The 109,410-nt window shown below is 36.2% G+C and overlaps 6 protein-coding genes across 8 annotated transcripts; 3 read left to right on the forward strand and 3 right to left on the reverse strand.

Moving 5' to 3' along the window:
• Positions 1-971: 971 nt before the first annotated feature.
• Positions 972-2,833, reverse strand: LOC128860668 (tigger transposable element-derived protein 6-like). Its single transcript, XM_054098324.1, has 2 exons — positions 1,345-2,833; positions 972-1,287 (listed from the first exon to the last, which is right to left on the reverse strand). Exons 1-2 carry the CDS (start codon positions 1,784-1,786, stop codon positions 1,061-1,063), a joined length of 669 nt encoding a protein of 222 aa, XP_053954299.1. The 5' UTR covers positions 1,787-2,833; the 3' UTR covers positions 972-1,060.
• A 2,345-nt stretch (positions 2,834-5,178) lies between these two features.
• LOC128861704 (GTPase-activating protein) lies at positions 5,179-71,646 on the forward strand. The gene is made up of 6 exons (XM_054100042.1): positions 5,179-5,335; positions 7,404-7,749; positions 54,953-56,748; positions 56,817-57,094; positions 58,854-59,052; positions 68,003-71,646. The coding sequence occupies exons 2-6, from the start codon at positions 7,620-7,622 to the stop codon at positions 68,711-68,713; spliced, it is 3,114 nt and encodes a 1,037-aa protein (XP_053956017.1). The 5' UTR covers positions 5,179-5,335; positions 7,404-7,619; the 3' UTR covers positions 68,714-71,646.
• A 7,975-nt stretch (positions 71,647-79,621) lies between these two features.
• LOC128861709 (myotubularin-related protein 9) lies at positions 79,622-85,818 on the forward strand. 2 transcript variants are annotated; one of them, XM_054100047.1, is made up of 9 exons: positions 79,622-79,823; positions 80,063-80,303; positions 80,608-80,858; positions 80,945-81,215; positions 82,988-83,234; positions 83,292-83,520; positions 83,585-83,997; positions 84,052-84,149; positions 84,206-85,818. In XM_054100047.1, the coding sequence occupies exons 2-9, from the start codon at positions 80,157-80,159 to the stop codon at positions 84,272-84,274; spliced, it is 1,725 nt and encodes a 574-aa protein (XP_053956022.1). In that variant the 5' UTR covers positions 79,622-79,823; positions 80,063-80,156; the 3' UTR covers positions 84,275-85,818. The 2 variants fall into 2 exon arrangements, with proteins under 2 accessions (XP_053956022.1, XP_053956021.1); XM_054100046.1 differs by having other exon boundaries at positions 79,622-80,303.
• Positions 85,421-88,353, reverse strand: LOC128861706 (protein Pixie). Its single transcript, XM_054100044.1, has 7 exons — positions 88,268-88,353; positions 87,727-87,940; positions 87,054-87,664; positions 86,802-86,997; positions 86,208-86,728; positions 85,889-86,123; positions 85,421-85,819 (listed from the first exon to the last, which is right to left on the reverse strand). Exons 2-7 carry the CDS (start codon positions 87,937-87,939, stop codon positions 85,760-85,762), a joined length of 1,836 nt encoding a protein of 611 aa, XP_053956019.1. The 5' UTR covers position 87,940; positions 88,268-88,353; the 3' UTR covers positions 85,421-85,759.
• A 258-nt stretch (positions 88,354-88,611) lies between these two features.
• LOC128861708 (signal recognition particle subunit SRP68) lies at positions 88,612-91,026 on the forward strand. Its single transcript, XM_054100045.1, has 4 exons — positions 88,612-88,814; positions 88,926-89,275; positions 89,330-89,992; positions 90,107-91,026. The coding sequence occupies exons 1-4, from the start codon at positions 88,718-88,720 to the stop codon at positions 90,803-90,805; spliced, it is 1,809 nt and encodes a 602-aa protein (XP_053956020.1). The 5' UTR covers positions 88,612-88,717; the 3' UTR covers positions 90,806-91,026.
• A 133-nt stretch (positions 91,027-91,159) lies between these two features.
• On the reverse strand, positions 91,160-95,456 carry LOC128861710 (uncharacterized). Of its 2 annotated transcripts, XM_054100050.1 has the most exons (5): positions 94,951-95,456; positions 94,644-94,880; positions 92,195-92,484; positions 91,745-92,134; positions 91,160-91,646 (listed from the first exon to the last, which is right to left on the reverse strand). In XM_054100050.1, exons 2-5 carry the CDS (start codon positions 94,846-94,848, stop codon positions 91,215-91,217), a joined length of 1,317 nt encoding a protein of 438 aa, XP_053956025.1. In that variant the 5' UTR covers positions 94,849-94,880; positions 94,951-95,456; the 3' UTR covers positions 91,160-91,214. The 2 variants fall into 2 exon arrangements, with proteins under 2 accessions (XP_053956025.1, XP_053956024.1); XM_054100049.1 differs by having other exon boundaries at positions 94,644-95,456.
• Between the last annotated feature and the right edge of the window lie 13,954 nt (positions 95,457-109,410).

Raw genomic sequence — 109,410 nt, forward strand, 5'->3', positions numbered from 1 at the left:
AACTTGATCTGCTGTGTAACCTCGCGTTTCTATACTATTTTTAATTTTTTCTGGATACATCCTAGCGGCTTCGTGATCAGCCGACGCAGATTCTTATGCTATCAATTGCAAAACGGTTTTTGAATTTTTCGAACCAACCTTTGCTTGCCACAAAATCTGAGTTGACAGAAAATCCTCTTTTCCTCTCTTGTTCGTTAAAATATTTGTAAATTTTTAATTCTTTTTGTTTTTGCCATCTAATGGAACTTTTTTTTTTGACAGCAATCGTCACTCCAAATGCTAAGTGCCTTTTCCATTTCCTCAGTTATTGACGCTCGGGGGCGAGCTGCACGATTTGTGGATGTCAATGATCCTGCAGCAACTCTACTTTTTATTTCTTTTTCATTTTTATTGATAGTCTGGACTCTTGCTTTATTCAAATTAAGGCTTTTTCCAATGCGAGATCCCAGATTTGTATATTTACTTCTAAACAAATAAATTTCCTCTTGAACGTTGTTTTTCTAATTTTCTCGGACATGGCTTGGTACTGAAACTTAATGTTAAGAAGTTTTTCTTAAACACACCGGGGATCGACGCAGACTGTCGACCAACAGCGAGAGACACTTTTGTTTTCAGGCGACTGAGATGAAAAGAAATCATTTCCTCAACACTCACTGAGATAGAAATGTATACATCTCAGGGGCCTCGTCGCTGCTGTAGAAGTAGAGTACTTCACAAAGGTTTTTGCAATTTTCTTATCGTGCTAGAGCGAAACCGTGTTGAAGGCAATGGCTTTGACAATGGCTTTTTCCGCTAATGTGTTGCGCTATTGTGCAATTTGTGCGATTATTTTCGGGGCTTTTCATTGACCAATACCATTTTTACTACTTTTAAAGCTTAGAAAACGATTTTTTGACTTCTTTTCAATATAAAAATTGTGATGAATGATATTACAAAGATTTTTCATTTTTTTGCTGGCAAATACAGTCGAACTTCCATATAGTGAACTCGCACGGGACCTGAAAATCACTTCACTATATAGAAACTTCATTATAAAGAAACATTGATTTTTTATGTAATTTTATTTAAAATAATCAGTGAGTTTGGTTTGAATTACAGTCTTCCATTTTTCATTTTCAATAAAAGCTTCCAAATCATGTAGAGAGTTGAAAACATTAATCGGCACGTCACTCCTGATTTCCACAAAGGTTCTAATTACGCTAATGGATGAAGCAGCTTGTATCAACGTAGGTAATGCCTCCTCAGTTTCTGCCAATTCTTCAACGGTCAAATCGTGTTCATCGTTATCTGAAATAATATTTACATATTAAATTTTTGTTTGACTATAAAAAGATAAATGCTTACCAGGTTCAGCTGGAACTCCGCGACTTTCAAAAATGCTGTTGAGAATATCTTCTTCGGATGGGTTGTCCCAAGTCTGCACACCATTATCAACATTTACGTAGTCATCAAACGATGCTTCGATATTTGCTACTTTTTTAAATGAAGACTGTAAAGCAGCCAAATCCGATTTTGAAAGAAGGTCCTCTTCATCCCAATGCTCAAATGGAATCTGAATAGCATCTTTTGAAAATCCAGCCTTTTTAAAACAGTTGGCAATTGTTTCTGGTTTAACACAGACATTCCATATATTGCTAAGATTTCGAACTGCTTGCAGCAAGTCTATGGCCACAACAGAATTTCCCTCATCCACTTGAGTCAATATATTCGTTAAAATTCGTTTTCTGTAATGTTGTTTCATGTTGTAGATAATGCCTTGGTCCATTGGTTGCAGTAACGAAGTCATGTTGGGAGGAAAATAAGCGAGATGAATGTTTCTCAACTTGTCTCTTACATCTTTAGGGTGGGCAGTGCAGGGTACTTTTTCCCGCGGGGCCGGAGTTCTCAGAGGGGCCCGGACTCGAGATTATACGTATTTATAAGAATTAGACATTATTGGAAAGGGCCCGCACTTGCAATTTTCCCCCGGGGCCCGGAATTTTCCCCCGGGGCCCGGATATGCTCTCTACGGCTCTGCTCGTCGGCATTAAAAATGTCGTTAATGTTGTAATTTTCAATTAATTTCGGTAAGACGTTCGTTACCCATTCATCACGGTTTTCTATGTTGGCGTCAGCACTTCCCCCACACAATGTCTTTTGAATAACGCCATGCCGACTTTTGAACTTGTCTAACCAATCTGTACTTGCCTCAAATTCGTGGGGTCCTAGTGCTTCCGCAAAATCTGTGGCCTTTTGCTTCAATAATGGTCCAGATAAAGGGAGATTCTTACCACGTGCAACGAGTAACCATTTCAGCATTGCTTCGTCAATATCCTCAAAATTACAAGGTCGAAGTCTTTTGCGTTTGATATTTACTGCCAAATCCTCCGCATTTTTTAAAATCACTTCCTTATTTTTTAAAATATTTGATAAAGTGCTGGGAAGAACTCCGAATTCTTTTTTTTTTTCTTTTCTTCATTAACTTTGTTAATCATTAATAACTTTTTTTCAAGCGAAATGCAGCTTCGATGCGTCATTTTAACTTCAATCACTGAATAAAACTGTAATAGCTCAGCTCTTTCTGTTTTAATTTTGGGATTCCCCTCATTACAGTTTGTCCACATCTAACTGTAATTTTTTGCAACAGAAAACTTTTGAAAAAATTCACTATATGGAGACAAAAACTTAGGACGCTTGAATTTCCAGCTGTAAAATTTGTTCATTATATAGAAAACTTCACTATATAGAAATTCATTATAAGGAGACAAAAATACACCGAAAGTAGAACGAAAAAGCAGTGTCTTCGAAACCAGTTCATTATAAGGAGAGCTTCATTATATGGAAGTTCATTGTAGAGAAGTTCGACTGTAATAGCATTATCATAAGACTCCTTACGTGAAATCTATTATTTTTTTTTACCTTTGTACCTAGTTTTCACTGACCTGTCAGCATGCGAAATGAACCTAAGTCCGTGGCGTCTTCCCAGCATTCCTCGCTGCGCTGCATGTGAAAAATTTGCCAAAGTTTGAGTAGTAAGTATATTTCGAAAACTTTTTGCCATCTGTAAAATAACAAATTTGTATACAACTACGCAATGCGCATTGGCTAAAATTTAGTATAATGTATATCGCTTTGGAAAAAATGGTAAAAAGGGGGCGATAGAGGGGTGTATCCCCATCTTAAAACTGAAAACAGAACCTGCCGGAGGCTTATAGTTTTTAAGTAATATAATGTTAAAGTTCTCTAATTTAGCGAAAAGTTGGTGTTGCCATACACCTGAAATGAAAACGAAGTTCGCACGCAGGGATGTTCAGTGGAAGGTTCATTGTAAAACTGCAGTATTTTTTGCTGTAATTTAAAGTTGAGAAATAATTTTGAAAATAAAAACATACAACTCATTTAAACTTAAAAACAATGATATTAAGCGTATGACAAAAAATAATAAAGTAATTAAAATTAAATTAAATTAATTAACACAGTATTTTTGCGTAGAACTCCTTATCGCGTGGGCGGCCTTCGGCCGCGCTTCAAAAAAAATAACCCTCATCAGTCCAACTCCGGCTACGCAATCCACAGTATTTTTGCATAGAACTTCTTTTCGCGTGGGCGGCCTTCGGCCGCGCTTCAAAAAAATAACCCTCATCAGTCCAACTCCGGCTACGCAATCCACAGTATTTTTGCATAGAACTTCTTTTCGCGTGGGCGGCCTTCGGCCGCGCTTCAAAAAAATAACCCTCATCAGTCCAACTCCGGCTACGCAATCCACAGTATTTTTGCGTAGAACTCCTTTTCGCGTGGACGGCCTTCGGCCGCGCTTCAAAAAAATAACCCTCATCAGTCCAACTCCGGCTACGCAATCCACAGTATTTTTGCGTAGAACTCCTTTTCGCGTGAGCGGCCTTCGGCCGCGCTTCAAAAAAATAACCCTCATCAGTCCAACTCCGGCTACGCAATCCACAGTATTTTTGCGTAGAACTCCTTTTCGCGTGGGCGGCCTTCGGCCGCGCTTCAAAAAAATAACCCTCATCAGTCCAACTCCGGCTACGCAATGCACAGTATTTTTGCGTAAAACTCCTTTCCGTGTTAAAACCATTGAACCCAAAATTAAAACGTCATATGCGGGTATGTAGTAAGGAGGCACAATAACACCCACCCCCATGATTAACACTAAACTCAAGAACTTATTTTTTGTTTTCATTTGCAGGCATCCGCCAACACCATACTGTTGGCATTCCAATCTTCTTCTTATTCGCGCTTAAAATTGGAATGTGATTGCATAGGCAAATGAATTTGCATTTAATTTTAATAGATATAATTAGAATATTAGCATAAAAATCGGTAAAAACACGCGTGTGAGTGTATATTTGGTGAATTTTAGTGAAATGTTAAAAAATATAGAGTGTAATGTGGCAAATTATAGTGAAGTTCCCGAGGGCATTTTGAATGTAAATAATTAAAAAATTATTATTTCCCGAATAATTTAAAGTTATAAAGAGTGTTCCTTAACACCTCACTAACATCTCCACCAAGTTTCATTAAAAAAAACATTATAGTTTGCCAGAAATTCCAAAATATACATTGTTCTAAATTCCAGCCTACGCATTCATTAACGGTGGTGGCACTAGACCAACAACAATTTTTTGTACGTTTGATTGTCAATTAAAGTATTGGCATAATAGAAAACAAAGAACGGATTCACCTTGTTCCATTCTGGGCTGACAGCCAAATGAACACGGCGAAAGAAAAAAACAAATCAGGGGATTTAGCGACACCACCTTGAATAGATTTGCCTTGCGACTACGTATTTTATTCCATTCTTGCATAGGAAAAGTTGTCAGTGTACACCAAATATTATTAGACAACAGGGTTGCAGCAGGGGTTTAGTGTAAGTAAAAATTATACTTACTTGGGTGGAAATTTAAGTCTAACGTCAGAAACGGTGCATACGTACTATAATGAAAACACGGTCTTGAAATATTAACGATGCCCAAGTACGTGGATTACTTCAATGACTTAAATATGTAGATTTACACATCTATAGAATTACTCTACAAAGTTAGGCATACTAATCTTCACTTGAGCATACAACCCTGCGTGATAGGGAATAACAACAATAACAACAAGCGGCAGGTTTCGTAGTCGGTAAGCAGCTCCAACTTGTTTAACGATGGTCGCACACAAAAAGTAGTAGTAAAGAAATCGTCTGTGTTAATGGTTGTTCGTTTGTGATGTCACGGTTGAAATAATTTCGTGTTTTAAGTAATTTTTTCAACGGGCATTCGCTCTGCGGTTAAATGAAACTTGTGCACCAGCAACGTCCTCTGACGTCTCCGATTCCGTCGGTTTGCTTGTAAGAGTATGTATTTTCTGGTTCTATGTGAAAAGTAGATCGCATTGCAGACACCGGAAGTGAATATTTTAAAATTGACAAATATGCGTCCAATATAAAGGAAGTGTGTAGTTGTGGATTTTTTTTTGGAGAAAAAGCATATGAAACGAAGTAATATTTAATAAAAAGTGACAAAATATGTAAACTATTTATTTTTTGAATACATTTGGATTCAATTCTTAAATACATTTGGATTTATGCAATGAAAAAGTGGTTGGTGCTAAATACTTATACCATGGAAAGATTTGTGGTGATACACTTAAATAAAATCGTGTTTTGCAAGAAAAGTCTTAATACAAAAAAGTCAAGCGTGAACAGTGGATTTATTTTCATACATACATACGCATATATGCGAACTTGTAGTTCAGATACATATTGAAAATACAGATGCTCTTCGATATGCTTACAACTAATTGAGCCATTGGCGATAGTGGTCTGTGACCTACTCCTTTTACCGCAAACTTAGGTCAACAGTTTTCGATCAGCCAATTTGTGATAGTTATGCAACTCCGTAAACAAGCTTCTGGCAAACAGCCTAAAACGCCAGCCTGTGTCATCGAAACAACACTCGCCTTTTTTTTTGTCTTTTTTTCCTGTTACCATTCATTCATGGTTTCACTTCATGAAGAAGGTCTGAGACATGTACCAAAAAAAAAATTAAATTACAAGCATTAATGTGTGTATTCATAAGGTGACGGGACAGTGTATATATGTATGCACGCATAACAACACCAGAGATTTCAGTAGCAAAGGCAACGACTACGCACAATTGTGCCGAAAAGCCGAAAATACAGGCAACGAATTTATTCATTCATACATACACATTCGCTTGTGCAAACAACCACATATTTGGGTATCTACACGTACTTGCGCACGCAATGTGAATACAAGTATACACTTAATATTACCAAAAACAAATAGCAGGAAAGCCGATTTTATGAATGAACACGAATTTCCCCATTTCCTCTGTGACGTGCCCCGATTGAGCTATCTATGCAAACAAGCAAGACGAACTCGTTTATGTCCCATCTCACTCTTACTATAGTGTGGGCAAAGCATTGGACAACAAAAAACTTATGGTTAGGTTTAAGAAAGCGTTCATACAGATTTAACATAAATTCAAAAGGCAAAATGTTATTTTACAGCAGCGCTGGTGCATTATAGTTGTGTTTGTAAATAATGCAAAAGGATTTCCTCTTCGATTCCTTTACGTTGCCACAAACTGTTTCATTTTCAATGCGTTTTATGGCTTATTGGCTGTTGCATTTTATGGACGGTGGGCATGGAGTCCGTATTAATTGCAATTCAGAAAATTTCCCAGCCTATAAAACTGGTTTCCAAAACAAATTGTATTATATTTTTTAATATTAAAGAAATGTGATTTATATGCCAAATTCCAGACATTGAAATATTTCATTCTTTTTTCAAATTTAATACACTGCTTTTAATATATAGTATGTTAGTTAATTTGTGGGCAAAATAATGTACTACAACTCTTACTCATGCCGATTGAATGAAATTTCCATTCAGTTTTTTTGGTTTCTAAAAATCTTTTCAAAACTGTTTTGTTTTATGGATTTGGGAAAATTGTGAGTTTAATATTAGACAAAATAATACTTCGGGAATTAAATATACTTTTAAACAGATAATAAGAAATAAAAAAGATAATCATTATTAATGAGAAAGCAGTAAATATAACGACTTTATTACTATTAATTTATCGAAACATTTACATTTTAACAAAAACATTCTCATGTACAAATTATCACTTGTGAATGATTTATATTTTTAACTGACAGAGATTGCCATGGTTATTCAAAAAAATTTAAATATGTATCTCTTAAAATTGTTTAGAATAGTACTAAATGAATTCGAGTTATTACGAAACATTTTTCGCCCAAAGGTCTGCTAAAAGCAACATTAGTATAATTTTTTCCGTTGTAGCTGTCTAATATTTATTACTCTCTCAAAAATATTATAACCAATAAAAGCTACATCAATTTAATGTGGGAACTGCTGATGAATAAAATTTCAGATTAACCAGAAATGTGGATCAACGAAACTGTGAACTATTTTTGTAATACCAATAATTTAAAAAATAGAGTGTGTTTGGTACTACGCACAACTCGATTTCTCCTTTCGGCGTAAAATAAACAAAAGACGGTAACTCTGAAGTGCTAAAGTGTGCTCAAATTTCCCTCGATTAACGAATAACGAACACGGAATTGTCCGGAACTGGAGAATAAACGAAATGCACCTGAAAAAGAAATACGAGGAAAGAGACGACCACAGTGTGGAGCATGCAAGCATTAGTTATGGATCCAACATGGCCGATAATACACGCGAAGTACGAATTGAAGAGCAATTAAAAGTAAAAATTGGTATGTAAATTTTGTGCAAATTGTTATAAAATTATAAGTAAAAGTGCAATACCGGCTCAGGTGTTCTAAGGCAAATTGAATTTGTATATATGCCTTCGTTTTTATGCTGGAAATTCGTGTGTGCATTGGAATGTTGTTGGTGGTCGCGGCCGATGCGCGATGTATGTACGTGTGTGTTTGTTGGTAATCTTAGTTTTGCTCGTTCGTTTTCTAGATTAAACATTTTGCGTTCTGCAGATTTCCATTTGGGATGATAAAACGTACCTATTTTGTGTTAAAATGTGTGCATATAAAGAATTTGGCGGTGAATTTTGTGTGTGAAATTGTGCCAAAATGCTACCGAATGTGAATGATAGCGAACTAGAAGAATAAGAAACATTCAGTGACGGTCGCGCAAGCATCTAGTTGTTTCTTTCCCACTTGCAATATGCTGGCATGTGCTCTCTTCCATTGTTTTTGTTGTCTTTAGTGGTGGTGATAATGGAACGGCAATGAATTCCTATACAAATGCAGCTGCTTTTAACCAACTGTCGACAGTGGAATGATGTTTCTGCTTGGTTGTTTAGTTGTTTCGTTGCTATTTCCCTCCGTCCCTTTATGAATGAATTTTCCGTGCATGCGCTGGAGTTGCTGGTATTGCTCTACTCTTGATGTTTAAATGTGTGTTAGTGAATCGGTGTTGTTATTGTTTTATGAGTGGGTTTCATGAATGGACGGAATATTATGGTAAAGCGAACACAGTGCTTTGCAAACAAGTAAGTTCAGCGCGTTTGCAAATAGGCCTGTTCAGCATGTTTTTGGGCTGTTCGGGTGTTTATATGACATTGTTGGTTTTGTGTTTTCAGTTGTTAGTTGGTTGATGACTCCTGGGATATTTGACTATACATACTTGATCCTGATAAAACTGGAATGAATTAAAACAGTAAAAAACAAAACGCCGAAATCAAATGAATGAATGATGTTTTTCTGTGTATGAATGTTGAGATTTCTTACAGTGTCTGCTTTGACTGAATTTGAATATGTGAATACAATAGCATCTCTGTAACCTTAGAATAGCTCGTTCCTTGGTTGTTCGTGCGGTTAAACGTTTTCAGAAGCTGTGGCATAAATACAAAAGGAGATGCACCAAACATTAACATCAAAAACAAAAGAAAACTTTTCAAAATTTCAGCTTAAATCGAGTATAAGGTTTTCCAATAACAGGTGTTATGGGTGAATAGATTGCGCTATAGAGAAATTATTATTATTTTATGGCCGGAATTGGATTGTATTGATCTGGACAACGTTTAATTTCAACAAGACGGCGCTACATGCCATGAAACCATTGTTCTTTTACGGGAAAAGTTTCCGGACCGTGTTATCTTTCGAAGAGGTGATCTCAATTGGCCACCGAGATCTTGTGACTTCTTTTATTTGGGTCCACGTGTAAGAGAAGGTCTACGCCAACAGCCTAGGGCCAATTCAAGTCCTCAAAGATGGAATTCGTGAGGCTATCGAGGACATAGGGTAGCCACTTTGCAATTCGGCTATAGAAAATTTCATGAAAAGGATATTGCCCTGTAAGCGTGGTTTTGGTGGTCATTTGCCTGATGTTATTTTCCACTATTAACGGCATACCTTCCTCTTTATAATAAAATAAACATCCGATCATTTATATTAAAAAATAGCTTTTTCTTTGAATATCAAAATAAGACCTCTTATTAAAAACCCCTTTATATCCATGAGAAAAGAGGCGGCCTAATCAGAGCGACTTATAGTAATTCCCGACACTAGCGGTGATGATGTGAAACTACAGCCAGTTCCCAAGGATTGGCGCCAAGCTCATTTTCATTGGTCGATTTTAGAGCTGATTAGCTCAAAGCAGCAACAAAATCCACTACACAACAGTTCAAAACTACCAGCTGTTCCGCCCTCTAAAAAAATTGGTAAATTTCAGTAGTAAGAACGCCATAGTTACAATACCACCCTTTTTTTTTTTTTTTTTTGTTTTTGCTTTCACATCATTAAACTAAATTTTTTTATTTTTTTATTTTTGATTTCATAAATTTAAAACCTATATAATTCCAACATATCTTCATGCTTTCATGCGGCAAAATTTATCAGTGAAAATACTGCTAAAACTTGTCTGATTTCTTAGCGCTTACTACTAACTTACGCGGGTAGCTCTGCTAGAATTTTGACTAAAAATAGGTTTCTTGAATAATTATTAGATTACGATACGTGAAGGCTTTTTCGGTTAGCCTTTTTTTTGTGCGGATCTTTTAGGGAGTAGTTTGATTTTTGTTGTCTCGCTGTGTAGTGTCAGTATTTTTATTTTCTGAAGTGTGCTAGTACTTGTTAGATTTAGAAACCATGGCGACTCGAAATTCATACGGATACTTAAGAATATGTTAATTTGGCATGAAATACTTGTTGTCCCGTTTTTAAACGTAAGCCATAAGGTGAATGTTTTCTTGAAAATTGTCTGCCAAATGAGCAGTTAGAAATGTTCTGGCATAATGCTCACATACGTCATAGGTCGACATGCTCAAAGATTGAAGGTATCTCATTTTAACCCTCCGATGTTCATATGGGTCTGGCCAGACCCATTCGATCTTTAAATGTATGTAAATCTTTTATTTTTAATATCTGAGGCTTCTTAGTCCATGACTTCCTAAAATGTAGTGTGCTAAACTCAATGAAGTAGCAAAATTAATTTCGTTAATTAAGCTCACATGGGTCTGTGCAGACCCATATAAGCTTCTCATGTAAATTGGCTAACCGTTAGGTGTAAACAACTAAACTGTTAGCGGAGGCAGCGGCAGAGATCATTTTTTAGTTGACATTTGAAAATTAAAGTGAACACGTGTTTTTTAATTAGTGGGAAGTGTTTTTTTAAATAAAATGGAACAAGTAAATATGGATGAAGTTGATGTGATGACGCGTTTGCTTCGTAAGCTAAGTGCAGCAAATGTGAGTCCGGAAGAACGTCAGCGACTTCAGGCACAAATTGAAGAAATTATGGGACAGGAGTCCGATCCATTTGAAACAAGTGGCGACGTAGAAGATGATGAATATTTTCCAGATGAAGATGACTTCGGTGAAGCATCAGATATAGAACAGGAAATCGAGTTAGAGGCTGTTCTGGATGAAAACCATGATGATATTGAGGATTTGTACAGAGAAGCTATCGCCCTTCAGGCTTCAACCACAATGGAATCATGCAGCACATCTATTACCCAGGGCCTTATATACAGGTCGAAAGATGGTAAGATGTGGCATTCAAATCCTCCACCACCTGGAAGGCCTCATTGTCACAATGTTACAACTTTTACACGTAAAGGGCCACTACGAGGAGCGTCACCGAGTCATAAAGCTCTTTTCAAGCTATTGCTGTCTCCTGAAATCGTAAGTATCATTGTGCGGGAAACCAACAGAAAAGCCGTTGAAGCGTTTCGTCTATGGAATGAAAAGCATCCCAGTAATAAACAGCGTTCTTGGGTAATGACTAACGAAGACGAAATGTATGCTTTTTTTGGGATGCTACTTATTGATGGTGTATTCCACTCGAATTCTCAGCCAGCGAAAGAATTGTGGGCCAGTTACAATATGCCAATTTATAAGGCCACTATGTCATTGAATCGGTTCAAGAGCTTAACTACTTTCATCCGTTTCGATAACAGTGGTACTCGTGCTGAGAGGTTGAAGCAAAGCAAATCTGCTGCCCTGGACGATGTATGGCTCATGCTGATGGCCAATTTAGAGAAAGCATACACTCCGGATTGTCATGTAACCGTCGATGAACAGTTATTTCCATATCGTGGAGGCACTCGATTCACCCAATATATTCCGAGTAAGCCGGCAAAATATGGCATGAAAGTGGGGTGGATTAGTGACTCTGTTTCAAACTACCCTTTGAAAGGTATAATTTATACCGGAAAACCACCAGGTGGCCAGCGAGAAACGAATCAAGGTGAACGGGTCGTCATGAAATTGATGGAAAATTATATGGACAGCGGTAGGACTGTTTATGCTGACAATTTTTTTTTCAACATACAACTTGGCAGAAATGTTGATGGATCGTAGAGTGGCTTTCGTCGGTACCGTAAGAAAAAATAAGACCTTCATTCCGCATGAATTGCTTAACCCGAAGCGTTATGTTAAAAGCACTTTATTTTGTTATCACAATAATAATATCGCTCTGTGCTCGTATAAGGCAAAGCCGAAAAAGCCAGTAATTATGTTATCCACTGCCCATTACCGTCAAAGCACCGATCCATTGAAAGGATTCAAGCCAGATCAAATTTTGGACTACAATAAATTTAAAGCGGGGGTAGATACAATGGATCAAATGTTGACTGGCTATTCGTGCAAACGCTCGACAAACCGTTGGCCACTGACAATGTTTTATAATATGCTTGGTATTGCCGGTTAGGCCTCATTCATCATCTATGACGAGCTGAATCCGGCAAAGCAGAGTGATAAGAGGCGCTCATTTATCATTGAATTGGCACGGCAGCTAGTTATCCCACTTATGGCGAAACGGGCGACTAACCCATTGGTATGGAGGTTTGCTCATATAAGACAAGCAATGAATCTTTTCAATATCAAGGTGAATATGAATTATATACACACCTACATATATCTCCGCGTATAAAGATATGTGTATGCATGTATTCATATTTATTAATTTAAAATAAATTATTTCGCTTCTTTTAGGTACCGGAATCTTGTCCATCGACATCAGATGCAGCTCAGCAACAATCATATGTTCAAGTTGCTTCAACACGGTCATCGTGCTACCATTGTGCTGCTTCTTCTTCGAAAAAGCGACGTAAAACTCGTTATGCAGCACGAACTGCAGCAAATGTAATCGTCCCATATGTCTTAATGAACATTCCATGCAACTATATAGTTGTAAACCCAATAGCTCTTCGTAATTAATACTAATCCGTTCAAATAAATAAAATTATTTTTAAAACCGTATTTCTTACATTATTTGTAAGGGTCTGGGCAGACCCTTATGATGCACTTACCGCATCATAAGGCACCGAACATCGGAGGGTTAACTATTGCAGAACGTCCGTTAGCCACCTTCTCTGTTGCTGTTCTGCGTGGCATGCCACTAGGTTTAGACTCTTTGGCTCATCAGTTCTAAATTACAGTGAAATTCCCCATTACGGACAGTCCTTATAACCGGACAGCTCCAATAACCGGACAAATTTTGGGCACACAGGTTTTTCATTCATTTTTTCATACAAATATCATCCTAATAAACGGACGCTCTAATAACCGGACGCGGACAAGGTATTTCAAACCATTTTCATAAAAAAATTTCTCATAAACGGACAAAATTCAAAAATATCACAAGCAAGCTTTGTTGTTCATTATAAAAATGAAACAGGTGATTCCCCTTTTAACATGTATACACTCATTCAAGTCCTGTGTTTTAAATTAAGAGTAGTTTTCCATTCAGTTTGTTAAGTCAGTTGCATGCGAATGGTTGCGTTCAAAGGTTTTCTCCAAATGGATCAAAATGTTTTCACTGAGGACAACAATATAGAAGTTCAATTTGACCAACAAGATGATACTATGGACATACTAAGTGATTCAGAAGATGAATTTTCAGAAGAAATAAGTGAGCCTATAACATCATAGGATGAGGCTTTAAAACTTGTTGCGGGCTTGAAACATTATGCAAAAAATGACTATGTAGCTTTTCAGCACATTAAAAATATCGAGAGTCACTTTGAAAATGAACATGTTAAATTAAAGCAATCAAGCATTACCTAATTTTTTCAATCAAACTAGTATTGAAATGTAAAGACTTGTACAATGTACTTAATCGCTATATGTACATATATGTATTTATATGTAATACTAAAGTATGCAAATATTCTTTACTTCCAAAAATTTCTTAAATAAACTATGTACAATACAATTCATATGTGTGGTATATAAATATTTTGTGACTTCATCCCTTATAAGCGGACATCTCCCATAGCCGGACAAAAACACTGCGACGGTGAGTGTCCGGTTATAAGGAATTTCACTGTATACTGATGACCTTAGGGATATACATAAGTGTCAGCCATATCAATGGGTTTGCACTTACAACAAAATGGTTTAGCGGGGAGTAGCAGGCAAAACTGCTACTGTGGTATCAATGTATCGGCAACAGATTAAGTGAGTTGGTCTAGAGACTGATTGCCACTTCTACCTGTCTACCGACCTACTTATCATGCTCACTTACTTGTGTATCATATCGAAAGGAGTTCACGCCAATTTTGTTCATCAAATCATTTTCAATTTTTTTTTTATCTAATATAAAATCAATCTGGCGCCTAATCGGCTCATTGCTATCTGCCCCAACATTTTTATACTACATAATATCGACAAATAATCCATCAAAAGTCTTTGGGTCGCTGCAAATCGAATTTAGATAACTAAAAAGCTGACAAAATAGTTTAGGTATCATTACTAATTAAACATCGCCAACGTTTTCACATACCCCTTTTGATTTAAATAAGAATGCCATGCATTTACTGTTTGCTCCACATTTGACACTCAAAGGCACAGTGAAATGATTGTATTCAATAATAAATAAAAACGTGTTTGTATAGTGAAGTATTAAGGGGTTATACGCAGTTATGAAGCAAATAAAAGACGGGTTGTCAAGGATTTAACCTGAAGAAACTACAGAATATTTTAATTTGAAAATTTTTGGCGGTTATAAAAGCATCCTTCAAGAACGTAACAAAATTTTTTATTTATGAAAATGTTGATTATAGAGCGCGCTGCAGGCGATTTCTGGAACCTCCTTTAAAAAAAGAAGATTTACGGTGTACATCGTAACTCAGGATTGGATTATCTGAAATCAAAAAACCAAACAAATTTTGTTAATATATTAGATTATCTAGTAATTAATCGTTCGGCTAATCAAAATAGTGAATTTTCACAAAATGGCAGCTTTTAAAAGAAATGACTTCGATTTTTACGTTAAAATTTGGCCGTAAATTGATTATAAAATGGAAAATAAGTATCAGATTTACAAAAGGAACGATTAATTACTAGAAAATGTATCTTTAAAGATTGAGTTAAAACGGTTGACCGATCAGACAAGCCGTTTTCGAGATATCGTGTACACCGACTTGAAAAATGCCGTTTTGAAAAAAACACGTTTAAAGTTTCAATACCTACCTTAAAACGTGCCGAGGCATCTCTACATATTTAGGTATAACTCCGAAAGTATTGCTTAGATCTACTTCAAATTTCGTGCGTATACTTTTGAATATATGTACATTACAAAAATGCAATAAAAAAAATCGATTTTTTTGAAAGTCATAACTGCGTATAACCCCTTAATGAGATGAAACATTTATTTAACTATCACCAAGGCATACCTATGAAAGTATAAGTGCATATGTAGCGAATACAATAATTTATACGAAGCGATTAAGCACAAAGTAAAAGCAAATGAAAAATGCATAAATAAAAGAACAGCACAAACACGCACACATGCACGTATAAAGGCGACAACTACACGGCAAGCTCCATTCGAAACTGCATTCATTAATGGCTTATTGTAACTCTAACTTACTATTAGCATACATATGTATGTATTGTATATACTTTGAACATTTTATAATGAGCAAAAATATTGCCCTCGTAATAAAACCTTTGTTGAAATACAAATCGAGAAATTGTCTCTGCTCTAACACTCGCATTGTGCGAAAGCCTGTCGATTCCCCCCTTCTTTTTATTGCATACGAGTATGCTTAACAGTCACTAGCGTTTCTTTGTGATTTCTTTGTCGTTCACTGTAACTCATTCACATTCAACATAATCGCATTTTCATCTACATAAAAGGCATGAAAGTGCTACTAACCGCACCGCAACCATCTTCATACCGAACATGTAGCACATATACATATGTACATATATTTTGATGTACAGTATTACATGCACTGTTCGCCTTATTAACTCGCGTGGATGAACTAAAAAGCAACCAAGCCTGTTTCGCACAACACGTTTTTAATACGCAAATCTTGTCTTTGTGTTTCAAGTGCTCCCATAATTTTATGCAAAGTCGCGCTTGGTTACTTTCAACTTTTGACTTCCGTTTCTCATCGTATGAATTTTTCGCGTATGACAGAACCACAACAAACGCATTAAAAGGAAGCAAATACCTACCATAAAAACTTAATGTGAAATACATCTGCAAATGTGTATATACATATTTAGTATAACAACAACATATAAAAATGTGAGGTTTCAGGCAAACCATAATTTCAGTTTTTTTCTGCACGTTGCGTCGAGCTTTTTTCTGTCACTGCTTGCTTTTCCCCCTTGTTGTTGTTTCCTTTGCCTGCGCTTCCTGTCCCATCATCACCCTATTTTGCCGTCCTATTGGCTGGCAATATTACCTGCCTTCTTATCTGCCTTTACTTTGCTTGTGGCCCAGTACATTTGTAGCACCATGTCAGCCAGTAGAATGTGCTTGAGTATTTTATGTTTTCTTTTTTTTTATTATTTAAAACTTTTGTTACTTGTGTACTTAATAAGTGTTGCCTAAAACGCCGGTGGAACGAAACCATTTCCGCTGTCTTCAAATGAAACGCTGAATCTGCCAAATGTATGTACTGTTTCACATACATTTATAAAAGATTGTGATTGTAGATTGCGAGTAATACGCTCTTCGAAGCATGGACCTTGTTCAAGCCAGTTACGCTTAGTGCTTCTAATTTGGCTGATTGAAAACTATCTGAGTGTTTTCCACTGACTCTAATTAGCCCATCAGCAGGCAGAAGTGCTAGTTGCAAGTTCAGAAAATACGTTTCGCAGAGTCAAACACGTGCTCGCTACAACCCTCTTACATAAATCACCTCTTAACTTCTATCTACAGGGTCCGGCACTCAAAGTGTAACCAATTAAAAAGGCCATACATTTAGCTTGGAAAATTACTTTTATTCAATACAAAGAAAAAATGTTGTGAAAATAATACAAAATTAAGAATCGATTTACTTTTGTTCGATATGACCATCTTTTGCCTTGAGACGGTCCAGAAATGAATCGCAAGCTGCCCGAATGTGACTTGCAGGTATTTTGGCTCTCCACGGACAATGGCTTTTTCCAGCGCTTCGAGACTGGTGAATCTTTTAGTTCGGATGTTGTTCTCCAAAATAGCCCAAAGAGAATAATCCATCGAATTCGCGTCTGGTGAATTTGAAAGCCATTGCGTGGACGTTAGGAAGTTCGGAACGTTGTTTTTTAGCCATGCTTTGTTCACTCGAACTTTGTGAGACGAAGTCCTCTTAAAACGTCCATGGTCTGCCACCGAAATGTTTATCTACCCACGGCTTCAAAGCAACCTCCAGAATACTTTCCCGATAATATTTCGCATTTACCTTAACGCTAGGCTCGATGAAAACGAATGGAGAGCGCCCATCTGCGATTACAGCGGCCCAACCATTACCTGTGGCGGGTGCTGCCTCTTGGTGGCCAATCGATGACTCAAATCTCGTATGAACGGTCGGTCAAATAAACCCTATCGTTTTGAGAGTTTACGAATTGCTCAATTCGAAACAATTTCTCGTCAGAAAACACAATGTTCGGAAATTGACCGCTTTTGGTCAATCAAAGCAACTCCTCCGCTCTCTCAAGTCTGACTTGCTGCTGCTTTTGTGTGAGATTATGCACCTTTTGGATCTTGTAAGGCTTGACTTTGATCATCTCGTCTCGAGCGCCTTCTAGGGGATTCAACTATAATACCAAGGGATATTCAGTTTACCTCATAACTGGAAAAGTACTACCGCACGCACGCCGCTCTTATATACAATACATATTTACATAGGTGTATGTTATAAAAATTAAATCGCTTTTCTTTATCGTCAATATTCTTATCATAGAGAGCATTGCTTTGTTAGCACGTTTTCCGGTGTTTATAGCATTTTTGTTTGCGAAGATTTTTTTTTTTTTGCTAATACTTTTAATCTCAGACGACATAAACTCAAAATTCGTACACCTTATCGCAATCAGAATTGGTATAAATTAGAATTATGTACATACATTCACATGTATGTGAGCGGATTCTTAAAATTGAATACTAATAAGAATATATGGCTAGATATCGAACAAGCGCAATGTGAGTCACAATGGGTTTTAAGTGAAAAAAACAGCAAATGAACAAAAAGATGGAAACGCGTTCAGCACAATGATGTTGAAGCAATTAGTCATGCGCGCAACCAATTCTGAGCATTGAGCACAGCAGGAGACAAATTTGGTCAGTAGCGCAATGAAATGACTACAAAATTGATTTCAAAGTTTTTTTCTTTTTTCAATTTCCTTCTCTTTTTAGCCTCTTTATACCTTTATTATTAAAGCTTGATAGTGGCAACGAGTATGACGAATTTATTTTGTCTCCAACCGTTGCAACTCGTGCTCGGTTTCATCGCATTTGCGCCATACAAGTGCTCTTAAACTTACTCAAAGTCATGGTGATGTGTCTCATGTAACCGCAAAAAAAGGGCTTAACCGTCAATCGAGCGTCGTCGTGCTCATATCAAATCGGACACAGGAGAACAGACCACACAGCGGCAACGACTGTGGCAATTGCAACAATATTAATTGTGGCAGTAGTTGTCGCAATAATTTCGTTGTCTATGTAGATAACTGCATACATACATATGTACGCATGTGCTGGCTGTAATGTATCCGCGCATCTGTATGTTTGTTGTTTGGTGTTTATTGTACCCATGCGGGCCTATACACAGACGCAAGTGCGAACACCAAACCACCTAACCACGTTCTTGTTTGCAACTAAAGTAAAGCCACATTTGTCATTGTTTTTACTCTGATTTTATTTGAGGTGTTGTGTTTTTGTGTTCTTTTTTTCTAATATCTATGTTTGATCAGTGCTTGAACAAGGCTTTACATTAAAACTAAAACTTAATATATAAAAGAGAGATGAAAACAACATTTCAACTTAACAAAAAACCAAATACAACACAAACAGTCCACCATATGTATATTATGTACAACCCGCGACAAAACAATAGCACCTCAACATTTTCACCAGTGTTTACAATTACAAAAGAAAAAAAATTTTCTCTTCATTAGTTTCTTAATTAAAGAATAAAAGCTCAAGGAAACAATTAAACAAAAACCATACACATCCAATTTTAAAACTTTATATAAAATTAGAAAATTTTTCCTCCTAATTCCTCTCTTTTTAATTAGAATACCTTCAATATTTTAGTACAATAAAGTGCAAATTTGAAGTTGCTATGAAATCGGCGGCGACCTTAGGGGTTGGTGTGTGAGTACCAATCGGGAATGCGTAAGTTTCGAATGTCCGTGCATGAAACAGCAAAATGATAGAAATAGTTTTTTCTAATAGGACTATGAATAAGTTCGTGCGGTTTTACAACAGATGGCGTAACTTGATTATTATTCCATCGATCCACATTTCCAAACATTCATTGGAGAGCTACTGTCGTAAGGCACAAACGTCAGTATAAGTTTTTTATTTGAAGCGTAAACAACAATATTTTTACCACACTTGAAAATGTCGAATTTCGTGCCAAATAATGTGTTTTTGCGGGGAATTCTTCTTCATTATTTTAATATGAAGAAAAAAGCAGCCGAAAGTCATCGTATCTTGGTGGAAGTTTATGGTGAGCATGCTCTATCTGAGCGAACGTGCCAGAAGTGGTTTGCACGCTTTAAAAGTGGTGATTTTGGCTTGGAAGACGAAGAACGCGAGGGTGCGCCGCCAAAGTTCATGGATACCGAATTGGAGGAATTGCTCGATCAAGATCCGGCTCAAACGCAAGAAGAGGTTGCAAAAACTTTGGGAGTTGATCAATCAACCATTTCCAAACGTTTAAAAGCCATGGGAATGATCCGAAAGGTAGGCCATTGGGTGCCGTATGAATTGAAGCCAAGAGACGTTGAACGCCGTTTTATGGCATGCGAACAACTGCTTCAACGGCACAAAAGAAAGGGTTTTTTGCATCGAATTGTGACTGGCGATGAAAAGTGGGTCCATTACGACAATCCAAAACGTCGGGCAACGTATGGATACCCTGGCCATGCTTCAACATCGACGTCGGCGCAGAATATTCATGGCCTGAAGGTTATGCTGTGTATCTGGTGGGACCAGCTGGGTGTTGTGTATTATGAGCTACTGAAACCGAATGAAACGATTACGGGGGATGTCTACCGACGACAATTGATGCGTTTGAGCCGAGCACTGCGAGAAAAACGGCCGCAATACGCCGATAGACACGACAAAGTTATTTTGCAACATGACAATGCTCGGCCACATGTTGCACAAGTGGTCAAAACATACTTAGAAACGCTCAAATGGGATGTCCTACCCCACCCGCCGTATAGTCCAGACCTTGCGCCATCCGATTACTATCTCTTCCGATCGATGCAACATGGCCTGGCTGACCAGCACTTCCGTAATTACGATGAAGTCAAAAAATGGATCGATTCGTGGATTGCGGCAAAACCGACCGAATTTTTCACAAAGGGAATCCGTGAATTGCCAGAAAGATGGGAAAAAGTAGTAGTAAGCGATGGACAATATTTTGAATATTAAATTTGTAACCATTTTACGTCAATAAAGTTTCAAATTTCGAAAAAAAACCGCACGAACTTATTCATAGTCCTATTAACAGCCGTCGCCCTTCGGCAGGCAAACCTCCGAGTGTATTTCTGCCATGAGCTTGCCAGAAAGGAGACCGAATTGGTCTTAGAGACCTTCTACCCGGTCATCGGCACCCCCTGCTTGTTGTTAAGTGGGGATTGTACAACTCATTTCTCAGGAAAACGCAGAAAAGAAGGAGCTCCATTTCTTCATGTGCTATTTCGAAAACCCTTTGGCCGCAGTAGAATAGACGCAGGACTCAGAAAGTCCTGGGTACTTCACGTCATTCAATTTCAAAACTCGTAGCTGTGTTTACCAGTCAATGGACGATCGGCACACACGCGGAAAAGCTTGGTTTACCATTTAAGGGGACAGATACCTGTAAACGGCCATATTTTCCCTGATTTTCATTAAAATTATTTAAAATGAAGAAGTCAATATGCTTTTTTCCAAATTGGTATACAGTTTATTTATACATTAAAATAATATAAACTTTTTTTTATTTTAATAATTTAAAATGGCGGATGTACAGCGGCGTCAACTACCTGAATACAAAAAAACAAACAAATGTTTGTTTATTAATGTCATAATTTCTATATGAAGTAAAAAAAAATGAAAAAAAATTCGTGGAATAAAATGCTTAAAAAAAATGAATTTTGGGGCGGATTTTCTTACTATTTTTGCTTCGAAAAAAAATTTTTTTTCGAAAAATTTTAGAAAACTTGTAAATTCACATAGAAAATAATATCATAAAAAAGATGTGTGCAAAATTTCAAGATCAGTCATTAACTTTTCGAGCTATCGTGTACGCCAATTGGAAAAATATAGTTTTGAGAAAAACGAGTCTAAAGTTTGAATACGTAACTATTTATTCGAACGCAAAGAATATAGTCGTCACGGTATTATCAAAGGATTAAATTAACGTTTTATAAAATTTTTTTTTTTTTTTCGAAATTTTACAGGTATCTGTCCCCTTAATTCCCATTACAGAAGCTGTGGGGACCTTTCAGAGATGGATATTGTTGATCACTTTCTCTGTAAATGTCTGGGTTTGGCAGCTAGGCTGTTAAGCTCACTGGGTGCTCCCTTCTTTGACATAAATTCCATAAACCTTCTCCCTTAATGGTATCAAAACGGAGCTTTAGTGCTACTTGGGGAGTGCTCGAGTGGCACTTTAACAATTTCACCTACCGAGTCGCTTGCTGCTGAACTTTCGCTCTGTGAACTTTTTGTTCTCATCCAATTTATTTATTTACTAGCAACCCGCCCTGCTTCGCACGGGTATAAAATATATACCCTATGTCACTCACTGAAAAAATGATTAAAATCGATCCAGTAGTTTTGGCTTATTCATTACTGCCCGTGGCCCGCACGCGTTAAATTTGGAGTAAAACAATTCCCCTTTCTTTATAGCATGAAGATTTCCTGCTATCTTTGGGATATCTAAATTCATACCCTACATTTTTGCATATTCACTTTTTGCATTTTTACATATGTATTTATTTTATTTTTACAACAATTACTATATTACAGAATGTCTTTATATACAACGTTCATAGCCTTCTTGTCATTAGACAATACAAACATGTTTTCTCTAGAGGTTACTCTTGAAAGAGCGACATACAGTTGGCCATGTGAAAAACAGTCAACACTCAAATCTAAGCCTGCAACGTTGAAGGTTTGACCCTGAGATTTATTAATGGTCATTGCAAAAGATGTCTTTACCGGAAATTGTAAGCGTTTAAATTGGAGTGGTAGATCCGATGGTATCAGAGGGATTCGGGGAATCAATACATCTTCTCCGGTACCACATCCTGTGAGTATTGTGCACTCTATTATGAAAGTTTTCAGTGATTTTACCAGCAAACGCGTGCCATTGCAAAGTTTAGGTGGACTTAGGTTTCTTAATAAAATAACACGACAACCTATTTTTAGCTCCATTTTGTGAGGAGGGAGTCCAGACGGGTTCAAAGAATTTAGAAATTCTGTAGGAAATTGAACAGCTTCTTCCAAATCGAGAACAGTATCGACCGAGTAGTATATTTTCGTCGGCGCATCAATCTTTGAAATAATCAAGTTATTTACTTTATCTACTTGTTCGTTAGTTGGTGACAGAATAGCTCTTTCTTTAAACCAAGATATTGTCTTATAACTTATGTTATCAATGTCAGGATAGACATTGTTGACTAACTCTTGGATGTTGTCTATCAAAACACAAAGGTTTTCTAGGTTAATCCTTCCCTCACTTTGTGTTAATTCTCCATTGCCAACTTTTAGCAGGATCTCTGGAAATAGCCTGTTCTCACGTGAAGATGACGAAACCCTCATATTAGTTTTAAGATCTAATTTATTGACATGCGACCAAAGGTGGGATCTTTTTAGCGAAGCATTTATTTCGTCAGCACGTGTTCCTCGAGTCACAACTGGTAGGATTTGACGGAAATCTCCTGAGAACAGAATTGTACATCCACCCATAGGTGAATTTTTGTTGTGCAAATCGCGTGTTGTCCTATCCAATGCTTCCACAGATGTCTTGTTTGACATGATAGCTTCGTCCCAGACTATTAATGAGCAGTCACGCAACAGACGCTATTATCATCATCGGTTGCGATTTTCAGCGGGAGCTTGAATGTAGAGTGTGCGGTTCGGCCTCCTTCCAAAGGAGTAGCGTCAATGCCGGATGACGCAACAGCTAACGCAATTTTTCCGGTAGATCTCAATTACTAACTACTGATGTAATATCTTGAAAAATATTGTTTTTAATTATATGCTGTAAAGAGCCATATACATAGATCTATATGAAAACAACAATGTATTTAAGGTATTTAATTGGATAAGGATTAATGTTGTACCTATTTGTTGAAATCGCTTCGAAAATAAGCTATTAGTTGTCGTAAAAAGTAAATGACAAAAAATGTTATTGTATGGAATCGATAGCAAGCTAAACGCGCTCCGAATCAATAAAAACTATTCAAAAACTGTATTTTAATTACAGTATGCAAAATTCGTATTAGTACACCCTCTAATAAATAAAAAAAACCACGTATATTTTCAAATTAATTTTAAAACAAATGCTTGAAACCGTTTTATTTTATAGATAATTAACTAAAATAAGGCCAAATAAAAAAACCGCTCACAAAGTGTATTGAAATGCAAAAAAAAAAATAAGAAAGAAAAAAATGAACACTTTTCACAGAAGCAAAATTCGTATTAGTACACATGTATTTTTAATGATTTAAAGAGTAAATAAAAAATAGTTCAGAAAATTAATATTTTGTAGGATACCCTCGTTGCCTTAGAACAGCAGACAATCTCTTCGGCATAGATTCCACCAATTTTTTTGTGAGATTTGGAGAAATCTTCTTCCACTCTGATTTGAGGACTTTTTTTAAATGTTCTCGGTTCCTTATTTGATGATGTTCCAGCTGCTTTTTGAAAATCAACCATACATTTTCTATGGGATTAATATCCGGGCTTTGTGGTGGTGTTTTGAGATAATTTGGACAGTTATAAAGCATCCATAACCTTGTATCCAACGCCGTGTGCTTAGGGTCGTTATCTTGTTGGAATAAACATAATAAACCCAATTTTTTGGCACCTTTGCGTAGATTCTTTTTTAAAATATCAATATATTGCCTCGCAGTCATAATTCCATCAATAAAATGCAACTTTCCTACTCCGTTTGCCCCGAAACATCCCCATACCATCAGAGAACCACCACCGTGCTTGAAAGAAGGCTGCAGATTTCGTTTTTGAAGGCCAGTATTACACTCTCTCCAAATTTGTATGCGTCCATCGGACATTTTTATATTAAATTTACACTCGTCTGAAAAAATTACCCTTTTCCAAAACCGCATATTTTTGTTTAAATATTGCCTGGCGAATATAACACGCTTTCTTCTATTGACTGAGCTTACATACGGTTTTCTAACCGCAGTTCTGCTTCTAACTCCCAATTTTTTTACATAATTGCGCACTGTTTGAGGTGTAACTTTGATAGAAAAGTATTTTTCTAGTTCTGCAGCTAGTGAAACTCCACTGACGGTGGGGTCTTTTCTCATAAGGCGTTTCAAATAAGTCTTGTGCCTCTGCCCAAGCTTTGCCCTGTTCACATTTCGAAGCTTTTTGTCAATCCTTCCACTGTCTCTAAAAATTTTGACTAAGTTTTGTATTGTAGACACACTTTTCTGCAATGTTCTCGCAATTTCGCGTAAAGACTTTCCGTTTTTGTTCATATTTATTATTAATCTCCTAGTTTCGTTTGACTTTGGCGACATTGCAAGCTAACTCCGCGAACTTGAACAAATGGCTACTAAAACGCAACTGCCCAAGGTTAAACATTGAATCGTTTCAAAAATAAAGGTAAATACCAACAAATTGTTTACAAATTCAACGCATACTAAGTGTACTAATACGAATTTTGCCTGCAGTAGAAATAGCTACACTGCTACTAAAGCTATTTTTTTCAATTCTATGCAAATGTTTCGGAGTTTTTGTTATTATTCTATTTTTTTATGAATTTTACAATACCGCACTACGATTGAAATCAATTGCTTTAAAGTAAATTTGAAAATATACGTGGTATTTTTATTTGTAAGAGGGTGTACTAATACGAACTTTGCATACTGTATGTGCGATTTACTAATATAGAACGTGAAAATAGCGTTTTATTTCGCTGTAAAATTGTATGTGCATATAATTACATGGAATTCAGTACATACATAGATACATATGTACATACGTCCGAAATGAAATAATGCGAGCGATTCGTAAATACATACATACATACGTCACCATACGATGTAATTCAACTTTAATGAGGTGTGGTGAGATTATCGCTTAACGCTCACATTTGACTTTGTCATTGTATGAGGTGCGTCTTATAGAGCGCATTTTTACTAGACCGCATTCACTTTAATATGAGTATCCCCGTAAGAAGTCTTCGGGATCACAATACTTTTTCCCTAGAACGATTTGGAAAATGTTTCTAATTCTTCTATTTTAAGAACTTTAGAGGAATGTATTAAATGTTGAATTCTACCGAGCTCGATTTCTATTTCCAAAAATTAAAATTAAATTATTTATTTAAGAAACGTCAATTATTGTCTTAGTTTTATCATAACAGTCTGTTGAAACACATATTTTCTAGATCACAAAATATATTAAATCACTACATATTATAAAACAAAGTCGCTTCATTCGGTTGACAGCGAACAAACACACAAACAGCTTTTTTTGGAAAAAGAGCTGCTTTTGTTTAAACAATTTTGGTTAAATAACAAATATATCAATTTTTTTTTTATGCAGAACGAAAGTAAATATTTCAAAGTTAAACTCTAAGAAAGTTTCATTTTAATTGGTTGATTCGTTTATGATTTATGGCCGTGAAAACAAAAAAATTATGTTTTTTTGCCACATTTTGACCGATTGCCACGCCCCCTTTATATATTTCTTCACATTATATAGATATAAACCTTCCTCTTCAATCAATCTATCTTTAAAAAAAACCGCATCAAAATCCGTTGCGTAGTTTTAAAGATTTAAGCGTATACGGGGACATAGGGACAGAAAAAGCGACTTTGTTTTATAATATGTAGTGATTTAATATATTTTGTGATCTAGAAAATATGTGTTTCAACAGACTGTTATGATAAAACTAAGACAATAATTGACGTTTCTTAAATAAATAATTTAATTTTAATTTTTGGAAATAGAAATCGAGCTCGGTAGAATTCAACATTTAATACATTCCTCTAAAGTTCTTAAAATAGAAGAATTAGAAACATTTTCCAAATCGTTCTAGCGAAAAAGTATTGTGATCCCGAAGACTTCTTACGGGGATACTCATATTAAAGTGAATGCGGTCTAGTAAAAATGCGCTCTATAAGACGCACCTCATACAATGACAAAGTCAAATGTGAGCGAGAGAATAGTGTTTCAAGAGTTTGAAGATCTTAAAGCTAATTAGCTGTACAGTGTTCTAGTACAAAGAACCTTATGAATAAAAAGGTATTCCAACAAATACTATAAAACTTAAGGCTTAAACTAAATTTTAGGTGAATAAAAATCTCAGTTAAAGCTGGTGCTTATTGCTGTCTAGTAGAATTTAGGTTTTCCAGTGCTGGCTTAAAAAATGTGTGATTAAAAACAAGTGGAAACTTAAAATAAAACTTTGACATTTTGTGGCTATTTAAATATTAATATGCCGTGTACTGGTGTTGCCTTGGCTCGTTAACACTTTTGTTGGTCATATTTAAGTTAATACGCTCTTCACAAAATACAAACTATATTAATTTTTTTTCACTTATTTCGAACGAATTAATACATTTTTTTAGAATTTATTTAGTTTAACAAATACAATATACAAAACACCAAGTATCAGCACATTTTGATCACCCGTCGTATATGTATTTATGTCTCGAAATTAAATGTGTTTATACATCCATATGAACTTTTTCTAAGAAGGGCAGTTAGTTGTTTTCACTACGTATTCGCGACACTATCAGCTTGTTGCTGTTTTTCTGTAAGCCTCCTCTTATAATTTTTTTTTTGTACCGAAATACCGAACCTACTTACTCTCATTAGTTAAATTATGTGCAATACCAGTTTACAATGTTGCTGTTGTTGTACGCTTGTTTGTTTGTTGTTGGTCTTTTAATTGCTTATTTCTCATCCATACCGTCCAGATATGCACGGTAAATTCTAGCCAGTCAGCGGAGTGAATCGTCTTAATTGCTTGCCGCCGCAACTTGCATGGATGGACGTAATGCTCATCTATTGTTGGTTCCATGACGTGTCCAACCACTCCGCAAAAGTTAAACAAAGAACTACAACTTCTCAAACGCTACCATAAAGTGTACGCGTTATGTGCGAGTAGATATAATTAACGCAAGTATAGAATAGTTTTGTAACCTCGCTACTCATTATAACGAAAAGGCTCATAGAAAAAGTCTACAACTTCAACTGCTAAAAGACTTGTAGAAAATTACATGGATCTGTAAAGTACTAGCTACGAAAAAAAAACAAAGACAAAAAACACAAAACATAATATTGCTATACAACGCACAACAAAGTGTACAACAACAATAAACAAAGTGATATAAGACATGCATCACGGTTTCACAGAAATAAACTTCATGGGTTGAAGTTAAGTCAGCAAATCAGCGAGTCAGATTGTCTTCAGTTCAGCGCGAACATTGACTCTGGACTTGAGTTTTCTATTCCTTTACACCAGCTGATCCATAAGCATTTCAGCGTTGTAGTTATAGTAAGAGAAAAAAAGTTAATAACAAATACACTGCAGTAAATATAGAATTTTACACGATGTCAGCTTAAACATCCAGTTGTTCATCATCATTATCAGCACCGTAGTTGTTACTCTCATCAGCCGCACAATTGCGTTTGTATATGTGAACAACATTTGACAAGTGGTATATTGGGTTGGAGGCAAAGTTCTGTCGTATTTTAAATAGGCAGATGAATAAAAGAACATCTGGCTAGTGCGTCATTGGGATGTTTTTTTTTTTTTTTCTTTACCTGTTTATAAAAAGATTCCTTTTTACCGTTCATCATTTACTTGTGTTATTTTAAGTGAAAAACATGTCAGTAGATAAAGTGCATTTACGACACAACATTTTGTATGACTTCCAAAAAGGAAGTAACGCATCGGTTTGCATGCAAAAATTTATGTGCGGTATTTGGAAAAGACATTGTAAATGTTCATACTTGTCAAAGCAAAAAAGTGACCGATCCATGTTGAAAATAATCCATATTTAACAAGTCGAGAAATTGCAGAAGAGTTTGGCATTCAGCATACAACTCTTTGAGATCAAATTAAGCCAAAAAAATTCCCAATGACTCACTACCCAGGTGTTTGCTTTTTTTATTTACAAAAAAATACCTGCCTATTAAAAATACGACAGAACTTTCCCTCTAACCCAATATTTATTTATCTATTTTTATTTTAAATTTTCTAAAAATCTGCTCTAATATTTTAGTTTCTAATAAGAATTAAAAACAAATAAGGGTACACAGTTTTGTAGCCTATTAGGTAGGTAGGTGAAATGGTTGAAGTACCAATTTGGCACTGCCCAAGCTGCCCTAAAGGGCAGTTTTAATGCCAATAGGAGACCTCCAACAGGCAGATACCTACAGCCAGCCAAAGCTCTTGATATAATGGAGAGGATTTAGTTTAGTGGCGCACTGAATCCTTAGTCAAACCGGGGCATTTACAGGGAAAGTGCTCAACAGTCTCCTTCTCTGAAAGGTTCTGCAATGGGAATTGAATAGTAAACCTAGCTTTTCCGCTTGTGTGCCGATCGTCCATTGACCGGTAAACACAGCTACGAGTTTGGAAATGGAATGACGTGAAGTACTCAGGACTTCCTAGGTCCTGTTTCTATTGTACTGGGGACAAAGGGTTTTCGAGATAGCACATAAAGAAATGGAGCTCCACCTCTTCTGCGCTTTCCTGAGAAATAAGTGGTCCGATTCCCCTTTATCAACAGTCAGTGGGATGCCGATGACCAGATGGGAGGTCTCTGAGATCAATTCGGTTCCCTTCCTGGCAAGCTCATCAGCAATTTTATTTCCCTCTATATTCCCATGGCCTTGAGCCCAGATCGGAGAAATGTTACCTGCACACCCAACAGCTTTGACATTATCCTTACAGGAGTTGACTAGTTTGGATCTGCTCCATGGCGTCGTCAAAGCCTTGATCGCAGCTTGACTACCGAAAAAAATGTTAATATCTCCCTCGCCCATACGTTCCCTAATATAGCCCATTAAATTTTAGTCCTAATTTAGCCATATAAAAAAAAATTATAGATTATAAATTATAAAAAATTAACGGAATTTCTAACAACTTCATAAAAAAAAATTTAATACGCAATAAAACTGCGGACCCAGTTTGAAAATTTTTCTATTTTTTGGGTAAAGTTTGAAATTGAGATTTATATGGTTTTTTGTTGGACAATGAGCAATACTTTTATGCAAACGATAATGAACATTAAAAAAGAAAAGCAAAATAGTGAAAACTGTTCAAATTGTTGACGTGCTATATTTTTTCGCGAGCTCTACATTACAGGAAAACCTGATCAATTGAGACATTTTCTAGGCAGCAACACTACTACGATTTGCAAACTACTTTACTAATCATGTTCGTGACCGCCTTCCGAAAAGTAAAGGCACAAAATCGCACTTCTCGCTCGCCTTCCGAGATGCACTTTATTTGATTTGAGTCGTATGAAGTCGTGAAAACTAGTTTTTTTTTCCTTTAAATCGAATAATCCGCCAATGATCTGTGCTCTTGATCATTGCGTTGACAGAAACTGTGGGCGGAGCAAAATAGATCAAAAACTGACTATAATGATACTTCCAGTAGTCGTTTATATGGGAAGGTACGAGTACTGTAGGGATGCAAGTAAACAAATATTATGAAGCTTTTATGTCATTCCATGAATCGTATGAAAGCATAAGGTGTTCGATGCATCTACCGAAAAGACAACAATTTCTTTTTCTGAACTTTTTTTTAAACCGATTCTGTAGAACATTTTAAAATCTTTGAATGCAACTGTATAACTGCTCAATATTTTCTGCGAGCAGGAACATACTTTGCGAGTAAAAATTCTGACTATCGGAATAAGCTTGACATCAGCCTCTGCATATTCTAAAGCAATCCCTAACTCATACTAGCCCGAGTCTTAATTTCATTACAAACGTGCCAAAACCGAATGAGCATGAAAGCGAATGTGCATAAAAGCTGAATATGTGTATTTGAAATCACAAGAATATCGGCGTGTAAAACTTATCAAACAACAACTTCACAGATACATACATACGTGTGTCGTCTGTTTGCATATTGCTGCCACTTGGCGGCACTACTGTGCATGTAGGCCTGACCTCATGGGGTTCAGTCCAGCCCAACTTTGGAGCTTGCACGCTTTATCTGCTACAGCTTCGTAGCTGACCTTAAAATTAGAATTGACTTTTAATACGCGCATAAGCACATATTCTCCAAATGGCACTTGGATAACGGGAAAAATTAATACAACCATACCATGAAAATTCAGTGCGTTTCAAAGCTGTAGCACAGCTGCAAATATAGTTCAATATTCTACAAAAATCATATAAATCGAAATAAAAAAAAAAACATTCCAACAAATTTTCTTCCATATAAAAAAAGGACGAGTATTCGTTATATGGAGAAAATGCAAAATACCGGCAGCATAAAACAAATTGTCAAAAATCAACGAAATTTGTATGCTACTTCAAACTTCTAATTTAGTATACCAAATTATAACAAAGGGATGTACCCTGTATACCCGAAATTTTTCTATATATTTTGATTAGAGATTGAAATTTGTACGAAAATTCGAAGATTTGTTTTTGTAATTCATAAAGTTTGAATGATGTTTTGGTTTTTTGAGGAATGAACTATATTTTTCATAAGAAAATATTAAAATGAAATAAGAAACTACAAAATTGACCAAACTTGCCAATAATTACACAGTCCTGCGAGGGTGAGTTTCTAGAATGGCTGTACTTGTTTCTTGTAGTTTTTTATGCGCTGAAAACGAATCTGACCTTCAAAATGCTCCATCACGTCAGGATTTTTGGTAAATGAAGCCTAAAAGGTCAAAAAATGGCCATTTTAACCATTTTTGATAATTTTTTTTTTGGGATAGAAAATTTTTTTTTTCAATTTTCGACGAAAAGGTTGCGTAGTACAACTCTTTAGCTTTAAACCCCATTTTTTAAAATTATTGTACGATTTTTTAAAAAAAAGTTATGACATTTTGAAATTAACAGTTTCAGTTACGTATACGTTGGGTATAACGTCTATTTTCGTAACTGAAACTGTTAATTTCAAAATGTCATAACTTTTTTTTAAAAAATCGTGCAATAATTTAAAAAAATGGGTTTTAAAGCTAAAGAGTTGTACTATGCGACCTTTTCGTCGAAAATTGAAAAAAAAAATTTTCTATCCCAAAAAAAATTATCAAAAATGGCTAAAATGGCCATTTTTTGACCTTTTAGGCTTCATTTACCAAAAATCCTGACGTGATGGAGCATTTTGAAGGTCAGATTCGTTTTCAGCGCATAAAAAACTACAAGAAACAAGTACAGCCATTCTAGAAACTGAAAAAAGTTAAATTTCGCAGGCCTGTGTTATTTTTTAATATTGCTATAGTTATTGAACGCACATAGGAAACGTGTTTTCAAATGGCGGTCGCCCTTCACAATTGGAAAAAATTTCCCTTAAAAACCATAAGCATTTTAGGTCCCTCCATTTATTGTACAGCAGTTCCTTGTTTAGTAAGCATTTTTGCTTCTTTTGGTCCATTTATTTCCCTATTTTACATAATTTTTTCCCCCTTTATTAACAATGGCGGTTAAAATAATAGAACTGTGATATATTGCAAAGTTTTTATTATTTATTTATTTTTTTATTAAACGTTTCTTTATTTTTATGTTTTATTATATAATATATTGTTGTTTATGTATAGAGAACAGATTGGGGTCTGTAATGGCAACCAGGCTGCTCTAAAGGCTCTGGAGAACGCAAAGCAAACCTCAAAGATTTTTCAAGAATGTAAGAAGAAGCTCAATTCTGTTGCAAGACTTAATAAGCTTGTACTTATATGAGTTCCAGGACACTGCGGTGTTCAAGGAATGAAATTGCCGATGAATCGGCTAACTGTGGATCAGCGATTCCCCCACAGGGGCCACTGCTCTCAATCGGAATCAGTTCTGCAGGAATCATAAAGAGTAAAGAGCAATGGTCCAGTCTAGAACGCTGCAGAACTGCAAAATATTTTGTGGCAAGCCTGAACAGAAAACTGTCGAACTTTCGTCGAAAACTTGAAAAAGAAAAGACGTTCGATTGATAGTTGGTATTATTACAGGATACAATCCATGGGGTCAACATATGACCTCCATTGGAATCATTGAGGACCCGATTTGCCTATTTTGCTTAGAGGAGGCGGATATCACAGAATTTTCTCTGTGAGCCTGCTAATTTTATTTTCCGATGTCATACGAACGAGTAAAATTCGTTCTCTCAAACTGGAGGATACTTTAAAGATTTACCAAAGAATCTGAAAAATTTCCAGAGACCTAACTACCTCCATTCCATCTTATCTTTTTCCTTCTTTCTTCCTCCTTGACTATCTACCCTTTCACTTTCCAGAGCTTTAAATACAATGGGCTTTTTAGCCTGAGTGCTTTACGAGTTACCAAATCTCTTGGTGCTTCTTGGCTCGACTTTTCAAATTTCAATTCAACTTAAAGTAACTTAAAAATTAAAAATAATTGGCGCGTTCACTCCAATTAGGTGTTTGGCCGGGTTCCTCCTTCTATTTGTGATATGCTTCTTGATGTCGCTCCACAAATGGACAAAAGCAACTTAAGGGTGGCTCACAATTCACCTTGAGTTTTTGAGATTTTTTTTGTTTGTTGACGGTATTGCACATTTTCTTCCATATAATGAATGTCCGCCTTTTTTTTCATCAAATCCAAAAATTTACTATCGAAGGTTGGTCCTAAATTTGAATCGAAGCTGGTCCTAAATTTGAATCCGGCCATCATCAGCCAGTTCATTGTCTTGAAAGCCACAGTCTCTCGGCACTAAGGCAAGTTCAAGCATATTCCACCTTACAACAAAGTTCAAAGGCAACTTACATTCCTGGACAATTCTTGAAGAGATATGAACGGCTTCTAAGGCCTTTGAAATAGATTGGCTTGGCTGCCACTGCAGTTCCTGATTTTATGTCCACGGCTCCTTCCCCAATTACATGCTACGGTTATTCTTCGGTATTCTCAATTCTAACGCCATTTATTTTCAGTCGGTCGCTGAGTTGCGGCGTTTCTATATACGCAGCTCGTATGTAGCTGCGTTTACAAATGTTCCTTTGACATTTACGTGCTTCCCGCACATAAAAGTATCTGAATAAATTAACCACACATCTAACATCTCCGCGCTCTACTGATGACAATCAAGCCTAGAATAATACGGAGTGTATAAATTTATATACACAAATGTCGTTATTAATTAAGTTAAAAGCGCAAGTGCCGCACCACATAAAAATGCTTCAATATTCAACGCACTTTACTGGTCGTTTTTTTTTCACATTTCACACAAACCATTTGAACCATCCTTAATAACACGTTGGATTTAGTTTTGTTTTTAAGTGTGAATTTTATGCCTACAAAACGTTACTTTAATTTGTGTTCCTTAGAAGGAGAAGGGGAAGAACTAATAAATCGTTAACCTCGGCAAATACGACTTTTTTTAAAAAATCGTTTAAAAAACATTAGTTAGGGTCTCTCTTCAAGGAAACGTTCTTTCTCTTACAAAGTAACAAAAATATTTTCTACATTCTACGTTATACCTATACACACATATGGCTATTAAAATAGGTACGCTGTCCTTATCTATTGATTTCCTTTTGCCGTACGGAAAAATTTAAAGCTGTTTTTTCGCTGTTTCGCTTTTTTACAAATGGCACCACTGCTTCGCTGTGATTAGTATGGAGTAGGACCTATTCTGTTCATAACCAATAAAATGGGCAAATTTACTTACAAGGGCATACTTCAAGTAGTGAGGAGAATATGCCACTTCAGTGGTTTTTTATGCAAGAGAATGAACCAAAACACTTGTCAATATTAGTACGTAAATGGTTCTTACAAAATAATTTTAAGATTATGGATTCGCCCAGCCAGTCACCCGTCCTAAACTCCATTGAAAACCTTTGGGGAGATTTGAAGAAGCGAGTCGTCAAGGAAACTTGTAAGGATTTATAATCAGAAAATCAAATTCTATACCAAATCGAATACGAAAAGTCATTGTCAATCGTGGTGGGCTCAATTATTATCGATTAAACTTTACTACAATAATTTAAACAGCATTTTTCATAAAATCACTAAGCCCTTTGCATCGTTTCTATTTCGTACCTATTTTAATGACCACTTGAATATTACCTTCCTGTTCCTATTGTCACTAGTTTAAGTTTTTAAAAGATCCTTGAAATACAATAAATATTTATTTTTAGCTATTGTGCGTAGTGCATATTTCTTGTGTCACTTGGTTAAATTAAGACTCCGGCTGCTTTTTATCTCGTCTTCTTATTGTTTACTTCAACTGCCTATGAGCCTCTAAGGTTAACTACGTACAGTACTTTCGTATATAACATTTTTTTTTGCTGCCTACAAATATTTTATCGCTTTCTCTCATAATCTATGGCTTAATTTGAGTAGTGCAAACAGAAGGCAAATGTGTTTATAGTTAGTTAATTGCAACCGTTTTTGTTTAGTATAAAAATTTTTTGGTTTAGCAAAAACAAAAAAGATAGTCGTATGAATTGCGGGCAGACTGCCTCGCAGCAAGGCCGGAGGCTAATGGTGTGTAATTATGTGAAACTTTTCATGCCGCTTTCTACCATCAATTAGAGCGAAGTTTTCTTTCAAAGTAAAAAAAATAAAAACTATTATGTTACATTAACAAACGGAAAATCCTTGCACTGCGGATGAAGCTGAGGAAAATACAAATATTTTCATAATTTAAAAATGATGAAATTTTTGACTGAGATTAGTAAAAATTCAAAAGGCATGTATATGTATGTATATCATACATTTTAAAAAATTAAAAACAAAGAAAAATTTTGATGAGCATTTCTTTTTTTTCTGTCTTTGCGGCATTCCAACTTACATTTAAAGGTCTAATTCTTGAAACCTTAATAGGAAATACGCACCTTAAAGCGACTTTAAACGAAGTTTTATTACTTGTACCATTAATGGTTTTTCTGTTAATCGCTTCTTCTACTTAAATTTTTTAAAAGTTTATTACACAGTTAAATGAACGTTTTCAATAGGAATATAGTTTATCCACGTTAGTAATTAGATTTTATGTTCGAAATTGAACTGTGACGGTTATATGGCCGGTATTGTGACGGGGATGACAAGTTGATTATGAATGTAAACACAAAAACATTTTGCTTAAAACCCAGCTTTAATTTTCTACTATAGCATTCATATTTTTCAAGTACATAAAACTTTCCGTGATTTAAAGTTGGGGAAGCCAAAGTCTCATCCATCGGTGTTGTTGTATCAGTATAAACATAAATGTATGCTGCTGGAGTCATGTCTTTGGCCCAGATATATGGTAAATACAGATCGTTCCGGTAACGTAGAACCGACTGCAGTGTAATGAATACTTTGCATTTGTTTGCTTTATCTTGGAGCATGTGTCGGGATTATTCTGAGGTTAGTTTTTCTTGGAGTTCACAATTTTCGTTGTTAGTTACCAAGGCAATATTTGTTGGCTAAACCATGCTTATGAATTTTTGAAAAAAAAGTTAACAATGTTTGGATTTACAGGACGGTAGTAAGACCAATAATGCTCTATGGCATTTTAGGATGATGGACAAGTTTGAACAAGAAGACCTACGCTAACAAATTGGAGAAAGTACAAAGAGTTGCAGGACTGTGTATAACGGGTGCAATGCGCACCACTTCTCTACACCAGCACTGGACAAGATACTTGACCTTCACCCAACAGAGAACCTAAATGAAAATGACAGATAGTGAAAGGCTTCGAAATTAGGCTATGAACAGTCATAGAAAGTATCGGACTACTGCAGTGTGTTCCAAGCTGAGATCTAAGCAGCAACAAAAGCAACAGACTCAGCCACAGAGAACACTCCTCCAAGCAGCCATCAAAGCAATAGCAGGCACTGCGTGCGACAATGCCGGAACAGGATGGATGAGCTAGGAACTGAAAAACCAACCACCATTTATTGGGTTCTAGGACACAAGGGAATTGAAGGAAGGGAGAAAGTGGATATACTAGGCAAAGCAGGCGCTAATCTTCCAGTAGCTAGAACGGCCGGTATGCAACCACCTCTGCAAACAACAACTGGATATAGAAGCAATGATTCAAGAAGGGAGAGAACCAACTCATGCAGGATCGCGAAAATCATGATACGCATAATGACAGGTCTACAAACTATGTTTTATCTCTTTTCAGGAAAGAGTGTAAACTTGACACTGTCTCACTTCATCGTACGCGCCCAAACTGAAGCTAGTGCAGAACGAGATATGTACGCACAATATGTAACGAAGTAAATGCGAGAGGAACTCTGAAACACCTACTCTGCCACTGTCTGCACTTAGCAAAACATTAGATAGTGTGGCAGATCAAAAAATTAGCAGCCTACTTAAATTACCTAAACATATAAAATAAACTCTCCATACTAAGACTTGGTATCACTATGGATCAATTTATGGTATACGTGCCATCTAGAGGATCAACCAAGTCTAATCTTACCTAACATGATTGGCCTTTGTTGGTGATAACTCAAAAATTATTCTTTAATAAATAAGTGTGACCCGATTTCAGTTTCGACCCGCAGACCACACGAAACGGAAGTAGTTGATAAATTGCCTGTAGATTATTCACAAGGCGACTGAGACATGAAGGAACCTCATCACCAGACGAAACCAAGAACTTTATGGGAATTTTTTTTTACTGGTTACTGGCTTTAGAAGATGTCAAGGTTAGGTTAGGTTAGGTTGAAGCGGTTGTCTTAGAAGATGTCAAACAGTGCTGAATAAAATTACTACATGCCAATATAACTTTTCAAAATATGGGAAAGGAGGTTAAAAAACGTACCTACTATATAATTATAATATATTATATATAATAATATATAATTATAATATATTATATATAATAATATATAATTATAATATATATAATATAATAATATTAAATAATGGGATCGATTCTTTGCTTAGCCAAAAGAAAATTTAGACCACAATGACTTCACGTCTATACACCGTAGAGTGTATGTATTTTGAAAGCGAAAACTTGTGTGAAGAATTGAACGTAATTTTGCAAAAGCATGCACAATTGTTTTATTTTATTTCTACCTTCTGCTAACTCGCGTACATTGCCAAATATAAAATTTCACGTGCTTGGCATTTTTATGACGACTTTTAAATATAATAAATATATAACTTTGCATTACCTAAGAAAATAAAACCATAGAAAAGTAAAACTGCACAACAGCAAATTTTGGATGTATGTGTGTACTTGTGCAAATACATATATATAAATATATGTATAAAAAAAAGCTTTGTCTGTGTACAAAATCAACCTACATAAAAACTGCGGAGGGTAATAAAAGAATGAATTTGTACGAGTACGTGTGTTTATGTACGAGTATATATGCCCACATGCAGAACCGACGCTGGCAAAGCAAAACGGAAATACGCATAACTTTGGAATTGCAAAAAAAGGATTAAATTTGCTGCTGTTGCGCAACGTGATGTCTCTGGTACGGCATTGTTGTTGTTAAAGCTGCCTTCAGTGAAACGGTGATCGCTGCTACTGTGCTTGTTTTGGTTGTTGTATCTGTTATTGCTTTTCACCAAAGCCACTAGAGAGCTCCCTTTGTTGCTGAGTGCGCATGCGTACTTTGGATCATTTCTTGCGAACGTGTCGCTTACTCCGCCTTCTTCCGTCGCATCTCTGCTGCTTCGCCAACATTCTGAAGTTTTTTTGCTTAATGCTTTTTTGCAAGTTGGTAGTTTTCTTGAATGTTGCACAGCTCTTGAGTAAGGCTGCCCACCATGGAAGGGAAACAAGCAGCAGCGCTGTATCTTCAGTGTTCCTGGTTCCAGGAAATCAAACACATACACAATCTAGTATACCTATGGAAATGTAGATCGGCTGTCAGCAGCCGCATTTGGATGCAAAGGGTGGCCCAACAAGGTTGATTTTAGGTTCTTCAAGTCAGAACGTTGACCAATATGCGCGTTTAAGTCCCAAAATAATAGTGTTTTGAGAAGCTGTATTTGAGAAAAAATGTGTGAAATAAATCATCGACCAGCTAAAAGTCGTTGGTGTTTCAAAAATAATGAATTATCTTCCTTTGGCAAATGATTTAGTTGTGTTTAGAATTTTATTAACTGTAAACCTCTAAAGCCATTATTCATTGACAAGTTTACCGGTTTTGTCAAGCCGTCGCATCATCCATCTTCTTTCTAATTGGTATTAAACATAAGACGTTTCTTCTTTTTCACACTAGCTGACCAAAATAATACATTATCTTTCCGATCTCTGCCTCTGTCACTACCAACGATCATCGCCGAATAGGTTTTGGAATGCAGTCTTTGATTTAGCAAGCGAGGCCGCTGAATGCCTCGATGCCTTCGTAGAGCTCGTATACCATAATCAAGCAGTATAATATTCTATCGTTTGCCTTACTGGAAACCCCTTTATTAACACAAATAAGATTTTGCATGTGCGCTTTAATGCATATAAATCTTCGTGTTCTGCTTCTGCTCAGTACCTAGGGCATGCTCCACACACGTTCTGATCAATGTAGTGAAATAAAAAGGGGTTGTTTTTTTAAGCAGCCTTAAACTTTATATAGTAATTATATGTATATGTATAGTAACTACATATATGTATATACATATAGTGTGTATATGAAGCTTTTTACCAGTACGACGAAGAGTGTAGCCCCATCTAATTATTATAGGGCCATAGTGAAGTGCGACTTCTTTTGCGGTCTATTGTGCTTACCCGCGAGTCTATAATTGATGGCTCTTGATGAATTTGAGTACCCATTATGCTTTTTGTTCCATAGCACCAATGAATACTGAAGCATTCCTCAACAAGTTTAGATGTTATTATGTGCACCGCAGCATAAGGCTGCCTGGCTGTCTGGGTACTTGCAGATGCTCTTCGAAGACATTCTCTACCACAAATGTGTATGCCTTGGTTGAAAGCCTGTGGCACAACCGGCCATGGGTACCGATCTTTTCAAGTGTGGCCATAAGACAACCCTACCGTCCGCTAGCTACGACCCATCTGTGTGTATCAGATTTCCGAGTCAGTTTCAATAGACTTTGTTGAAATTTCCAAAGGCATTTTGGCGTTATTGCATTACGCATTTAGTTAATTAGAAATTTCACTGCGATTTCCATATATCCTGTCAGTTTCAATAGACTTAGTTCTCAAAATGCTCATTCTAAAATAGATATTTTGAATTTTCTAAAGGCATTTGGGGGTTACTCGTATTGCATTGCGCGTTTATTTAAGAAGGAATTTCATTGCGATTTCCATATATCCTGTAAAATTTCCGATCCTTCAGAAATATTATTAAGTCTTAGTGCGCCTCAGGTAGCTTTTTTCTCCATTTTAATAGGTGGAAATTAATGCAATGGCCAGTATTTTGGAAAATATTAGTTCAGTTAGTATTGTGAAGTAGTTTCGAGGAGATATTACCTAGACTACGTCTTATGGGGACCATCCATCGAGTTGTTCTTGCATTATCGGTTTTATCTCTATATTAATAGCGCGCCAAATATTGGCTTGTACGTTGCCAATTGTCGCTTGTTTATCAGCTAGACACCAAGAGTTTCATAAAGCAAAATCACATGACTAGTAGAAAAATGTACTCATGCACTTCAGGATATGTTGCGTCGTCTTTCTGATGTCATTTAGCTCTTACTTTGTTAATATTCATACGGAGAATCGAAAAGTAGGGATTAATAGTCTGTGGCGCTCCACACGGTCGGTAATGTTAACCCCATCTTCAGTTTTGGAAAAGTACGGAGCTCAAGCATGCATGACTTTTTTGGGATGTAATGGAGAGCCTAAACGCGTAAAGGATACCACAAATATATTAATTTTTTATGCCTATATCCTTTCATCTAGAAATGGGCGTTATCGTTAACTATGATTTCATGTTAAAAAGTGTTTTGTAAGTTTGGTGCACAAAATGAGAATTTTGTAAATAAATTTAAATTTATAAGTACTATTCGAGTTTACTTTTAAGTCTAGGTCATACTTAGCTAGAACTAACTGAATAGAAATGTTAAAACCTGTATTTATCTTTACCACTGCTTTGACAGATATCATTTTGAAGATTTGTAGATTTTATACATATATTGGTCTACAAAACAAAAGCTCTACAGATTTTATGTACATTTCATTGAGATCTTTTGAAAAAATATATGAGTTAAATGGAAAAAAATTGTAACCAATCTACTAATAGAGCCGTCTAAAATATTGTATTTCTTTAACATTTTTCCTGTATTCATTTTCTTCTATTCCGCCTGCATTTAATCCATTTTAATTTAATCATGCATTGAACATTCCCTCATTATACATATATTAACTTCTACAATTATGACTCGCTCACAACAAACACGCAATTTGCTGCTGGTCAATGGTCAAAACGTGAATTTGTATGGCCATATGCAATTCTTCTCGATACTACGCTACCAATCAAGTTGCTTACTATAAACATCGGCGGGATCAGTGTGTATTGCAGGTCATTCGTTGCACTACCGGTGAATGAGAGTGCGTGCTTTGTGCTGCTTGATTTTCGTCAACGTTAACATGTGTGCTTGTGTGTGTATGTCCAATGGTCTGACTTATTTTTCTGCCTACAGGTAAATGATCTTAACTAACTGCACCGGCAGTTATACATACTATCGTGTACATATGCATGTATGTACGCATCTTCGTAGCTGTGTCTTCTTGCTCTTTTTACTTGTGTACGAACCAAGTCCAATTTCCGGTCGTATTCCGTCTGTCTCTGTGCTAAAGTAATAAAACGGGCATGATGTCGGCGTTGCCGTTGCCGTTGCTGCTGACGATGCCGATGATACAGCTCATGTAGCTGCTTGACTACACCTATACTCGTTTTAACTGCACTTTGTACAAGTGTGCTGGCCCACGCCTATTACAACACATTTCAGACGACTTGTACTCGTATACTGAACCTGTATGTGGTACCTACATCCGTACTCACATATTAACCAACACATGTCTGTTGACATACACTCGTGCATATATGTATGTCTAAGTACATTTGTATATATCTGTTGGTTGCTCTTCGATGCGGTCTATTGCCCGTTTGCTTCGATCGATTGGTTTGCAGCAACTGTTTCCTTCTCCGGTTTTTCAAAGTCTGCTATTTGTATGGTTTATAGCAGCTGCTATTTGTGCATACGTTTTATTTATTTTTCTTTAATTAATTATAGTTTCCTTTCAGTAATATTGTGCTAATCTAACCTGTACATTTTTTGTATTTTCTGTATAACAAATGTTCTGCAGCATGCAAATTGATCGTTGGGGCTGCAGTGTTCCGCAGGCACCTGATCGCTTCTTTATCCATTACTAGCATTTTTTTTTATATTTAAACACATCCACAAACAATTGGACGGAAAAATTTGCCTTTTCGTAGTCACCAGCTAAAAATCGAAGCAATTGGACTTGACAATCGATATATGACACAACTTTTTAAATATGCAATACTTTTTCTTTTGAGATAAGAGTACTTAGGAGAAGATGCTGAAAAGATTTCGCTTCATACAGCTGTTATCTGGGACTTATCCAGCTGCAGAGCTTGCTCATGACGTTGAACGTATGGAGTGCTGTTCCAGAGCGAAAGCAGAGACGATATTCTGGCGCTCCCACGACAATCGGTTCTACGTTACCGGAACGACGTGGTTTTATATCCGGCCAAGGAGTGTCACTGCAGCTGCATTCCCCATATATGTGTGTATGGGGAATGTTTATGCTGCTACAACAACAACAACAACGATATTCTGGCTGGTATGTGGCGTGTGCCTGGCATTAAGAACTGTATCATGGCAAAAATTGCTTAGAATATTTTTGGCGGTCTTGTTGACATTGTTCGAGTAATACATATGTAAAGTACGGTCACATATGCAGTGATTAGCAATAAATCCACAAAAGTCAATCCCGTTGCATATAGCAGATTAACTGTAAAATTGACAATCCGCTGCTAAGACTGTTTTGAAAGGTTTTTCTTCATAGAAATTGGTTTGGTGGAATATTCTACAATAGTATTTTTGGTTTGTTTAGTTACTATTAACGATATGAAGAAAACGCAAAGAGAAGCAATAGTTAATTTAAAGAAATAGTAAAAGACAGGTGGAGGAAATCCGTAAACGAAGCCTACTGAGGTTGCAAAAAATTATAACAGTAAACGCATGCGAAATTCGATATTGCATTTTATAATAAGCAATAGCAGGCCAAAGCGTCTGTGGATACACGCTTTTGTCTGTAGTATGAATGCATAATTAATAATTTACTTGTATAATAAAATTTGTATTAGAATTATAGTTTTAAACCTCCTTTTTATGCCCGCATCCATTGTATTTAGTTTTTACATTTTACATTCCCTTTGCACTCGCAATAATTTATTAGCGATAACACAGGAAACACAGGGTTGTACCGGACTTTATGATCTAAGATTATTTTATGATCTCGACTTTCGAGAGAGATAATCTCGCTTTTCAATTACGTATTGGGAGTTAAGCTCGAAAAAGTAGACAATCTTGTTATATGTGAACCTATTAAAAGTAAAGACCACCGGTAACCAAGTTTTAAGGCCGAATAGAAAATTCCAAGGTCCAAGTAATAAGCACTGAATTTTTAAAAGTCCTGTCCTGTAGGTTTATAAATAAAAACCTAAAAAAGGTACATACATAAGTTTCAATTGCATTAATTTCAGCTCATAACATACATATAGTAAACTTTAGTTTTCGAAAATAAACAATTTTATTTTATTAAAAAAACAAATTTTAATAAAAAAACTTTCTTTTTTATAAATTTTGTTTTTTATAAAAACTTTTTTGTTTTTTATTAAAAACTTTTTTTTTAATAAAAACTTTTATTTTATTTTTTCACTCGGTAGTCGGTCTCGGTAGTTTAGCGTAAGTGCACTAACTTGCCATCCCACAAATTGTGGGTTCGAATTCCACGCCTACTTTCTCTGTTTCGGAAACAAAAAACTAATCCTTTCCATCCTTACTACCGCACAATAGTCAGTGCATTATTTGCATTGTGTCTGCTAAAAAAACAAGAAAAACACACAGTTACCCATTGCATCAGTGGTGCCACCAAGAGGAAACGGGCAATTGCGGTAATAGCGCAGGCACACCAAATTGAGCGAAGTCCTCAACCATCTGTGCGATCCTTCTGGCACAAAAATGTCAAACACAGATGGCGCTCAAAGCAGTAAGAAGACGTTGTTCCTAAGCAACGACAGGTGGACATTCCCACTATTTAGGACTGGTAGCGGCAGGCTAATCACCTTCCCTGTCAGAAATCAAAATAGATTAACTAAGCCAACGCAATACTGAGTAGTGAAAAGGAAAAAAAATATTTAACATTCAAAGTTGATTAGTTTTGCAATGCAATGTTAAAACAATAGCTTATCGCCATTTGGCGTCGTCTATTGGTATGAAGAGGCCTATAACGCTCACCCATCGTTCGCTAGCCCTACTCGGTGCAGAAACAGATAGATACTTTTTTAAGCAATATTTTCAACAGAAAGAGTAGTAAGAATATTCAAAACATGTTCCTAAAACTAAAAGTTTACACAATTTACGAACAAACAAACATTTAAGAAATATTCGGGCAAAGTTCAGTTGTTTTTTTTTTTTTACCGAAGCCAAACCGTAACCGAACTAAGCTTTTATGGTCGAAGCCGATAAGTAAGAGCGTGGTCGTACATGTAAGTGAGTGTAAATTTTCTTGAAAGCCTTCTGTTTTCCTAATTAAAGTAATTCACCTTGGTGTACCTTTCTTAGTAAAGTATTTTATGTTCGTAACTTATATAAGCTGAATTAAATTTAATTTATTAGCATTACAGTAGCTTCTCCAGCCTTTCTAAAACATAAACATTGCATACAAAAAAAAAATACGCCTAACTTGCTTTTACATCCATGGCAATTATAAACAAATTATTTGTCTAAGATCACTTGACGCTTGCTACTTATTTGCTACAAAAAGGGGTAATACAAAAATGTTGTTTTGTTTTTGAATAACCTTCAGTAGTGCCCAAATTAAGCGTCTTGATTAACTTGCCGTTTTGCCGTTGTTGCCATATAATTCCATACGGCTTGCATATACATACATACATATGCATGCATGGCTAAACAAAAACCATTTATATGTGCATATGTGTATGTATATATGCATATACGTATGCTTTGTAATGTAGCAGGCACACAAAACAAAACAGAAAAGCAAGGAAATGCTAAACTCGATCCGGACCGAATTTTATATACCCGCGCACGTTTTAGTAAGATTTTATTTAGGCTGCCTGTTAAATTTGTCGAATGAAACAAATTCATTGGCAATGAAAGTTATAGCTTGTGACATCAAACGAACCGACGCTAATTTGGTTTAAACGTATAAAGAGTGGGCGTGGTTTCCCTCCGATCTCGCTAGGAGTATTTTTAAACCTTCCCAAATGTCTTGTTTTTTACGTCTGTCATCTGTCAACAATGTTCAGTTCATTGTTTGTTACGTTTCATACAACAATGCATTTTTGTCGCTCTTAAAAATGTCGAATTTCGTGCCTTCAAACTACGATTTGCGGACATCGGAAAATCACTTGTGAAATGCTGCTCTCCCGGTTCAAAAATAAGTCTTTTTTGCATCGAATCCTTACGGGTGATGAAAAATGGGTGTATTTCTCCAATCCCAAGCGCAAACGATTGTATGGTCCGCCCGGCCACAAGCCAAAAACAACGGCCAAACCAAATCGCTTCAACCACAAGGCAATGCTGTGTGTTTTCTGGGATCAACGTGGTATGATGTAGTACGAGCTATTAAAACCAGGTGAAACAGTTGAGGATGCACGCTACCAACGACAATTGGCCGATTTGAACAGCGCTATACACCGAAAACGCCCAGAATATGCGTCACAAAGTAATTTTTCTTGATGACAATGCACCGCCACATCGAACAAGAGCGACCCGGGAATTGGTGGAGACGTACGATGGGAAATTGGCGCATGCGGCTTACTCACCAGACTTGGTGCCTTCCGATTATCATTTGTTGGCATCGATGGGCCACGCACTTTCCGAGCAGCGCTTCAATTCTCACGAAGAAGTCAAAAAATGTACCAAGTGTGGGCGAGTTTTATTAACTTGTTAGCGAGTTACAAAATTAACTTATTTAGTGGGCGTGGCAATTCTTTATTTAGACTCCTACATTTACACCAAATTTAAGTAAGGTTAAATATAAGGTTGCCTTTTATTAATTAAATTATATGCTAGGTGGGCGTGGTTATTTACCGATTTTGCCCATGTTCAATACCAACCAATACTGATCAAGTTTAAGATGTGTACCAAGTTCCATTGGAATATATTATATAAAAATTTTGCTCGATTTATCGGACGGAGAGGCAGGTGAATACATACTATTTACTAATAGTAAAGTAACGGCGGCCGCCGTAGCCGAATGGTTGGTACATGACTACCATTCGGAATTTAGAGAGAACGTAGGTTCGAATCTCGGTGAAAGACCAAAATCAAGAAACAGTTTTTCTTTAAGCGGTCGCGCCTTGGCAGGCAATGGCAAACCTCCGAGTGTATTTCTGCCATGAAAAATCTCCTTATAAAAAATATCTGCCTTTCGGAGTCGGCTTCAAACTGTAGGTCCCTGCATTTGTGGAACAACATCAAGACGCACGCGACAAATAGGAGGAGGAGCTCGACCAAACACCCAAAAAGGGTGTATGCGCCAAATATATATACATACCTATATAAAGTAACTGCAAGCGACTGGTTTTTTTTTTATTATCACTTATCAATTTTCCGCTATATGGTTCGTGAGCGTGGCTATTGGCCATTTTCAATTCCCACCAACCTTGGACAAAGAGTATGTTAAAAAAGCTCCATCAAAATATTTACATTATTAATTTGTGCTCGAGATATCGTGCCCACGGTCGGACGGATAGACATGGCTTAATCGACTTCTCTCATCGCTCTTGCCCTTTTTGTATTCATCTATATCGATTCCTTTGACATACACCTGCTATGGGAATAAAATTATAATACCCTTGTGCACAAGTGTGCGCGGGTATAACAACAAAAAATATGAAAGTGTTATTTGACTCGCCTGCAAGGTAATGGTTTCCTTTTCTAGTTAATTAAAACAATTTTAGCTTGTTGCTTCTCTGCTGTAGACTTTTTATACTGTTACTTGAATTTTGTTTTTATCTTATATCGTTTTTTTTTTTTTTTTGTTTTTTTGAATAGCCGTATTTAGCGACAAGTTGTCATTGCGAATTGTGAATAGAATTTTTTACGAAAGTCATAAAAACACGCGAGTTGAACAACAAATATGCGCGAAATGCCCCGCGCAAGTGCAATTTCATAATGTATTTAAGCAATTTGAGTGGCTATTTACACTAGTGATCACATAATTAAGTCACTTTATCTTTTTACAACATTCACAATATTTTTCATAATGAACTTGTTTCATTAAATTTTTATTAAAATTTAGTCAATTAATTAACAAAAATCATACAAATCAAAGTTCCAAGTTTTCTACAAAAATCACAAAAATTAAAAAAAAACACAAAATTTTCAATTTGAAAAGTCTTCCTACTATGGACTTTTTTATAGAAAAAATTCTCAAAATCGTATGCAAAACAAAAAAATAAAATCCATAATAAACGCGATTTTTGAGCGTCTTCAAATTTACATTTTGTTGTTCTAAAATTGAATGGGCCCATATCTAGAAGTTTTCTCAAAGCTTTTGATTAAAAAGTTTACATTTTTTTTTGCAATTTGAAAATTTTTTGTAAATTAAAAAAATATGTATATATAAAAATATGCTATATGTAACATAATGAACAATATTTTTTTATAAAAAATGGGATAATAAAATTCCCAGTAACGTGCAGTTGCTTTGCTGTTAGGAAATAGTATTCACCAGTTATAATAACCGTCGCGTTTGTACAAATTCATTCACTAATTCAAGCATTAAAAGTTTTACTATACAGTTCGAATTTTCACTGCAGCGTATGATGTATTATTAGCGCTTTTAGCGATGAAATCAAAATTAGTCCATTTATGTTGTGCCTCCCTACTTAACGGTCTAATGTGCGAAAAACGAATATACAAATAATTAATTATATGTGCACACATAAATATATGTTGCCAAATTTCTTAACTTAACTTTATTGGGGTACACTTTTCAGGCAACCTGCTATTTAGCAAATATTAGACGTCTTAAAACACTAATGAATAATTGCACGCTTTCATATGCATTCATTTGTGTATGGCTACCGGAATACGTTACCGCTTGGCACTTCTTCAAAGTAACTATTATTCACATTTCTATTTTATTTTCCACATAACTAATATTTACATACTATTGTTTCTTTGCTTTGAAATATTTTCTTTATTAGTGGTGCATTGTATGCGCGCAAAAACAAAAGACTCAGGAAGAAAAATGCAAATTCATATTCAGCATTCATCTGACGATATTTCGCTGGAAATGCGGCTTTTTGTAGTCTTTTTTTTTAACTGTATGTATGTATGTGTGTGTACACGCTTTTTTCCTAGTGTTTGTATGTCGGCTTCAGCCGAAGACGCGCTTAGTAAGTCTACGCTTTATGATGAGTTCATTATACCACAATAAAGAAATAAATGAGACTCCTCTACCTGGTCATCTTAATTCTTCTTATTTTTTATTAATAGCGATTCTATTCGCAGGTGACAACTTTATGTTCTTTGGAATGGTTGATTCTTTTGTTTAACATGCTTTTAAATGATGTTTAATTGACAATTGCTGTTAAAAAAACTATTAAAAATTATATTTTAATACTCGTTAGATAATATTTGAGTTCTTGCATCTTTTTTAAAATTCATAATCGGTTTTCTATAATTTTCTTAAGTGTTAATTGATGTTATAAAGAATATGTACTTAATCAGCCGAATGGGAAATATTCCCAGGGAGTTGTATTCTCGCAGAATTATTTCTTCCCGAGAAAAAATTGTTTATTTCGAAACTCCCGAAGAGATATTGGAGGTACAAAATTCAACATTCGAATTCTGCTGTTTTCTACATATACCTATAATCACTTTTCTAGAATTTCAATCGATTTTATTGAAAAATTAACAAAAAAGTTATACCCCTAAAATTATTCGTTTTTATTATTGCACTTTTTTTTTAATATCAAATAATAAAATTTTTCATAAAAAATTAGTATTTTGCTAAAACGTTCATGTTCTTATTACTATGTACAAAGATTAAGCAGCATATTTTTGGTTGCTTAGTCTCCTTAGCCTCCTGTCCTTCATTGCAGTCTTCATAAAATCCTTTTGTGATTCCAGGAGTTCCCTGCATCATTCTCGACTCTTGTTGGTAGATTTGCATCTAAAAACGAATTTTTTAGCATTTTATTCTTAAAGTTAAAATTCTCCCTCATTCATGCCATCATATTCTCTTTTTTTTGAAGACGGGCACTTCAACCATTTCACCTCCTTTTTTTACATTTGTCATACCTACACTTTTACCCAAGACACAATTTCCCTTTTCGCAGTTCGTTTGTGATAAGAGAAAGGGAATTTTTATTAATATTAAGAGGACAGGGAATAGAGAATATCTCCCGGGCAGTTTCTACTCAGAGTCGGGCTGACTGTATATAAGGTCATTGAAATGTATCCAAATATAACGTATCCTAAAAATTAAAAAAAAATCTTCATTTTAACTGATGATAAAAATTAAATTGGCATACAAATATGTTAAGAAATGAATCTTCCAAGAAATAACAATTCACATAGAGACGGGCATGTGGCCATAGCTGTATATATGAACATTTATTTATTTATTGCTTCTGCAATTTGGCACAAACGAATGCAATGGCCTCATCAAATTTCTATTCCATGCAATAGTCCGCCCAAGTATTTTAAGCTGTTATAACAACCACATCATATTTGCATGTTTGGTATATTTTTATTGATTTTGTAAATTCCATTCATACATACATATGTATATGCTTCTTAAAAGCATCCACGTTACTCTTGGCTTTTTTTTACACTTTGCATTTCTCATTTCTATGTTGCTTCACAACCGAATTATATTACGCCCACAATACCTAGCCTTAGTTGAGAAAACAACTGTGACAACAACCCAAATAAGACATGTGTGCATTTAAATATGTATATTTATGAGCATACCTATATATGTGTGTATGTATGAATGTAGCATATGTAACAGTTCTGTGATGGCATTCTAATCGCAACCTAGCTGATAAAATTATTTCTCCTCATACTACTTAAGCTTTGTTTTTTTTCTTTTCTATTGCTCACTTCCCTTATATTTGTAGTTCATTCATTTGTTGATTTGCTATTTGCACTTCATTTCCGCTCAGTTGCTATTTTTTCATTCATTCATTCATTTTTATTGTTGGTTCTTCGGTTTTACATATATGACGCCGACTGCTAGTTTCACGTTGCTTCGGGTGATTTTATATCACACTCTCTCATCTCATATCAGTACTTATATTTAAATATGTGGATGGGCTCTTTCGTATGGATAGTATGCAGTTGCGGACATAATAATCGGGAAAACCTTGCTTTCAAAGGGTTATAATTGTCTATAAGTTAAAAAAAAAATTTACCTTGTGATAAATCAGAATGACGATTACAATTGGAGTGAAAAGTTGGGTTAAGTTAGGTTTGGCAGCCGCATCGCACATAGAGACAACGATGCCACTTAGACCACGAGATGGGTCCGTTGTGAGCCGCGGGGGTTGGGCTACATTTCATACTCCATATTGAACCATCATGAGCTTTTGACAAAGCGTAAAAAGTTGTGAATACCTAGTGTATAGATTATCTAAATTCGTTAAGAAGATGGATTTTAAAAATCGGTTCCTGCTTGTGGCTAGAAACGCCTAATCGCCTTGCATGATTTCCTATGAGACAATGTCCTGTGAGAGCCCCTACGAAGGTCCTAATTTGAAGTCTACTCAATTTTATAATACTTTTGGACAGACGTAGATTTAGCCCTGGCTATGTTTGCCTAGCAATTTCACAGGTGTTAACGCTAATCCATCGTTGATTTGCAGAACTGATTAGTGCGTCCTTAATAAGAAGCTTACAAGTTGCGAGAGGTATCTCCATAAAATTACTTATGTTTGGCATACAGGTACCGTCTCTTGCATGTGGGTGCCCTACAGTTCCCTGGTATATCTATGTGGCCTGGAACCCAGTATAAGATTATATAATATTATATTGCTTGGCCATCTCATTTACAGATTGGCGACAAGACACTCTTTGATGTTGTTTGGAATGCATCCAGGCTTCGTAGGGCAGCTTGGCTGTCTGATAGACTGCAGATATCTGTTGATGATATTCTGTTTATATTTAACCATTTTAAGGCTTCATCAGTAGAGTTTATTTCCGCTTGAAAAACACTACAGTGATCCGGTAGTTTAAAGGATTCACTAATAGAAAGCCCTTCGCAAAATAACCCTGATCCTACACCGGTGTCCATTTTAGATCCGTCCGTGTAGATCTTAACGGGTGTGTTGGGTGTTGGATCCTCTTCAAGCCATTCCAGTCTAGAAGGGATTTTCATTAGGAAATTCCTTTCGAAGCAAAGAATGGGAGGGTGATAATCTCATTTACTGGGTATATCCGTATAGGAATCTAAAATGGTTGAATGTCCATGTGTGACAGTGAGATGTGTGATTGTGAGCTCGCTTTGAGCCTTAAAGCGGAGCAGGCCGCTGAGTATTTGCAGAGAGAGAGAGTATTTCCAGAAGAGAGTGAAAATCTGAAGTGTGTCTAAATTTAACCAAACGTGGGGATAGAAATTTTGCGTAGAAAAAAAAATATATCCGCAAAATAAGTTGGATCTGTAATCTGCCTTCAGATATTTTGAAAAATTATGAGAGAACCGGCTCAGGACACATCGGAAAGAATAGCTTAAAAGAGAAACGCATTAGGGAACTCAAAAATTTGCAAATAAATTCAAAGCTTTCCAATACACAGAAATAAATGTAAACGAGAATAATTGTCTGATAGTTTGGAAAAAGCGATTTGGCAAGAAAAATACCCCGAAAACAGATTGGTATAAATATGTATAACTCTTCTTGTTAAGACTATGTATTGTACGTAAGAATAATTATGTGGCACACACATCGTCGCTCGTTTCATAAGGCATGGGGTTAACTAAAAACATACAATAAATATTTTGTCTTTTAATAACATATTTTAATAAGCTGTTAACTCAAAAATTTGTTAAAATATTTGCATATAAAAAATTAATAAAATCAAAACTGCCTGTCCCGATTTTTATGTTCGACACTGTATACTTGTTTTTGAGTATGTACTGTATCTATGTGCGTGCTACAATTTCTGATTGGCTCGTTTTGCAGTGGGTTTTATTGGTATTCTGGAAGTTTTCTTGAATGGAGACTCGCGTTTTCACTCCCCAACTCTCTTCAAGCAAATGAGTTAACGTAACACCAACAAATGCCCTTACCTCTTTTCTGTTCAATGAAAGATTTCATTCAATTTCTGTGCATATTCTTATCAATGAGTTTGGTTGGCAACATTTTGTTAATGTTTATTTCTCTTATTATCTTATTCTCTTTTGATTATTCAAATTCCACTACACCCAAATCGAGAACTTTTCCATTTTATCAAAGAGTGATCTATTTAGAATTTTAAAGTTTGAACAGAGAGTAAGCACTTATCAAAGTAATTTATTGGATTTGGGGGGAGGTAATTTAAAATCTTTATCTATGTATGAATGTATGTGCACATGTACTACTACAGTTAAAATTATGTATCAATACTTTTTTAAGAAATTTTTGCTCATATAAAAAGTAATAGCAGTTTTTTATTACTTTTCGCTGCGCAAAATTAATTACACTTCCGCTCAGGTATTACGACAAATGTCCGCCATTCGCTGAAAATCCATCGCATGCATATATACAAATGTATATTTATATTATTCTTTTGCAGGTCGCTAGTTTTTCGAGCCGTGTATATGTACATATTTCGCCAACTCTTTTGCACTACACGGTTGTTCTCATTCCCTTTAGTTATTCTTTTTCCTTCGATGAATGACTTTGACTTTCCGCTGAAAAGAAACAAAAAACAAAAAATGCGGCATATTGCCTTTTATGCGAGCGATGTGCTAACGCCGGCTGTCTATCGTCAACGCCATGAATGGCAGGAAGTCACGTTTTAGCTTCCTCTGTTTGCGGCATTCTCATATGTTTTCTTTCATTTTGACGCGCCTTTACCTTGTCACATTGATAATTCAATATACTTATATTTATGTGTGCGTATACAGTATTTCTTTGGAGGGTTTAGCCCCTAATAACTAGCACTTTTACCGCCATCACTAGTTTTCGGCACTAGACTCACAATTTAGGCATTGCACTGCCATATTCATTCATTGATTTCTCTTGGCGTTCGTGATTAAAATTTATTAATCATTTAATAAGCTATAAAGCAGGCACGTCAAGGTCGCAAGGCGTGATGGAACTTGTTTTCATTGGCCATTGAATGGCGAAAATGTCTGTATTCTTGTTGTGCTCGCATACTATATATGTGTGTGAGTATATTGTTTGTACATTAGGGTGACTGGGTGTAAAAATGAGAGTAATGCCTATCAAAAACATCAGAGCTGGAAATCGACTACATAACGTTCTAACGGCTATTTTCTTTCGCATATGAAAGCATAAGTCGAACAACTTACATTGAAAATCGCTATGTGGGCACAACTAAGGTAGATATACATAGAAGTCGGGGGGAAGATAAATAAAGAAGGCTGTTGGAGTCATAAATCACATTACTGCGTATATTTTTCAAATGAAAACCAGTATATTTAACTGGAGAATCAAGATTAAAAGATAGAATCTGACGCAATAAATGTATGCGTATAAAAAGTAAACGCGTATCTATGCAACATGCGTGCGACCTATACTAATGTACCATATACCTCAGAAGCGAGAGCTGATACAACAGCAACACCACAACAATCAACAAATTCACGAAAAAAACATGAAAAGAATGGCGAAATCATGTTGAAAGGATGCATTCTGATAGCCATATGAAAAATGTTTGTCTTTCTTGGTTTTTCACCGAGATTCGAACCAACGTTCTCTCTGTGAAGTCCGAATGGTAGTCAGGCACCAACCCAATCTTGAAAACAAAATTTTTTGGGGCGAACAAAAAAATACGTGTCTCATTATTTTGACCAGAGGGCAACATATTTGAGTTACATCGAAATCGAAGAACACGTCCCGAATAGCCCGGTTGAATTGAAATGGAAAGCATCCCCTACTATTTCTGCCAGATATTGCGCCGCGCCATTAAATATACAGAGATGTTTTGGTACGCCCGGTGATCCAAATGTATGTATGTCTATAAGAGGGGCGCAATACTGTTGATAATTTTTTATTTTAATCTTTTTTTTTTTTATTTTATAGGTACCACTTTTACATTCTGTTAAAAAAGTACCACGTTTTGTTCAATAAAACGCAAAATAATTGTTTTATCATCAAAATTTACTTTGTCGCCTTCAAAATAGGCTCCATTCGAAGCAATACACATATGACAACGATTAGTCCAGTCACCAAAGCACCTTTTAAACGCGTTTGATGAAGAGACGTTTTTCAGCTCCTTCAGCGAGTTCTCCTTAATGGCCTCTATCGACTCAAAGCGGCGTCCGCGAAGTGGCAATTTAAGTTTTGAGAAAAGGAAAAAGTCATAAGGGGCTAATTCCAATGAATACGGTGGTTGTTCGATTATATTTGTTGAGTTTTTGGTCAAAAACTGTGCTCACAATATCAGCCTTGTGAGGCGGTGCTTCATCATGGTGCAAGATCCATGAGTTTTCTTTCCACAAATTGGGCCATTTCCTACGCACATTCTCTCTCAAACGTCGCATAACTTCCAAATAATATTCTTTATTTACCGTTCAACCATTTGGAATGAATTCCGAGTGCACAACACTATGATAATCAAAGAAAAGATATAGCATGATGCGCTGGATAAACATTGGGTCCGAATTCACTTGCTGAAGCATGTCTTCATGTCTGCATGTCTTTTTGAAAAAAATTCAACTCTCTTCGAAAGAGTCGAACAGCCACGCGCCTCATGCCCAATTGATGTTGTTGTCGATTTGTGAGACACGCTAAGCCCTCGAGCTACCTCCCTAAAACTTAATTAATGGTTTTCCAGCACCATTTCCTTGACTTTGTCGATGTTTTCAACCGTGGAAGACGTTGATGGGCAACCAGATCGGGGTAAATCTTCTTCGACTTCCCGGGCCTCTGCAAAAGCCCTATACCCTTTGATAAACACACTCGCCGTATGCTTTCTGTAAATTTTCAACGATTCGGCACACGAAGTCTCGTTCAAACACACAAAATTTAAGACAAATTATTCACACATTCATATCCGTTCCGAAAATTGTACTCAAAACTTGGTTTGGGATAAAATGTCCGCCCAAGGGAGATGCCCGTCTAATAGAGGTGTCCATATAGGGGGGGGGTTTACTGTATTAAAATATGTTGTGCCCTATGTCATTAAGATTGCAATTATAAGAAACTACTTTCATCTATTCTTGCCGAAATCTGTATTTTTTTACAAATGCATTGTTTCAATACTTTGTATAATGACAAATTTCCTGCACTTCACATACTCGTATGGGTGTTATTAAATTTTAATTTCTTTTTTTCTCTTTTCTAGGCGAAGCTAAAAACTTGAGTAGTCGCAATGCGGCCAATACCAGTTGCAGCACACAAGGCGTACGCGATGTGTACTGTACAATTGCTCTCGACCAAGAGGAAATTTGTCGCACACCTACCATCGAACGCACATTAGCGCCATTTTTTGGCGAGGAATATCAATTCAAAATTCCACGACGCTTCCGTTATCTATCCATATATGTGTGGGATCGTGATCGACACATGAAACAAGATAAGCCAATTGGAAAAATAGCTATTAAACGCGAAGAACTGCATAAGTACAATCACAAAGATCATTGGTTTCCATTGCGACCTGTCGATTCGGATTCCGAGGTGCAGGGCATGGCCCACATTGAGGTGCAATTCGAAGAGGTGCAGCCGGCCGTACATGAACAGCGTATAAATTTGATACGACCCAGTGATTATGATCGCAGTGACATCATTGAAGACATTAGCCATCACCACCAACATCAAGCGCATCTAAATGACTACAAAGAGAATAGTGAGCTGAGCAATATACAGCGTGGCTCGCTGAAATCTCGTGGTTTATTCGGTACACATACCGAACATACTACGAATTGGAAAAATGCGAAGGCAACTCGTTTGGCGCGTGCCGCAGTTCGTTGTATCGAATGTGTCGACTTGACTAAGAAGAATGGCACTTGTGATCCGTATGTAATTTATACCGCTACTTACACGAACAAACGACAAGTGACGAGACGCACGAAAGTGCGGGAAAAGACCGTAAATCCTGAATTCGATGAGACAGTTTACTTTGATCTCTGTATTGATGCTGATAATGCGACGACTAAGTCGATATCTTCACATCACGATGCCAGTACAACGAACTCCAATAAGGGGTATACAATTTATCCGCTCGGCGGTGCTGATCTTTGTGAAATATCCATTGCATTGTGGCACAACTCTGCGGGTATGGCGGACAAAGTATTCCTTGGTGAGGTGAAGATACCCATTTTGAATAAGCAACAACAAGTTGCTGCGCAACAATCCGCCTGGTATTTTCTGCAGCCACGTTCAGCCAGCGCATCAAATCGTTCGTTATCGTCGACACCGCGTTCATGCGCCACCCCACCGGGAACGCGTCTCAGCTGCGATAGCACGATCGGCACGTTACGCCTCAAACTGCTCTACACCGCTGATCACGTCTTCCCGCTGGCAACTTATGACGACCTAATGAACCTGCTTTTGGAATCGGTCGATCAGCGACCCATCACAATATCGGCCGTCTCTGTACTAGGCGAATTAGTGTCGTGTAAGACGGATATGGCGCAGCCCTTGGTGAGACTTTTCACACACACCGGCCGCATTGCATCAATCATCAAAGCATTGGCCGATCATGAAATTTCCAATCTTACCGATCCTACAACGATTTTCCGCGGTAATACGCTTGTTTCGAAAATGATGGACGAAGCCATGCGATTGTCAGGCCTACCTTATCTACATCAAACGCTGCGTCCGGTGCTAGCTCAAATTTTGATCGAAAAGAAACCCTGTGAAATAGACCCATCCAAGGTGAAGGATCGTTCGGCAGTCGATACAAATTTGAATCACCTACAAGACTATGTGGAACGTGTATTCGATGCGATCACGAAAAGTGCGGTGCGCTGTCCGAAGGTGCTGTGCCAGATATTTCACGATCTACGCGAATGTGCAGGCCGACATTTCCCACGTAATCATGAAGTGCGTTACTCGGTGGTGTCCGGCTTCATATTTTTGCGTTTCTTTGCGCCCGCTATACTTGGCCCCAAGTTGTTCGATCTGACAACAGAACCACTGGTAAGAAGTTTATTTTGTCAAAATAATAATAACTAATAAAAAATGTGTTCAAAAATGTTTGATTACAGGACCACCAAACAAATCGCACATTGACGCTGATTTCCAAAACGATACAATCACTTGGAAATTTGGTGAGCTCTCGTTCTTCACAGCAGCCAAACAAAGAAGAGTATACCGGGCAGCTGTATAAGAAGTTCTACACGGATAAGCATGTTAAGGCGGTTAAGCATTTCTTGGAGGTGATTTCCACGCCAGGCGAAGATTCGCGAATGTCGGGTGATTCAGCTTTATTGCCAGTTGTGTGCCCTGCGGATGGTACACTCGAACCAGTATTACTTAAAGAAGGGTATGTTAAACAGCAAAATTTTTAGATTACATAGTTTAAATGACTTATGATGCTTTGCAATATAATTAAATTAATATAAAAATGTTTTCGCTTTGTTCTTATTTTGGAAAAATATTTACACCCATGCACTACTGCTCCCACTACCAATTCATCACAACGAACTCCGAATCGTTGCTAATATCTACCATAAACTCATGTGATCGTATGCATAACTAATACATTTACTAACATAGCGATGGGTAAGGATTATTCTGATTGATTGCAAATTTGAAGCATTTTTATTTGATTTTTTTCTATTATTTTGTTTATGAAATCTTTGGTTATACAACATTTCAAAAACGAATCAACACAAATTTGTCCAATTGTCATATCCAATTATTAACGATCAAATATCATTTCGGACGTTTAAATGTTATCAATAAAACGCATTATTTTACAAAACAAGAAAAGTACAATCTTTTCGGTAAGTTCGATCGGAACTGAACTGTATGTGCCCGGTAGATCATTGGGTCATGTGTATAAAAAGTACGTTTTAGCTCAGAGACAATTTCCCTTTATTAGGGAAAATTTATTTGATGTAAAAGCATAAAATATTTCACATATATACATGCTTTCTTGGAGATTGTGGCTCAAGGCATAGTCAAGTATACCCGACTGCCGTAGAAACGCTGAATAAATGGTAATTTTGTATGTATCAAAATTGTCCAAATCGCTGTCGCTCTGTGTGAGTTCAAACTCTGACTATGACATCAAGCTCACATCATGAGTATGATATAAATAAATAAGTAATAATATAAATAATTGGAGAAATGTGTTAGGTCCAGACACACTACATTCGTTAACCCTTAAAATGTCATATCGAATCACTATTACACGGTTTAATAGCATAGACGTTTTTACTGAACTTTCTTCATTTTTTCATACATTTACCTAAAACGTAACTACATTTACCTAAAGAAAATTTACTTTATAATTACCGTTATTTGGAGTTGAGGTGTACCAAGTTTTATTGACATCGTTTCAGTTTTAACCCGACTTATCCATTGAGATTACGGGGAGACGGGCAAACATGGCTCTCGCTATTCTAGAAGTTTTTTATGTGAACTTTTGTGCATATGTCCCCATATCTATCTTGATTTGGACTGTTGTAATACCCTAATCCAAATAAACATGGAATAACAATAGTTCTTATTTTTTGTCAATTGTCATGTCAATTGCTAAAAAATAAAGTTCTATAATAATATACAAGCAGTTTTTTATAAAAATTTGTCGGTATTTTTTTATCGTTTGTATAATTTATTTTTACCTTTACATATTATATTGTGTATGTAATTTTAGTTTAGTTTATTTATTAATTTTTAATTATTGTAATATATTATTATTTTTTTTTTCTTTTTTAATTTTTTTTCTTTTGTATCATTATTACTTTCTTTTTTAATTTTTTGTTTGTAATTATTATTATTATTTTTAGTTTTTTTTCTTTTGTAGTTATTATTTTTTTTTTTTTAATAATTTTTTTTTTTTATTTCTTTTTTTTAATTTTTTTTTTTTTATTTCTTTTTTTTAATTTTTTTTTTATTATTAATTTTTTCGATTTTTAATTTTTTCATGTAGTTTTAGCTATGAATACATATGTAGCTTCTATAATTTTATATATGATGTAAAATTCTCTTTAATTTTATTTCTTATGCAATTCTTACACTCTTCTATCTAACTCACCACGCTAACATTAAACTCACCTACACTCTTGCACATTCAGAATGATGACAAAATATCCACAGTGCCGTAAACGTTTCGGCCGTAGCCGTTTCAAGCAACGTTATTTTCGCCTAACCACAAAGACCCTCAGCTATGCCAAATCGAAGGGCAAACAACCCATCTGTGATATACCATTGTCGGAGATTGAGCGCGTCGAACAACTAAACGAGAAGAGTTTTAAAATGCAAAACTGTTTTAAGGTGAGTACTAAATAGTCGCATTCTAGCACAAGCGCACACAAATGAAGGCGAAGTATGAGTGGAAAATTGAAAACTTCAAATTGTACCCACATAATGCCCACGTGTTGGTACAATGGTGTCATGTATTGGTAATTGTGTAATTGCACGTAATTGTACAGCCTTTTTGGTTGGCAATGTCTCAACACCATCGCTATTCAGTTAGGCCCCAATTGGCTACTGATATATGTAGTTAGTTGCTCATTATTGTTGCCGAATGGAATTCATCGCAACACATCGCATGAAGAGTAACTTGTGCAAAACCACTTTGTAGCTCATAAAATGTCGAACTCAATTGTGGGCGCCACACAAGCACATTTTTGTCAAACTCTTTTTTTTTATTGCTTACAAAAATATGAATTATTATTTGATGTCAACTTGGTGATAGACGGCTTAGTGCTTGATTTCTTTTGATATTTAAGTCGGTCGCATCTGCCGTTTCATTTGCTGATTATTTACATTGCATGCGTTGATATTTACAGCTACAATTTGTGTTACTTTCTGGAGAAGAATTAAAAGTTTATTTTAAATGAGTAAAAACATGAAAACACTGAGTTAATAAAAAATGAAGTTAAGTTGAGTTATGTAAAAAAATACATAATAACAATATTTATGTTGCGCATCAAACTTGCGGTTTTTTTAGACTCGGCTGCCTCGTCAATTTTATCTGCATTCGCTTTTATGAGAAAAGGTGCACAGAGTCGAACATTATTTCAAAAAACTTTTGTTGTACGTTCTGACTATTCGTAAATTATATTAGGTAAGGTAAAAGTTATCAAGGTTTTCCGCCAGATGTCTTTAGTGAACCATATCTTTGTACACATACATATATACAGGGTGGGGCAAACTCGATTCCCTAATGTAAACTTGCCATAATTTTTGACGTAGACGTAAATGCGGCTTAAAGTATGACATTTTAAAAAGTAGACGTCAGTAGAATTCTAACCATGTCGCAGTATACACCTGTCGAATGTTCTGAAATCGTCGAACTTTACATTAAGAATCAGAACTCAATTATTCTGACTCAACGCGCGTTTCGTGCAAAATTTCCTCGGAAAAAAGCACCTGATCCTAAGACAATTCGTGCATTATATGCTAAATTTAAATCTACTGGTATTCTCAGTAATGTGCCACGTCCAATTATACACCGCAGAGCTAGATCAAACATCAATATCACCATTGCACAGGAGCTTTTACAGGAAAATCCAAATCTTTCGACTGAACGCGGTGCTCAGGCTTTGGGCATCAGTAAAAGGTCAATGCGACGTATTTTACGGATCGATTTGAAGTTGTTTCCGTACAAGATTCAAACTGATGGCGCAACGGCCCATACAGCTCGCCTGACTATTTATTTATTGAACGAAATGCTTCCAAGTCGATTAGTGTCAAAAAAAGGTGATTTTGACTGGCCGCCGCGTTCACCTGACTTAACTGCTCCCGACTTTTTTCTGTGGGGATATTTGAAGGGAAAGGTTTACACTAACCAGCCGAAGACACTTACAGTTTTAAAAGAAAATATTCGACAAGAAATTGCAGCCATAGGACCAGATACATTAAAAAAAGTCATGGAAAATGCAAAAAAACGAGCTCAACTTTGCGTTAAAGAAAAAGGCAAACATTTGCGTGACATCATATTTCACACATAGTGTAATCGAATTCTATCGATTAACATTAGTTAACAAAACCGATTAAACTTAAATCTGTTGTATATTTTTCACATAATATGAAAAAAAAAATAGGGAATGGAGTTTGCCCCTCACTGTATATTGCATCTAGCCATACTAAATGCCGATTTAAGAGTGACATTACGCTTTAGGAAAAGTTCCTTGATAGTTCTGTGTTTGGTAAATCCAGTTGTGTGTTACTGAGTTCTAAAATAAAAGTAGAAAAACAAAAATTGTTAAATTCTTCTGTATGATTCCAATCACTCCGTTCATGTAGACCAATCGTCTAAAATGTCGATAAAATCACGGAAATCGTCGAGTCGGTCCGACATGTAAACTTATTTCATTACCCAAAAATTGAAAATAATCAAAAAAAGTTTGCAAAGTAAAGCAAAACAAAAACTATGCGAATTTTTTACTTCACCTAATATATAATATGAGCTTCAAATTTATCATATAAATTTCATTTCTTTACGTATTTATTTGCATATTTAGTCTTTCAAACAATAATTTCTTACAGACAATTGTACTTAAATTAGGGCATCGTATTCAGAATATCAGTAAAAATTGTTTTAGGCAAAGAAAAATATGGATCGATAGATATTGAGATTTGGTTAAATTCGCAAATAGCTCTTCCAATAGGTGCAATATGTGCATAATTCGTGCTAACAATATCTGCATGGAAAGGCAACGAACCACGAAGATGTATCCACGGAACATTAAAATTTATTCTTTCTGAAAGTGACTGACAGTCATAAACTAATGCAAAAAATAGAAGTGAAAGATAATATTAATCTTCTGTTGTCAAGGGACTTCAAATTGAGCAGCGCTAAATGTGCAATATACGAACGCATAGGATACGAAATACCCAATGAACGTAAGGCAAATACTTCACTTTCTTTTAATTAAATTAAATATTTTCAAGTTGGCAACGCTGTTTATATGGTAACAACATCTTTGAAAGCTGATTTCTATGGGGTATTTTTTAAGAGCTTGAGAACTTAATGTGATAATACGAAACAGAAGTATTGTTAGAATGATTTTTTTTTATTATAATCATTAATTTTTTGAATAGGATATCCGGCGCGGATACGAGTTATATGATCCATTCGGTCAGTCCAATTTTGGCCGTATGGAAACCAAAATTTAGTCATCTTGGCTCGAGAGCGCTCGCCATTCACCGTAACGGTAACTCCTTTCTGATTTCGAAGAGATTAAGGACCGGTGATGCTGCCAGCGTTCTATGAATTTCGCGAACAGATTTATTTATTTTATTGTCGAAGTAAATTTCTACAATTTGGAAGCTTTGTTCTGGCGTTAAACGATTCATGATGACTTGCCAAACCTTACTGAACACAAATGTAAACACAGTTTGCAATTCTCAGCTATTAAACCATAGTTATCGATATCGATAGTTCTCGTGCTAAAAAACTCCCTATATGAGAATGTTTTACCACTTCAGCATGGGTACGTTTACACCCAAGCCTTCCAGGTAGTCATTAGGTATAAGAAAAAAATCCTTTATGTGAAATATCCGGCAGTACTTTGTGTCTTTACGCACTTTTCTCTATATTTATTTATATGCAGACATAAAGACTGGCCACGTCTCTCAGCGTGGTTACACTCAAAACAATAGTAATATCTTGTAAAAATCAAACAAGTATTTCCCAAACAAAATATGCAGATTTAGGTGCGCCTGTAAAAAGAAAACAGCAACCGGGGAAACCCACTGCGCAAATATTTTCACCTAATATTTACATTTGAATACATACTTACATAGAGGCATATGCATACGCTTCTCAACATCCGTACACTTGTATCCATACATTTTTTTACAACTATGTAAGGCGCGGAAATCGAAATTTCCCCTTAATGTAATCGTTCAACTTTCTATATACATATATATATGTATATGTAATTATTACTATGTAAATGAAACATAAAAAAACTTCATGTATTGTACTTTTTTTATTTGCGTAAACTCGCATTTTCTTTAATGAGCCACGATTTCACCTATTTCCAGCGCTCATTGTCTAAGCAGCAACATCATTCAGTGTGTACGTTTTTACTTTTCTTTGAATTAAGTGAAGATTTACATAAATTCTTTGCTATAATTAATAATGTACATTGTTTCGCATGATTCCCACACATTTGTTATCTATGTTGTATGCCAAGCGAACATAATTTTTTTTTTGTTTTGTGATAAAATACAGTGTGTGGTTATGTATGTACTTACAATTGAGGCATAAACTAGAGAAGATGTAAAAGAAAAATAGTGTATGCACATTAACATAATTTCAACGCCCACAGAGTAAAGTAGCGCGCCACTTAAACAGACATACATACATTCATATTTTATTATTACTTATATGTAGCAGCTCTATAGCACCACACCATGCCACTATGACAGACAACTATGACTTCGCCAACACATTAAACACTACCTATTCGCAGTGAAATCATCGTTTGATGATGACGTTGGTTCAGCGAATGCGAATTATGTTGCACATTGTTTTATTGTATTAACCACTTTTGTTCAAAACGTACCGAGCAGAATTGTATTTGCAATAGTTGTTGCAACAATAAAAGCGCTACATAATGAACATCGCGTTTCACACGAAACAAACTCGGTATACCATCTAGTGTTATTCTGATTTACAACGCGATTGTGGAAAATTTGTTCTCAAGTGCTTCTCTATGGCGCCCTGATAGTTACCACATGCTGGCTTGCGCGCCATTAACACTTTCCCTTGCACAAATAACTTTCGTTGAATAATTAATTGCATTCGGTGTGCTTTTTATTTAAGTTACTATAAGTGGCATTTCCGAAAAGGTCGTTGTGAACTTGAAAATTTTTCCGCCGAAACTGCGAAGAATTTCAATTACAGCTAGAGTTCGGTTGTTCTTTTGGTAACATCTTAAAATATGCTATTTGAACTTTAAGGAAATCCTTGGGCGGATATAAATTTGGGGTATTTCAGTAACATACCCGTAAAACCAACATTCTTAGGAACCCAGTAAAAGATGGTGCTGCATTGCGGTTGGAACATTGTCAATAAACTCTGCAAAGATCAGCTCATTATTTAAGTGTCAAGAAAAAAGGAAAAACAATTCTTAATTGTAACTTTTATTACTTAATTGTAAGTGGTATAAAAGGTGCTGCACCCTATGCAAGTTAACTTCAGATCCTTTCCGCTTAACGTGAGTATAGCTATCTTACGATCGAAGTTTTTTCCCCCACTTTTCAAGAATCCTTTAATGAGAGCTTATCCGCGTGGAAATTAGGTACATCAGTAAACTCGCAAGTGAAAGAAATTGCCAACTCCCCTTATTTTATCTTGAAATTTCTACAAGTGAGAAGCATATATCCATTTTAGAGACAATGTTGTTGTTATTGCAGCTGATTTCCTATCCCTGACCCATTTGATATTCCAGATGCCTCTGAATGTGAGGAAACGCCACACAGTGTTGGCAAACGCTCGATTTTTGAAAAAAATGATCAATCACTCAAAGCTTTAATTAATTTCATTATGTTAAAAATAACTAATTGAGGGTTTGTTAGGTAAATATATTACATATTAAAATAGGTAGAGTTTCACGATTTAGTTTCATTAACATTATTACGAAAGCAAACCCTCCAACAAAAATTTCAAAGGGATTATCTTCGATTCTTTATTTTCAATAATCTTATTTAATAATTTCATAGGACTATTCCCTTATATTTTTACAAGTACAAGTCACTTAAGATTAACTTTAACATTAGCTTTACCTTTATGATTATGTTTTATAATTTATGGTTGAATTAATCATACACAACATATATTTGCACATTTAGTTCCCCCATGAAGTATATAATACATTAAGTTAAATTAAAGCTTTTTGTTTATATGTTTTATAAAAAAAAATTTGACCAGAAGTTCTCTCTTGCTTAAAATTGTAAATGCACTGTATTATTCACATATAAGCTCATATATATACATATATTTATACATAAATATAATTAGCGCTTTTTGGTGTCTGGCCGAGATCCTCCTATTTCTGGTGTGCACCTTGATGATTTCTCAAAATGCAGAGACCTACGGTTTTACGCCGCCTCCGAACGGCGCATTGTTTTTATGAGAAGCTTTTTCATGACAGACATCACTTGGACGCTTGCCATTGTCTAGCGGTGAGCGACCGTCCTTAAAAAAAACTTTCTATCAATCGGTGTTTCGTGTACCTGTTGAGAAGTTAAAGGGTACAAATGTTTCAGAAAAAATGTTTCTAGTTGTTTTTTCCATAGAACCTCTGAACTCATCACATGTCTAAAATGAGCGATTCACTTAGTTGCTTACGGTACCCAGCGTACTTTGAACTAAACTTTGACCCTGACGTAGATTTTTCAATCCATCTAATTGTCATTGTATTTTTTTTTTTTTTTTTAGTTGTACAATGTAACTTATTTATTCGAAATGGAGTTAAAAATACCATTACATTGGTTGTTGTGTCTTTTACATTTTAATGAGTTGTCATTTCGTCATTTATATGATGCAGTGGAAAAATCGAAAACAAATGGGCCATGGACCGGACTGGCACGTTGGCACTATATTGGATTAATGTGAAAAACTATAGGTTGTAGCTGATGCTATGTTAAAGATCATGCGCTCCGATCTGGTTTTGAGCAAAATAAACATCAAAAGTTAGTTTCTTTTACCAAAAAACCACCCAAATACTTGTTATTCAAAAATAATAAATTAAAAATGAAAATTATAAAAAGAAACAAATTTATTGAGATTAGTAACTAAAATTAAAAATAAGGAGGCTTGAAATATATTAAGATAATTTGGGGGAAGAAGAAATCCATTACTTTTACGTAAAATTTTAATGCAAACGAATCAAAACTGTTTTATGGACCATCTTTAGCGCCTGGGTAAGGCTACAACTACCAATATGCCGATCAACTTCGATTACTTCGGAATGCCTGAGCGGAATCCACGAAACCAGAACTGCACATAATTTGCTGTTATAGTTTCGGCTTCCTTAACACCATTCACAATTTCAGCGCTCTGGCTGGAATTTTCACCTTTATCAAAGACAAACTGTAAAATGTACCGAGTTTTCACTTTGTTGACTTCCATTGTTACGCCCTGTAACTCACAACTGATTGAAATAAACAAAAAACAGCAAAATAATTTTTTTAGTGTGAAATGTCACCTTGACAACGAGCATAAACTTCAAATTGTTTGATCGATGCTTCACAAGATTATCGATCACTGCCGCCCTCTACCGAGAAAATAAAGGATTTATTTTTCTTCTAACTAATATTATATTTTAGAGCAGAATTGTGAGTAGAATATTTCAGTCGCCGAAACGAAGTAAAGAGACAATTTAACCCGCCCTAATGTACATATCTCCGCTCTCAGAAATAATATTTGTATATTTACTGACATTTCTATTAATCAACCTCATTATGAAATAATACGAACCTTCTCAGATAATTTTTTATTGTTGAGTAGTTTTAAGTACCAACAGCTATACCGCATGGTGCATTTGACTCAAAACGAGTGAGTACTAGTGGTAGAAAACAATGGAATGTCATACTCAAATGTTGATGTTAAAGATAATAGTGTAATAAACTTATTCATTGAAGTGCATCGATAATTATATATACATAGGTATATGTATATATAATACTAGCAAACCCGGCCCCCTTCGCTGGGCACACTAAAATAGAATAGATATGGTTTAGAACAGAAAATATATGATTTTCATATTATTTATTTCTTTATTCTTTATTCAAGCGCTTTGGCATAAACAATATTTTTTGTTTTTCTATTTGTTTTTGAGTAAATATAAAATATAAATTGAAAATCAGGAAAAAAGAAGACTGTTTTTAAATTTCAAATCAACGCATATGAATAAACAATCGTCTTTTTTCCTGATCATCCATGAATTTTTCGTTTCAATTTATATGTTTTATTAAGCATTGGAGCTTTTTTAACCATTATCCATTTATATTTAAAAAAAAAAAAAACGAAAAAAATTTTTTTTTCCACGAACACATAATATAATTTCATTCGGATTTCACATTAAATTCTCAAATTTCGTAAGAAATTATTCACTGTTCCAAAATCCACTCCAAAAAAATTCACAAACAATTTTTACATGTTGCACTTACGTTTTTTCCTTATGGCATCCAAATCAGAAAGAAATATTGACACATTGTAACTCACACTGTCAATTTGACAGTTCAGTTCCGCCCCAAGCGTTAAAAAAGTAAGCGACATTATGGCTGTCATCAATAGGTATGAAAATTACCCCGTATTAAAGCACTTATCAACAGCTTTCATTTGATACCCATATTGTACATACACAACCAAAGGTTACCCGGGTCCACGTTTTGACCTATATCTCGAGACCCTAGTCACGGAGCGGCATGAAAAATACTCTGTACTAAAGCATTCACCAACAGCTTTCATTTGATACCCATATTGTACATACACGCCCGAAGGTTACCCGGGTCCACGTTTTGACCTATATCTCGAGACCCTATCTACCAATAGGTATTCAAACTATACGGAAATCATCTTCAATACCTACTTAACAATGTGTGTAAGTTTGGTTTAATTCGGTTCAAAGACACGGCGGGTCCACGTTTTGGCATATATTTCGAGACCCTAGTCATCAATAGGTATGAAAATTACCCCGTATTAAAGCACTTATCAACAGCTTTCATTTGATATCCATATTGTACAAACACATTCTAGTAATAAATATTTTTCTTTTTTTTTTGTTTTTCTGAAACAATAAGAGTCGAAATTTTACAACTATAACGTATGGCTCATAGAGCCACTGTAATTAGTGATGGAGAAATCACTTTGAGAAAATTGGAGTTTTTCCACCTTTGCAGCACTGTGCGCCGCCCCTCACTTCTTATATTTATAAGTTGTACATAAACTCTTTTTCTTGTTCAAACTATTGCATTACTGAAACTAATCGCGTAGAAATACCTGCCCTAGTGTGTCGTACCTCTGTGGTGGCACATTGAATAAATAGTGGCGTGCCAACATATCAAAAGTAAATATTTCGCAAAATTATTAATGAATAAAAATGATAGAGGCGGCGTGTAGAAAATACTGTATTGATGAAAGTTTCCTTTCATGAACTGCCTTGCGCGCCTACTCATTCATTCGACTTAATTTCCACCATTTTCTTCTAAAACAGTTCATTTAATTTTATTTTTTCTCTTTTATCTCTTATTTTTCTTTCAGATCATTCGCAAAGAGCGCTCTCTTATTGTGCAGGCAACGAATTGCGTGGAGGAACGTGAATGGATCGATTTGTTGCACAAAATCTGCCTGACGAATTCCATCCGCATGCAGTATTTCCATCCGTCCGCCTTTGTGAACGGCGTCTATAGTTGTTGCTCGCGTTCGGACGAGAACGCGCCAGGCTGTCGCACCGTCTCCGCCGAAGCGATCAACTACTTCCAAATGGATCTTGTTACATCACTCGATCCTGCGCTTGATCTGCAACGAATTCATACGCTCATTATGTCGCATATGACACAATTGGCGGCGCCGCTCGATCCCATAGCCTTCCATCATTTGCCACAGGGCCACAATCCACTTGGTCCCACAGCATTAACGCTGCAACAACAATCACCTGAAGCATACGCTGAATTTCAAACAACAATCGAACAACTGCGTAAAGTGGCGTTCGCCATCGATCGCGATCATCGCAACTATAAGGCTGGCATAGCGCGAGAACTGAAGTATGGCAGTCGACAAGCGCCGATTGGTGATGACAACTACTTGCATATGATGCATGCGGCAGGTCATTTCAATTTGCAACAACACCAACAGCAGCAACAACAACACCAGCAGCATCAACAACAACAGGTATTTCTGCATACACAACAGCAACAACAAGTTTTGCCACAAATGCAACATGTGCGCGCATATCCATATCAGCTAAAATAACTGGCAAAAAGAAGTGAAGGGGGTGAGACTGCAAAATGTTAGAGATGAGGAACGGAACGGAAAATGCGGAAGTACGCAGTTGAAGTAAGCAAAGCGAAAGCGCTCAACCAGAGCTTCGCATTGGGCGTTATGTACCTAAACACTTGAAAAGCAATAGGTACTTACTTACCAATAAATTTATATATGTATAATGGCAGCTATAGCTGAGCGTAACGAACGCTCAATCTAGTTTCGATAATTAATTGAAGAGACTTCGGACGATCGGCGGTATAGGGTTGATATATGTATTTTCCCTCTTCCCAAAAACTAACACGATTACCAAGCAACCAATACTACAAGCAAAAGTTCAAATTCTCTATAAAAATTATGTTCTAAATATGTTTACATAGATATACATAAATGTGTACATCTATTAAACAAATACTTACTTTATATGAATTATTATTGATATACTAGAAATATTCGCATTCGTATACGCATGCGTATTGACAGACGTGTAAGACTATTTATTTTATACAATGCTATTATATAAATATATACCTACTTATTATTATATTATTGTATACATTTTTTAGCGAAGTTAAGCAAAAAGAGTAACTGCGAGCGTTAGTTCTAAATGAAACGCTTTGTAGTATGTATGTAGATATATTTTACATGCACTAAATATACGAGTGCATAGTAATAAGAATATTTGTTTATAATCTAAACTAAAAATTCTATCTTAACGAACATTTTTCGCCTTTATTCACAGAGGCCAAGAAAAAGCACAGATAAAAAAAACTGTTCAAGAGATGAACTCCAATTTACTGCATTATATGCATGCTCTAAGCTAAAATAATTTGTAAAATGTTAATCTAAGAGAAATGCAGAGAAACTATTGTTAAGTGAAATTATATAAATTGTAAAAAATACGTTTAGGAAAATTGCATAAAAAATGTGAATTAATTTGAAGAGCAGCAAGAAAAACAGATTAATGCAACACACATGTCGTTGGTGTACCATTCTTCTGCAAATAAGCTTTGCTTTTTTTTAACGAGAAAAATCATTTAAGCAAATAAAGCTGAATGTCGCGTTTTTATATAGCTTTGTTATATTATTACTTGAATTGATTGAAATTTTTAAATAATTGTTTTCGTTTTAATGCATAGTTAACCAAATTAAATATAATTCATCTCATCTCATGTTCAAGCCTTCCGAAATTATTGCTGCTTTTTTGTGTTAGAATTATATTATTAAAATCGACAACATTCTCTGTTAATACCATGAATTGTTATTGGCTATTCTAAAAGCTTGTATTATTAGTTATTTTATTCAGAGGCATTTGTATTTGTAAGCTTAAAGACTGAATGGTTACATGAGCCAATGAATGATATTTGAAAAGTTTACTTGCGGCGTTTTTAAGAACGAGTTGTTTGCAGAAAATAAGCGGCGCTATAAGCAAATTCTTTATAGTGCAGTGTGACAATGTTTACCTGCTCCTCGGAAACTCACAAAAATGTGTTAACCTACTTTTATATCATATATATGTATAGATATTTTTTCTTTTGTAAAGTTTTAGATGCATTGACATGTTTTAAAAAAGTCTCTGCAACTTATGCACGCATAAATTCTAAATCCACAAAATCATTAGATTCTAATACAAAACACATTGGAAAATAACACTTTTTTCTATTATTCACGAATTCCAACAAAACCCTTTGCATTTCATAACAGCTAATTGCATACATTTTGTATTCATATCAGTAATCACATCCGATTCGCATACGTACACCGAACAAATAAATTATAAAACATTCGATATTCGATTCATTCACAAATATAGGAAACGATACTTCTTACAAAACGCTCATTACAAAAACACTTCCAATTATAGATAACTAATTACTTTTTGCGTTCTCCATTTCTTACGAAATTCTTTTAAAAATAACTGTCTTCGTAGTGTTATTATCCGCCGACTTTTCTTCCATTCATTTAACTTGCATTGCTCTTTCGTTATTTCTATTTAAACTGTAGCATTCCATTTCATGCTAATGCATTTTCGTTTCGTTGAATCTAATTTATTTTATTTTTCAACATTCATATATCAATTTAATATTCAATTATAAATTCTGATTTTGGAGAATTATTTTTAAAATTGTAAATAATATACATACCAATTTACGTTAAGTGTCGCATTTATAATACCCGAAACAACGATTACATTTACATACGAATATCGTACAATTAATACGTAGAAAAGGAGGAGCCTTAATAAATAATTTTATTTAAATAATAGTTATTCATTTCTCGATTAATCACTTGTTCGTTTTATAATAATAATTTTTTATAATTAAGTTGTACTATTTAATTATTTGAATTAGTAAATTTTTGTAATAATTTTAGTTTATGTAAATTATTACTGTCAACAGTATGTGTTAGTATATTTTGCTACTTACTGTTATTAATATTATCATTAAATATTCATTATTATTACTATTCTTGAAACTATGTTTTGTATTAATTTAAAGTATGTTTAAGTTTGTAATCGGTACAAAATTTTTTTTAATAAAAGAAACTCCCAACTTGGCATTTACGACTTTGTAAACACAATTTTGCATTTTGTTTTAATTTTTTGAACTCAGCCTGGCAGTCAAGCCATGTATGCAATTTCAAGCTCCACTTTTATATGTATATGCATGTATGTCCACGATCATGCATGATTCCATGTCGCCAAAATGTGAAGTTTACTAAATCCTATTGTTTACTTTCGTTTCATATCTATTGTAAAAATTTCCTAAGGCACATCTAAAGTTCTGGCTAACTATAGCATACCAAATTCTAAGTGCTAGAGGAAATAGAATACATGACTATGGATTACAATTTTTATAAATAAGCATTTCTCATCAGTATGTGTGCACAAAAATTTAGCGAAAATATGCAAAACAATCAGTTTCTAAAAAGAAAACAGATATACTATTTCAAATGGTAGCGGAAAAGAATTAGATTCAGTGGTAAAATAAAAATCAAAAAAACTATGTTTGGCTTTTTATTAACGACCAAGGCACATTCAGCAAGCTAGAAGTGATCGCGAGATTTTTTTTCTCTCTCTCTCTCTCCCTCTCTCTCACTCTCTGCGACTGAAATGTCAATTCTTAACGATTCGTAATTTAAATTTTGTGAGCTGCGTGGCTGATTTTTAATAATAAACATAAAAGGGATTGCGAACGGTGTGCTGTGTGTAGCAAGAATAAAAAAAAAGATAAATATCAAAACGGTTTTATAAATGATACAAATTTTAGTTAGTATGAAGTATACATTAAAACGAAGAAGCAATAACTATTTAATGCAGCTGATTTGAAGATACTTTTAAATATCTTCATATTAACAAAAAATTGTATTTCAAATGTTATTGAGCTCTAGCAAAAATGGAACATGCACCAAATGGGTTAATTTGGTTAGTTACACTTTTTTGGCGTAATAGCCAAATATGAGAGAGTTCGACTAGCTTGTCACTTCTACCATGTTGAATATGCCTTGCTAGCGTATCAGTGACAGGTAAGTTATAGGTATTTAACACTTAAAACGTTACGTTATTTTACATATTTTAAAGGTAACCTTCGTCGTACCAACGAACTCTTTTTATTTTAAATTATTTATATGAAAAATATGAAGGCTACTTCTATTTGAAGTTTTTTTATATTTGAATTTGAATTTGAAGAGGTCGAGCCAAGGAGCACCAGGAGATTTGGTGGCTCCTAAAACACTCAGGCTAAAAAGCCCATTGTATTTAAAGCTCTGGAAAGGGGGTAGATAGTTAAGGAGGGAGGGAGAAAAGTATCAGAGAAAGAGATAGGAAAGAATAGAGACAGAGATAGAGATAGTTAGTCCTGTGAGAATTTTCCAGATTCTTTGGCGAATCTGTAAATATCCTCCAGTTTTAGAGAACGAATATTACTCATTCCCATGACATCGGAACCCAATACCCGTAGTCGCGCTCTAGCAAAGGCAGGACACTCACAGAGAAAGTGCTCAGTGCTATCCGCCTCCTCCAAGCAGGACAGGCATACCGGGTCCTCGATGATTCCAATGGTGGTCATATGCTGACCCCATGGGTTGTGTCCTGTAATGATGCCGACCATCAACCGAATGTCTTTCCTTCTAAGTTTTAGTAGAAAGTTTGACAGTTTTCTGTTCGGACTTGTCACAAAACACTTTGCAGTTCTGCAGCGTTCTAGACCGGACCATCGCTCTTTATGTAGATTGCCTACATAATCGTTGATCCAGTTCTTGATTCCTGCGGGACTGATTCCGATTATTGGCTCTGGCCCCTGTGGGGGCACCGCTGATCCACGGTTGGCCAATTCGTCGGCAATTTCGTTTCCTTGAACACCGGAGTGTCCCGGAACCCATATAAGTACAAGCCTGTTTTGTCTTGCGACAGAATTAAGCTTCTTCTTACATTCTTGAACAATCTTCGAGGTTTGCTTCGCGTTCTCCAGGGCCTTCAATGCAGCCTGACTGTCACTGAAGACTCCAATCTGTTTCCCGCTCCATCTCCTCTCGATTATCCATTCGGCTACTTTTAGGATGGCAAAAACTTCTGTTTGAAAAACAGTTGCCATTCCCCCCATAGCATAGTGATACTTATTACTATCATTTAAGTACCATCCGGCTCCAGACCCTATTTCAGTCTTGGACCCATCGGTAAAGAAAATATCCGTCAAACCTCCCTGCATGCATTCTGGATTGCTCCATTGCTCACGCAATGGAAATATGACATCAAATTTCCTTCCGAACGAAACTGTGGGTATCAGGTCATCTTTAGGTGCCAAGAACAGTGGATACTGCTCCGACAGCAACTTAAAGATTTCTCTGTGTCCCGAAGTTCCATCTTCGTGCCAGAAACCATATTTATGGAGTCTACACATTGCTTTTATTGCTTCCTGTTGTATCTTAAGATCCAGGGGGAGCAGATTAAGCATAGCATTTAGGGCATCACCAGAGGTTGTACTCATGGCACCCGTGATGCATAAACATACACTTCTTTGCAGCCTGTATAGTTCCCGGATTGTGGACTTAACCATGCTCCGTCGCCACCAGACCACAGAAGCGTAAGTGATGATTGGTCTGATAAGTGCCGTGTATATCCATAGGACCACAGCAGGTTTCAGACCCCAAGTTTTGCCAAAGGCTCTACGGCATTGCTGAAAAATCTTCAATGCACGATTCACCTTCAGTGAAACGTGTGTCTCCCAGGACAGCTTCTTATCCAAGATTACTCCTAGATATTTAACTTCGTTGGAAAGACCAAGTGTCACACCTTTCAGTGTTGGAAGACTGAGTCCATCCAATTTCCGTTTTCTCGTAAACAAGACTATGGTTGTTTTGTTCGGATTAACGGAAAGACCTTGTCTCATGCACCAATCATCGATTTTGTCAAGGATACTCTGCACTTTCGTGCAAAGCCTCCTTAAAGATTTATCCGATGTTAGCGCACAGACGTCGTCCGCATATGCTTGGACGTGAAAGCCGAGTTCCTGCATCTCCGCTAATAGGGAGTCTACGACGAAGCACCACAGCAGCGGAGAAAGAACACCCCCTTGGGGACATCCTTGCTTGGCCCTGACTGTGATTTGCTCGTCGTCGCTTCCACCAGCGGTTAACAGCCTCTCAGAGAGCATGGAGTATATCCATTTTATAATGGCTTGATTAACTCCGTGTCGTTCGGCAGAAGAACATATCGAGCCGAAAGTGGCATTATCAAAAGCCCCCTCAATGTCCACGAACACGCCCATTGTGTATTCGTCAGCTTCCAGCCCAGCTTCAATCTTGCTAACAAGATCGTGTAAGGCTGATTCACATGATTTTCCACTCTGGTAAGCGTGTTGATTTCTACTGAGTGGACTTCTCGGCAATACCCCCACTCGAATATGTTTCTCCACCACTCGTTCCAGACTTTTCAACATGAACGATGTCAAACTGATTGGTCTGAAACTTTTTGCTAGGGAATAGTCATCTTTTCCTGGTTTTGGAATAAATACTACTCTTACGCGTCGCCATTGGGATGGTATATAACCAAATGCAAGACAGGCTGTGAAGATCCTTTTCAGGGCCTCAATCAGCCTGTCTCCTCCTTTTTTAAGCATTACTGGATATATTCCGTCAGGTCCAGGGGACTTAAAGTTGTCAAAGGAAGATAAGGAAAACCTTATCGATTCCCTTGTCACTATCCGACTAGCAATATACCAGCTGTACCTAGAGGTTCCACCGTTGCCACCGTCATTGTTCATGCCACTCTCAGCTTCAGAGAGAGTTCTACTACCCGGAAAATGGGTTTCGAGTAGAGCATTAAACGTTTCCGATTTGGAAATGGTGTATGAACCATCAGGTTTTCGAATGGAATCCAGCCTTACTGAGCGGTCTAAATGAAGGACCTTACAAAGTCTCGCTGTTTCCCTCATTTCTTCGACGTTACTGCAGAAATTTCTATAGGATTCAAGTTTGGCTTGCCGTACTTTTTTCTTATATTCTCTCTGTGTAAGTCGATGATTGGCCCAGTCCTCTTCTGTTTTGGTCTTCAAGGCCTTATTAAGAAGTTTCCTGGACCGTACACGAAGCTTCGACAGTTCAGGGTTCCACCAAGGAACCGCTTTCCCCTGTCTGCTTTGCCTGAGTGGACACAGTTCCTCAAAGCAGTTGATTAAAGTACCTTCTAATTTCTTAGTAGCATCTTCAATCATTTCTGCTGATTTGAGTTTTTTCAGGTTTGGTAATCGCTCTGTTACAAGCTCACCATACCTGTCCCAGTCCACATTTCGAGGATTCCTACCGGAAGGTATTGATATTGTGTCAATTCCCAGTCGGAATTCGATAAGACGATGATCAGAGAGAGAGTCCTCTTCCAAAACTCGCCATCGGTTGATTTGATTTCCAACTGACCTATTGGTAAGTGTTAAATCAATCACCTCTTGTCTCCTTCTGGTCACAAAAGTTGGTTTGTTACCAGTGTTTTGGATGACCAAATCGGATGACAGGATAAAATCCAGTAACTTGAGACCTCTGGGGTTGCATTTGCTGCTTCCCCACACAATGTTCTGTGAATTTGCGTCACAGCCCACTATTAGCCCCAGATTATTGGATTCTGCGTACTTGACCACTTCTCTTAGCTCCCTCGAAGGAGGTGGCTGTACAGAGTCATAGGGTAGGTAGGCCGAAACTATGATAGCTTCGACACTGTTCCCACTTTTCCAGTACTTTATTTTTGCAGCAACGATATCTCCAGAGCATAGCTCTTTTAACATCGTGTGTTCGATCAACCTCGGCATGATAATACATGCTCGCGGTCTCACATTCCCTTCACAATGAAGTATTTGTCCCCACGACATAGCACTTAGACCACAGATACGCTTGTGACATACCCATGGTTCTTGTATAAGTATTATGTGTGGGTTTGTTTGCAGTTTTGCATGCCTACGGCACAAGAGAGCCGTAGACGCTTTGCTATGCTGCAGATTAATCTGTGTAAATATTACTTCAGTCATGAGACTGAGTATATTTACGCTTTGTCCTCCACCTTATCCTGGACGCGGAACTGGATCCGCCCCAGATGTAGGTGAGGACGGCAACCGTACTTCGACTTAAGCACCTTGAGGGACCCAAGATCGATACCCAGTACCAGGTGGGAACCCGCCTCCGAAGTGGTAGCGGATTTCTGCCTGGTGCACGAGTATACTCTCCAGAGAGTCGTGTCAAGATCCTTATTCTGAACACGGATGCGTTTGAGGAGTTCTGCTGAATTACAGGAAGGACCCGGAATCCAGACACTCGCTCGTACCAGCCTTTCTTTGCTACTCTCAACAAGAATAAACTTGCTGTTTTCGCAGGCTGGAATCTTTGCTATAACTTTTTCTAGCCATTCTCGGGAAAAAGCATTGGAACAGTGCACCTTTACGATGCCGTCTACCACGCTTTTCCCCTCGAACGTCGGCGCGTCTTTCGACTCACCGATAGCTTTCCAAAGATAGCTGTCAAGATAGTCTTGTTGCCCTTTGGACAGTAGACCATCTTGTTTGTCGGTATGTATCTCCACCGTCATTGCCTTTGCTGCCATTCTCGCGAATGATTCGCCAGACGTTGACGGAAGAGTGTCATTCGACATTTGAGGTCCCTTAGCCTCTGCCTTGTCAGGCAAAGGTTTGTCTGCCTTGGATTGGGTCGAGGATGCAGGCATTTCCGAATTCCGTCTCTCGACTTTCCTCTTCTTTGCCTTTCTCCTCTTCCCGGTCGTTGGCACAGACCCCGTTTCGTTTCCGGAAGAGCGCAGCGCTACAGAGGAATCCTCTGTTCTGCCACGCTTTCCCGTTTCCGTTACAGGTGTCGAAGTTGACGGAGCTTGAGTCCTTGCCTTAGCTAGTGCTTCGGCTTGCCTCGCCTTCTGTCTCCTTCGTTTGATCTGCCTTGCGGTTAGACCAACACCTGCGTTCGAATCTCCAATAACTTCGGTCTTTTTACCGGTACTTACCTGATTCGCACCAGGTTTAACCGTTGTCAAAGACTTACTTGGTACCAGAGATCCGTCTGAGTCTACTGAGAGATTGTCCGCCATCTCCACATCCTCCACAACTTGTTCAGTTGCTTCAGATCGTTTCGACGGCGGTGTATCACTCACACTCACTCGGCTCTCCATTGGCATAGCCAATGTGCCATGTTTCACCACTAGTAGTTCGCTTCCTCCGGAACCCTGGGTGTCAGTTCCGGTCATAGGGGAGTGTGGGGTTCGGGCCTGCACATCCGATGCCCGAGCCGTCGATTGCTCGACGGGAGGATTTCCCAGAAGTGGGTTACCTCGTGCAGAAAGATCCTTGTTTAGCCTCCACATTGTAAGAAAATGCATTTTATACCTCCTGCCAGGTTGTCGGTACGGTATTTGCTCTTCGGTCCATTTTTTATTTTTTTTTTGTTTTAATTAAAATAGGCAAACAATGACCATTGAATTGACGAAGATTACCCTTTCACGATTCAACACGGTTCATGCGTTTGTTTTTCTTTTTTCATAACATTCTAATATACGAAATGATATCCCCGTTATACGAATGTGCCTTAATATGATTCGTTTCTGTTTTTGTAAATTTAAATTTTAGTTAGACTAATGAGATTTTGTTGGGCTCTGTTTAGCATCAGCCAGTTTCTGAAATTCAAAGGGTACACCAGCGTATAATATTTTAATATTTAATTTTAGTTTACCGCATCAAATGCGAAATTGTTAGTTATGCTTTTCTCGCAAAATACACAAAACGCTAACAATGAAACATTGACTGAGAACAAAATAAATAAACAAAAGCATTGATTCAGATAGAAATCTTATAATAAGACAAACGGAGTTAAATCGCACAAGCTGGTAACTCTGATAGGGTTTGCAATACACACCTAGGCAAATTAATACACGGAGACTTCGGTAGAGCAAAAACATCATATGCATTTATCTGGATTTTGCAGATTGGTGGTTTGAATGTTATATTTGCAATAAGAATTTAAACAAACAAACAAGACAGCAACTAGACTTTGACATTCAAACCACCCAGTCGTAGGAAAAAATAAAAAGTTGCTTGAGTACAGAAGGTGGCGTGGCAAGCTGTGTTAGAAATCAAAGTACTAATTAATTAATTATTTTTAACGAATAAACACTATACAAGCAATGACAATAGAACAAAGGAGGTTGTACCTTCCGAAAACCGTGACTTTATTTTTCGCGATTTTTACAACCGTTGATGTCATGCATCATAATAAGAGAAAACAAATAAGCAAAACAAACAAAAACTGGAGAAATTACGTGTTTGTAAATATTCAGTGAATTGTATGTTAATATTGTGATTTGAAGATTGGAACGAAACAAACAATGAAAATAAAGCACCGCATTTTAAGTTGTGAAAACACAAAGGAGTATAAAGCCTCCAAATGCAGTTTTATGCGGAGGACGCCGTGACAAGTGTATGTATGCATATAATTACTTGTGCTTGGTGGCTTCTATTGATTTCGCCTACTTTTCCTCTTCACAAACAAGTAATTCCCCTTCCTTTTGTTGGTTTATTCATAGACTCTGACAGCACAGGAAATTCGGAAGACGCAACCTGGTATTCTATCATTTTTGAGTAGGCTTTTGGTTAGAGTGAGAGAACTAGTATTGAATTTTGAATCTCAAAAAGTACCAAAACTTAAAGAAAGTATTTTACTATATTAAAAGAACAACATTTTTTCATAATTGTTATTTGGAAAAAGTAAAGAAATTAAAACGTTATGTATCATATCATTTAAAAACATAAAATTTATTCATTTATAACGATTCGGCAAAAAAATTAGCAAGAATAAATTTAAAATATGTAAGTTACATCAAAAATTATTTTCAAAATCCATTTCCTTATCATTTTAAACGAGTGGCTTCAAAATTGAATAAGTCATATCTTGAATTTTTATAGACGTGTTTACGAGTGTTGTGACAATTAACATTATTTGGCTTTTTGGGATCAATAATTTTACTGAAAGGAGGGATAAAAAGTTGTACATTTTGCTTTGAAAAGTATTCAAATAACAAATTTGCTGATTGTCTCTAAGATAGATTTGGAAAAAAGTATTAATTGCACTAAATTTCCAATTTTGACACATTTAAAAATAGGTTCTGAGCAGCTGAGTATGTATACGTTTTAACTTGAACATCTAAGTTTGTATATCATTGTAAATTCAGTGCTAGCACAGATTTCAATATTCCAAATAATTTCATGCCTTAACTGTCAATGATAAATTTATGTATATTGAATTTGAGTTCAGAAAAAAAACTATACATTTTAGTAATGAATAATTGTTTGGGCATTTTAATTTTTAAAAAGCACTAAATCTAGTGCTTAGTGCACGAAGTTGGCAACTATGGATAGAATAAATCGTCAGTTTTGGAAAACAGAAGAAGAGTGTCAGTGTGAATGGATTGCCATTAAGTTCTTATCATATTTTTCCGTTTCAAAATTTTATAAAAACCCGGAAAATGGCTTGAAACTGTGTAAAGCAATGCAATAACAGGTGTATTACAAATAACGCCGTAAAAATCTCACCAAAGCACTTATAAAGACTTAAGTGGAAAAGGGTAAATAATTATAAATATCAACAAAGTGCTGACCTCCTTCCGCCGCAACAATTGTAAATGATAAACTTGCGCGATAAAAAACAAAGCAAGGCAAAATATTGGTGGCGTAGAATACTTTTTTATCAGTCAAGCCTGCCACACAGCGCTATAGCATAATCCCATATACCCACAAACTCCCTGAGATAATTGAAATGTGAAAAGTTAATTGAGTCAACCACCGAAACTAATTGCTTTTACAGCACACACACACACAACTCCGCCCTTGAAGCGTTTGCATTGTAGCGGCAGTGACGTGCAAAGGAAGCACAGCATTAACTTTTAGTCGGAAAAATTATGGAATTCGCGGATCTCATTAAAACGCCAAAGTTAGATGGAGTATTTCTACACGATCATCTGCATGCAACAGTTGAAGGGACTCTCTGCATTACAGGGCATCACCTGCTGTTGAGCGCGCGACAGGAGAATAGCCAAGAGCTATGGGTAAGTGTATGTTCAGTATGGTGTGCAATTGAGTTAAAAGCATCAAGGAAGCAATCAAATGGAAAAGTGATGTGTGCGTGCCACATATGTTTTTTTTTTTTTGTGTCATTCATATAGTGGCTATTGTTGCCCTCCTTGTTCACGGTTCAATGATGTGAAATTCCTATTTTTAAAATCTGCACTTTCCATCCCATCACATGTGAATGCGTATAGGTTGCGCATATCCATACATGCTTATACCTATATGAATGACTATGTAGACACATAAATGCTTTCATACACGTTTATCTTGGGCTTTTCCCAGTTGCTGCACAAGAGCATCGATTGCGTGGAGAAAAAACCATATATGGTTCAAAATATGGTGATGGGCGGCATCATTACGTTAAAATGCAAAGATTTACGCATAATTTCACTGGAGATTAAATATGCTAAGGAATACTTTAACGTAGCAGCGTCATTAGAGTCACTCAGTGCGCTACACGACCCTGAGCTTGAATATCCGTTTTTCTATCGGCCAATGTATACTATACTTGAAGATGGATTTACCATGTTTCGGTAAGCAACGAATTTCTAAAATTTTAGTTTAACACTTATAATTTTAACATCTTGCACCTTTGCTGCTTTCCTTTCATGTACTGAAGACCTGAACTAGAGTTTGCGAAACTAATTTCCGGTACTGCCTGTAATCTACTAAACGGTAATGAAAACGGCATTGGTGGTGGCACAATACCTGGCGCTGTTGGTGGCTGTGAATGGCGCATCACGACAGTTAACAAAGACTTCAGCGTATGCCCATCATATGGCACAATACTTGTTGTACCCAAATCTATTACAGACGAACAGATTATACAATCGGCTGCGTTTAGGGATGGTGGCCGATTTCCGGTACTAAGCTTCAGGCATGAAAATGGGGTGAGTGTGGATATGGCTTAAAGATGAACAATACTATTTTAAATTGACTCTGTACATATGTATGCACATCGTGCTTAAGTTGTGCAAGAATAATAGAATACAAGATTGCACATTTCGGATTTCGGAAAATATATAAACAAAAGGAAGGGAAATTACTTTTTTGTGAAGAGAAAGAGTAGGCAAAAGCAATATGAACTGTTCAACACAAGAAATTATATGCATACACACACTTCCTTGTCACGGCGTCATCCGCATAAAAAGAGCATTTGGAGGCTTTATATAATATTAATTTGTGCTTTCACAATTTAACTTGCGGTACTTCATTTGGATTCAAATCACAATATTAACATATCATTCACTGAATATTTACAAACAACTAATTTCTCTACTTTTTTTTGTTTTATATTATTATGGTGCATGACACGAATGCTTGTCAAAATCGCGAAAAATAGTCACGGTTTTCGGAAGGTGCAACCTTCTGTGTTATATTATAGTATTTATTCATTAAAAATAATACATTAATTAGTACTTTGATTTCTAACACAGCTTGCAGTCTTCTTGTCATAGAATGTATTGTACTAAGTTGTCTGTAACATCGAACGGCATGTTTTCCCATATATTTTGAAGACCGATCTAATCCGCATTTCACATAACTTGATATCCATCCATGTACGCCCACAGGGTTCAATGAAGTTAAGGTCCGGACTCTGCGGAGTACTGCCACATACTTTTTAACGTTGTTGGATCACCATTCTTTAATTTTTTATTGACAATTGTGTTTACAGTTAACTATAAAATACAATAAGTTTATGATTAATAAGCTATGACTACTATGGCCCTTAAGCTAACTACTACGGCGTAATGTTTTTCGTCATTATCTTGCACAGGTAGAGCCAAGGTATTTTTTAAAATTGCAAGGCTGTCCAACTTGTGCATTATTCCATTAATGAAAGCAGGATTACCTACGCTTTTTGTGGCCGTTGCCGGAACGACCCGAGCTCATATCCGGCTAAGGACTGTCACTCCACCAGCATTCCCCAAATATATATATATGGGGCCGTTACAACAACAATGTTGCCTCCTTCGTGCTTTACTGCCTTATTCAGATATTTGAAGTTTAGCGCTTGGCCATCCTGGCGCCATACAAGCCGGCTCCCGCCAGGGCTAAATAGATTAAATTTAGACTTTTTTGTTAAAAAACAGAAGAGTAAGAGACCCAAAAGTAATTATTGCGCTGATATATTCTCTGCCAAATTGTAAATATTAAGCAATATTTTTCGTTAAATAATATGGCTTGTTGCGCGTCCTATATGCCCTAAGTTCAAGGGAATGTAAAAAACGTCGCGCATTATGAGGGTAGACTTGTAGATTCTTTCAACTCATTGGGAATTCTAGAAGTTTTGGGGTCCTCCTTAATACAATGAGCAATTTTTATTTCGCGTAGGGTATACAAATCTTTTTGGGCCTTACGATACCACCTGGTCTTCCTACTGACCGTTTCTGATAATAATGCACTGCTGCACTGTTGCGTGTGGTTTTTAACAATTTCGCGAGTGCTGTTGTCTTCTTGTCAATATTTAATGATCAACTCTTATATATCTTTTAAAATTTGTCTATTTGGCTTTTTTTAAATTTTAGTATGAATTAATGTTCATTTGTTCATATGGGAGGAAAGACAAATTTTTATACCACACCTTCTATTTCTTGATATTCTATGTAAGATTTAGTATCATTTAATTCAAATAAGTTTTTGTTGCACTTTACATATTTAGGCAACGCTGATGCGCAGCGCGCAACCACTCTCCATACAGGGTATTAAACGTTGCCGGGCCGATGAAGCAATACTTAACGTTGTGTTGGGACGCAGTAAAAAGGGCTTCATTGTCGATACTTGGGGAAAAGGCAAATCGAACACCGAAACCGACCAACACTATTCGCAATGGAAGAAAGTGAATCGTGCCATTGGCAATGTTTCAACTCCTTCAGCGATTTTGGATAGTTTTGCCAAACTTATTGAAGGTATTGTAATTCTCCAAATATTGAAACATCCCTCCTATTTCCCATCCACCTTTGCAGCCTGCAATGATGTAAACTGTTCGCCTGACAAATGGTTATCGCGGTTAGAAGCAAGTGGTTGGCTAAGCCTTGTATTGAATTCACTGAATGCCGCATGCGTAGTGGCACAATGCCTAGATCAGGAAGGTAGTCCGGTGCTGGTGCATGGTTCTAAAGGTTTGGACTCCGCGCTGATTGTAACATCGCTAGTGCAAATTATACTTAATCCTGATTGTCGTACTGTACGCGGGTAAAGGCTGTAATATTAATTAAAATATCTGCATTAACTTAATATCTATTTGATTTTCGAATAGAATACAAGCATTAATTGAACGTGAGTGGATACAGGCTGGTCATCCGTTTGCGTCGCGTCATCGTTATGCCTGTTATACACCGGCGCAGAATCGTCCCAAGAACTCCGGTGCCTCATTTGTGCTGTTCCTAGACTGTATTTACCAACTTTATACACAATTTCCATGCAGTTTTGAATTTAGCTCGCAAATTTTAATCTTACTGTATGAACACAGTCATTTCTCCCAATACGGCACATTTTTGTGCGACTCCGAACGCGAGCGTCACGAGCTGGGCGTGCATACGCGCACCACTAGCCTCTGGTCTTACCTAAATCGACCAGATGTGCTGAAGAATATGTTGAACCCTTTGTACGAGCCAAATCCAAGTGTTATTTGGCCGAGCGTGGCGCCGATCTCATTAGAACTCTGGAGTGGTAATAAGCGAATATTGATGTGAACTTCATAAATCTAACTTAACACAATTCCAGAACTATATCTGCGCTGGACCATTGAACAAAAGAATAGCACACAAACTATGCAACAAATACAAGAACTGGTCACACGGGAAAAGGAGTCGCGCGCGAACGTAAGAAAAATCTCATATTTGAACTTATTACAGCTACATTTAGTATTTTTGTGCAGGCTATAAGATTGCGTAAGCAAGCCGCAGACCTGAGCCATGAAATGGAGCAACTAATAACGGCTGATTGATTAACGCAATCACATGAAACACATGTAACGGCAGGGTCTGCTATATATCGTGTTGATCACAAATCCACAGTTAATTACAAATACAGTAAGTAATCTTTGCTTCTTCGTTATTTGTAAAGAAGGGAATCGTTGATTTAAATTCGAAGTTTAAATGTTCACTGTGCTCTCTAAGTGTCTCTCTAAAACGTATGTTTTTATAAAGAAGTGGATGATTTTGGACACTACATGTACCACGGCGGGGTGCACATAGGCAAATTGAGTCAATTTATGACAATTTTTTATTGTAATTACATAATTATAAGTTTATACTTAGGCTAATAATAAATGTAAATTAAAGTGAAATTCTTTTCAGGAAGAGAATTCTAATTAAATCGAACAAATACAATTGTTAAGTGATTGAAAATTTATTAAAAGCAATGCCAAAAGCATCACATTGAGAAAACTGAATGGAACAGGTTGCATTAAAATTATATATTTTTAATAATTCACTGCTAAAGTTAACAACCCGCATATGCGGCGTACTTTCGAGCATCATATAATTGGGTTTAAACAATCAAAAGAAAAATTTAGATACGCATTCGTGTCGATTCTAGTAATTGTAATGTTTTTATGAACGTTCCATAAAAACGAGCATCTGCCTTCTGGTTAATACAAAACCGAAACTAACAGCTGCAATTGTACACAAAACACTTTAAATAAAAAATATAAAAAAATGCATAAAGAAACTCATTGGCAATATTCCCAAATTAGCTATACAAATTTATGTTTATGTATGTTTTTAAAAAATTGCATCGGCAACAAAATGCAATTCTTTGCTGAAAGCTTTAACTATTCATGTGAATATTTTCCGAAAAGATATTTAAGATTGTCCCAGAATCTCTGTATTTTGTATTTCATGCAATTATATTCCTCATATTAAATAAATATTCAAGTTGCTTTCATTCTTGCACGATTTTAAAATAAATAAAGTAACTAATTTACTAAGAAATATTAATGGGAAATCAGTGGAATAAAAATTTCAGTGGAAACTTTCGAACTGAAATATTTTGTGTCCCTTATATCAGTAGCATTTTCGAAAAAAAACTTTATTTGTCACATTTAATGGCAAACTTTAAAACTTCCTCACTTTAAAAAATGGTAACACAATTTAGCTTATGCATCTGATCTCCCTTTATCTTGCTCTTGTATGTATATCATAATTTTTCTATTACAATATTTTCTTGATTTTACTATTGAAAAGTTGTACAAAATAGTTTTTAACATAAAATTCTGTAATGCTTTCTGGATCATAAAAAACATTACAAGACAAAGTAATGACCAAGCAAAGAACAATACAAAAATACAAATCAGCACTTAAGATATACCAACAAAAAGTTGGATTGAGCTATGTTTGTCTTGAATACAAAACTGAATGCATAAAAAAGATGTCTAAATATTTTCCGATTCTGAGTAACTAATTGTGTATTATTTATACAAAGTGACTGTTTAATTGCCCGCATCATCCTCCAAGAAGAAGAATTGTCCAGAACGTTTCTGCTCAGTGTCCTGCGTTTGAAAAAATTATTTAAATAGCTTTTAACCTCCAACATACCAATTGCATTCAATTTTACATACCTTAACTGAGTTATTTTTGTTAATACGTGGCCTGAAGTTGTTAGGATCTCTGCGGAAGGTGATGCCTAATAGTTCCAGAAAACGATTCATGCCGTTCAATAACGATTGCGGAGAGAAAGCCGTGGTTTTTACTGAGGGTTGACCTTCGAGTACAATAACGCGATCTGCCAGGTAAGTAGCCATGATGAAATCGTGCTCTACGACGAAACCGGTACGTTTCGCATGTAGAATAAATCTACAAGAAATATAAATAAATTCAAATATGAATAAGCTTGCGTTAATACATTTGTTAAAAACAATTACTTTTAAGTTTGCCTACCTTTTTATGACCTTAGCCGCAACCAAACGTTGTTCAGAATCGAGATAAGCTGAAGGTTCGTCGATTAAATATACGTCGGCTGGCTTACCCAAACACAATACCAAAGCGACTCTTTGCAATTCACCACCAGACAAATTTTGAACCTCTTGATCCATAATTTCCTCGATTTTCATAGGTTTCATAACGTCGGCAATGAACTGTGGATGCACATACGCGTCACGAATTTTATCATGCAGCAGATGACGTACCAAGTTTTGGAACTTGGGTGAAATTTTCTGGGGTTTGTACGATATATTTAACACTGGCAAGTCTACTTCGTCGTCTGGTTGCAAATTTCCAGCCAGCATTCTAATGAAGGTCGTTTTTCCGGTACCATTTTCACCCAAGAGTACGAGAATTTCAGAATCGCTGAAATGACCTTGTTCCACAGTTAATTCAAATTTGCCCAATGTCTTCTTCATGGCGGGATATATATAATGATTCATGCGTTTAATTTCCTCTTCAGTAGCTGATTCAGAAACCTTTAATTGAATGACATTTTTGTTTTTGAGTTAAATTTTTTTTGTCTACCCTGAACAGTATGTAATACATTACCTTAAAGGTTAGTGATTCAGTGCGGAAACGCATGTTTTCGGTTGGCACAAAACCATCAAGAAATATATTAATTCCTTCACGCACCGAAAAAGGCATTGTAACTACACCGTAAACACCTGGCACACCGTACAGACAACAAATGAAGTCGGAGAGATAATCCAAAACTGACAAATCGTGTTCCACAACGATAATAAACCTGAATTAAAAATTGTATAAGAAATAAGGCAAGTTTGATTTAAAAATTGGTTTTACTTTGTTGGGTGCAGCAAATATCGTATAGTTAAAGCAGCATTTAGGCGCTGTTTTACGTCCAAGTAAGATGATGGTTCATCAAACATGAATATGTCACCATCCTGAATGCATACCATGGCGATAGCAAAACGCTGTAATTCACCACCAGATAATTGTGCAATGTCGCGATCACGTATGTGCAGCAGGTCTAGCATTCTACAAATTTCTTGCTGGTTCTCGCGTTCGTCTTTTTTATCGAGCAGTTCAGCAACTGCACCACGCACCGCTTTTGGAATCTGATCAACATATTGTGGTTTTACGAGCGCTTTCAAATTGTCCTCTAATATTTTGGTAAAATAATTCTGCAACTCAGAACCACGGAAGTAAGCCAAAATTTCGGTCCAATCTGGTGGATCGCTGTATCTTCCCAAGTTTGGTTTTTGTTTGCCGGCGAGAATTTTTAATGCCGTCGACTTGCCAATACCGTTCTGACCAACCAATCCAAGCACTTCACCAGGTCGTGGAATTGGAAGGCGATGAAGTTTAAATGAATTTTTGCCATATCGATGGGTGGTGTGCTTCTCCAAATTACTGGGTATGTTAATAATGGTAATAGCCTCGAATGGGCATTTCTATTAAAAAATAAAAAATTATGAAAACACGAATACATAACAAATAAGTTGTGAGCTCCTACCTTAACGCAGATACCACAACCAATGCAAAGTTCTTCTGAAAGCGAAGCGATTTTGGATGTGGGCGTTACTTCAATGCAAAGCTTTCCCATGCGCACAACGGGGCATGATTTCTTGCACTCCTGTCGGCAACGCTTTGGTTTACACTTATCATCGCTGACTATGGCAATACGCGTCTGTTTATCCGTCTCCTCATTCTCCTTTCTGCGCGACATGCTGTTGAAATAAGTTATATACAATTATTCAGTGTATTTAAGAAGTGAAAACGTGTCTAATATTCGTTATAGGTAAGAATGCCCTTTTGACAACGAAGCAATTTAACCGCACTCCCCTACCAACCATACGATCAACTTGATTGGCATTGCACTCGGGGTAGACGGACGGACAGACTATGGTCAGTGAAAGCACTTAGTATATAACCTCAATTTTTTACGAAATGCATAAACTTTACAACTTTTTTCATGAGATCACAATATGCATTAGAACTTTGTCCAATATTTTTCCCCAAAATGAAGCAATTTAGGAAAGTTTTTGTCTTTTTACCTGAAATATTAGAAAATTTACTAAACACGGCGAACTAAACACCTCGCTAAGGAATTTCAAAAGGGAATGTCAAAAGACGGACTACACTAAGGAGAACTGTTTTACCATGAGTGAATAAGCCGATAATGCAGTTCAACACACCATAAATACATAACTCAAGTTTGTCGGATAAATTGTATAATACAAGAAATTTAAATATGAGGTTAATATTTCTTTCGAAGCAATGCAACACTTCTCAACATTTGCATAATATAAGATTTATATTTCTATTATTTTGTTTATGTATAGCTGGCCAGTATACAAAAAGATGAATTGTACCAAACGTTACTTTGAGTGATGTCAAAAATCGATGACGTTTTGACATCTGACATCGCAGTCCACAGTTTTCGTCTTTTATAGCAATCAGACAAAAATTTAACACGTCGCTATTTGTTATTTTTAAGCGAAAAAATGGTCGAGGAAACTCCTACTATCGAAAATGTTGAGAAAATTGAAGGGGATCAAGCTTCGCAGCCGATGGAGCCCACCAAAGTCTTCACTGTAGAAAGTAAGATGATGTTTCAATCGGAGACTGCCCTTAACCTACAAATGCAAATTATATTGAATTTTGTTTTCCACTTTCTCCATTTTTTCGTTTAATTATGCTTTTGCTTGGTAGTACTTCATATGGTGAAGGACGCTCAGCAGCAGCACGGTTTACGACATGGTGATTACCAACGATACCGTGGCTATTGTACTCGTCGCATTCGTCGTCTCAGAAAAGCTTTAAAATATCCACAGGGCGACAAACGTCATTTCAAACGCCGAGATGTAACATTGTCCCAACTGACTGGAAAACGTGCAGATGAACGTTTCATACATATCCCGTTGATAAGTGCAGAGCGTGCCTGGTCTTATGCCATGCAGCTAAAACAAGAAGCCAATACAGAGCCAAGGAAACGTTTTCATTTGATTAATAAACTTCGCAAGGCTTGCTTTTATGCTTTGCAACTGCAAGAGCTGTGCAATGTAATTTTCATTTATTTATTTTTTTGTAGACTTGTAATCGTTTTATTTTTGTAGTCTGAAGCATTTGATGCACGTACTAAACTAGAATGTGAAGCTTATGTTGCCTGGATGCACGGCTCACTACACTTTGAACTTCAGCAATGGGGTACTGCATTGGAGCATCTAAAACGCGCACAAGTCGTTTATGAAAATCTTGCCAAAGCATTACCTGAAGACGAACAAGAACTATATCGGGCCAAAGTGAACGAATTTACGCCCAACCTACGTTATTGCGCCTACAATATTGGTGGCGGTGGTGGCACAGGCAAGATTGATGATTTGCTGGAATTACGTGCGCAAGGATTACTAGAGAATCTTGATGTGCTAGTTAGTCAAACAAAAATGGAGAGCAGTGAGGGATTACAAACAATTGAATGGCGGAACCGTAAGGTTACTGTACGTCCCGAAAAAGTTCGTCTATTCTTGCTTAGTATACAAGAAGTAGATAAATCGCTGGAGAAAGCATCGAAAATAGATTCAAAGATTGAGTTGATTGAACGCATTTTGATGGATTGCAAGGATGCTATACAGGCAGTAAAGGAGGAAATAAAGCAAGATCCAAAATTGCGATCTCTTACTACAGGTCAGACTGTGAGTGGTGTACAATATTTGCTGGCCTATTTGTCTTATATACGGCATAGCCGTACTTTGCAACGAAATCTGTGCCTTGTAGAACAGGTAAGTAAATACCGTAAATATTAATCTGAGCATAATCAAGCTAAATCAAGTTTAGCTAAAGCATCTAATTTTTAACCCGAATTCAAGCTAAAGTCGTTTCTTTAATATTATTAGGCTAAATCAAATTTCGACGATCCTAATCAAAAGTCACAAGTTACTGGTGATGGTAAGCGTGTACGCTCTCAAGATCTTGCCCGCTTGTATGAGATTATTTTGCAAAATGTTACGGAAATGCAGCAAATACAAAGAATGGAAGAAGATACCGTTTACCAAGAAGAAATTGAAAATTTGGCACTCACATTTAAGGCATTCCGTTGTTACTACATCGCATTAACCCTGATTGATATGAAGAAGTGGAAAGAAGCAGTTGCTCTTTATGAACGTTCGTCCAAATATGCCAATGAAGCATTAGTTGGCAAAGTGAGCGGCGAATTCAAATTAGCCAACGATTTGAAAAAACTGGTATCGACCATCGACGGTTGCAAATTTTCTGCGCACGCCTACAGTGTGCTGGAGAATGATACCTCCGACGACGCTATTTTCACATCAAAGTCACAAAAATCAACGAAACCCTTATATGAACGTCTGTCACAATACAAGGAGGACCAATCGCTTCATACCAAAACGCCAAACGTATTCAAGGTGACTCCCGAAATGGAGGCAATACCGTGCAAGCCGCTCTTCTTCGATTTGGCCATCGGACATATTGAACTACCGCCTTTAGACGATAAACTGCATTCGCCAGGCAACAAGGGTGGTGCATCGATTTCTGGATTTGTGAAAGGATTTTTGGGCTGGGGTGGAAATAAATAAGGGGCTTGTTGTAATCATATTTGATAACGTCATTTATTTAATTAATTTCGCAATGAATATTCCGTGCGTGTACTCTCGGTTGGGAAATGAGAGCAAAATGAAAAATTCGCTATGCATTTTTTTCATGATTTATTAAGCAAGTGGGACCTATTTAGAAACCAATTATTTGGTTGTTAACTTTTTTATTATACTTTTGGGCTCCTTCCCGAACCATTTTTTAAAGTGAATTGTGAAATAAAACTTTATACATATATATATAAAAAATATATATTTTCATTTATGTATATGGATTGGTTCCAGAAACACAAACTACGAACAATATCCAATAAATAAGAGCTAATTATATTAATTTGTTTGTGACCTACTTAAAGTAAACAATTCTTGCTAAATTATACTATTGTAAATTGAACTACTTCTCTAGCCAAGGGCCGAAATATCCATTTTCATGAAACTCCAACGCAAGGTCTTTAATTCTAGAATGATATTCTTCAGTTAACTTTTGTGTAACCTTGATTTCGTTGGCTTTTGGGACAGCTTCACTGATGACATCTAAATTGGGTATGTTATTTGGATCGAATGTTATCGCAGGCAACACCCACATCGAAACAGCTAAACCGTAGAGAGCATGCGTGGAAAACTCCTTCATGATATTCGCTAGTGAAAAAGTCCTACGAATAGATGCTAAATGTTCACGCGAACTCAAAAGTTTTTCCAATCTGTTATGCAGTGCGCTGCGGTATGTCTCCAGCAAGCGATTTGTATGCGCATCACGAAGATCACGTTTCGTGCTGGTAAACATGAAATGAAGTATATCAAAGATGAACGAAGTGTAACGCATTGCCTGTACGAAGAAAAACACGTAAGAATAATTGAATCATGTAATGCTACTGCATTTATATATAGGTATACACATATGTATCTACTGCCTTGTCATTTCACCTGTAAATCAAAGAATTTCACTTCCTTCGGTGCATAGTACGTATCGTTCTCCTCATTACAAGACTTAAACATGATATTATTGACGTACAAGTCACCATGACACATCACACTGACGCAATCGCTGGCATTATTAATCATGTGCATAATTTTCTGATACAGTTCAGTTTTTAGTTGTTCTATAAGATAAATCGGATCCGAAAGACTACCATCGATGTTGGATTCCCGTAAGCTTTTTAACGATTCCTCTATTGAAGAAGTAAGTAAATTTCCATAAAAGTTTTCGGCTTCTCGGCAATACACAATTTCGTTTACTTTACAATAACGCTCTCGAAAATCGCTATCATCCAAATGTTTCGCCGCTATAGATGTGGCATGTAACTTGGCCAGTTCCTGAAGGGAAGCAAAAAATTGTGTGTCTAACATTTTTGAATAAACGCCCAAAAATCTTACCCTCATCACTATTTCACAGTGGTGAAGATCGAACGGCACTAAACGATTGGGCATGCGATAACCGAGCTTTGTCAAATCCTTCAGTGCAATTAGCTCGCCTTTTTTATCTGTGCCGGCATAGTAGCATTGCGGAAATACTGTATCTCCGTTGACGAAATATTTTTCTAGAACTGGTACCACGTGCGTATAGGCGTTTATTTCATTGCAAAATGCTTCATCGCAGCGAAAAAGAGTACGACGTGATTGGCTTAAAATTTGCCTTTTAACTATAAAACTAAAATATTGTGCACCTGAAATAGGTATTGAAGTTAGTGGTGGTTTTTAAGTATTATAAAGTTGTGTGAATCATATAAAGCAAGGTACACACGTATGCATGTACATATGACATAAAGAATATTAAAGCTTAGTTTAGTTGGTAAATAGAGTTACTATCGCAATGAAAAACTGGTGCCGAGGGTATATTATTTTTTTCTACACCTCACATACCAGAGGCTCATGTATCTGGGATATGTACTATTGAACAAAAAAAAAACAACAATTATGCCACATAACAACATGCACGGTGTGTACCAGCTGATTTTTGTTTATAAAATTTCAGTGAAAGAAACTGTCGATATGAGTGGAAGCGGGTGGAAAATAATAAAAATAAGACAAATACTGTTATTATCATGCGCGCAAATGATCTTTACGAGAGAGATTAGAAAATTAAATTGAGTGCCTTTGCCAGCGGTTCAATACAAAACTGAAAGAGATTAAATGAGAGTGACAGAATATGTGGACGATTGTTGTGTTAGTAGGGAGGCCGTGTAGATTCTGCTAAATACTTTCATACATTCCATGGGAAATAGAAATGCCTTTGGTATATACTTATATACAAATATATATATGGGATATTTGTAATGTCGGTGAGTTGATAAAATGACGCTGCGCAAGGTCATTGCGATAAACGAAATATGGGTATGATGGGGGAAATATTAGATTCATATGTGTGCATGTGGGAGTATATATGTATTTATATTGAAAAATTATAATGATACTGAATAAATATAACTAATGATAAGTAAATGTAAGCCAAGTTTGAAGGCAAACAGAAAAGAATTGGCAAATTGGCTAATTGTTAATATTTATATGCATTATTTTGTGTAAAAGTGGCAAGTGCTGGAAACGCTTAATCTAGCTTCACTCTGAAATAACTTTACAAATTGTCGTTATAAATGGAATAAAGTTAAATATAAGCGTGAAGTTTTAACAGCTGCCTTTTTAAGGTTATAACTAACCGAAAAACAGGTGAATGCAATAAAATAAGTGCCATGTGTTAGGCCCGGGAGTTTTCTGCCCATGTGTTATATAAAGGGTTTTTCAATAAGGGCGGGTAGATGTTGAAATGGAATAAAATGGCGTTTGCTGTGTGGCACGTAGCGCCGTCCTGCTGGAACCACATGTCGTCTAGGTCCATATGGTTCAATATGGGCCATAAGAAATTGGAAGGGCCACCACGTCTACCGAAAAATGGGCGCAATGCGCGCAACGTTTGCGTTAATGAACACTCATTTTGATTATAAAGTTTTATCATTTGAACGTGCTGTTCAATCGTGTAACTTGCCATGATGATTTGGTATAAGCAACTGAATAACAAATAAAAGATTTGACAGATGTCACCAAAACAAAATGGCTGCCACAGGGCGCCAAAATCGACCCGATTGAAAAACCCTTTATATAAATATATATATATATAATTGGCGCGTACACCCTTTTAGGGTGTTTGGCCGAGCTCTACCTCCTATTTGTGGCGTGCGTTTTGAAGTTGTTCCACAAATGGACAGACTTAAAGTTTTAAGCCGACTCCGAACAGCAAATATTTTTTATAAAGAGCTTTTTCATGCCGGAAATACTCTCGTAGATTTGCCATTGTCTGCCGAGGGCCGACCGACGACTTTTTCTTCTTTTGGTGTTTCACTAAGATTCGAATCTACGTACTTCGAATGGTAGTCACGCACCAACTCATTCGGCTACGGCTAAGTACGGAAAAAAATTCTCGACGATCTACCTTAGGCAAAGAAATATATACATTTTTTTAATAAGTATTGGGGGCAGAAGAAGCTGCAACATTATACGTAGACAATTCCTCAATGTGTTGGAAGACCTCTGGAAGGATTGTGAAAACCACGACATCGCAAAGCTCCGTGGATTTCCCCAATAAAAATGATTATCATAGAAATTATTGCGGAAGCTCTAAATCTCTTCTTTTGCGGATCTTCCAGATAGGTGACACAAATTGGAAGAACAGAGAATTGAAGCTCGACCTAAACACCTGATATACACGTCACTCTAGGCTTATGATTTTTGATTTGAGAGCATGTGGTATACTACGAACTTTTGCTTAAAGCGCTATACAAATAATATAATATTGCTGAAAGATACAAAAAAATCATCATTAAATCTATTAAACCTTTGTGCATCTCCATCCCGCTGTCAAATCCGTGGGTGCTTACTTCTATGCGTTTTACTACCGACATGTAGTTGTCTCCTTCACCGCTGCCTGCCGAATATCGCCAGTATCTTACATCGAATGGTATCACTTTTCTCAAAGATACATAACTGCACAAAGCTTCCACATCCTCTTCGTACTCACAGACGACGTCATCCATTTTCATGCATTCGCATGCAAAATCCACCGGAAATCCAACTAAGGATGTATTATGTAAATTTATTTTATGAAATTCTGTTTGTAATACTGTTATTCAACAGCGTGATACCCGTTCTTCATGCCAGTGCCGAAATCGAACCGTTTTTCACCGTTCACCGCCGTTTAAAATGTGGTAGCATATTGATGGTGTTGCCGCAAAGCGCTGATTAGCGCTAAGCGCAGCGGAAATATACGCATACGCACCACACACACACATGTATACGCGCATATGAATGCACAAATGCTGTAGTAGCTAAAATCCAGCTGACCGCATAGTTTCCCTACTTTACCAAAATTATAAGAAAAACTGTTCATCGAATTCGAAATCACTCAATTTAAGACCAAGTGAAAATGGTTACTTCATCACTTATATCCGAGTGTACGTAAATTGATGAAGCATGTTACTTTTTGTAGTACTCTAGTGACACAGTTCCGTTACGCGTTTGTTTATAAACAATTCATTTTAATTATGCTGTGATACAACTAAAAAACAGCATTCTTTGCACTTATCCGCAACGGTATAAAATAAGAAGAAGCAAATTCTCTAAAATTATGCTAAATTCGCAAACATTCTGTTTGAGACAACCGCTAAGTGAGAACTAAATCCCCAATTGCTGGGCGCGTGTGTGACCAACTCTAGCATTGATGCAGTTGCAATCAATGCAGCGGGCGTTGTATATACATATGTATGTACGTATATATGTGAGTGGCCACTGACGCCACCGACGCTATCACTAGAGAGGCAAGTTACTTGACGCTATACCTACATCGACCGGTTCGGTTTTATTTTGCTTAATTTTTTAAGCGTTTTCTGTTTCATTTATTTATATTTTACAACAAACATGTGCAATGTGTTAGAAAAAAAAGACAGCAATGAATAGCAAAAGGGAAATAAAATAAAATATAATGAAAATGTGTCTAGCAAAGCCGGCAACATAGCGACATAGGCACGACCAGAAGTGAGACCAAAACAAATGTCAACTATAATATGTGTAGTTACAATTGCACATTAAAGCTCAAGGACAACATGACGTATGAGCAATTTTGATTGTCTGCCAATGTCACACCTTACATGCATATGTATGCACTTGTGTGTGCTTGAGCTTGTAGCTACTCAAGTGCATGAGCGCATATAGTACCAAAATAACACTGTGTAACAAAGTCATATAGCTTCTGTATTATAGTTGGAGCGTTGCACTCTTAAGCTAGAACTAAATACCGCGTTGCCGATAGATAGATTGCAACAGGTTGCGCATATCGCGGCAGCGCTGCTCGGTCCTGAGTGAATTTGAGTGAATCAGTTGTTGAGCTGCGGACGTTTCAGATATTGCTTTTTACATTTTTTTTATTAATACACAAATATTTTCTTTATGCTCTTCAATATTCACTTTCATCCAACGTAACTTTTCATTATTATTATTAGTGTCTTCAGTTCTTTCTCAGAGCTGCCTTCAATAACTTCAAGGTATATAAGTACATCAATATTCGCTCCTTCTGGACGCCATCGATTCTACGTGTTATCACTGCCTGCGGTTTATTAAGCTACTTGTGTTGTTATGCCTCAAAAAATGAAAGAAAATCCACCAATTAGAAAAATACTAAGCAAAATTATTTTTATTAATTTTTTATCTCTACCCAGCGAATAAACAACATTTTGGATGATGAACCATTTATACAGAGTACCCAATGTGGAGTAGCTATAAATAGCTGGTCATAGAAAAAACAAAGATTTTTTAGTTTCAATCCAATCTTAATTAAATATTGCTAATGAAATTTATCGTAGGCATCATTAGAATACGCGGAATTAGCACATTTTCTCTTTTGCAAAGAGTTTAAAAACACATGCTATGCTATGCTATGATTATGCTATGTAGCATGGTAAGAAGCACAGAACTCTGCTTAAAATTCTGAGTAAAAGAAATAAAGAAATTGTGTATTGTCATGTTTAAATATCTTAACTATCGGTTACTGAAACTTAAAGGTTAAATTTAATGAAATGTTACAAAGTAAGAGAGCAAAGATACATAGAAAACAAAAAAGTGTTGTAATTGAGTGTTTGGGTGACTGATAAGTGAAATTCGTTGAAAATTATGATTTTCGTAATAGAAATTCGTTTACAATAGCGGAGTAATAGAATGGCTCAATTTTTCATTGCGGAAAATGCAAAAGAAAAAAATGTAAGCAAAGTGAAAAATTTCAAAAGCACTACGTCATCATTTTTTTTTTTTTTTTAATATTTTTAGTATTTGATTCATGCCATTTCTTCTATTAAAGCAGAAACTATATGATAGCATAAACGTTACTAATGAAAATTGAAACAGTAAATAAATCATTTTACCGTATTTTTTGCTCTTATTAAATTTTATTAGCAAGACAAATGTAAAATATTTGGCCTTAATGAGGTGAGAGGGTTAAGAACTACGATGTCACATGAGCGGTTGAATGAGGCAGCACAGCTTTATTAATCTATTAAAAATTAAAAAAGTTAATAAATTTAAAAATAAAAAATTAGTTATCTATTAGTAATAATATCTATAATTCTCACAGGGCTGTGTTTTTTTTTGCCACATTGCGATATGGATTTAATTTGTTTTCATAACACAAATGTTTTTGCTTTTTTTGTTATTAATTGTTTTGGTAGAACATTGGGAGAATTTTATAAAAAAGGCACAGGAAGGAACGTGGATTAACAATAACGCTTAAACTTACACTATAGCCTTAGCTTTAGGTGATACGAGTATTATAGTTGAATGTCATGGCAAAGCATTTTGATTTAAGAACTGTCGCCCAGACAAATAACTTAAAAAACGTATAAATATTTACTTGTTTTAACAGTTGAATTTTCTTGTGACCTCTTGTATAGTGCTCATAGTTCTGCCCTCAATTGAGATTGCTTCGGTCTCGAAATATATCAAAGAATTCAAAGATCAGAAACTCCACCTAAGATCATGGCTGTGAGTTACATTTATGCACTAATAGATCTAGCAACTCGATTATATATAAATGATGTTCAGTTTAGAGGTATCGGATTTTAAATTGAAATGAAACAACGAAAACTCATTGATTGGACAGTCTTTATTATTTCTGTGTAGAACCATTCATCACAATTATTTTGTAAACATAGTCCCTTCCAAATGTTGTCCGCAACTGCGCCGTAATTCGGCCATCCGTAAACACCAATTATGAATGACTAGCAGGAGGTCTTCGGTCGGTTTCCCGTGAATAAAAATACCTCCACATATAAAATTCCAAAGGTGTGATATCGCACGATCTTGATGGCCAATACACTGGTGCGAGACGAGAGATAAATTTCTCACCGAAACGACGACGCAGTAAATCCATTGTTCCATTTCACGGGCTGTGTGACAAGTAGCGTCGTCTTGTTGGAACCAAATGTTGTGGAGATCTCGGGCTTTAATTTTCGCTATCAAAAAGTCATGGCACGATAGCGTTTGCCATTCACTGTTACATTGGCGTCAGCCTCGTGTTTGAAGAAATATGGGCCCATGATTCTTCCAGCCCATGGGCAGCACCGAACGTTTGTTTTCAACAGATGTATGAGCTGTTCTTGAGTGGCAGAGCGTCGATTTTCGTAATACAATTGTACGATTTGTAAACCTTGTTTACAATAAGTCTGTTCATGTAAAAATTATTTGGCATCTTGCCAGTAACTTAATTTCCCAAAATTCGCTCTCAAAGAGAAAAATATCAAAAAAGTACATGAACGCAAAACCAGTAACAATTTGCAAGTTTTACGATCAGCTGATTAAATTGTTGGCGGGAAAAATAAGTTTTGTTTCGGTTGGAAAATTAAAATGGAAAATAAAGAGGTTAACATCTATGATTTTATTTTGTCCTGAAGAATTTCTTCCATTTCATCATCGCTGTCAGATGAAGAACATTTCATTAGCAATTGTATTGTTGTAGCAATCATAGCTTTTTTCATATCTTCCTTGCTTCCTATTGCCAAATTAGTTAATAACCAAGAAGTACAAGTATAAACACACAAAAGTTACCTTAAATGCTTTCGATTTGTATTTCGGAAACTGCAGCAACGTTGACTGGAGGCTGTGGTTCAGAAGTGCACACCTCTATATCATTGGCTGATTCCTATTAAATATATGAAATCAAATAAACTTTATAAATTTTAATAGGACTATGAATAAGTTCGTGCGGTTTTTTTTCGAAATTTGAAACTTTATTGACGTAAAATGGTTACAAATTTAATATTCAAAATATTGTCCATCGCTTACTACTACTTTTTCCCATCTTTCTGGCAATTCACGGATTCCCTTTGTGAAAAATTCGGTCGGTTTTGCCGCAATCCACGAATCGATCCATTTTTTGACTTCATCGTAATTACGGAAGTGCTGGTCAGCCAGGCCATGTTGCATCGATCGGAAGAGATAGTAATCGGATGGCGCAAGGTCTGGACTATACAGCGGGTGGGGTAGGACATCCCATTTGAGCGTTTCTAAGTATGTTTTGACCACTTGTGCAACATGTGGCCGAGCATTGTCATGTTGCAAAATAACTTTGTCGTGTCTATCGGCGTATTGCGGCCGTTTTTCTCGCAGTGCTCGGCTCAAACGCATCAATTGTCGTCGGTAGACATCCCCCGTAATCGTTTCATTCGGTTTCAGTAGCTCATAATACACAACACCCAGCTGGTCCCACCAGATACACAGCATAACCTTCAGGCCATGAATATTCTGCGCCGACGTCGATGTTGAAGCATGGCCAGGGTATCCATACGTTGCCCGACGTTTTGGATTGTCGTAATGGACCCACTTTTCATCGCCAGTCACAATTCGATGCAAAAAACCCTTTCTTTTGTGCCGTTGAAGCAGTTGTTCGCATGCCATAAAACGGCGTTCAACGTCTCTTGGCTTCAATTCATACGGCACCCAATGGCCTACCTTTCGGATCATTCCCATGGCTTTTAAACGTTTGGAAATGGTTGATTGATCAACTCCCAAAGTTTTTGCAACCTCTTCTTGCGTTTGAGCCGGATCTTGATCGAGCAATTCCTCCAATTCGGTATCCATGAACTTTGGCGGCGCACCCTCGCGTTCTTCGTCTTCCAAGCCAAAATCACCACTTTTAAAGCGTGCAAACCACTTCTGGCACGTTCGCTCAGATAGAGCATGCTCACCATAAACTTCCACCAAGATACGATGACTTTCGGCTGCTTTTTTCTTCATATTAAAATAATGAAGAAGAATTCCCCGCAAAAACACATTATTTGGCACGAAATTCGACATTTTCAAGTGTGGTAAAAATATTGTTGTTTACGCTTCAAATAAAAAACTTATACTGACGTTTGTGCCTTACGACAGTAGCTCTCCAATGAATGTTTGGAAATGTGGATCGATGGAATAATAATCAAGTTACGCCATCTGTTGTAAAACCGCACGAACTTATAAATAGACCTATTATGTAAAATATATTTACTTACATTCTCCACTTTCACAATTTTTATTTAAATTTAGAACTTTGACTCGACACGAATTTTAATTCGCGTTTAATCAGCTGTTTCTCTCACTTGCAAATTCAAGTAAAAATGTATACAGTAAAAACTTGCAACTTCCCCTCAAAATGAAATGTAATTTTTCTCTATCACTTTCTCCTACTTGGAGCTTTTTTTTCTATCACTTTCTGTACTTGGGTACATGAACACGAAAACTTTCCAAATTATATCAAGTGTTACAAATTATTTATTTCATGAACAGACCTAATGAATACTGGAAAAAAATGTATTTAGTTTGACGGTAGTCACGCGTGATCTGTCAAAAACCCTCTATTGGAAAAATTACCTCCAAACTGATCGCCCTTTGCTACAGGTTTTTTGCCTAATATTTTAATTTTTGATTTTAAGATATTTAGTTAAGTAAAGTTTTTTATGTTTATTCAGTAATGAAATCTGTTTTTGGACACATTTTTATTAATAATGGCCGATAAGCTTTGCTGCTAGTTGCCTCAATTATGTACTATAATAATAATTTCATCTAAATAATAAATAAAAATTAATACATAAAAAAATTATAGATTTGTAAAACAACAAGTGAAAAATCATGGTTCTTCGGAATTATCGATTTTCTTAACTCAGCGATTCCAGTACCGATCGAAGCCATTATATTGCAATATAGACTAACACCTATACAAGTGAAAGTCAACGCAACCAAAGATAGACTTGTTTCAAACACCCACGCCGCTTAAAGCAATGTTGTATCGTGAAAATGCATTTTAAATTACGCCATTTACAGGATGTGACACCGACGCGTCTTCAAATAGTTGCTATAACTACGTAATAATGCTATATTTCTGTCTAAAACTTGTACACTTTGCTCTCAATTTGTTATGCTTTAAAAATATTTGATTACAAAAAAGTAATTTTAAAATTTTTGAATTAATTCTTCAATTTTTAAATTAATTAATTTTCTAAGATCCAAATACCAGGCTGCATTCATAACAAATAATAATTTTTTTTACATTATTCCTAAAAATTTCGATTGTATATTTAACAATAAATTAATTAATTTGTTAAAATCCTTTAGCTGTATACTACACTACTGTGTCGACCACATCGACAATTGACCTTGATATTCGTATGCATGCATATCCTTGAGATACTTTTAAACATACACAGTTATTGCACTTGGCTTACTTTTGTTACTTGTCATAGACTCAACAACACGGCTGTTCGTTAGTGCAGTTTTTCCATTATTTCTTCTATTCTACAATTCGTTCGATAACTCACACGCACATATGCGCCTATACGTACATATAAACGAATGTACATAGATTTGCCTCCAACCGGCCATTCATGCGCTCGTCAATTGTTGCTTTCATACAACTACTTGCATTTGCCTTTGTGGGTATGCATGAATACAAATTCATGTATGTATGCGTATATATACACGCGCATATGTGCGTTTAGAGTTAGATAAAATACTTGCATGTCTGGATTTTAAATGCGTAAAGCAATGCAAATTAAAATGCAAATGCAAAATTCAAAACATACAAGTAATTGAATAAACAGTTAGCTAGACATAGAAACGAGTGAATTGGTCTGCTGCAATACAATGCACGAATGCTCATTTAAAGCGGCATTCCGACTTGTCAATGTCGATCACACGACGTCCAATGTCATTGCTAGTACCACAGAAACAAGCGACATTTGTTGCTGTATTCGCATAAAACTGCATCCGTATGTGGCCAAGTGAACTCGGAAGGGCTTACGTGCATGCCCTCCAAGAAGTACCCGTATGGAAATCCATATGAGTCATTGGAATCCGTTGGACCATGTAAATTAATGGCAACGTAGGTATGTGAACTTTAATTCTGTCACCACAGTAGTGTAACGTCCGTGTAGCCTTGACCTTAAACCGAACACGTTGTGGGTAAGCAAGCTGTTTTGTGTGTTTGTGTTTTTGTGAAAGGAAAGTTCTATGCTAAAACGGTGGCGTATGAGTAACCATGGGAAAAACAACATACTCGGCACATATGTATGTACGTACACACACGGACAAAATTATTCACACAACCACTAATTTTTCATTCTATAAACTGTATCTTGAGAAAAAATTAATATAATCGAAAGTGTTATTCTAGGAAAAACACACAAATTTATTCTTTATTTAAAACTAACATAAACTTAAATATTAAGCTCAATGAAATTATAATATTTAGTAGGCATTCCTTTTTGCCTGATGACTTCATTAAGTCTATTTGGCGTAGAGTTAACTAATTTTTTAGTCACATTTCGACTCAAACTTTGCCATTCCTGTTGGAGTACCTCCTTTAGTTGTGTTTTGCTAGTTATGTTAATTTTAGCGACACGCCTAGCGAGTTCATCCCACAAATGTTCTATAGGATTCAAGTCTGGAGACTGCGGTGGTGTTGGAAGAATGTGAGGGACATGAAAATAAAAATTATTTCCAACACACAGTTTTTTCGCACTTTCTTGCAAGTTTTGTTTTAAAATATTAAGTAAAGAGATTTAGCTTTACGACAACATAGACATAGCGCAGCGAATAAAGATCCAGCGGCTACGCTGGCTAGGTCATGTCGCCCGAATGGATACAAACGCTCTGGCTCTGAAAGTATTCGATGCGGTACCAGCTGGTGGTAGCAAAGGAACAGGAGAGCCTCCTCTGCGTTGGAAAGATCAGGTGGAGAAGGACTTAGCTTCACTTGGTGTGTCCAACTGGCGCCGGTTAGCACCAGAAAGAAACGACTGGCGCACTTTGTTAAATTCGGCCAAAATCGCATAAGCGGTTATCATGCCAATTAAGAAGAAGAAGATTTACCAATAATACCACACTGTACTTACACGACACGTTTCAAGGCCATGTGAATTGTTTCCGGATGGACTGTTTTATTAATCTCTTCTTCTGCTACTACTTGCGTTGATGAAATTTTTTATTATTTTTATTTTTTTTCTTATCATGTGGCACCCATCACTGTGGGTCAATTTGCGAGGCCCTCCAGTATGAGGCCAAGATTTGTTTCCCTTTTAAAACGCTTTATAATGCCATAAATAATAAAACCACTTCGATTCACCGTTTGACCCATTTCTGCACATGATTTTCCCTGATTATGAATATGCAAAATTATTTCTTTTTCAGCTTCAGTTGTTTCCGACCCATAATGTATTAATAACGCGAAAGCAAGACTTGAATTCACCAAACAAGTTGAGTTTCGAATGCTTGAATGCTCATATTCTTAACGGGACTTATTCGAAAGCATATATTGCTTTGTTAGAGAAATTAAATCAGTTAAAATTTATATTCATATTCATAATTTGTGTGTATAATTTTACCCCTTAAAATATGAGGAATTGTAAGATTTTGGTTAATATTTTATTTATGGCGTAAAGTTTTGTTAAGTTTATGTTTTTTTTATTCCTTTATTATACCACTTGGGAACATAGGGCTTCAAAAAAACATTTAAATCTTATTCTGTTAACCGCTTTTCTCTTTACGACATCCCACGTTTGGTTAACTGTTTCTAGTTCGCAAAGGTTAGAACGCCTCCAAGTATTTCGTGGACGACCGGGTCGTCTGTGTCATTGTGGGTTCCATTCCAATGCTGTTGCTTTTCCTGCAAATGCTTTTCCTGCCCTTTCTGAGAGTGTGCCCGATCCATTGCCATTTTCGACCACTTATCACTTTTTGGATTGGATCTTGCTCGGATCCATATTTCGATTAGTGTTCGGCCAAAAAACTTTACATATTATCCGAAGGCATTTATTTGTGTAGCTTTGTAGTTTCTGCGAAATGCTTTTCGACATCAGCCACGTTTCACTGCCCATATAAGAGTGTGGATTTTACGCATGAGTTGAATACTCTTGTTTTAGTTTTCTGCGATATTTGTCTATTTTTCCAAATTGACTGTAACCGTCCAAAGGCTGACCTAGCTTTACGCCGACCGTTTTCTGCGTCTTCTTCAGCTCCACCATTCGTTGAAATTATGCTCCCGAGATAGTTAGTTTTAAATAATACACACAATATATGTAATTATATGCATACCTTCTGCTCAAATATGAACGAGACGTTATCAATAAAACGGTCCGCGGATGACATATGTCAAAAATAAATTTTTTGTTTTTTGGTAGCACTGTATTAACTAATGTTAATATCGTTCCGGAAGCTTCGTATTCGCCAGATATGGCTCCATGTGACTTTTTCCTGTTTCCCAAGCTCAAGTTGCCGCTCCGTGGAAAACATTTTGAGAAAATTGAAGTCATAAAGGAGAATTCGAAGAACACACTCGAGCTTGACTTGTTTACAGTAGCACAGAAAACAAACTATGTGACATATCACGCTGAAATTTGCCATGTAAGCTTATAACAATCCTACCAAAAAACAAAAAATTTATTTTTGCCATATGTCATCCGCGGACCGTTTTATTGATAACGTCTCGTTCATATTTGAGCAGAAGGTATTTATTAGCACACCGTTCTTAATTACATTAATTTTTTCTAAGATACAGCTTCTTGAATAAAAAATTAGTTATTCACACAACAATGCAAAAGTTAACGCAAAACTATCATTTCCTCAGCAATTAGACGGTACTTCTCCTAAATTCATTCAGTTGATTTAATTCAAAAAAAATTAATACAACGTAAAAAGAGCAAAAGAGAAAGACCAAACTAAAAATGATGCAAGAATCGAGGTAAAAATGTTCTAATGCCGCAAGTACTGAGTACGCAATGAAAAAAAATTGTCGCAAGTATCGAGTATGTGCAAGTATCGAGGAGCATCAGCTGTTCTACTGGTGATATCTGTTCAACGTGCCTTGGTTTCAACGAACTCCTTCGTATCGTAAATTTTGTGGGACGATGCGATAAAGTGTTGTCGATTTATGTAGATTTTAAATATTGAATTCAACAAACGTAATGCCAAATCAGTCGTGTCGAGTATTTTTAAGTCAAATTCGACAAACGCTTTGAGAGTGATAATAGTGCTCCCGGGTTCTTTTGAAGGAAATATATATCAGGTATATTTTCTAGTGTCAAGTAAATTTTTCAGGAAACTAAAGGTTTTTCTTATTTCTCATGACGGACATCAAAACAAACAAACAAATGATAAACCCACGCTCGAAAAAGCTGCATACCTCATACACATGATACTTATGTGCATACATACTTGCATGGCTATAGTATGGTACAATATGACTTAAATAACATTAATTGTAATGCTAATTTTTTCGCCAATCTCTTCTTTGTGTCTTAGCCGGAATTCATTCATTCTGAATGCTCATTTCGGCTGTTAAGAACATATGTGTATTTGTATGTGTAAATGCACATTTTACTTTTGATATTCGTACTAAATTCGTGAATACAAAAGTAATTTGCATACGTGAGCAGAAGCATATTTGTATAGTGGTTCGTTTTTTTAATAAAGTGATAGCCTTGGCAATGAATTAAAATGAAGTTCAAAGCCATGTATGGAGATTCAGATGTGAATGTGATTGTGTGTAACATATGAAAGTGTAATGAAAATGTCTTTAAAAGCCCAATTTAAATTTATGTATATCTGTATTTATGTATACTCGTATATGTATGCAAGAAATAGACACCAAGAAATTGCATGAATTTCATAAAAGTTCAAAGTGTCTAAAATGTAATTGATTTCGTGTTTATAAACAATACAATCGGGCACACCCGTCACTATACCGTAAGACAATTCACTCCGCAACTTTTTTACTCAGCCGTTGGAAGTTAAAAAGTGCGCATGCGTTCGTTGAATTGTGATGTCGTTAACGTGAAGTTCATGGATAATCAAATATCACATTTTATACTAATGGCTTCAATATTTTGTATTTTGATTTTATTATTTTGTTAAACAAATGTTACATTATACATACGTAATTATGAGCAGAGAGTTTGCTAATTGTCTGCAAATGGAACGAGCATTAGTGCTTCCGCTTTAGCTATTTTGTGCTATGTGTACGGGCATACATAAATATGTACTTGTAAGGGCCAGTTTATCAGTGCTATGTAATTTTACGAAAAATGATTGAACGCAAGATTGGGCCTTCCCAAGTGCTGGGACGTAGGTATAGAAAATAAATAAATAAAAAGAAAAGATAAGCGAAAGTGAGTGGCAAGCCAAGAATATAGAATGAATCGTGCATAGATACATCGGCACGTGTATACATTTATTTCTTGTACTGACACCAGTGAAATGTCGAATTCGCCAATATTTTTTATTTTTTGTTTTTAGATTTCTTGTCTGTGTATTCTCTTTTTTATATAATATATATTTATGTAAAAATTGTCTTTTAACCGCAATTATCATAGTATTGGGTTGGCAACTAAATAATTGCGGATTTTTTTAGAAAGTCAAAGACAATTTTTTCATGGAACTAAGTAACTTTATTCTGTAATGTATTGCCCATTTTGATCAATGATCTTTTGCCATCTTTCAGGCAGCATCATAATCCCATGTTCATAAAACTGCTGGTTTTTATTAGCAAAAAACTGAATCAGGTACGATTTGACATCATCATCATTATCGAAATTTTTACCACTCAAGGAGTTTCGTAAAGATCGGAACAAAAAGTAATCAGATGGTGCAAGGTCAGGAGTATATGGTGGATTTGGCAAAACATCGCAACCAAGCTCCAATAATTTTAGCCGAGTGGTCAAATATGTATATGTGTGGCCTGGCATTGTCATGATGGTTTTTCTGCAACTGCATTGTTTAATATCGTTAGTTGTTCAATGTAGACATCAGAATTGGACGTTCGGTTGAATGGTAAGAGTTCAAAGTTGGCAATTCCTTTGGAATCCCACCAAACTGATAACAAAACCTGCTTTTGGTGAATATCAACTAATGATGTTGCTTAAGTTGGTTTACCTGGCCTGATCCACGATCTTTTCCGCTTGATATTGTTGTAAACAACCCATTTTTCATCGCCAGTTATCAGTCGTTTTAAAAATAGATCATTTTCATTATGTTTCCTTAGGAAATCGCAGCTGTTAATGCTTTGTGTTTCTTTCAGCTCGTGAGGAACCCATGTATTGAGTTTTTAAATATAGAAAAGTTGCTTTAAGTGATTTTCAATGCATGTATGTGATACATGGAGCTTCTCTGCAATCTCCCGTGTTGTACTGTGACGATCCGAATCGATTATTGCTTTGATTAGGGCGTCATCAACTTCGACTGGACGACCAGAGCGTTTTTCATCTTTTAGTGAAAAATCACCAGATCGAAATTTAGCAAACAAATTTTGACACTGCACTTTTATGAACTTGCGATGCGGTTTTCCCTTTGCGGAAATAAAAAAAGCAAAATATGACGAAAATCTTCCTTTTGATTTTCCATTTTTCAACGAACGCCAAACGAAAACTACGTAACCGATCAAAAAACTTTTTTTACTGATTGACACCTGAATTGCCAACTATCAAATAACAAAATGTGTTTTACATTTGTACTACGCTTGCAAACCTAAAAATTCAACTGAAGCCATCTATGAGTGAAATCCGCAATTACTTAGTTGCCAACCCAATATAATACTCTGAAGTGTGCCTGCTAGTAATCACATGTGAAGTATCCTTATTTCCATTTCTGAGTTTAACCCATTATTATTGCTAGATGTTGCATTGTTACAGTTTTTTCAATATACATATGTATAAAATAAAAGCATATGTGGACATATATAAAAATCAGATTTTTATTAATTTGATTAATTTTTTGCTTAAATCATTTTGTTTGAATGCTCCTTTCAAATGCTTGATTCTAAAATGTAAACGCACAGCTTAGTAAAATTTGAGTTGTAGACAATGAGAATTATAACTTGTAACGCCAGATGAACGGATGGAAATCTTGTCTTAACATATCAAAAGTAGACGTGGTTTTTTATCATATCCCAATAAGATTTTTGCCGGATTTAAATGGGGTGGAGATAAATACGTGTACCAAGTATGGGGAGTTTTATTAAGTGGTTATCGAAAAAACGAATTTACACAAAAGTGGACCAATTTGTTTTTTTTATTTTTACTTGCGTGCTATATCTTTTTTGGGGTTAATTATTTATAACAAATATGAATAATTTCTTTCTTTCTTGAGATACTCTCTTATGGAGTTAACCTACTTTGAAGCAATATGTGTACCAAGTTTCTTTGAAATAAATAATATTTTTTATTTATTAATACGAAGAAGAATGTAACAGTTACGAATTAAAATATACCATATACGAGTATTCTTACTATTTTATCCATAGAAATAGCGACATATTTACAATTTTGCTAATAAGTGGACTTTCAACTTTTATAGGTTAAGGCGAGAGCAACATTTCAAAAGGGGATTTTTAAATATTTAAAATAGTTTTGATTCATTTGATTTCAGATATGATTTTTCCCGTAAAACCTTAGAATTCCATATAAAATTAAAACATTAAGGTGGCATAAAACTAAAATATCACTAATACATATAAACTTTATTTTCCATATTACAAAAAAAAACTCGCAGACCCCAGGCATTTAACATTTTTTGCATTTAGTTTTGCTGTGTAATTTATTTAATTTTTAAAAATTCCGATTGCATATCTGCCACGAAAGAAAGATTTTTTATAAAAACCGTGTACCATTCGGAACGGTTATTTTCTTCTTCCTTACGCACGATTTTGGCCGAGCTCAACAAAGCGGGCCAGTCAATTCTTACCGATGCCAATCAGAAAATCCAAGTCCTTCTCCACTTGGCATTTCCAATGCAGTGGCGGTTTTTTACTTCCCCTGCTACCACCCTCGGCCATCGTATCGAATACTTCCAGAGTCAGAGCGATCGTGTCCATTCATATGACTTGATCCGGTCAGCGTAGCCGCTTACACTTTTTTGGCATTGTACTTAGAAAGAAAGTAGAAAGTGTTGCTCAACCTAAATATTTGGAAGTTATATGCACTACCCTACTGGTAAGGTAAGGATCGGTATCTTCTTAGATAGTTAGACATTTCATAGATATGATTTATCATTCCACAAATATTTTACCCGAAGACTTTTCTGTATAAAAATCCAAAGGT

Source organism: Anastrepha ludens, chromosome 4 (genome assembly GCF_028408465.1).
Source record: "Anastrepha ludens isolate Willacy chromosome 4, idAnaLude1.1, whole genome shotgun sequence".
Classification (NCBI taxonomy): Eukaryota; Metazoa; Arthropoda; class Insecta; order Diptera; family Tephritidae; genus Anastrepha; species Anastrepha ludens.

Excerpts from the sequence above, each read along its gene's own strand:
- LOC128861706 (XM_054100044.1), bottom strand. The coding sequence starts at position 87,939 with ATGTCGCGCAGAAAGGAGAATGAGGAGACGGATAAACAGACGCGTATT. Across the intron at positions 87,665-87,726 it reads GTTGTGGTATCTGCGTTAAG|AAATGCCCATTCGAGGCTAT; the intron begins GTAGGAGCTCAC and ends ATTTTTTAATAG. Across the intron at positions 86,124-86,207 it reads GCGGCTAAGGTCATAAAAAG|ATTTATTCTACATGCGAAAC; the intron begins GTAGGCAAACTT and ends TATTTCTTGTAG.
- LOC128861704 (XM_054100042.1), top strand. The coding sequence starts at position 7,620 with ATGCACCTGAAAAAGAAATACGAGGAAAGAGACGACCACAGTGTGGAG. Across the intron at positions 56,749-56,816 it reads ATCTGACAACAGAACCACTG|GACCACCAAACAAATCGCAC; the intron begins GTAAGAAGTTTA and ends GTTTGATTACAG. Across the intron at positions 57,095-58,853 it reads CCAGTATTACTTAAAGAAGG|AATGATGACAAAATATCCAC; the intron begins GTATGTTAAACA and ends TTGCACATTCAG.
- LOC128861710 (XM_054100050.1), bottom strand. The coding sequence starts at position 94,848 with ATGAAAATGGATGACGTCGTCTGTGAGTACGAAGAGGATGTGGAAGCT. Across the intron at positions 92,135-92,194 it reads ACTGTGAAATAGTGATGAGG|GAACTGGCCAAGTTACATGC; the intron begins GTAAGATTTTTG and ends GCTTCCCTTCAG. Across the intron at positions 91,647-91,744 it reads TGAAATTCTTTGATTTACAG|GCAATGCGTTACACTTCGTT; the intron begins GTGAAATGACAA and ends TTCTTCGTACAG.
- LOC128861708 (XM_054100045.1), top strand. The coding sequence starts at position 88,718 with ATGGTCGAGGAAACTCCTACTATCGAAAATGTTGAGAAAATTGAAGGG. Across the intron at positions 88,815-88,925 it reads CAAAGTCTTCACTGTAGAAA|TACTTCATATGGTGAAGGAC; the intron begins GTAAGATGATGT and ends TTTGCTTGGTAG. Across the intron at positions 89,993-90,106 it reads ATCTGTGCCTTGTAGAACAG|GCTAAATCAAATTTCGACGA; the intron begins GTAAGTAAATAC and ends TAATATTATTAG.
- LOC128861709 (XM_054100046.1), top strand. The coding sequence starts at position 80,157 with ATGGAATTCGCGGATCTCATTAAAACGCCAAAGTTAGATGGAGTATTT. Across the intron at positions 80,304-80,607 it reads AGAATAGCCAAGAGCTATGG|TTGCTGCACAAGAGCATCGA; the intron begins GTAAGTGTATGT and ends GGCTTTTCCCAG. Across the intron at positions 83,521-83,584 it reads GATTGTCGTACTGTACGCGG|AATACAAGCATTAATTGAAC; the intron begins GTAAAGGCTGTA and ends ATTTTCGAATAG.
- LOC128860668 (XM_054098324.1), bottom strand. The coding sequence starts at position 1,786 with ATGACTTCGTTACTGCAACCAATGGACCAAGGCATTATCTACAACATG. Across the intron at positions 1,288-1,344 it reads CGGAGTTCCAGCTGAACCTG|ATAACGATGAACACGATTTG; the intron begins GTAAGCATTTAT and ends ATATTATTTCAG.